This window comes from Eumetopias jubatus, unplaced genomic scaffold (genome assembly GCF_037043125.1).
Source record: "Eumetopias jubatus isolate StellerSeaLion01/CBP00866 unplaced genomic scaffold, mEumJub1_p1.0 scaffold_1, whole genome shotgun sequence".
NCBI classification, from domain to species: domain Eukaryota; kingdom Metazoa; phylum Chordata; class Mammalia; order Carnivora; family Otariidae; genus Eumetopias; species Eumetopias jubatus.
In genome coordinates this window covers 193428620-193572798 of record NW_028274807.1, presented here as the reverse complement: position 1 = coordinate 193572798, position 144179 = coordinate 193428620, and the positions used below count along the sequence as shown (strand labels likewise).

Genomic DNA, 144179 nt, shown 5'->3' with positions numbered 1-144179 from the left:
AACAGTTTGGCCCTCTCTGCTAAAGTTAGTCTATATGACCAAAAATAGGTATAAAATTATTTATAGCACCATTACTTATGAACAGAAAAACAGAAACTTTTAGACAAAAAATCATGTAAACCTTCTAACTGTTCATTAATAGGTAAATGGATTTTTTTTTATTGTGGCATGTTCAAGTAAGTAAGTTCTATACAGCAGTGGAAGAGTAAACTACTGCTCACATGTCAACACAGATAAATCATTGAAACGAGACCAAGTGAAAAAAGCAAGTCACAGGCTCCTGGCTGTCTTAGTAAAACATGCAACTCTTGATCTTGAGGTTGTGAGTTTGAGCCCCATGTTGAGGTTGTAAGCCCCACATTACTTAAAAATAAAATCCTTAGGGGAGCCTGGGTGGCTCAGTCATTAAGCATCTGCCTTTGGCTCAGGTCATGATCCCAGGGTCCTGGGATCAAGCCCCACACTGGGCTCCCTACTCCGCGGAAAGCCTGCTTCTCCCTCTCCCACTCCCCCGCTTGTGTTCCCTCTCTTGCTGTGTCTCTCTCTGTCAAATAAATAAGTAAAATCTTTAAAAATAATAATAACAAAAAATAAAAAATAAGTAAAATCTTTAAATGGAGCGCTTGGGTGGCTCAGTTGGTTAAGTGTCCTATTTTTTTTTTTTAAGATTTCATTTATTTATTTGACAGAGAGAGGGAAAGCGAGAAGGGGAACACAAGCAGGGGGAGTGGGTGAGGGAGAAGCGGGCCTCCCGCAGAGCAGGGAACCCGATGCGGGGCTCAATCCCAGGACCCTCGGATCATGACCTGAGGCGAAGGCGGACGCTTAACGACCGAGCCACCCAGGCGCCCCAAGTGTCCTATTTTTAATTTTGGCTCGGGTCATGATCTCAGGGTCGTGAGATTGAGCCCTGCATAGGGCTCCATGCTGAGTGTGGAGCCTGCTTAGGATTTTCTCTCTCCCTCTTCCTCTGCTCTTCTGCATGTACTCAACAAAAAGTTCCTTTGGGTTTGAGCCCAAAATGTGTTGTCTTCCCCTGAATATTCTGCATTGTCAACCTATCATTCCTTTTTTTTTTTTTAAGATTTTATTTATTTATTTGACAGAGAGGGACACAGCCAGGGGGAGTGAGAAAGGGAGAGGCAGGCTTCCCGCGGAGCCGGGAACCCGATGCGGGACTTGATCCCAGGACCCTGGGATCATGACCTGAGCCGAAGGCAGACGCTTAACGACTGAGCCACCCAGACGCCCCTACCTATCATTCCTTTTAAAATTATTTGGACTGCCTTACAACATAATAGTAAATTAGTAAATAGTAAATGTCCTAGATAAACATTTGTGCCTTGTCAATGCTTTTAAATCTATAAGCAGAGAACATTTGGGGTTCCAGTTATGGTTTTCCTATTTCCATAGTTGATTCATTTTAGGCAGTACTTCTGAAAAGAAAATGGGGAATAATAGTAAGATCCTCAAGTTCAAAGTCATGCCGTTGTGGATTATGTAGCTAAATCCACAAAAGATGGAGGGTAAAATTCCTGAACATGTTAACTGTGAAAGTTCCATATTAGTTCATCTTCAAAAAATGAGTGCTTTACCATAATTACCTAACAAATTTTAAAATTTACATGTGTTTCTCTTTTGAAACATCCATAACCTGGAAAAATATAATTATGTGTACATGACTACATGACAAAATGTTTACTCTTGAATCAGCAAGCCAATCAATCCCAAAAAACCAATCTCAGAAATAAAGGCATCAAATTCTTGTACTCAGAAAATAAAAATTTATCAAGAAAAGAGAAATAAGAACATTTCTTATGATAAAATGAAACTACTTTTGTTTGTTGTTGCAATAACATTAAACCTAAATAGGCTCATGCAAACTTGAAGAGAGATCAGGGCTTTACTACTCCAAGAAAGGACAGTAAATGAGGTGACAATTACAGAGGGCTCTCATTGACAATGGACACATTATTCAAGAAGATGTGACTAAAGCATCAAGATGGATAGAATTGGATTATATTTCTCCCCTTTGCAATTCTTGAGGATGTAGTATTTTGCATACTGGTACAAGAAGGTAAGAAATATTTAAAAAAGTAATTATAATTTATAATGCATTCAGCATTTACACATTGTATGTACCAAGGACTCCATTTATTGAGCACCTACTCTGTGCCATAAAGTACAAGTTGAATCACATTATATAAAATTTCTCCCGCATTTTTCTCTGGCTTAATTGAATTTAACCAGGTCAAAAGCTTCTCTGCAGAGACAAAAAAATAGATCAGTAGTTGCCTGGGGGTGAAGGAGGGAGTATGGGTTGAATGCCATTTGTTTTGGATTTTTAAGATTGATTGGCTTACCTAATCAACAACAAATATTAACATAGAATTACAGTTGAACCTGGAACAATGGTTCAACTGTAATTGGTTTGAACTGCAAACTGCGTTGGTCCACTTATACGTGGATTTTTTTTGACAAATATGGTTTAGTACTACAAGTGTATTTTCTCTTCCTTGTGATTTTTTTTAGAGACTTTTTTTAAAAGATTTTTATTTATTTATTTGAGAGAGAGAATGAGATAGAGAGAGCATGAGAGGGGGGAGGGTCAGAGGGAGAAGCAGACTTCCTGCTGAGCAGGGAGCTCGACGCGGGACTGGATTCCGGGACTCCAGGATCATGACCTGAGCCGAAGGCAGTCGCTTAACCAACTGAGCCACCCAGGCGCCCTAGAGACTTTTTTTAAAGATTTTATTTATTTATCTGACAGACATAGATAGCAAAAGAGGGAACACAAGCAGGGGGGTAGTGGGAGAGGGAGAAGCAGGTTTCCCACTGAGCAGGGAACCCGATGTGGGGCTCGATCCCAGGACCCCAGAATCATGACTTGAGCCGAAAGCAGACGCTTAATGACTGAGCCACCCAGGCGCCCCAAGACCTGGCCTTTACGGCTCATCTGCTTGTGCTTACTAACCTTTGTCTTACACATTTCCCTAAACTCTTTTTTTCTGGCTTACCTCTAAACTCAAAACCCCAAAGCACCCCCCAGGTGATGACAACCACCCTGACAAGGTCCAGGCCCAGACCACCCACACCTTTTGAGCTAAATCTGAGTTGTCCCTGGGCGCCTGGGTGGCTCAGTTGGTTGGGCGACTGCCTTCGGCTCAGGTCATGATCCTGGAGTCCCGGGATCGAGTCCCGCATCGGGCTCCCTGCTCAGCGGTGAGTCTGCTTCTCCCTCTGACCCTCCCCTCTCTCATGCTCTATCTCATTCTCTCTCTCAAATAAATAAATAAAATCTTTAAAAAAAATAAATAAATAAATCTGAGTTGTCCCTGCACAGGTGGACCATGGAGTGACCTTTACCTCATTATAATACTAACATCTCCTCCCAAGGAGGAGCCTTAGCCTCATTTACATAACATACAATGTATGTATAAGCATGTCTCCTTAAGGCACATATGTGACCCTATGCCCATCTCTACAGAGGATGACAAGACTTCCCTATCTAAATATTCATCCTAACCCTAAACAAAAGGAGCCCATTCATCCTCTGTGAGGGAGTCAAAGCTTTGGAAGCCATTCCCTGTGATCTCCTGATTTGCTACAAATAAAAGTTTTCTTTGTGGGACAACTCAACCTCGTGCAGTTTCTTTTTTTTTTTAAGATTTTATTTATTTATTTGACAGAGAGAGACACAGCGAGAGAGGGAACACAAGCAGAGGGAGTGGGGGAGGGAGAAGCAGGCTTTTCACGGAGTAGGAAGCCCCATGTGGGGCTCGATCCCAGGACCCTGGGATCATGACCTGAGCTGAAGGCAGACGCTTAATGACTGAGCCACCCAGGCGCCCCTCGACCTTGTGCAGTTTCTGACTCACCAAGGAGCAAACTCATTTTGGTCAGGTTACATTTGTGCACGAAAAATGCTTCCAAAGAACAACTGCAAAATTTGATCTGGGTTTTCATGACTATTTTATCTTATAGTTAATAATGTATTGCTAGAATTTTTAAAGCTCAAGTAACAATTATGTCCATGATCAACATTTAATTCTATTTAGTAGACAAGTTTTAAGGTGTCATATTTAATTGATGATTACACACACAGCTATGAAAACATCTATCTTGGCTCTTGCAGTTTATGCAAATTTTATGTAATTATTCTCCAGAGAGAATAGTCCACTTACAGTAGAATTTTTTTTTTTTAAGATTTTTATTTATCCATTTGACAGAGAGAAAGATAGCGAGAGCAGGAACACAAGCCTGGGGAGTGCGAGAGGGAGAAGCAGGCTTCCTGTGGAACAGGGAGCCCGATGCGGGGCTCTATCCCAGGACCCCGGGATCATGACCTGAGCCGAAGGCAGATGTCCAATGACTGAGCCACCAAGGAGCCCCTTAAAGTAAAATTCTTAAACTTGCTTTAAGTTGCTTTTTCTTTATTGAATTATATAACATGATCCTTATTATCATACTATAGAAAGCTACATCTTTTTTTGTTTTGTTTTGTTTTTAAAGATTTCATTTATTTGTTTGACAGAGAGAGAGAGACAGCGAGAGAGGGAACACAAGCAGGGGGAGTGGGAGAGGGAGAAGCAGGCCTCCCGCAGAGCACAGAGCCCGATGCGGGGCTGGATCCCAGGACCCCAGGACCATGACCCGAGCGGAAGGCAGGAGCCCAACAACTGAGCCACCCAGGCGCCCTGAAAGCTACATCTTGATAAAATTTGACTTAACTTTTACTGCAAAATTTATGTTCAACCTTTAGATATGGATCAACTGAAATACACAAAAAATGCAATCATTTGTGTCCTCAGAAAAGTAGGTGACCTCATTAAAGCCACACTTAAAATTTTGTTATTAATTGAAGTATACTGATATCACAAATAGGAACAGAAGGAGTCATCTATAAACCTGTACTTATGTCAAACTTGTCAGATGCTAAAAGCAAAGAAGTCCCATTTTCAGGGTGTGCTGCCATTAGGGTATATCACAGGTTCCCTCCAGCCACAGACCCTTTGCACACACTGTTTGCATGTCTGTCAGGCTCTTCATTCATCCCTCATACCTGAGTTCTGGCATCTCTTCCTGTAGGAAGTCTATCCTCAGCCCCCAATTAGATCAGACTCTCCTCTCTCCAAGAGGTATTCATTTCCTTCAGAGTGTTTCCTTGGTTTGCAATTGCATAATCATTAAGTTAAATGTTGAATTAATGCTGATCTCCCACAGTTCTACCCACCAAGGGAGCAGAGTCCTGCTCAATAAAGAGCACGCTCTTTATTGACTGTATCTCTTTCTACTAACAAGTGCCTGGCACAGAGCAAACACATAAAGTATTATTCCTTGAAGTAGGAAAGAAAGAAAAGAAAAACAGCACACTAGATTATTTTCCTGGAGCCATCCTTCTTAAGGTCCAGCTGACCTCACCAAAGAGGGAATGGGGGTGATTCGAGTCACACATTCAGAAAGCAATGTAATTGTGACCATGTGCCTGGAGGCAAGCCAATCAGACCTGTTCTCTCCCAGGAATTTAAATCTTGAGGGGATTCTACAGGACAAACGCTTGGAGGTGAAGCCTCATCTGAAGGGCCTGAGGTCCCGCAAAGAGAAGGTATCAGTTTTTGTTCCAGTGGGCCCTAGAGAAGCCTTTGGGCCTTTGCTCTCTGAGACATGGTTCTCCAACTTTCATTTAAATCCTGTGAGCTGCTCCAGAATTTTTCATTTTTGCTCAAATTCGCCGGAGTTCCTTTCTTTTACTCACAAAGAACCCCAACTGTTACATTTTCCTACCTCTTTATCCTAATCAGACGTAGACTTCTATATTGCAGTACTTCTCAACGCTAGAGGCTGATGCTTTAAGTTTCAAAATTGTAGCTAAAAGAGTATGCTTCATTTAACCTATACAAATGCTCAAACACAATGATGCTTGGGCCTGTTATTTTAAACTGGCCCAGACCACCCCCCCTTTCCGGCCGTCCCTCTAGTGCATTTCTAACACACCTTCTGCAAGACCGCCTCCTCCATTTTCCATGTCCAAGCTGTAATGTGTGGGGTTTTTGGGGGTTTTTTTGTTTTTGTTTTTGTTTTTTTTACATCCAAGTAACCTTTCTCAAAATTCAAGCAGCTTTTTAAGCTACACATCCCTATAACATAAAACTTCAGCTCCGTGAACTCCCTCATTTCTCTGGAGCTTACCTACCTCTACCCCACCCTTCCTCCTTCCCTCCTCTCTCAGAATGAGAGACTCCTTCCTCATCAAGGCAATTTGCCACCCGTGCCCACCTGTTTGTCTCTTATGGTGCCATCCTCTTGGCAGTCGCAGCTAGCATTCATTGAGCTAGGGACAGTTCCAAATACTTTGCCTGTGTTACCTCCTTAAACCCTGACAACAGCCTTAGGAGACAGGGAGTACTATTGCAGATCCAGGAAATGAGGCTCGGAGAAGTTAATTAACTCTCGAGGAGTTCAGTATACAACATTTGGCCCATACAATTCAACACCTAAACATACGTGTGTTCTGAAACACTATGTTTTTCGGCCTCAGTATTTTTCAAATTTCTCAATATTGTGCAAATCCATGGCCCCTCCCAAAATAAAAGTTTTACTGGATCCTGCATCTTCCAATGGCCTTCTTCTCTTCACTTTCTAGTCACTGAATCTACTGTAGTCTAGCTTCTGCCCTTTTTTTTAAAAAGTTATTTTTTAATTTATTTTACAGAGAGAGAAGTGAGCAGCTGTGTGCATGTGTGCGCGCGCGCGTGCACGCGCGCGCGCGCACACACACACACAGGCATAAGACAGGGAGGAAGGGAGTAGAGGGAGAGACTCTCAAGCAGACTCTTCACTGAGCATGGGGCTGGATGCGAGGCTCAATTCCACAACCCTGAGATCATGACCTGAGGTAAAATCAAGAGTAAGATGCCTAACTGACTGAGCCACCCAGACATCCGTAGCTTCTGCCCTTTTGATCCCACTAAATCTGCTACAATTTTCATCACAAAAAGGCTCTGCCACACAGAGAATATCTCATGAGTATTGAATTCATCCATCCGCTTGCCAAATTATTTTGAGCACCTATTCGGTTCCAGAAACTGCAGAATATGCACTGGGTGAACAAAACAGATAGGGTCCCTTCCATCACATAAGTGAGATTATCAGTGACCTCCTACCTGCCAGGTCCTACTTACCAGAGACCACTTTGGCCCCTTCTCGGTTTTTTTCTTATTTGATCTCTGTAGTGCTGGTCATGCCAACTATTTCTTCCTTGAAATTTGGGGCTTTGGCTTCCACGAAGCCTCTTATATCTGCTCTCCCACTCCTTCTAGGACCATACCTTCTCAACTGCTTTGATACGTTCCTCTTTTTTCTATCAATCCATTAAATGATGGAGTTCCTCAGAGTTCTATCAGGGAGCACCTCAAAGCCAGTAAGCCTCAAAGTCAGTTTTCCCCACTCCCATTCACATCTTTCCTTCCTTATTCCTTGTTCTTGCTAATGGCATCATTTGACACCCAATCTCCTTCTCCTTTCTGCCCCTACACTCTCATACAATTGTCAGAAAATTCTGATAGTATTTTTCATCTTTAGAAGTTCAATTTGAGGTGTCCCTGGCTAGCTCAGTTGGTACGGCATGTGACTCTTGATCTCGGGGTTATGAATTCTCTTCACCCAGCTTCACGCTGGGTGAAGTGAATACTTAAAATTAAAATTCATTTTTATTTTTATTCATTTGCTTATTTATGTATTTTCTTAAGATTTTATTTTTAAGTAATCTCTACACCCAGTATAGGGCTTGAACTCACAATCCTGAGATCAAGAGTCACCTGCCCTACCAACTGAGCCAGCCACGTGCCCCAAAAATAAAATTTAAAAAAAAAAGAAGTTCTATTTGAATTTTTTTATATCTTCTGTATCTGTACTTAGCTTTTTAAATATGTGCAATATAGTTATAACAATTGTTTTCATGTCTTTTCTCTATTAATTCTAATATCTGTGTGGGGTTCCTAGTCAGTTTCAATTGATTGATTCTTCTGCTTCTTATGGACCATGTTTTCCTACTTCTTTGTATGTGTGGTAATCTTTGATTGGATTCTAGAGATTATAAATGTTACCTTGTTGAGTACTGAATGTTTTTGTTTTTTGTTTTTTGTTTTTAAAGATTTTATTTATTTATTTGAGAGAGAGAGAATGAGAGATAGAGAGCACGAGAGGGGAGAGGGTCAGAGGGAGAAGCAGACTCCCTGCTGAGCAGGGAGCCCGATGCGGGACTCGATCCCGGGACTCCAGGATCATGACCTGAGCCGAAGGCAGTCGCTTAACCAACTGAGCCACCCAGGCGCCCAGTACTGAATGTTTTTGTAATCCTATAAATCTTCTTGAGCTTTGTTCCAGGAAGCAGTTAAGTAACTTGGGAACGGTTTGATCCTTTCTAGTTTTTATGATTTGTCAGCCAGGTCCAGAGCTGTGTTCAGTCTAAGAATAATTATTCCTCAATACTGGGGAAAAAAAGAAAAGAAGAAAAACCTTCCTGATTAATCTACCCAAAGCCATGAATTGTTGGTTTTTCCAGTCTGGCTTGTGGGAAATTGTTACTGCTCCTGGCCCTGCATGGGTGTCAGGTACTGTTCTTTCTAATCCAGGTTCTTTACCTGGCCTCATACACATGCTGGTCAGTACTCTGCTGAAGGGGATGTCTGCAAATCTACAGGCTCTCCCTCTCTGTTAGCTCTCTCGTCTCTGGTGCTCTGTTCAATGAACTCAGCTGTCCTGGTCTCCCAGACTCTTAGCTCTCTCTCTTTGAGAGAGACCCCAGACCCCACCTGTTCTCCCCTCCCTTCACTGCAGTCTAGAAACTCTCTCAAGGCACTAAGTTGGGACGATCAAGCCTAGCATTCATCCCATTTGTTTCCTATTTCACAAGGATCTCTGTCCTTTGTTGCCTGATGTCCAATGTTTTGAAAACCATATATATATTCATTGTTTCAGGAAGGAGGGTAAATCCAGGCCTGTTACTCCATACGGATCAGAAGAGGAAATCTTGTAATGAAATCTTGCCTCAAACTTCTGTAATCTGTTCTCACTTCACTAGAATCTTATTTTTTCCTGAAATATCAGTCTCTTATTATTCCCCTGCTTAAAGGTCTTTAATAGCACTCTCATTATTTTTTTAAATATTTTATTTTTATTTTTTTGAGAGAGACAGAGATAGCGAGAGAGAGCACAAGTGGGAAGGAGGGGGAGAAGCAGACTCCCCGCTGAGCAGGGAGCCCAATGCGGGGCTCCATCCCAGGACCCTGGGATCATGACCTGAGCCGAAGGCAGATGCTTAACCAACTGAGCCACCCAGGCGCCCCGGCACTCTCATTATTTATAGAATAAAACTTGAGCTGCTTAGTGTGGTCTATTTCATGCCTCCATGATGAGACTCCTTTATCCCTTGCCATTCCCCCATGTGTACTGTTGGCTCTAGCCATTTCAAGACATTTATTGTTGTCTTCTCCATCCTACCAACCAGCACTTACCAGCACCAACTTCCCTGTCTTTGAACACATTGTTTCTTCTACCTGGAATATTCTTTTTCCTCTTCCACATGGTGAGCTCTTCTTTAACCTAGAAGATCTTTTTAATTATCTGTAAACTTTCCCCAGACTTTCCCACCCCTACCAGGTAGAATAACCCCCTTGCCTTTTTGCACCACTGTGAACAAAATCTTGTGTATGACCCTTTTACTGTATTTATCACACTATATTACATTGTATGTATTTGCTTATATGTCTCTTCCCAGTAATATCTAATACATTCCATGAGGGGAAAGAATGCATTTCCTTCATCTTTTTTATTTAAGATTTTATTTATTTATTTTAGAGAGAGAGAGAGAGTGCACACATGAGCCAGGCAGGGGGGGAGGAAAAGGGAGAGGGAGAGAGAGAATCTCAAGTAGACTCTGTGCCGAGTGCAGAGCCCCATGCAGGGCTCAATCTCATGACTGTGAGTTCATGACTTGAGCCGAAATCAAGGGTTGGACACTTAACCAACTGAGCTACCCAGGCACCCCCACTTCCTTCATATTTATATGCCTAGTGTTAAATCCATCCAACCAATAAACATTTCCTGGGCTCTTCACCATGTGTTGGGCACTGTTCTACATCCTGGAGGTACAGCATTGAACAAGACAGAGTCTTTGCCCTTATGGAGTTTACATGGGGCTGAAAAAGGCAGCTAATAAACATATGAAAGTAGAGCATATTTAGAGAAAAGAGAAGAGAGCCCAGTTAGTAGCCTGTTCCAGCCAGACAGAGAACAGAGATATTAGCTTGGAATAGGGTGAGAGAAGGGAGGAGAAAGGGGAGAGAATTGGATCCACTTGAGACACATTTCTGAGATAAAGTTAGTAGGGTTTGTAGATGGATTTCTTGTGGGCGGGAAGGGAAGGGGAGAAACTAAGAATAACTTTTATATGATAGGTACCTAGTAAATTTGTGTATGAATAAGCTCCTCAATAACTGAAAACTAGTTTTAAAAAGATGAACCTGTAGGGGCGCCTGGGTGGCTCAGTCGGTTAAGTGTCTGACTCTTGATTTCAGCTCAGGTCATGATCTCAGGGTTGTGGGATTGAGCCCCACGTCAGGCTTCACACTCAGTAGGGAGTCTGCTTGAGATTCTCTTCCTCTCCCTCTCCCTCTGCGCCTCCCCTGCTCATGCACATGCTCTTTCTCTCTCACTCAGATAAATAAATAAATCTTAAAAAAAAAAGATGAACCTATAAAATTGATTCAGGATCCAACTGGCCAATTTCACTGCAAACACTTGCCTTGTACTGACTAGTTACCATAGAATAGAAACATTGAGCAAAATGGGTGAAGGTGGTCAAAAGGTACAAACTTCTAGGTATAAGATAAATAAGTCTTGGGATGGAATATGCAGCATGATGACTATAGGTAATAATACTGTATTGTATATGTGGAAATTGCTAAGAGAGTAAATCTTAAAAGTTCTCAACACAAGAAAAAATATAAATATGTATGATGGTGGGTGTTAACTAGACTTATTGTGGTGATCATTTTGCAATATATACACCTTAAAAAGTAACTATGTTGTACACCTGAATCTAATATAGTGGTATACATCAATTATATCTCAATAATAATTAAAAAAGAATATTAGCATTGAGGTTAGACTCCAGAGTTAGACTTAATTTGGCTTTACACTTGCTTACTGTCTGAACTTACTCAAGTTATATAACTTTTTGAGGCTTCATTTTTTATTAACCGTATTATGGAGATAATATTAGTATCTATAGTTGAAGGGTTTTTTAAAAGAATAAATTGAGAAAAAGAAGAATAAATTGATATAAATGCTTTTAAAGTCCTTAGTACTATACCTAATATAGCAGGTATCCAATAAAAGGAAGCTTATTTCAAGATAGTGCTAGTGAAACAACCAATTAGTTATTTTGTTGTTCTGGGTTCAAGAAGAATATCATGATTAAAATTTTCGTTCCTATCCAGTGATTCTCTGTAGAAATAAAGTTAAGTAATTTTTGCTGTGATGTGTTTTGTGTGCCGTTAAAATTAATGAAGCTTTCAAAAATACATACAAAATAAAATACAAAATTAAACTATTACAATAATCTCTCCAACAGAATGAAAATTCTACAGCGATTTAATACTTTCAAGTACCTTTCTAAAGTGGCCCATTTCCAAATATTTCTAACATCGGGAGAAGAGCCTGTCAGTTCATCTTCTAGCTGAAGCAAAGAGTTCTCAGTTCTCCTGAGCCTTTCTTGGGGAAAGGTGGGTGGTCCCTAAAGAGAAGAAATCTGCATCCCCAGCAGGGAAGCAGTAAACAGGCCTGTTGCTAAGTTCTTTAGAAATTAGGAGTGAATGAGATGAAAACTGGTGAGCAAAATGAGAGACAAGTGGGGTTTCAGAATAGTAAAGACAATGAGAAGGAGAGAAAAAAAATCAGGGCTTAATGAAGGGCAGCACGTTAGAGAGAGACACATCACTCTAAAGGCTAGGAAGGAAAGACATCAGGTGATGGGTATTTTTACATATTCTGTAGAATGGAAGAGAGAGAGAATATATACAAGAGGATAATGGTAGGAGCGAAGCCTGGCAATCCTCAAGAGCTATCATCTGTGGTAATACTGTGAACATATTATCACAGTAACCCAAAAGGCTAACATCTACTATTATCTCCATTTTACAGGGAAAGAAACTGAGACTCAGAGCGGTCAATTAACCTCCTCCACTTGACGCAGGTGAAACAGAGATTTGAATCTGGTTCTGTTTAACCAGAGCCTATTTTTTTCCCCCGCATCTTCCCATTCGGCCCTTGAAGTTCTTGCTAATGGGAGGGAAGCTGCAGATTCAATAGAATCTGGGAAGCCAAGGTGGGGAGGGGGCGGGGGGGGAATGCGAGGAAAAAGTTCTGGCAAAATCTCTTATCTGCAGTTCTTAAATAAAAATCGATTTAATTTAACTTTCTTTGCGTTTGATTTTTTTTTAAAGTCTTGCAAAAAAGTGTAATCTTATATCATGGTAATGAAACATGAAGATTCTTAAGTAATTTTCTGTAAGAGGGTTTATTTTCCAAACTTAAACTTGAAGTACCAACCAGTTCAGACAATCACTCAAATCTTGTGAGAAGGAGAGTTGCTCAGTGTCTCTTTGGAGGTGATGATTCCTATTTCTGCATAAGACTTAGCTTTTACTTTATTAATGAAGTCTTTTTAATGAGTTTAACGTAATTAGAAAATGCATCTCTAAATCCCCAGGGAGTCATGACTTTCTACGGTTTTATATTTTCTATGTTAAATATTTAAGACTGTAAATTTTCAGTTTAAGTCAGTTTCGTTGTGAATATGTCCGTGTTATTATTGCATAGGAAACTGGACCTACACTGCCATCTGCTGTGTCAAGATTAGGTGAAAAATCACCCACATAAGCTAGACTTGAGGAATGCAAAATACACATATGGAAAGCCTGTATCACTGTGCTTTATGGAAAATAAGTACAAGGGGAAATAAATTCTTACAGTTATATATTTCAAACTGTACTGAAAGTGTGGGGAGGAATTGTATGTGTGTTTTGAATATGACATGAAAAACATAATAGAGAATAATATAACAAAACTTATGTCCCCACCATCTATATGTAAAAAATGAATATTACCAGAGTGCCTGGGTGGCTCAGTGGGTTGAACAACTGATCTTGGTTTCGGCTCAGGTCAAGATCTCAAGTTCATAAGATCAAGCCCCATGTGGGGCTCCTCACTCAGTGCAGAGTCTGCTTGAGAGTCTTTCCTTCTGCCCCACCCCCTCCACGGGCTCTTTCTTCTCAAATAAATAAATAAATAAAATCTTAAAAGAAGAAAGGAAGGAAAAATGACTACTACCAATGCCTGTTTGTCTCCCTGGTCCCATTGTCCACGACTCCTACACCCATGCCAAAGAAATCACTCTCCAATGTCACGTTTATCCCACTGGAAAGATTTTAATAAGCAAATGTGTACATTTAATAGGTAAATATGTTCACCTTCTACTTTTGTGTGCTTTATCTAGGTTTATACCAGTGAAGTCGCCATGGTAGCAACTCTTCAGCCTGGGAAGCTAGTGGAGAGGGCTCTACTCCAATACACCTGTTCCCAGCAGTGTTTTCCCCCAATTTAAGATGCACAGCTGCCCAGCGAACTTCTCCCTTGTTGTCACTAAGTCTCACACCAGTCCTGGCGCCTCCCCTTCTTTGGTATATCTAAGATGCCATATAAATGATCAACCTCTGTTGTCCCATTACAGTTCATGGGAAAGACATGCATTCTAGGTCAGGGGAGAGCTAAAGAAAAGACACAGAAAGAAGAGAGAATAAAAAGTGTATGTGGGGAAGAATAAAGAGATTGTCACAGCTGGAGGACAAGGAGGAAGAGGAAACTCAGAGGACATGTCGTACCAGCGGCATGCTGACTGCCAGGGGCCGGGGAAGCCACGGTGTCATTCACAGAAGGAAGGGAAACGTGGACACGGAGTCACGTCGGGGAAAGGGTGCAAGAATGGGCATGGCTTCCACTGCGTTTGTATATTCTCAAAGAGCCTGAAAACTGCGGCAGCCAGCAACTGGGGACTTTGTTGCTGAGGAGAGAAGGAGAGCCTGGCAATTTCAGAGCCACCCTTACAGAGGTGAGAGCGTAAAGGTGAGTGAGGGGCGAGCAGTCAGAGGAAGGGTCGAGGAGAAGAGCAGGGGCCATGTGGGCTAGGAAATGAAACTGGAGGCATCAGTCCTGAGATGCCACAGTACACCACTCTGCAAATGGTAAAAATACCCCCATCCCAAATCCTCCCAGCCCCTGACCCCTGTTACTGGCTATAACCAGAGCCTTTTTCTTTTGGTTCTATCTTAGAGGTGTCCTTTTGTTCTAATGCACCTGAATAGAGGTGATCCCGGGAAGAAAGATATGGAGCCTGAGACATTGCACCGTCTACAACCCTTTCCCCACCTCCTTCAACACTTTTATGGAAGAACAGACTGGTTTCGATGACTATCAGGCCAACCAGAAGGAAAAGAGGAGCCACGACCAGAGAGGAGCCTGCAGAGGCTAGGTTACAGGGAGGAGAAAGCCATCTTTTTAGATGCTATCGCTAAAGAGGGACCTTCGGCCTATCCGTGGCAGGTCACATCTTTCTGAATCAGGTGGGTGTTTGTGTTTTTATGTTTGCATGCATGTGGTGAAATGTGTGTGTAGGAGGGTGGGGGATGAAGAAAGTTAGGGAACCCCAAGCCATTCATAGATCTAAAGCAAATTCTACAATTTGTCTATCACAACAGTGATCCGATCTCAGATCTGGAGGCTCAAATCTTTTTGGGTGCTATACTAGAAAGGAGGTGTGCTTTACAGAACAAACATATGTGTTAGGTTTTATTACAGCTTTAACAAATTAGCATACACTTAGTGGCTTAAAACAACACAGACTTATTATCTTATAGCTCTGTGTGAACTGTAAGGTCAGAAGTCTGACATAGGTCAAACTGGGCTAAAATCAAAGTGTTGGCAGGCCTGCATTCCTTCTGGAGATTTTAGGGGAGAATCCATTTCCTTGCTTTTTCCAGCTTCTAGGGGCTGCCTACATTTCTTGGCTCATGGTGTCCTTCCTCCCTCCTCAAAGCCAGCAGCATAACATCTCTTTGGCCCTATTTCTTTCTCTGACCACAGAGAGGCCACATCTCTTTCTCTGACCCTCTTCTGCCTTCCTTTTCCATGTTTAAGGATCCTTGTGATTACTTTGGATCCACTCAGATTATCTAGGATAATCTCCCTATTTTAAGGTGAGCTGAGTAGCAATGTGAATTCTATCTACAACCTTCTTTCCCCTGTGTCACGTAAGGTTGCTTATTGACAGGATCTGGGGACATTCTAGGAATGTCAGGGACATTTTGGGGGTGAGAGGTGGGGGAAGCATCATTCTGCCTACCACATGTGCTTTCATGTATATGACCTGTCACAAATACAATTAGTTGATGGCACAATTCATTTTTCACAAAGGTCTCACCTTTTACTTCTGTGTGCTTTATTAAGATTGACCAGTGAAGAAGTCTCCATGCTAGCAACTTCGTCTTGGGGAGTTAGTGGAGAAATCTCTATTCTTATACCCTTGTTACAAAAGAGATTTTTCCTCAAATTTAAGACTCAGAGCTGCCTAGCTAACCTCTCTTTCGTTGCTGCTTCATCTTATACCTATCCTTGTGTACCCCTTTCTTTGGTTTGTCTAAAAAAATATGTAAATTATGAGCCTCTGTTGTCCCTTTACAATTCATATGTAGCACTTTTCCATCCTATATGATTCCTTTTCTGCAGGCAGTCATGGGTTTATAGCCATTTTAATGTATCTTCTTTCTGACAAATATTTGTTTAGAACTTGCCATGTATAAGGCTTTGGGGGGAAATGAAGACAGGCAGCATGGCCAGATGCTCACGTAGAATATGCTCTAGTGGAACACGGGTATGATCACACAGGATAACAAATGTTATTTGGGGAGTAGAGGGTGCACCCTGGAGATGTGAGAAGAGAAGGCTGTGAGAAGAGCTTCAGGGGAGGATGCGACATCTCAGCAAAGACCTGCAGGACTAGCTACTCAGCAAAGTTACTTAGGGAAGTGCCATGAGGAAAAGTGCTCCAGCCAGAAGAAACAGCTCGAGGAGGGCAGGGATTTTGTCTGTTTGGGTTACTGCTTTATCCTTTGCACAAAACAATTCTTGGGACGCAATAGGCACCCAATTAAATCTGCGGGGCAAAGGATCGTGTAAAGGTGGGAGACAGGAGAAGTGGCTACATTCGAAGAAGTGGAAGATCAGTAGGGAGGCTTGGGGTTTGTGGGGCAGTGGTGAGAGGCAAAATCAGGAAGATCAAGATGGGGCTGGTAAGCACGCTAAATCCTTCGGACTTTAAGGCAAGGGCAACAGAGTTTTTAAATTATCGTGAGATTTTAAGCAGCAGAGTGACTTAAGCAGACTCCCATTTTAGAAATCATTCTGGCCACAAAATAGGGACTGGTTAGGAGGCTGTTGGAACAGTCCTGGGGAGAGAGGTAGTGGCTCTAAATAGGATGGAACAGTGGGCATGGAGAGAGATGAGGATAATTTAGAATCATCCACTTAGGAACTGAAAGGAACCTTAGACAGCTCATCTAATCTTTTATATGAAGAATCTGAGGTCAGAGGGGGTTAATTGACTTATTCCTATAGTGGTTTTCTTTCTCTTTTTCCTCTGCTCTTATGGTATTTCTTACGACATTTCTCAGAATTATGCAATTAAGATCTTCATCCCTTCACACCTGAACAATTTACTTAATTTAATTTTGCTTTTGTCTAATATATTGGTCCTTTGCTCCATATCATCCGCTCCCGGAGACAGTGAAGACGGCCAATTAACTGGCTCTGTAGAATGGTGCTAAACAATGAATCACAAACCCTACTTGACAGCAATGGTGTATAAGGAGGAAAAGTGAATTCTGCAAATGGAGAATGCAGGAAGGTCTTCCCAGTTGTGTATTTCTGAAAGGCTTTTGAACAATTTCAAGCAAAACTGCAGAAATCAGCCTAGGATGCAACTTTCCAAGGTAGGGTTTTAATTATTGTGTATCATATAAAAGTGGGTCTGCTGATGTCCTCTAGGAAGAAAACCACAGAAGTCGACAACAGGGTCCTTAGTCACTGATGGTGCAAAGGGGTTCTAGGTAGTCCTGATAGTGACAGGCGTCACAGTTATACTGTTCTAAAGCCACTGCTTTTCACCATCAATCCAAATGCCCCTGCACCAACTGTTGATGCTTGACATACACGATATAATCACGTTCTAATATAAATTAAGACCGAGGAGTGCACTGCCACACCCTGCCAGTCAGAAATGTCTAAGTATGCCTGAATCACTGGTAGGGTGGAACCGTGGGAGTGAATTTTTTTAAAAGTTTTATTTACTTATTTGAGAGAGAGAGAGAGAGAGGTATTCGTGAAAGCCTTGGTAGGTATCAAAAATATGTCAGTTATCAATTTATTGGCTCAGCTTCAAATTCATCCTTTACATCTCTATGAAAATGGATCTGGACCCTTTAAATATTTTTCCATTGTAGCTGACAGCATGTTAAGCTTTCTTAGTACAGGGGGCTGGAGAGACACTGCAGAAGGAGAGTCCTGTCCTTGCTTCTAGTGTGTTCACTTGGCAGGCTCCTTGGCATCCACCATCTTAGCAGAAGAGGCTTCCCCCACTTTCCAGCTTCTGCAGCACTGGCAGCTTCTCCAACATTAGGCTTGTGCAGCATGAGCAGTACCTCCAGGGTCCAGCCACCAGCACAAAAGACATCCTCAGCACTTAACTCCTATAGAGCATAGCGGCCAGAAACACCCAGCCATCAGCTGCTTCCCCCAGCAACCCCCTCAGGCCATTCTGTAGTGGCATGCCCCTGGTGAGATACCTCCTCCAACAGATTCCCCTGGGAACCTAGAGAATGGATTTCTGGCAAGATCCTCCAGTAAGTTCTGGATCTCAGTCCTGTGGGGTAAAGGGGCTTTTCCTCGGGGGCTCTATCTACACTGCTCCTTGTATCTGTTATTCTTGTATTTTTTAGGGTTCTCTTTATTTCTTTTTCTTTTTTTTTTTAAGATTTCATTTATTTATTTTGAGAGAGAGAGAGAGATCATGAGCAGAGGGGAAGGGCAGAGGGAGAAGCAGTCTCCCCACTGAGCAGGGAGCCTGATGTGGGACTCGATCCCAGGACCCTGAGATCATGACCTGAGCCGAAGGCAGATGTTTAACTGACTGAGCCACCCAGACACCCATGGGTTCTCTTTATTTCTTACTAGGCAATCTCTCATTATGCCAGATCCCTATTAACTATTATTATAGTTAATAATTCTTTATATTAAATTTTCCCTATTCAAATTACCACATGGTTTCTCTCTTTCTTGATTGGACCATGCTGATACAAATTCCTAGAAGCAAAATAAAAACAAAACACCTTTTTAACTTGAAGATACCTTACTGAGCACTTGATAAAAGCAGCAGTTTCCATGACAAAAAGTGTTTACTGATACAGAAATAAAATATAGGGGCACCTGGGTGGCACAGTCGATCAAACATCTGACTGTAGATTTCGGTTCAGGTCGTGATCTCATGGGTTGTGAAATTGTGAAATTGAGCCCCATGTTAGGGTCTGTGCTCAGTGGGGAGTCTGCTTGAGATTCTCTCTTTCCCTCTCCCTCTGCCCTTCTACCCCCTCTCAAATAAGTAAATAAATCCTTAAAAAAAAGAAAAAATAAAATACAGTATACGAAGAAATGGAAATGATTTACCCATTTGGGATTTAGATGACTGAGCAAAGTAAGAGCATGGAGATTTTTTTCTGATGCTTTTCTACAGATATAAACAGTTCAAATAATCATAACCATATTTGTTTACTTTTGGATAAGCAAGATGTATACCTTTTATTATGTTAGGAGGGTCTCTGCAGTGCCCTTAAATTTGGCTTAATTGAAAGTTAAATTCAGGAGAATCAGACAAACAAATGACTTATAAGCATTCCTTTCTTTGGTAAAACCTACTGTCATCTTTGAAAAACTACATTTTCAAAACCTGATGTCATCTTTAAGGAAACATTTCTTAATTGTTTAACTAGAAAACTAGAATTGAAGGAGACTAGTTCTATAAAAGAGAGAAGAACAGTGCAGCAGTTAAGATCATGGGCAAGTTATAGCCCATCTCGGTTGTGCAGAAGAGTGGTATGCAAGAGGGTATAAAACCATGCAAAATATGACTTGTTGAAAAATACAGAACATGTACAATAAAGATCACCTCTCACTGTTAGGTGAAGGGGTGTTAGGGGACAAGATATCCACACAGTACCAAACTATCAGCCACCCAGATTATTTACTAATTTCAAAAGGGAAAATGGACATTTTCAATTGAAAGATGGGGCAGCCAGCACCTAAAGTCTTCAAACGTGGCCACAGTAACAGGACAATCTAATGTGCTGCACTATGAACCACAGATTATCACCTTAAAGTATTCCTATTAAAAATGTCTAACTTGCCCATTACAAGATAGAGGATAGAAGAAAGAGTTAAACAGCATCCTGAGGAAATAATCAGACAAAGCCTGATTGTGAGCCATTCCTCAGGTGGGGCGACTGGTCTACATTAAAAGGGAGTAGAGAGCAACGACATCAGCAAAATGATGGAGCTGGCAGCTCCAAGCGCTAGGTACCTCTCTAGAAACAAACAAACAAACAAACAAAACCAGCAGAAACTGTGAGCACCAGGGAATCTACTAGGGTGGCTATAATTAAAAACAAACAACAATGGAAAATAAGTGTTGGTGAAGATGTGGAGAAATTGGAATACATTGCTGGTAAAAATGTAAAATGGGGCAACTGCTGTGGAAAAGTTTGCCAATGTCTCAAAAAGCTAAAGATAGAAATACCATATGACCAAGTAATTCCATATCTAGGTAGAAACTCAAAAGAATTAAAAACAGAGTGTGATGGTGAATTTTCTGTGTCAACTTGACAGGGCCACAGGGTGCCCAGATGTTTGCTTAAACATTATTTCTGGGTGTATTTGCCAGGGTGTGTCTGGATGAGATTAGCATTTGCATTGGTAGACTAAATAAAGCACATGGGCCTCCCTAGTGTGGCTGGGCATCAACCAATCTGTTGAGGGCCTAGGTGGAACAAAAAGGGAAAACAATGGAGAATTGGATCTCTGCTCCATTCCTTGAGACATCAGTCTTCTGCCCTCTGACTTGGATTTACACCATGGCCTCTCCTAGTTCTCAGGCTTTTGGACTCAGATTGGAACTATATCAGTGGCTTCCCCAGGTCTCCAGCTTGCAGACCATGGAACTTATTAGCTTCCATAATTGAGTGGGCCACTTCCTTATAATTCTCTTTCTTCTATCTGTGTACACACATACACACACATACACACATACTGACTAAACATAGGGATTCAAACAGATACCTGTAACCAATGTTCATTATTCACAATAGCCAAAACTTGGAAACAACCCAAGTGTCATCAACAGAAGGATGGGTAAACAAACTGTGGCATGTACATACAATGGAATGTTATTTGGCCATAAAAGGGAATGAAGGACCAATGCATACTACAACATGGGTGAATCTTGAAAACATTATGCTAAGTGAAAGAAGCCAGACACAAAAGGACAAATATTGTGTTGAGATAGGGAAGCTAAAGGGACCTCATAAAGGACTGCTTTTTTTTGCTGCCTCTACTCTTGCTAAGACCTGCACCCCCGCCTTACACATGCCTTAATGTATGTCCTCCTTGTAAAGGTCAAGGAGTTAATGATTTCTTTGGAGTCTTCTAGCACAATAGAAACATCTAAGGAGTGACCCAGCAAGGTTGAAGTTGTTATGTATGTTTTCCAAGACCACTGACACCAGACACCTTAATGCCAAGACCCCTGGCTCTAGGGCATAAGTGACTTATGGAGGACGCCTGAGCAATTGTCCTTGTTTTGACCAGTCCCTGGATGCCTTGAGAAGACACATACACCAGACCAGAAGTGAAGATGAGACTCTCCTTTCCTTTACTATTCAATAAACTCTGCTCTCACTTCCTCTTGGCTCACATTTGATTTCTATCCTTTGCAAAGCCAAGGACCCTCTTGGCTGGTTCTGTGGGACCCCATGTGGGTCCTTGGACCTGGCCAGCCTATATCAGTATGAATCCATTTATATGAAGTATCTAGAACAGGCAAATTCATAGAGACAGAAATGAGATTAGGGCGTCTGGGCGGCTCAGATGGTTAAGCGTCTGCCTTCGGCTCAGGTCATGATCCCAGGGTCCTGGGATCAAGTCCCGCATCGGGCTCCCTGCTCCTTGGGAGCCTGCTTCTCCCTCTGCTTCTCTCTCTCTCTCTCTCTCCCCCCGCCTCTGTCTCTCATGAATAAATAAATAAAATCTTTAAAAAAAAAAAAAGAAATGAGATTAGAGGTTACCAGGGGGTTGCAGGGAGGGACAAATGGGGAGTTATTGCTTAATGAGTACAGAGTTTCTATTTGGGGTGATGAAAAAGTTTTGGGAATAGATATTGGTGATAGTTGCACAACATTGTGCCACCAAATTGTACACTTGAAGATGGTTAAAATGGGAAATTTTATTATATTTCCACAATTAAAAATAAAAGATGTAGAGATTTGCTAAGAATTTACTAATAAATATGCTATGTTGTTATTCTGGGTGGGGGAGAGAGAGAGATGATATTTAACAACCAAATGTAACGTGTACTCCTTGGTTGGCTCTAGCTTTCTAAATAAAAATCACTCGAAGATATTCTTAGGGTAAGTGAGGACTATTAAAATACAGGCAGAACATTAGATGTTATCATGAAATTGCTAATTTTCTTAGGTACAATAATAGTGCCATGGTTATAGAAGAGAACTTCCTGTTCCTAGGAGATACATGCTTTAGTGTTTAAGGGCAAAGTGTTATAACATCTGTAACTTGCAAAGAGTGATGCAAAAAAAGGTGTGTAGTAGGGGGCAGAGTACACGTGTGCCTGCCCACATGTGTGTAGAGAGAGAGCAAGAGAGAGAAAGCATATGTGGCAAAATTTTAACAATCATCAAATCTAGGTGGCGGATATATAGGTGTTTATTGTACCCTTCTGTCATTTTTTATTTAAATGTTTTCATAATAATAAAAGTTAGAAACAAAGTAACATTTTGAAAGTCACACCACTGTTATCTCCCAGAAATACTCCTGTTAACATGTTGGTTTAAATCTTTTTGCCTTTTTTTCCCTACACATAGATAAGTATTCCTTAAAAAATACACACACACAAAAGCAAGGGATCAAATGTACATTGGTACATGTTCATTTATTCAGTCAAGTTAATTAACAAATGTTTATTTAAGTATATCTTCCACAGACCAGATACATAAAGGAATATTAAAAGATCTCTGAGTTTTCACAGAATGTACCCTGAGAATTCAAGGTGCCTCATTCATTACAACTATACTTTGTAAAAATATTATGAGCAGACAGATGAAAAAAACTGTGAACTTTTAGTAATTGCATTATAATCCTCATCCAGCATTCCGTCAAACTTAATAAAGTTGTTGGCATTTTTAATTCTTGCTGTTCTTTCATTTCACAATTATTTACTGTCTACACTGTTCAGTGTCAGATGCTGCAGCTACGGAGGTATGTAAGACACCAACTGCCTGCCCCTCTGAAGCTCACTCTGACACACGATCTTAAATGCATTAGTAGGGGGATCAGAAGAGCAGGGATGGGGGGAGCGCGCAGAGAATGGGTTCCTGATTCACCCACTAGTGGATTCCAGAGGAGGTTCTTGGAGAAAATGACGTTTAAATTTAGATTTTTAAGAATAAGCCGGAGTTAGACTCATAAAACACTAGCTCGGGACACCGGCTCTGGGGTTAAATTGTTTGATAGTCCGTGGACAAGCTGCTTAACCTCTCTGTGCCTCAGGGATAATGTTGTAAAGCTCCAATAATAGACAAAGTGCTTAGATCTCTGTACGGCACAAAAGAGCTAAATTTATTGAGTACTTGTGGATTGTTACAATTTAATAAAAAATTATAACGTACCCGGCCTCATGCGGAGGTCAAAGCCAGAGACAAGACAAATCCTGTACCCGGCCTAGGAGTCTCTCTCCCCAACACCCCGCCCTCCGACTTATTTTATACCCAAATAACCTCTCTTGCAAATATAAAATATGGAAAGCGTTCATTTCCTAAAAGGTTTATGCTTTTTGCTTCTCCATAGTTTTGCCACCTACACCTGACCTGAGGCACTTCTCTGAGAGCTCCGAGTGAACTCGGGGTGCTACAACTCCGAGGTACCAAGGCCCGCAGTACCCAAGTGTCAGGGCGGAGAGCCTCAGGCCGGGCTACCGGGTGCGGTCGCCCCTGCAGCCTCGCCCCCGCTGAGCGCACCCGCCAGCACGCCCAACTTTGATTGGTCCGTTCTCCCAGCTCGCGGGTAGCACTGTGTCCAATCGGCGCAACGCTTGTTGAGCGGCGGCGGCAACGGGCGTACACCCGGGTTGCGCGTCCTGGGGAGAGAGCGAGAGGTCAGGCCATGAACCTGGGGTAAGCTGGGACGAGAACGGTGGGCTTTAGCGAAGACGGGATAAAGGTGGGTTGGCCCTTGGAGCCCTTCGTGGAACACCTTCCCAGCTTGCGCCCAGCTCCCTGAGGCAGAGTGGGGCGAGGGGCCCGGGACCGCCCTTGCTGCAGCCGCCGTCGCTTGTCCACATTCTAACTCGGGGTAAATCTGCTCGGGACCTCCTTTCCGCCCTCTCATTGACCTCAGGGTGGAGAGAGAAGAGGCGATAAGCGGGGAGGGCAGATGGAGAGATCAAGCTTAGCGGCTTCCCTGGAGAAATCCTGGCCCAGGCCCCCATCCTTAGCGCCTCTGGCTTTGGCGTCTTTGTAGGCTGTGAGCGCCCAGATGAGTTTAACGCTCGTAATGCTAGGAACCGGGTGTTAAGGAATCGATGCACTGCTAGTGCTTGGCCCCTAATAGACCCTCATTAAGTAGTGGTTGAATAAAAAATGACTGTTGCAGGGTTTTCATCACTGGGAAGTTTAATATTTTAAGAAAAGTCACCAAATTCAGACTGTTGCACATCATTTAGCAAATTAATTTTGTGTCCTAGAATGTGGAGAGAGAAAAATAAGACATCTGCCCCTGAAGAAGTTTACGGTGCAATAATGCTGAACAGACGTACTTTTCGGGTTCATTCTTTTGTTTGTTCAGTTTCACCGACGTAAACGTGAACTGTTCTGACCCTGCCCCAGGGAAACCTCTAAAACCCATTTTTTCCAGTGCTTTACCTTGATAAATTAAGTTGGGGTATTTTGATGGCCTCTACTGAGCAACACTGCAAATTTCGTTGTTCCCTGTCCGACCTTTCCCAACCTGTCTTTCTCTTCCTTGTCCAGCCTGCTGGATTTAATTTTGTCTCTTGGACAGCACTTACGGCCCTATTGATGTTTAATGACACACACCTTCTCCCCCCTTAGGAAACTGATTAAATGTGGACTATTTTTGTTTTCAGTGGAGTTTTTATTAGGATCTTATGTTCAAGTTTCCTTGGCAGTGCCTGCTGTTACTTTGTGCTCCTGCATTGGACATGCACAGATAAATTAGAGCGGCCAAAGTTTATTACAGATCTATTGTTGTTATAGTAACAAACTGTCGCTGTGCTCAAAAAGTTAACAATCCTGGTGGCAATGTTATAGTTCACTTTCAAATTAACGCTGTAGCATGCATAGAATGTGTTAGTCATGAGATAATTATGAGAGACTAATAAATAGTTAAATATGTTTTGCTCCTTTAACTTAGGTGGGGAGTTTTGGTAACAGCATTTTTTTTTCCAGTCTAGAGTTGTAAGGGTTAAATAATGCTGTGATGATTGGATTTATTGCTTACCAGTAAGAAAATGAAGTTCATGGTAAAGATAACAAATTCTTTGCATTACTGGAAAGTTTCAGGAATTTTCTCCTTCTAGTGTTTAGTTTTATCTCGGATTGGAAAACGTTTTTTATTAAAAGAATGGCTTACTATTTACAAGATTCCTGTATAAATTCAAAAGGACATATTTACTTCCAAGATTCAAATAAGCATTTCATTTCTATTTAAAATGTTGCTGCTTCTTAAAAATGACAACTTTCTTTTATTTTGCAGAGATGGTTTAAAGCTTGAAACTGAATTGTTGGATGGAAAAACCAAGTTAATATTGTCTCCATATGGTATGCTGTGTTACCAGAAATCTAAAATGTTAACTTTTAAATTCCTATGTAAAATTTATACGAGTTTAATATACTTTTTGCTTGTAATAGAGTAATATTTAAATGATATTTTACAAAAAGCTGTTTTTTGGCTTTCTCAGATTTATTTTTAGCCAAGTAAAGTCAGATTACATCACTGCTTACCACTGTCAGTATTTATTCATAAAATTTAATGGTTCAGTATATTTCATGTTTAATATGTTGCCTAATGAATAATTTAGGTGAAATCTATGTGATTATATTCTGTGCATGTAAAGTGTGTTGTTCTAGAAAATTAAATTTGTAATAAGCCCACAGTTGCTAAAGTCATTTTTAGTATTAGTTTTAAACTCCGTATATTTGGTAGTCCTCTTTTTCACATTATTTTCTTTTTCTCTGATCTGTTTATAGTTTTATCTTTTTTTTAAATAATTTTTTATTGTTACATTACATCATTAGTTTTTGATGTAGTGTTCCATGATTCATTGTTTGTGCATAACACCCAGTGCTCCACGCAGAATGTGCCCTCTTTAATACCCATCACCAGGCTAACCCATCCCCCTACCCCCCTACATCATTAGTTTTTGATGTAGTGTTCCATGATTCATTGTTTGTGCATAACACCCAGTGCTCCACGCAGAATGTGCCCTCTTTAATACCCATCACCAGGCTAACCCATCCCCCCACCCCCCTCCCCTCTGAAACCTTAGTTTGTTTTTCAGAGTCCATCCTCTCTCATGGTTCGTCTCCCCCTCCGACTTACTCCCCTTCATTCTTCCCCTCCTGCTATCTTCTTTTTTTTTTCGTAACATATGTTGCATTATTTGTTTCAGAAGTACAGATCTGTGATTCAACAGTCTTGCACAATTCACAGCGCTCACCATAGCACATACCCTACCCAATGTCTATCACCCAGCCACCCCATCCCTCCCACCCCCCACCACTCCAGCAACCCTCAGTTTGTTTCCTGAGATTAAGAATTCCTCATATCAGTGAGGTCATATGATACATGGAAAATAAACAGAAATGAAATAGAAATACTTGCACTACACTATAAAAGTTAGAACACCCAAACAGGGCCTAAAGTTAATGCATTGGGGGTTAATATTTCTACTAAGTATCTTCTTAAAAAAATGGTAATTAAAATTTTCCTTTGTGACTGCCTTAGTATGTTTTTTGTTTGATAGTTCGGTAATTATTGTTTTCTTTTGTAGAATGTAAATCAAAAAATTCTGTGAAGGTAAGCCAAATGACTTGACCTGTTTTTTGAATGTAAAATGTGGTTTGAAAATAATTCCTGTCAATATATTATAAGGGGTATGGGATAATGATGAGAAGTTATTGTTCTCTTGCTTTCAGGCTGGTCCTTTCACAGAAATAGGATCATAATTTTTCAGTTTAAAAAGTTCTCTACATCAGTGCTGTCCAATAAATCTATTTGTGATGAGGGAAATGTTCTAAGATCAGTGTTATCCAAGATGGTAGCCAGTCACTGGTCATGTGTAGTTATTGAGCACTTAAAATGTGGCTAGTGTGACTAAGGAAGTGAATTTTTAATTTTATTTAATTTTTAATGTAAATTTAGTAGTTACTATGCTGCACAGTGCAGTTCCTGAGATCTTTAAAAATATATATTCACACTTTAAAATGAAAATATTTTTCTTTTCATACTCAAATTCCATTTTCCCACACCAAAATGGTGTATTTGATTCACCAAATTCATATATGCATTTTGCTTTCTCCTTTAAGAGATCATACTTGAGCTTAATGATAATTTTCCTTTTAAATTATTATCAGGAACCCAAAATGCCTTTACCACTTTAACAGCTTTCTGATATCCTACTTTTCTTGTTCCTTATTTCTTTTTCCATTTTTAGATAACTATCAGCAGAAATTTCAACTCTCCCACAATTTACTGTAGCCCTCTTTTGTCTTTGTAGCATCTTAAAGTCTTTATGTATCTTGAATAGAGCTCAGTTTGGTTGATGTGGCACCTTTCACCTCTGAGCCCTTGATGACTTTGCTATTTTTTCCAGGTTTAATCAAGGTGAAGTTGCTTGAGTATCCAGCATAAATGGGTGATGATAATCAGAGTAATTCCACATGCTACCTACAAAAGTTCGTTCTTTCTAAATAGGGTATATAGCTATATACCTTGTGTGTTTTTTTTTTTAGTCACAATACAAATTGTATATTTTTTCCTGGTCCTGCACTATTTTTTTTTTTTTAAGATTTTTAAATTTATTTTAGGGGGCGGTGAGGAGGGAGAGGGGACTGTTAGCAGTCTCCACACTGAGTTCAGAGCCCCACATGAGTCTCTAGGTTCGATCTCACGACCCTAAGATCATGACCTGATCCGAAACCAAGAGTCGGAGGCCTAACTGTGCCACCCAGGCACCCCAGGTCCTGCTCTATTAAAATATTGCAACTAATTATTATATTTGAGTCACATTAACAAATAATGCACCCCTTTTTGAGATCTTAGATAAAAAGCTGCTTGTCATAGTTGATTTCCATATTCCCCTGGTCTCTGTTCTCTTTCACCTTTTTCCCCTTCTATTGATGTCTTTAATGGATTTGCTTTAGTCACCACATTTGTGAAGACATTTCATTGTCTTTTTAACCAATTTAATATGGTGGTCTCCTTTCATGCCTATAACAAAATTACTAGTTTTGGACTTTTGATAGAATCATTACAAGATTCTACTAGCAGTCTAGAAATATTTTATTCTAGGATTCTTTTTTCCAGAATGTGTCTCAGCCGATGTTGATCTTAAATTATTTACTGTCTTAGGGCAAATTGTTTGGTTTTATTCCTCTTGCTTTGGGGACTTCAGAATACTGATGATGGTAACTATGTGAGGTGATGGATATGTTAATTCACTTGATTGTGGTGACTGTTTCACAGTGTATGCATATATCGGATCAAGTTGTACACCTTAAATATATACAATTTTTAATTGTCAATTATACCTTAATAAAGCTGGAAAAAAAATACTGGTGCAACTTAAGTCTCCCTTCTATATTGATTTTATTTTTAGCAGCTTCTCTTCCCATATTTATAGGGGTTGCTGAGATCGTCCTCATTTCTTTCTTTGCTCTTTACAGAAGACAAAAAAGCAAAAACAGTAGTGCTTGTCTTTTTTTGCTTAAATCTGCTTTTTAATCTCCCAAATGTCAGTTCTGCAGCTATATGTTGGATTCTCATTTCCATAAGTTTTTGGTGAATTCTTTTTTCATAGTTCTTTTCTTTTTCTACTGGGAGAAGTTCCTGAGTGACTAAATACCTACCTACAGTTCTGGTTTTCCCCTTCCTCACAGGTTGAATTACTGTCATCCTCATAGTGTTCTCTTTAGACACAACTGAACTCATCATCATCATCAGGTTTAACACATGTGTGGGCAGAGTACTTTCTTAATTTTTTCTAAATCCCTTCTGCGTTTTTTTAAATCTGTGGTAAGGAATATGAAGTAAAGATGGTTACCTATAAGGAGAAATGAGAGAAATATTAATGATTCATTGTCATGAATAATTTATAATTCCAAACTCTTATGCTTAAAATTGTCTCACAGGTTAGTTGAAATATAAAACATTAAAAAATTTTTTTTCACAGGAATTTCTACATGTGAGAATCAGAGTAGTGACACACTAAAGGGTGTATACTATATTAGTGTTAGGTAGCATATTTTATAATTTAAAATGTTATTTTCTCTGATTCTAGCCTTGGGATCCTGGCTCCATATAAATGATAAACTCAGCCAGTATTATTATTTTTTTTTCTTTTAAAGATTTTATTTATTTATTTGACAGAGACAGACAGCAAGAGCAGGAACAGAAGCAGGGGGAGTGGGAGAGGGAGAAGTAGGCCCCCCTTGAGCAGGGAGCCTGATGTGGGACTCGATCCCAGGACCCTGGGATCATGACCTGAGCCGAAGGCAGCCACTTAACGACTGAGCCACCCAGGTGCCCAAACTCAGCCAATATTAAACAAATGCATTGGACTTTGTTTATATTATGAAAAATATTGGTAGAATTAAAACTAGTTAAAAGAGCAACTTGCTACATAAAAATGTTTATGACATGAAGACTCTTCTTTGATCTATTAAAATTTACCTGATCCAGTAAACACTTGGGGAATTATTTGGGCTAGATTGCTTTTTCTTATTAAGTAACCTGAATATAATTGAATATTTATTTGGTAGGTCATGATTTTTTGCTGGCTCCATTCATTGTTTTTTTCCTGCCGTTTAGCTACAAAAAATAGGGGCCGCCTGGGTGGCTCAGTCAGTTAAGCATCCCACTCTTGATTTTGGCTCAGGTCATCATCTCAGGGTTGTGAGATCAAGCCTTGCTTTGAGCTCCGAGCTGTGTGTGGAGCCTGCTTGGGATTCTCCCTCTCCTTCTGCCTCCCCCGCCCCCAAAAAAGTAATCAGAATTGAGCTGAATGTATATGGACCTCATGCCAGATCATTGCCTCCTCTCCCCTTTTTATGAAATATTTTTAGAAGATTTTTTTGGTATATTTTTTTCTTTTGTAAGTGGAATGTAGCAGGATAATTCTACTCAAATTTGGCTCCAATTAGTAGGTTTCTATTTAACAAGGATTTATTAAAGCTGTAAAATTTTAGTGGAGTGCCGTTCTTGGCTATATTTCTTCTATGACAGAGGAAAAAAATGAGTAAAACCTAGGCCTTGTTTTCTGGAAGTGATAATATCAGTCAGGTAAATAACTGTACAATGCAAGTAGACTATAATGTATGCCATGGTAGGATTATAAAAGGCAGAGAACACTGCAAAGAGCAGCTCTTTGTGGCTCGAGGAGACCAGGGAAGGCTTCGTAAAAGGTGACATTTTAATTAGAACTTAAAAGATGAGGCAGTTATTTATAGGTAAGGAGGTATGGGAGTGTATTCTAAGCTCAGAAAATAGTGGGCAAGACACCAAAGTAGCATAATTTGCATTTGGGGAATAGTGTGTATCTTGGGAAAGTGTAGAACATAAAGCTTGGGGGGCGGTTACAGTCTTAAAGAGTTTAAATGTATACTCGCAGAGTTTGAACTTCCTTGATTTGTGTGTAGGGAGCATTAGAAAATTTTTGAAAAGCAGAGTCCATACAGTATAATTTGTATTGTAGGAAAGGGCTTTGGACAGCTTGGTGAAGGACAGATTATAATGGGGAGACCAGTTAGGGGCCAGTTACAGTTCAGGAAGAGTCTTAGGAGTTCCTGAACATGTTTAGTGGTTAGTGAAATGGGAAAAAGGGGACAGAAACGAAAGACTTCCAAGATATGTAATGGTATGCACTGCACTTAGCAGTTTGAGCATCTGGTTAGAGATGTGAAATGCTCAACTATCAGTGACCCAGAAAAGGCCAGTATGAGTCAAAGGTGACATCGTAGTTAGAGACTGAGGTGGTAGGACTCAGCAGTATAAGCTACGTGCAATCTGCTGATAATTTGCCTAATCCACACATAGTGGCTTTCATAAACTAGAGTGAACTGTCAGTATCTAAAAATAGGAAAATTTAATGTAGAATCTGGCATTTTTGGTTCTCGAAATACTGGGGAATCTAGCAAGTAGACTGAGATTCCTGTTTGGCGGTGTAGGCTGGTTCTTAATGGTGGCTGCCTCCTTTAGATAGAAAAATGCTCTTCAGCTCATTCCAGTTCCTACCAAGCCTAATTTACAGTAGGTATTTGCGGTTGCCACCTCTCACTTAGAGAATTAGTTACATTAAAATAGCTTCAGGGGCGCCTGGGTCGCACAGTCCGTTGAGCATCCCACTCTTGGTTTTGGCTTGGGTCGTGACCTCAGGGTTGTGAGGTTGAGCCCTACATCACGCTCTGCACTCATTGCGGAGTCTGCTTGAGACTCTCTTTCTCCCTTCCCCTCAGTCCCTCCCTTCCCCCTCTAAAATAAATAAATCTTTAAAAAACTTTTTAAAAATCGCCACAAGTTGGATGGGTAAAAAGGCATTTTACATTGTGGTATTGGTATTATCAAAAGCCTAAAGCCAGGAGAAAATAGGATGTAGATGAGATGATAAACAAATCTTGTGGCTGATAGTATAGGTACATTTTGAAAAGTAGGGTGAAACAGGATTGGTATTGGTCAAAGTGTGGTTATATATGTTGTAAGTTACTGAAAGACAAGGAGAGTTGGGATATAAGCTGGGTGAAAGTCATGTGGTATCTACCTCACTCTTTGACAGCAAGTATCTTATTAATCTTTACCTCTAGCACTTTTCCATATTGGTGAGCACATAAAAAGCAGTTAATTTTGATTGAACAACCACTGAATTATTTTAGTTTAATTGGGTTTGCGGAAATGTACAGTGGATTAAATAGGGGAAAGATACGAGATAGGGCAGGCTGTAATCTAGTAGTGTGGTAATGAAAACCTAAATTTAGGCTTATCATCATGTAAATGGTGAGAAAAAGATATTTGGAAGGAAGAAATGACCAATAACTTGTGCATAAGCTAAAGAAGACCGTGAAGGAGGATAAAGTTAAAGATGACTCCATGCTTACTGGTCTGAGAGATTAGAACAACAGTGCCACAGAGATGGGATATTCTGGAAGGGGGACCAAATACGGGAGAGAGAGATAATTCAGTTTTTAAAATAGTATAGTTGAGGATAATCAAAAATTTACTGAACACCTACTCTGTTCCACTCACTATTCTGTACTGGACAAAGTATACAAACGTTTCTGCCCTAGGGAGTTTACATTGGAAAAGGGGTTAAATGGGCATACATTTAGCAAAATAAATATAGGATGTTACAAGATGAAAAGTGCTATAGAGAAAAAGAAAAAGGGAAGAAGCACAGTTACTTCAGGGGCACAGCAGTCTTTGGAAAAGGGAATGCTAGGTAGGTGGGAGTATGAGGGTAGAACAGGAAACCTGCTACAACCTTCCCCCACCCAAAAAAAAGAACAGGAAACCTACAATTTTAAATAGGGTGGTCAGAGAAAACTTTACTGAGTTAGTGATGTTGGAGCAAAGATTTGAAGGAGGTGAGTGCATCATGTAGAATCTGAAGAAAGAATGTCCCAGTTAGAGGGATAGACTAGTGCTAAGGCCTAAAACTGGAGGTTTAGGAATAGCGGAGAAGCCCATGTGACTGGAGGCTAAGATAGAAAATGAGATCAGAGAGATCAGATAAGGGGATAAAGTGTGAAGAGTGCACAGATCATTAGGTCTTTCTTGGTCATAGTATGAAGTTCAGTTTTTCCTCCTAAGTAAGATAGGAAACCATTAGAAGCTTTTGAAGAAAGTGACATGATCTGAATTAACCTATTAAGGTACTCACTGTGGCTGCTGTGTTGAGAACAGACTGGGGAGCAAGGGCAGAAGCAAGAAAATCCGAAGGCTTTTCAGTAATTCAGGCAAGAGCTAATGTCTTGGAGTAGAGGGATGGTAAGAGAGTTGTTCAGGAGTGGTCAGATTTAGGATATATTTTGAAGATGGAGCAAAACAAGGTTTGATGACAAGTGTGGCATATGGGAGAATAGTCGATAATACCAAAATTTTTGTCATGGGTAGCTGAGATGGGAAAAACTGGAGGAAGTTATTTTAGGGGCATGTGGGATATCAAGAGTTTGGTTTTGGGCATGCTGTTTTAAATGGCTATTAACCGAGTGGAAGTGTTTGGATAGTTCAGTGGAACCTCAAGTTAGGGGAGGAGAGGTCCATCCTGGAGACAAGTTTGGGAGTCATTAGCATATGGATAATACTTAGAACCACAAGGGTAGGTGAAATTAGCAAGTGAATGAGGTAAGTTAGAGCTAAGAGATCCTGGGACCAAGCAACTTTAAGAGGTCTGGGGGAAACGGAGCCAGTGAAGACTGAGAAGGAACGGCAAGAACCAGAATTGTGGAGTCCGCAGGAAATGAAATAGAGAATGTGATTCAAAATGGGAGGAATAATCAACTGTGTCACATGCTGCTAATAAGGTGGTCTGGTAAGGTGATCTAAGGATCAGTCACTGAATTTGCAGCGTAAAAAGTTATTAAAATGACCTTGATGAGCAGTTTTGGTGGAGTGTGGGTGAGAGCTTGGCTGGAATGGGATTGTGGGAGATGAGAAAGTGGGATCATGTATTTTTAAAGACGTTAAAGATGTGATCTAGCAGGAAAGAAACAGTTGATTCAGGAGAAAGCAAAGAATTGCTAGGGAGAGATCCCGGAGAAAGAAAGGGTTATGGCGATATCTGCAAATAACAGGAGTATAAGCAGTTTGTATGAGTACTGATGCTTGTACAGATTTAGTGGTAGAAACTTGGAAGTTTTTTCTGAATGCTTCTCTGTAAGATTTTCAGTGCAGTAGTGATCAAGATCTTCAGCTGAGAATAAGTATGAAAGAGAAAGTGTTAGTTTTGGGAAAGAGGAGAAAGTTGAAATTGTTAAAAGTGAGAGAGTAAATGAATTTGCAAAATGTCTTAACTGCTGAGTAGCATGAAGGGCCCATTTGTTGTTTTGGGTTATGTATTTAAGGTGAAACTAGATATTGTGGCTTTGTGTTTTTCTTCCTGAGTGCAGGCACAGAGTAGGTGAAGAGTTAGATTTTACCAGTCTGGGGATTTGCAAAGTGTATATGTCAGAGCAGAGCAGTTGAGAATACAAGATGGTGGTGGTTTTTGGTTAATCGTGGAATTTAAGATTGGTAAAGGACAAGAGGAAGGTGGTAGGATAAATAGATTATAGATCCCAGCTGAGTTAAAGAATTATCAGAATTGGGATATGCAAGGAAGTGAGCTGGGGAAAATTGGGTGTTGGTCATTGTGCCATACTTGAAACAGATTATGGAGGGATTGTAGTTCGGAGTAGTTACAAGGTTAGTATAAGCTATCACTACGAGAATGAGTAGCTGAGGTAGCATGGAGGACAAGAATATAGGAACAGAGTTCAAGGAAATGACAGGCCAGAGAATTGGAAGAATGATCTATGTGGATATGAAAGCACTAATAATTAAGATAGGAGTTATGTGGGGCACCTGGGTGGTTCAGTTGGTTAAGCAACTAAGGCAGTCGCTCAGGTCATGATCTCAGGGTCCTGGGATCGAGCCCCACGTCAGGCTACCTGCTCTGCGGGAAGCCTGCTTCTCCCTCTCCCACTGCCTCTGCTTGTGTTCCCTCTCTTGCTGTCTCTCTCTCTGTGTCAAAAAAAAAAAATAGTTATGTTAGAAGGATGTTGACCCATAAGTTATTTAAGAAATAACTAATCTACATCACTAACTCAGGTCTATAGATACCTATAAAGAAAAGAGATGGTCTGAGTGATACAATCATGACAGATTCAAAGCTGGAGTAGAGGGAGATGTCTTGTAACAACTAAAATAAAAGTTCTGTATTGATTATGTTGAAATAAAATAATTTCCAGTTAATGAAGCTTTCAAGTGAAGATTTACAAAGGTTATATGTTAGTGTCTCATGGATATAGTGTCTTAACAGCAAAATGGAAAAAAATTTAGAGGCCTAACATCACAGATTATGTAAAGATAATTGATGATTTTTCATGGGTTGTTATAAAGAATAAACTTTTGGTGTTTTAACAGATGGGAAATAAGACCAAGATTGCAAAATGTCCTTTAAGAACAAAACAAACTGGATACATTCTAAAATCAACCCAAAATACTTGTATCAGGAGTGGAAAACTTTTGCAAAAGAAGAGAATGGGTTCAGAAACTTCACTGGCAAAAGGTGAAAAAAATAGTATGACTTTTTCACCCACTAAGGATTTATGCAAGCAGTATGTAGATAAAGACTGTCTTTATGTCCAGAAAGAGATTTCACCTGCAACCCCCAATATACAGAAGGCTAGAAACACCATAAATACATCTGTAGTAGCTAAACAGAAGCTTTGCAAAAAACACATTACAGCTGAAAATATGAAGAGCAGTTTGGTGTGTCTAACACAAGACCAACTACAACAGATTTTGATGACTGTGAACCAAGGAAATAAATCTATTTCCCTGATTGAAAATGGAAAGGAAGAAACAAGTAAGGTTTTTCTGAAGTTTTAATTTTTAATATTAATTTTACCAGTATGTGTTTTAGAATTTTTCATTCTTTGGATTTTACATAACTGTGCCTCTGAAATTCTAATTTACCATGTAACGATCTTTTAAGATACTCTTTTAGAGAACATTCTTGTGCAAAATTACTTTTATAGCTATAATATGCCATATTTTAAGGTTTATGCTCAGAATATTACAGTCATGGTACCATAGCCTTAAGAAACCCAGTTCTGTGGACTCTAAAGATCTTAGTACAAAAAGTTGTACTTATTCCAAAATGTAGAAAGCTTTACTTACATTAAAAATAATTATATAAAATGTTCTAAAAAATCACTATAGTATTTCTAGTGAAATTGAAGGAACCTTACTTTGAATATTTGACTTGAGTTGCTGAAAAGGATTATTTTCCTGGCCCCTGCATTGTACTTTTCCTGACCCTTAATCCATGCTAAGGATTGGCAGCACTATCTTTTTAACCAATATAAAATACAGACTTGGGGGGCGCCTGGGTGGCTCAGTTGTTAAGCATCTGCCTTCGGCTCAGGTCATGATCCCAGGGTCCTGGGATCAAGCCCCGCTTCGGGCTCCCTGCTCTGTGGGGGGTCTGCGTCTCCCTCTCCCACTCCCCCTGCTTCTATTCCCTCTCTCGCTGTCTCTCTCTCTGTGTGTCAAATAAATAAATAAAATCTTAAAAAAAAAAATACAGACTTGGAAGGAGTAGAAGAATGTTACATGTCTTCTGTTTCATTAGGGCATTGTATTGTTTTTAAAAGCCTTCTGATTTCTTTAGCTTTGAGCTAAGGAATTAACATGAGTAGAAATGTCATTAAAATTTTGTTAGGTTATAATGAGATAAATAAAAATAACATTAACAGTCACCAGGAAGAGGCCCCACAACTGATTTGGGGACCAGGTAGCTTCTATACATTCCCAAAGTCTTCAAGTTGGAGTAATTTTTCTTGTCTTGGTCTAGATTATTCTTTGTAAAATGAGGGAGCTGGGTCTTTAAAGCTAGAATTGTAGACTAGAGAACAAAAAATAAAAACTTACTACGTATAATGAGAGAGAATATCAATATCAACAAAGTTGAAGGCAGAATTTGATCATATAATGATCTGCATATTAAATACATTTTCTCCTCATTGCGAAAACTAGCACATTAAGAAGACTTAGAACAATTTCTGAGCCAAGCATAGGAGCCTGTATAAAACATTTGGAATAGATAGAACAGAGGCATAGAGACAGTGGTCCATAATAAGTTTTCATTGGTTTCCCAGCTAAATGAGAAAAATAAGGACAAGGTAATGAGTTTTTCATAAACCTATTTGCATTCTTTAAGTTGTGATTGGTGTTTTATATTATTTGTAAAAATATCGTTAGCAAGAGTAAATGGAAGTTTTTTTTTGTTGTTGCTTGTTTATTTTCTTATTAGACACGAGAGGTTACATAGCAATGGCTGTATCTCTGGACCATTTAACCTCTGGGCTCAGTTTCCTTTTTTGACAAAAGGGAATCATAATACCCACTGAAAGACTGTTGTGAGAGGTGATTACTTTAGTAATGTGTAAGGCAGTGTTTTTAAAGTGTGTAGTAGTATGCCAAAATAAGGTATTGTAATACATGCAATTTTAGCGTTCATTTTAAAACGTCCATTTTTACCTCCTAGGTCAGGGCAGTCTACGTTTAAACAATATTTCCAGTCAGCCAGAGGATGAGAAAATTATGGGAGTATTCCAAAAAACTGAGGCTCTTTCATCTGTCCTGGATGAAAATAAATCTGTTTTAAATAAAAATCAAGAGACATCTAAGCAGTATGAGCAGAAAATTGCCATGTATGTAACTCATATCTGTTATTGTGGAGTCATCTTGTGAAAATGGTTTTGCTTTTCCTTGACTTTCATGTGAAATATTTACTCTGAAGACTGAGAGCTGTTTAAGTTTATTACTTAATATTTATGGAGTAGCTTGTATAGAAACATACAAGATTTCTGTTATTTTTTGTGTTGTTTAGAGAGAATGTATGGAAACCAGCTGACATATTCAGTACTCTGGGGGAAAGAGAACGTGACAGAAGTTTGTTGGAAGCAAAAAAAGCCCAGTGGAAGAAAGAGCTTGGTAGGTTATTATTATACCTTTTATTATAGTTTTGTTGCCTTAAGGAATATATATTGAGGTTGAAATATATCTTTCAGTATGATACCATAAAAAATCTTGTTTTATAACATTTGCCATCTAGACTAGTTTGCTGCAATATGTAGAAAGCTTTGTGGTTTTATATTCCTTTAGGTTGTGTCTTTTTGTCTGGTAGTCTCTGTGTACAGGAAGACCAGAGGTGAGCAGTAAGCATTAATGTCATCAGTATATTCTGGAGCTCAAAGATTCCTGAACTTTTCTCATTTCCTTAGAATCCATTTTCATATTTTTCCATTATAGAAATCCTATGGATTTAAAGGTGGTTTTATTTAAAAATAGAGTTCATTCTTTAAAATAAAACATTCTGATCAAGAATCAATATGGTGTCAGTAAGTATATTCCATACAAAAACTTAACTGCTTTTTATCAGCCTATAGACCTTATAACAAAAATTTATCATTTCTGTTAAGGTCTTAAAATATTGATAGTAACTAAGAAACTCTTCTTCTTGGACTAGACTTAATGGTCTAGGTGTCAGAATTTGGACAATATGTGAAGTAGCAGTTGTACTTAAGAATAGCTGTACTAAAAGCATAAAGATGGGCTTCACCCTCCACTCAACTAGGAAGTCCTGTGAGGCAGTCATAACGCTGCTGAGACAGGTGATAGAAAAAAGAGATAAGCAGAAGAAATTGGGAATGAATTGATGTTGGAAGTAAAGGTAACAAAAGTTTGAAGAAATTAAATGTATGGTAGCAGTATCTGAAGGTTTGGAGATTTGATGTGTGTATATCACACTTTCAGTTTTAAATATTTTCTTTCAATTCAAATTTTGCTTATCAAGCTGTAATACCAAACTTCTGAAGTTGGAACTACTTGGAAATGATTGAAGTGTTTTATGCTGTATTATCTAAAAAGATTACTTTCTTTTATTTGATCCTGTTAAAAAAAAGCACATCTATCTTTGTTGAAGTCATGCTTTCATTAATATTCTTGAAATTTAAGTTTATACAAATCTGAATTTTTAAGAACTGTTGATTTGGGGCCTAGTTTTTATATCAGTTTGTTAGACAAAAGATTTTGTTTTTTTACTCTTCAGCAGTTATGAATAATAGTGGCTGACATTTATGACATATTTACTTTGTGCTAGGCCCTGTACTGAAATAGACACTATTCTTATTTTACAGACGAAGAAACTGAGTTTTAGGAAGGTGAACGGCAATTTGCCCACAGTTACATAGATAGGAAGTGGTTGAACTTGTATTTGATTCTAGGTTTCTCTGAATCCAGAGGTTTATCTTTTCAGTCTCTTATTATAATTGAATGAACAGTAGAACCTCATAATAATTTGCATAATATATGTTCTGAAAAATTTGATTTTTATTGCTAATTATAATAAACATTTTATATCCATTTGTGCCATACTTAAGTTTGGTTCTGGTTAAATGTTTTATTCCTTATCTCTTAAAATTCTTCTTTGTCTTGTGAGTTAATCTCCCTAAAAAACAATTTTGATTAGCTCTGTGTTGGATTCTGCACTCTTTAAGGTCATGATTTGTTTACATGATTTTTTTTTTACAGTTTTTGTACATTTTTTTAAAAAGGACATTATTTACAGATGAACAGGTTGCTTTAAAGAAGAAAGAAAAAGAAGCTTCTGAAAAATGGAACAATCCGTGGAAAAAATTTGAAAGTGATAAAATAGTGTGCGAAAAATTTCAAATTCTTGACCAGTCTAAGGTAAGAGTATCAAAATGAAGCATTTGTGGAATATAAGACATCTTTTTTTTTTTCTTAAAGATTTTATTTATTCATTCAAGACCCAGAGATAGAGCATGAGCAGGGGGAGAAGCAGAGGGAGAGGGAGAAGCAGGCTCCCTACAGAGCCAGGAGCCAGACATGGGGTTTGATCCCAGGACCCTGGGATCATGACCTGAGCTGAAGGCAGATGCCCAACCATCTGAGCCACCCATGCACCCCTGGAATATAAGACATCTTAATTTTACTTTTTAAAATGCTAAGCCATGTTCATATCATAAAGCTTTTTAAAAATTATTTTTCATATGTTACTGTAAAACAATGTTATTTTGAATTTAATTATGACCTCATCTGGTCTCTGTTTGGCATTCTGTAAATTATCTTACTATGTACGTGAGTGTAGAGGCCTGAGGCACCTCGTTTAGGCTCTTGTAAAAGAGCTCTGCAATTTTTTAGATGACCACGAAACACTACCGCTGACCATGTGGTATCTGCCACAAGGTTATATCGAACATAAGTGATTACTTGCAAGCATAAGTACACACCAGGTGTCCTCTAGGTAGTGTTTTAGCGACCTTTAAATTTTGCCTGTGTTTAATATTATCCAGAGAAAAAGTACCTGTGTTTTCTCTTTGTTTTTAGACTTGTGGTAGCTCTTCCAGCATTCTCTCACAGTCTCCTATTCAGATAACAGTGGTCCAGTCTGATGGGCACCCACTACCTAGAGCTAGTCAGATTTTAGAGGTAAGTCGTAAGTGTCATTACTTTGAATATATAAGCCCTTTAGTACTTGATCTTTATATTACCTATTTTCCTTGAAAGAGTGGACTTAACTACCAGTTAATTTTTAATGAGTGAACTATGCTCAAATTTAAAAAAGTTATGAACCGTTTCTTTTTTATATATATAGTAATTTTTCCTTCCTAGTGAACATTTACATTTTAACAGATGTGCTCTGAAAATAATGTAGTAACCTAAAGGGATGATTCTGTTGGGAGGCATTTTCAGCACTGATAGATTTCTTATAGAAATCTCCAAGTTAGATTGTTTGCATGGCTTTCATGGCTGGCTGTTCTGCTCTATACAGGGCTGACTTGCCTATATGAAAGAGTTTTATAGTTGTTAATAATTTTACATTAACAAAAGGAATGAAATCTGAATTGTACTTTTCCACATTCCCGAAAGCACTTTGACTATTGAAAGGCAGTAAATTAGCCTTGATAGAAGACATTTTGCAAAAATCTATAGTTCTGGATGATAATTTTTTTAAGTGGGGGAGGGGCAGACGGGGAGAGAACGTCTTCAGCAGGCTTCCTGCCCAGTGTGGAGCCTGACGCAGGGCTTGATCTCACCACCCTGAGATCATGACCCAAGCCAAAATTAAGAGTCGGACACTTAACTGACTGAGCCATCCAGGCACCCCTAGATGGTAATTTTAAGTGTAAAGTTTAAAAATTGACGCATGCAGATACTACTAAAAACTACAACTAAAACTATTCATGAAGTTGGTAAGAATCAGTTGTTAGCTTATTTACATTTCAACATTAGGATTGAAGAATCTTTAATACTAAAAATATTAAAGTATTTCCAGTTAGCAAAAAAATTTAGGTTGAAATGTTAGTATATCATTTATATTGCTTAATTTGCACCATCTGTGAGTAATTCATACTTTGATTGTTAATGCAAATAAATAGCCACTTGGGGTGACTTTTAGGTGTTTTTACATTTTGTATATATTTTTAAATGCTAGCATATATCTTTTTTTATAATCCAAAAAAACCCAATAAAATGTTATTTCGCAGTAGAGATAGGAGTTGGGGATGGGAGAAGGACTATAAAGTAAAACACACATTAAATGTAAGGTTGGACAACCAATGGTTAAAGAGTATGATTATCTACTCATCCTCCTAGTATTTAAATGCACTTTTTATGCATTTATGTATGCATGTGGTAAGATATTGGAGAGATGCTATTGAGGGGAAGTGAATTTAACCATATAACTAAAAAAACCCCCTTCTTAAATGTTTAAAAACAGTTGGTTTCAGAAATTCAGGCCATAGCCAGAACTATTTATATTATTTGAATATCAAGTTAACCTTTTCACGTAATTAAGAGGAGCAGAAATTTGGTTGGAGGCAGAGTCACCAAGGCCAATTTTGTTAAAACACAAGGTAATGCATATAAAGTGCTTAGAACAGTGACTGACAAATAGCAAGTGTTCAATGAAGGTTTACTCTATTTGTAACTTACAAAGCAGATCCATTTGGGGCTATGAGACTCTTTAGGGTCAATCATCTCACCAGCTTCCCTTACTCTCTTTCCTTGATTCTTAATCTTACCCCTCCTCCCCAGTGGAATGGCCCTGTATTCTCATCCCTGTATGGTTCAGCCCAAACATTATTTTTTACTATGTAATTTTGAACTACTTTTGTGTTTAAGTTTCTTATTGCTACCACCATACCATAGTTCTGCATTTGGCCCATAAAAAAATTCTATTTTTATTCCTTTTTAATCGTTTTTTTAATTGTGGCAAAATACGCATAACATAGAATTTACCATTTTAATAATTTTTAAATGTGCAGTGTAGAGGGATTAAGTACATTCACATTGTCAGGCAGCCATCACCACTATCCATCTCCAGAATTTTTTCATCTTTGCAAACTGAAACTATATCCATTAAACACTCCCCATTTTTCCCTCCCCCTAACTGCTGGCAACCGTTCTAATTTGTCCATGACTTTGACTATTGTAGATACCTTTAAGTAGAATCATGTAATATTTGCCCTCTTGTGTCTGACAAAGTTCACTACAGGGTTCATCCATGTTGTAGCATGTATCAGAATCTCATTCCTTTTTAAAGCTAAATAATATTTCATTATATTTATAACAACTACATTTTGTTTATCCATCCAAATGTTGATGGACATTTGAGTTGTTACCCCTTTTTGGCTATTGTGGAATAATGCTGCTATGAACATTCGTGTACAAATAATCTCTTTGAGGCTTTGTTCTCAATACTTTGGGTATATACTCATAAGTGGAATTGTTGGATCCTGTGGTATTTTATATTTAATTTTTTTGTTAAATTTTTACCAATTTTCTTTTTAAGAAGAGAGTGTTTGGGGGCGCCTGGGTGGCTCAGTCGGTTAAGCGGCTGCCTTTGGCTCAGGTCATGATCCCAGGGTCCTGGGATCGAGCTCTGCATCCAGCTCCCTGCTCAGCGGGAAGCCTGCTTCTCCCTCTCACACTCCCCCTGCTTGTGTTCCCTCTCTCGCTGTGTCTCTTGCTGTCAAATAAATAAAATCTTTAAAAAAAATAAAAAAGAAGAGAGTGTTTGTTTTTGAGAGAGACAGACTCACCCAAGCTGGTGGGGTATGAGGGGCAGTGTGGAGAGTGGAGGAGCAGGGGGAGAGGGAGAGAGAATATTAAGCAGGTTCCACACCCATTGTAGAGCCCAGTGCAGGGCTTGATCTCATGACCCTGAGATCATGACCTGAGCCTAAATCAAGAGTTGGATGCTTAACTGACTGAGCCACCCAGGCACCCCAGATTTTTACCAATTTTCATTTGGCAATTTTATGTTTAACTACTATACTGTTTTCCATAGTTGCTACATTCTTGTACATTTCTATCAGCAGCGAACATGGGTTCTGATTTCTCCACATTCTCGCCAACTTTTTTTTTTTTAAATAATAGCTGACTTCTAATAGGTGTAAAGTAGTAGCTCTTTGTAGTGTTGATTTACATTTCCTTTAATGATTTGTAATGTTGAACATTTTTTCATGGCTTATTGGCTATCTCTGTATCTTTGGAGAAATATCTAAGTTTTGCCCACTTTTTAGTTGGGTTTTTTTTTATTGTTGAGTTGTAGGCATTCTTTATAAATTCTGCATACCTGAACAGATATATTGTTTGCAGAAATTTTGTACCATCTTCATGTTACCTTTTCACTTGCTTGATTGAGCCCTTTGATGCACAAAAGTTTTTAATTTTGATGAAGTCCATTTTATCTGTTTTTTTTCCTTTGTTGCCTGTGCTTTTGGTGTCCTAAGAAATCATTGCCAAATCTGATAGGGAGCTTTTCTCCTATGTTTTCTTCCAAGAGTTTTATAGTTTCAGCTCTTAGTTTAGGTCTTTGATCGATTTGGAGTTAATTTTTGTATGTAACATAAGATATGGGTCCAGTTTTATTCTTTTCCACATTTTGCATTGATATCCAGTTTTCTTAGCACCATTTGTTTGAAAAGATTGTTCTTTCCTAATTGAATAGTCTTGGCACGCTTGTCAAAAATCATTTGACTATTTATGTGAGTGTTTAATTCTGGGCACTCCATTCTAGTCCATTGTTCTGTATGTCTCTATGTCATTGTCTCATTGTTTCAATTCTCATACCTTTGTAGTAGGTTTTGAAAGCATGCATTCTCCAGTTTCGTTCTTTTTCAAGATTGTTGTAGCCATTCAGGGTTTCTTGAGATACCATGGGAATCTTAGGGTGGATTTTTTTATTTCTATAAAATACATCAAGTTTTCCATAGGGGTTGCGTTGAATCTGTAGATCGCTCTAGGTAATCTTTTTTTTTAATACTTTTTATTGTTATGTTAATCACCACACATTACGTCATTAGTTTTTGATGTAGTGTTCCATGATTCATTGTTTGTGCATAACACCCAGTGCTCCACGCAGAATGTGCCCTCTTTAATACCCATCACCAAGCTAATCCATCCCCCCACCCCCTCCCCTCTAGAACCCTCAGTTTGTTTTTCAGAGTCCATCTTCTCTCATGGTTCGTCTCCCCCTCCGACTTACTCACCTTCATACTTCCCCTGCTGCTATCTTCTTTTTTCTTTTCTTAACATATATTGCATTATTTGTTTCAGAAGTACAGATCCGTGATTCATCAGTCTTGTACAATTCACAGTGCCAACCATAGCACATACCCTCCCCAATGTCTATCACCCAGCCACCCAATCCCTCCCACCCCCCACCACTCCAGCAACCCTCAGTTTGTTTCCTGAGATTAAGAATTTCTCATATCAGTAAGGTCATATGATACATGTCTTTCTCTGATTGACTTATTTCACTGAGCATAACACCCTCCAGTTCCCTCCACGTCGTTGCAAATGGCAAGATCTCATTCCTTTTGATGACTGCATAATATTCCATTGTGTATATATACCACATCTTCTTTATCCATTCATCTGTCGATGGACATCTTGGCTCTTTCCACAGTTTGGCTATTGTGGACATTGCTGCTATAAACATTGGGTGCACGTACCCCTCCGGATCCCTACATTTGTATCTTTGTGGTAAATACCCAGTAGTGCAATTGCTGGATCGTATGGTAGCTCTATTTTCAGCTGTTTGAGGAACCTCCATACTGTTTTCCAGAGTGGTTGCACCAGCTTGCATTCCCACCAACAGTGTAGGAGGGTTCCCCTTTCTCCACATCCCCGCCAACATCTGTCATTTCCTGACTTGTTAATTTTAGCCATTCTGACGGGTGTGAGGTGGTATCTCATTGAGGTTTTGATTTGGATTTCCCTGATGCCAAGCGATGTTGAGCACTTTTTCATGTGTCTGTTGGCCATTTGGATGTCGTCTTTGGAAAAATGTCTGTTCATGTCTTCTGCCCATTTCTTGATTGGATTATTTGTTCTTTGGGTGTTGAGTTTGATAAGTTCTTTATAGATTTTGGATACTAGCCCTTTATCTGATGTGTCCTTTGCAAATATTTTCTTCCATTCTGTCGGTTGTCTTTTGGTTTTGTGGACTGTTTCTTTTGCTGTGCGAAAGCTTTTTATCTTGATGAAATCCCAATAGTTCATTTTTGTCCTGGCTTCCCCTGCCTTTGGCGATGTTTCTAGGAAGAAGTTGCTGCGGCTGAGGTCGAAGAGGTTGCTGCCTGTGTTCTCCTTTAGGATTTTGATGGACTCCTATCTCACATTTAGGTCTTTCAACCATTTGGAGTCAATTTTTGTGTGTGGTGTAAGGAAATGGTCCCGTTTCATTCTTCTGCATGTGGCTGTCCAATTTTCCCAACACCATTTGTTGAAGAGACTGTCTTTCTTCCATTGGTCATTCTTTCCTGCTTTGTCAAAGATGAGTTGACCATAGAGTTGAGGGTCCATTTCTGGGCTCTCGATTCTGTTCCATTGATTGATGTGTCTGTTTTTGTGCCAGTACCATACTGTCTTGATGATGACAGCTTTGTAATAGAGCTGGACGTCCGGAATTGTGATGCTGCCAGCTTTGCTTTTCTTTTTCAAGATTCCTCTGGCTATTCGGGGTCTCTTCTGGTTCCATACAAATTTTAGGATTATTTGTTCCATTTCTTTGAAAAAGGTGGATGGTATTTTGATGAGGATTGCATTGAATGTGTAGATTGCTCTAGGTAGCACTGACATCTTCACAATGTTTGTTCTTCCAATCCATGAGCATGGAACGTTTTTCCATTTCTTTGTGTCTTCTTCAGTTTCTTTCACGAGTATTTTATAGTTTTCTGAGTACAGATCCTTTGCCTCTTTGGTTAAATTCATTCCTAGGTATCTTATGGTTTTGGGTGCAATTGTAAATGGGATCGACTCCTTGATTTGTCTCTCTTCTGTCTTGTTGTTGGTGTATAGGAATGCCACTAATTTCTGTGCATTGATTTTATATCCTGCTACTTTACTGAATTCCTGTATGAGTTCTAGCAGTTTTGGGGTGGAGTCTTTTGGGTTTTCCACATGCACTATCATATCATCTGCAAAGAGTGAGAGTTTGACTTCCTCTTTGCCGATTTGGATGCCTTTGATTTCTTTTTGTTGTCTGATTGCTGTGGCTAGGACTTCTAATACTATGTTGAATAGCAGTGATGAGAGTGGACATCCCTCCCGCGTTCCTGACCTTAGGGGAAAAGCTCTCAGCTTTTCCCCATTGAGAATGATATTCGCTGTAGGTTTTTCATAGATGGCTTTTATGATATTGAGGTATGTACCCTCTATCCCTATACTCTGAAGAGTTTTGATCAAGAAAGGATGCTGTACTTTGTCAAATGCTTTTTCTGCATCTATTGAGAGGATCATATGATTCTTGTTCTTTCGTTAATGTATTGTATCACGTTGATTGATTTGCAGATGTTGAACCAGCCTTGCAGCCCAGGGATAAATCCCACTTGGTCATGGTGAATAATCCTTTTAATGTACTGTTGGATCCTATTGGCTAGTATTTTGGTGAGAATTTTTGCATCCATGTTCATCAAGGATATTGGTCTGTAATTCTCCTTTTTGATGGGGTCTTTGTCTGGTTTTGGGATCAAGGTAATGGTGGCCTCATAAAACGGGTTTGGAAGTTTTCCTTCCATTTCTATTTTTTGGAACAGTTTCAGGAGAATAGGTATTAATTCTTCGTTAAATGTCTGATAGAATTCCCCTGGGAAGCCATCTGGCCCTGGGCTTTTGTTTGTTGGGAGATTTTTGATGACTGCTTCAATTTCCTTCGTGGTTATAGGTCTGTTCAGGTTTTCTATTTCTTCCTGGTTCAATTTTGGTAGTTGATACATCTCTAGGAATGCACCCATTTCTTCTAGGTTATCTAATTTGCTGGCATAGAGTTGCTCATAATATGTTCTTAGAATTGTTTGTATTTCTTTGGTGTTGGTTGTGATCTCTCCTCTTTCATTCATGATTTTGTTGATTTGGGTCATTTCCCTTTTCTTTTTGATAAGTCTGGCCAGGGGTTTATCAATCCTGTTAATTCTTTCAAAGAACCAGCTCCTAGTTTCGTTGATCTGTTCTACTGTTCTTTTGGTTTCTAGTTCATTGATTTCTGCTCTGATCTTTATTATTTCTCTTCTCCTGCTGGGTTTAGGCTTTATTTGCTGTTCTTTCTCCAGCTCCTTTAGGTGTAGGGTTAGGTTGTGTATTTCAGACCTTTCTTGTTTCTTGAGAAAGGCTTGTATTGCTGTATACTTTCCTCTCAGGACTGCCTTTGCTGTATCCCAAAGATTTTGAATAGTTGTGTTTTCATTTTCATTGGTTTCCATGAATTTTTTTAATTCTTCTTTAATTTCCTGGTTGACCCATTCATTCTTTAGTAGGATGCTCTTTAGCCTCCATGTATTTGAGTTCTTTCCGACTTTCCTCTTGTGATTGAGTTCTAGTTTCAAAGCATTGTGGTCTGAAAATATGCAGGGAATAATCCCAATCTTTTGGTATTGGTTGAGACCTGATTTGTGACCTAGGATGTGATCTATTCTGGAGAATGTTCCATGGGCACTAGAGAAGAATGTGTATTCTGTTGCTTTGGGATGGAATGTTCTGAATATGTCTATAAAGTCCATTTGGTCCAGGGTGTCAAAGTCTTTATTTCCTTGTTGATCTTTTCTTAGATGATCTGTCCATTTCAGTGAGGGGGGTGTTAAAGTCCCCCACTATTATTGGATTGCTGTCAATATGTTTCTTTGCTTTTGTTATTAATTGCCTTATATAATTGGCTGCTCCCATGTTAGGGGCATAGATATTTACAATTGTTAGATCTTCTTGTTGGATAGACCCTTTAAGTAGAATATAGGTGCCCTTCTTCATCTCTTATTACAGTCTTTGTTTTAAAATCTAATTTGTCTGATATAAGGGTTGCCACCCCAGCTTTCTTTTGGTGTCCATTAGCATGGTAAATGGTTTTCCACCCCCTCACTTTCAATCTGGGGGTGTCTTTGGATCTAAAAGGAGTCTCTTGCAGACAGCATATTGATGGGTCTTGTTTTTTAATCCAATCTGATAGCCTGTGTCTTTTGATTGGGGCATTGAGCCCGTTTACATTCAGGGTAACTATTGAAAGGTATGAATTTAGTGCCATTGTATTGCATGTAAGGTGACTGTTACTGTATATTGTCTGTGCTCCTTTCTGATCTATGCTGCTTTTAGGCTCTCTTTTTGCTTAGAGGACCTCTTTCAATATTTCTTGTAGGGCTGGTTTTGTGTTTGCAAATTCCTTTAGTTTTTGTTTGTCCTGGAAGCTTTTTATCTCTCCTTCTATTTTCAATGATAGCCTAGCTGGATATAGTATTCTTGGCTGCATATTTTCCTCATTTAGTGCTCTGAAGATATCATACCAGTCCTTTCTGGCCTGCCAGGTCTCTGTGGATAGATCTCTTGCCAATCTAATGTTTCTACCGTGGTAGGATACATATCTCTTGTCCCGAGCTGCTTTCAGGATTTTCTCTTTGTCTCTGAGACTCGTAAGTTTTATTATTAGATGTCGTGTTGTTGACCTATTTTTATTGATTTTGAGAGGGGTTCTCTGTGCCTCCTGGATTTTGATGCCTGTTTCCTTCCCCACATTAGGGAAGTTTTCTGCTTTTATGTGCTCCAATATACCTTCTGCCCCTCTCTCTCTTTCTTCTTCTTCTGGGATCCTAATTATTCTAATGTTGTTTCGTCTTATCGTATCACTCATCTCTCGAATTCTGCCCTTGTGATCCTGTAGTTGTTTATCTCTCTTTTTCTCAGCCTCTTTATTTTCCATCATTTGGTTTTCTATATTGCTGATTCTTTCTTCTGCCTCATTTATCCTAGCAGTTAGTGCCCCCATTTTTGATTGCACCGCATTAATAGCCTTTTTGATTTCGACTTGGTTAGATTTTAGTTCTTTTATTTCTCCCGAAGGGGTTTCTCTAATAACTTCCACACTTTTTTCAAGCCCAGCTAGTATCTTTAAAGTAATGATTCTGAACTCTAGGTCTGACATCGTACTAACGTCAGTATTGAGTAGGTCCCTGGCAGACGGTACTACCTCTTGTTCTTTTTGCTGAGGTGATTTTTTTCGTCTTGTCATTTTGTCCAGAGGAGAACAGATGAATGAGAGAACAGAATGCTAACAGGTTAACAACGGCTCCAGCAAATATACTCTATACAAATCCGAAAAGACCTGAAATCAGGGGACAAGAAAGGGAAAGAAAGAAGAGAAAAAAAAAAGGAAAAAGAAAAAGATAAAAACAAACAAAAACAGAACAAAACAAAAGAAAAAAACCAGAATATGATCAAATATGATCAGGCTAGTGCATAGATCAGTGCCACACACTAGGTTTTGTGCATATTTTGGTCTGTTAGAAGAAAGTGCCTGCTAAAATTTTAAAGGAAGAAAGACTTACATATGTACAAAATAAGGGTTGATACAATGAAGGGATGGCATATGACTGTAAAGATGAACATTTTAAAAGATTTTATAGAAGGAATTGATAAGAAGTTGTTTTTAAAACGAAAGAAGATTTAAAAAGAAAAAAAAAAGGGAGAGAATGTGATCAGGCAGGAGACTAGAACAAAGCCATACACTAGTGATTTAGGGTACATTTTGATCTGTTAGAAGAAATTTTATCTCAAAACTTTAAAGAGAGAACAACTTATATATATATGCCAAAAATAAGGGTAACTACTATGAAGGGACAAAAATATGACTCTAAAAATTAAAAATAAAAATTTTTTTTTAAAAGGATTGATAAGATGTTTGAAAGAGGGAAAAAGAAAAATTCAAAAAAATAGTTAAAAAAATTAAATTTGAAAAACTAATGAATTATGGTAAAAAAGCCATGAATTCTATGTGCAGTATTCCCCTAGCTTTGGAGTTCTCCCGTTCTCCTTGATCGGTAAACTTGGTCTTGGCTTGCTGGCTGTTCGTGCTGATCTTCTGGGGGAGGGGCCTGTTGCCGTGGTTCCCACAAGTCTTTGCCGGAGGCTTAATTGCCCCGCCCTTGTGTGTCCGGGCTAAGCAAGCTGCTTGGGTTTGCTCTCAGGAGCTTTTGTTCCCTGCAAGCTCTCGGTACAGCTTTGGAGGACCAGGGTGAAAATGGTGGCCTCCCAATCTCCGCCCAGAGGCGCTGAGAACTCGGGGCCCCGCTCCTCAGTGTGCCCCCAGAGAAAAGCAGTCACTCCTGTCTCCCTGGTCTCTGGCCGCACTCCATGCTCACCCGGCCTGTGATTGAGCGTTTCTATCTCTGGCATCCCACCCCGTGTGGAGTCTCCAAACCCAGCAGATCCCTGCGGTGCGCTCCCGCGCCACTCCTCCTGGGGGAGGAAGGGGAGTCTCCCCAGCTCTGCTGCTTGTTGGGTCCCTACTGGAGGGGCAGTAGCCCGACTGGGCCGCGGATCACATTATGGCCACCCCGAGCTGAGAGCCTGCGCCTCGGCTCCGTCTCTGCAGCCGGCTTCCCTGCTCCGATACCTGGGAGCTCTGCCGCACTCAGGCACCCCCGGTCTTTCTGTGACCCCAAGGGTCCTGAGACCACACTGTCCTGCGAGGGTTCCACCCCCTGCTTAGCCACTGGAGCGACGTCCGTCCGCGGAGCCGGCTTCTAAAGTTCCGATGTTGTGCTCCGCGGCTCTATCACTTGCCAGAAGCGGCCGACGGAGGCCCCCTCCCCCACCGTCTATCCTCTTGAATATCGCCTCGGATTCACTTCTCCGCACGTCCTACCTTCCAGAAAGTGGTCGCTTTTCTGTTCAGAATGTTGTTACTCTTCTTATCTTCGATCTCCTGTTGAGTTCGTAGGTGTTCAGAATGGTTTGATCCCTATTCAGCTGAATTCCTGAGACCAGACGAAATCCAGGTCTCCTACTCCTCCGCCATCTTGCTGCGCACCACCCCCCCCACCCCCACCCCCCACCCCCCACCCCCCCCCCCCCCCCGCTCTAGGTAATCTTGACAGTACTAAGTCTTTTGATTCATGAACACAGAATATCTTTCCATTTATTTGTGACTTCTTAATTTCCTTTAGCAGTGTTTTGTAGTTTTCAATGTACACATCTTTTGCCTACTTACTACTAGGTATTTTATTCTTTTTGGCGCTTTTTTTTTTTTTAAGATTTTATTTATTTAACAGAGAGAGCGAGAGAGGGAACAAACAAGCAGGACTAGTGTGAGAGGGAGAAGCAGGCTTCCCGCTGGGTAGGGAGGCTGACATGAGGCTCAGTCCCAGGACCCTGGGATCATGACCTGAGCCGAAGGTAGACGCTTAACGGCTGAGCCACCCAGGCGCCCCTTTTTTGGTTCTATTATACATGTAATTATTTTCTTAATTTCTTTTTCCCAGATTGTTCATTGTTAGCATATAGAAATGCGACTGGTTTTTCTGTGTTTGTTTTGTATCCTGCAACTTTGCCGAATTTGTTCATTCTAACATTTTATTTTTTTGTGTGGAATCTTGAGGGTGATGATTATCGAGTGGCACATGAATTTGTTGTTGTGGATCCTTCTGGTACTATATTGTTTTCTTAATGAGTAGATACTTAAAACAGTGGTCTGTGTTAATAAGACATTCGTATGTATGCATAATCATAACTGGATAATATATATGTATCATTTCTTCTTTTGACTTTTACTTTGACCTAAAAATATTATGTAATATTTCTGGCATGCAAGAAGATATAAAGGATAATACAAAACACATTTCTACCCATCTCCTGTCCCAGGAACAGCCCATTATAGTTTAGAGTTTATGAATTTTTATGGATTTCTATCAGTAATGGGACAAGATTTTTTTTTTCTTAAGATTTTGTTTATTCATTTGAGAGAGAGAGCACAAGCAGGTGGGGCGGCAGAGGGAGAGGGAGAAGCAGGCTCTCCACTGAGCAGGGAACCTGATGGCAGGCTCAAACCCAGGACTGTGGGATCATGACCTGAGCTGAAGGCAGACGCTTAACCAACTGAGCCACCCAGGCACCCAGGACAAGAGTTTTTAAAAATATAGGTTACAACCCAGTAGAATGAAAATGGAATACATAGAACCTTTATATTCCTTCTCTTGTCAGTTTACTTTAGAATCCTGGGAATAATGTTTGTGGATTATGAGGCTCTTCCCACAGCAGAACTGGGATGTGACTAAGTTGTAACCTAGTCCCAATTCACTGATGGCCTTATTTCAGAACAAAGAAATACTACAGCCTGACCAAAATGAGCCAGTACTGGCCAGAGCCTTTGCCTCTCTATACAGGCAGTCTTGGAATCAAGGGAACTCTATCTCACTTCTCCAAAATTGAACTCCCTAGAAAGAGACCTTCCTTATTCAAAATTAGATGGGTCTCTTTGCCTTGCCAAAAAAGGTTTAATAGTTAACTAGAATAAGGAAATGGAATTGTTTAAAGGCTTGTTAGGCTCCAAGAAGTATACTAGGCACTTCACAGACTTGCGCATCTGGTTTTAGAATAAGAGGCCAAATTTACCACACTTGAACAGGTGTGCAGGAGAGCACTAAGAGTAACTGGCACATCCTAACTACCCATAACAGTAGACTTAGATAGATCTTTGTCCAAGGAGGGATAGATGGGGGGGAAAATGGAGACTATGAAAATATTCACACTAGGGGCTAGGCTCAGCTTCTCCCTCTCCCACTCCCCCTGCATGTGTTCCCTCTCTTGCTGTGTCTCTTTCTGTCAAATAAATAAATAAAATCTGAAAAAAGAAAAAAATATTCACACTAGAAAGGGGGATATTCCTGCTAAGTACTCAGGAAAATCTCAAATAAGAAATATGCCTTATTTTTGTGAAATAGAAATGTTTAAAGAAAACATTGACTTGGTTTTTATTTATTCTTATTCCACAAAGGACTTGAAGTGATTCAAGACATCCTTATACAAGAATAGGCCCAAGATGAGAGTAGTCGAAAACTAAGAATACAGTAGAAGGAAAGAAAAAAGAATTAAATTGAAATCACAGGAAGAAGAAGAAATCAGTGTGAGGGCACTCCATGAATATAGATAGAATTTTGTTTTTAAAGATTTTATTTATTTATTTGAGAGAGAGCACAGGTGGGCTGAGGGGCAGAGGAAGAGGGAGGGGGCCAAGCACATTACCCACAGAGCGCAGAGCCTGACTTGGTGCTCAATTCCAGGACCATAAGATCATGACCAGAGCCGAAGTCAGACACTTAACCAACTGAGCCTCCCAGGTGCCCCAAATATAGATAGAATTTTATTTTTTTTTTAATTTTTTAAAAATATTTTATTTATTTATTTGTCAGAGACAAAGAGCACAAGCAGGGGGAGCGACAGGCAGAGGGAGAAGCGGGCTCCCTGCTCGGGGCTCGATCCCAGGACCTTGGGATCATGACCTGAGCTGAAGGCAGACACTTAACCGACTGAGCCACCCAGGCGTCCCTAGATAGAATTTTAAAAAGAAATGAAAAGTCTGACATAGAAGATTACAAATAGCTTATAAAGATACAGCCTTGAATGATGGGTTTTTTTGAGGAAGAAAACAGCAAATAGAAAGTATTAATAACAGGTATCAGAGAAAAAACTTCCTAGACCAGAAAAAAAATTAAGCTAAATAAATAAAAGAGGCTGATTTGAAGATACATCCTAATAACAGTTAAAATTTCAAGAACAAGTATAGACTTTTTCAAGCATTTAAAATAAGACAGGGAACAAAAATCAAGTTAACCTTAGATTTCTCCTCTGTAGATAATAGAGCACTGGGGCAAAGAATTTAATGCCTAAACAATATGTTCACATGTAAAAGGAGCATAAAGTTATGTTCAGACCTACAAGAATTTATAAAATAATCCTCCCAAGGATCTTTCCCAGATTTTTTTTTTAAGAAGTTTTTAAAGATTATTTCTGGGTCAGAAAAGTGAATCAGAATTAAAATACAATAAGGAATTTGTGGTTTAAAAAAAGGGAATATGTAGCTGACACAGAGTCTCTAAGACTTTGTGAAATAAGGCAAATTGCAAAACAATACATATAATGTAACCATTTCTATGTTTAAAGGAAAACGAAGACATATCAGCAAATAATACATAAAAGCAGATTGTTGGCATTGTTTTTAAGTCTGGTGAAGAGTAATGGAAGCAAAGGGGAACTTTCCGCTTTTGTTTTTTATGCTTTTGTTTGTTTTGTGCTTTATGCTTTTGTGTTGATGTGTTATGTGATCTCTCTATAAAGACAGAGTTAAGGCTCCTGGGTGGCTCAGTTGGTTAAGCGACTGCCTTTGGCTCAGGTCATGATCCTGGAGTCCCGGGATCGAGTCCCACATCAGGCTCCCTGCTCAGCAGGGAGTCTGCTTCTCCCTCTGACCCTCTTCCCTCTCGTGCTATCTCTCATTCTAAAAAAGAAAAAAAAAAAAGACAGAGTTAATTATGATTCTGAAACCCAGATAAAGGTTAAAGAGTGTAGAAAGCAAGGATAACCACTAGTTTAATTATAAATAGAATATCTACTAATGTAATCTGTACAACAGAAAACAAAAATCAACTCTGAAAGGTCCAAAATCTTTTATTTAAAAGCAGCGGTAGGAGAACCCCACAGACCTGCTGCTTAAAAGAGAGACACTTGAGATAAAATTATACATTATTAAAAATAGATTATATAAGCCAATCAAAATTAAGAAAAAAAACCAAAAAGCAAAATTGCTAGTAATTTTAGAAACATTACTTTGGGAGAGAAAGCTGTTAACTTATTTATTTTAATGTAGCCTCCATGCCCAGACTGGAGCCCAGCACAGGACTTGAACTCAGGACCCTGGGATTAAGACCTGAGCTGAAATCAAGGGTTGGATGCTTAGCCGACTGAGTTACCCAGGTACCTCCATAATAAATTATTTTTTATAAAAAGTAGATTCAATAACCAAGAATAATATTTTTGTGATTCGTGAACCAAAAATAAATAGGAGAAATTGAGGCACATTTTTACTAGGGTATTTCAGAGTATTTGGACAATAATAGTATCAGTAATTCTATTTTCTACAAATACACCTATCAAATTTTCAATGTCAATAGAGCATTTACAAAATGTGCTATAATGTTACAAGAAAAACATAACCAAAAATTAAAGTCAAGCAGAAAATATTGACAAATAAGCTTTTACAAACTTAAAAATACTAAGATCCCGTGATCTCAAGATACTGAACCTTGGTTGTAAACTGCTAGTACCTCCCATTAAGGTCAGTTCCTAAGATACTGGAAAAGTGAGGGAAGGATACTTTTTTGGTTTGTTGGATTGGTAGGTAGCCTGTGGTAGAAGTTAACCCAGTAACTCTGTGGGAGACGAAAATAGGAAATGAATTGTTGGAATCCTGTTCTTGTTAACATGCTTACACCCTATCCCCTAATGTCATTGTCTTAAAAAATGCCTCACCCTACATTTAGCATAAATCAGATCTCTGTTCTAGCTGTCGTCTAGAATAAAATTCTGGGCCAGTCCTTGCTTAAATCTTACTTCTTTGCAGGAACTTGGAAAATCAGGTGGAGACTACTTTGTCCCTTCCTGTTCATACTCACTTGTCTGGTGAATTATAATTACAATCTAAGGAGTGTTCCCAAAAGAGAAGCTCTGAAAGTAAGGGAAAGTGTTACAAATGAGAACATGGAACAGAGACAACCATGCCGAAAATTTAGGTGTGAAACATACAATAAAGTGTAAAATATAATAGATGAGAAATAGTGGGAATGTTAGAGCTAGGGAGTGAATAAATAATTGGAAAGCCATATTTAGAAAATATCTTGAAAAAGGAAAGGACAAATAGGGAAAAAAATTTTAAGGCAGTATGAGAATGAAAATAGAAATGCTGACATTCCCTCCAAACAAGAGGGAAATTTGGAAAAGAGAGGACATATTTGAAAAAGTAATTGAGATCAGTTTGTTAACTGACCTCAGATTTTCTTTTTTAAGATTTATTTATTTGAGAGAGTGAGAATGAGAGAGAGAGAGAGAGAGTACATGAGCGGGGGAGGGTTAGGGGGAGAAGCAGGCTCCCCGCTGAGCAGGGAGCCTGATGCGGGACTCGATCCCGGGACTCCAGGATCATGACCTGAGCCGAAGGCAGTCACTTAACCAACTGAGCCACCCAGGCGCCCCTGACCTCAGATTTAAAGGGCTAGAGAGCACCCCAAAAAGAGAATAAGGAAAACCTCACTACACATACTAACCTGAAATTTAAGAATATGGAAGACCAAGAAATTCTAAAAGCCTGCAAAAAGAAAGAACAAGCAGTATATAAAAAGAACAAGGAAGAGCTTCACTTTTTTCGGCAGCAACACTGGGTACAAGATAATTATGGAATCACATTTTCACCCAAAGTTGATGGAAAAGAACTTAAAACTTAGAATTTTGTATCTAGCCAAACCGTATTTGAAATAAGTGTACATAATAAAATATCCTCAGACATTAAAGTCCTCTGAAGATTTTTATTAAAAGGTGACATTGAAAACAGTTTTGAATGAAGTGCTTAACCAAAAAGGTAAAAATTAACCAAAAAGGTTAAAATTAAAAAACTAAGCTGCAAGAGATTTGTCGATTATTTACCTTGGTACAGTTGATAGTTATCTTTATTAAAAAATATATTGTAGCCATTGAGGTTTATCTGAGGCACGATTTTTGCTAATTGAAAAAATATATCCTTAATAACTGAAAGGTCTTGTTAATATCAACTTTGATGTGTTGGCAGAGGAAGGCAAGATCAGAGGGTATGAGAGCATATTAAAGTTCTTATTAGAAGATGATATCTTTGATGTAAAAAATTTAAAGAGAGCCTTAAAAATAAAGTGGGATAAACTGAAATGTAAGATTAAGATAGAAATAAGACCAAATACATCAATAAATATAATATATCTAAGTGAACCAAAACTCCAAAATTGAGTTTTGAAAACCAAAATTAAGAAAATTACTGATTAGAAGAAAGAAATCTAGATACTTTCTAGAATACAAGACACACTTAAAGCATAGGAATACAGCAAGGTTGAAAACAATAGGATTTTAAAAAAAAAGAAATGCTAACCAAAATAAAATTGTTATTGCTACACTAATAAAAATAAGACAAATCATTATTAGGGATGATGAGGGTTGTAAATATAGATAGAAGATTTAGCATATCAAGAAGGTATAGCAATTTTTAACCTGCGTGAACCTGATAAAATATATGAAGCAAAAATTGGTTAGATTCAAATAAAGACTTCAATATCTGAATTGAGAAATTGTTAAAACTGCAGAGAAAATTTTTTTTAAAGATTCATTTATTTATTTTAGTGAGAAAGAGCATGAGTGGGAGGGGCAGAGTGAGAGAATCTCCGGCAGAATCTGGGCTGAGCATGGAGCCCAATTCAGGGCTCGATATCACAACCTTGATATCACAACCCAAGCCAAAACCAAGAGTCAGATGCTTAACTGACTGTGCTACCCAGGCACCCTAAAACGGCAGAAAAACTTAAAAATTATTTAAGCAGAGATTTCAATATAGAAATCAGCAAGATCAAGTTGGTCTTAGTTAACATATCAGGTTCTTTGTTCAACAATTGGGAAATATTTTTTCAGGCACACATGGATATTTACAAAAAGTGATTTGTGTTAGGACATAAAGGTTCAGATAAAATTTAAATAGCTATTGTAAAGTGATCTCTAACTACAAGTAACTTAGAAGTTAGTAACAAAAAGAATTTTTTAACTACTACATACATATTTGGAAGTTAAAAATAACACTGAGTAACTTGAGTAAAAAAAAAAACTATAATGGAAATCACAAATACTTGGAACAAAATGATAATGCTTACACACCAGAAACACATCAAAAATTCAAGAGAAAGTGTATTAGAAGAGAAAATCTTTTAAACAGTATACTAGGTGTCCATCTTAAGTTAGTAAAAGGAACAGTGGAATAAATTAGAAGAAATCATGAAAATAGGGCCACCAGTCATTAACATACAAAGACAAAAGTTGCCTGTTTTGAAATAAAAAAATACATCTCTAAAAAAGACTGGTCAAGAAGATAAAATTACGAGAGAAAAGGGCATAATTGCAGGTAGAGAGTAAATCATTAGTGAATATCTTATGCCAACAATTCTGAAAACTTAGGTGAAATGGAGAAATTACTGTAAAAATCATAACTTAAAGTAACGGACTTAGGGGCTTCTAGCTGGCTCAGTTGGTAGGTAGAGAATGTGACTCTTGATCTCAGGGTTGTAAGTTCGAGCTCCATGTTGGGTGTAGAGACTACTTAAAAAAAAAAAAAACCTAACGTAAAAAGAAACAAAAAGCTTGAGTAGTATTGTTACTGTTAAATGTAGATCTGGTTAGAAAGATTTCCCCACAGGACACCTGGATGGCTCAGTTGGTTAAGCGTCTGCCTTCGGCTCAGGTCATGATCCCAGGGTCCTGGGATTGAGTCCCATGTCAGGCTCCTTGCTCGGCAGGGAGCCTGCTTCTCCCCCTGCCTCCCACTCCCCCTCCTTGTGCTTTCTCTCTGACAAATAAATAAATAAAATACTTAAAAAAAAAGAAGAAAGATTTTCCCCACAAGGGAAGTAAAATGCCCAAGTAGTTTTACTGGCAATTTCTACCAAACTTTCATGGAATAAATTCCAAGTTTATTCACCTACCCAGGCAGTAAAAATACGGAGTAGCTCCCAATTCATTGTACAAGACCAATGTAAACTTGATATTAAAGCCAGGAGAATAAGGTTTATTCAGGAATATACACCCAAAAATTCTAAAGAAAATATTACCAATTAAAATTCAATAATACATAAAAAGGTAATAATATGGACCCCTGGGTGGCTCAGTCGGTTAAGCGTCTGCCTTTGGCTCAGGTCATGATCCTGGAGGCCCCCAGGATCAAGTTCCACATCTGGCTCTCTGCTCAGTGGGGAATCTGCTTCTCTCTTTGACCCTCCCCCCTCGTGCTTTCTGTCACTCTCTCAAATAAAATATTTTTTTAAAAAAAATAATATGACTAAGACATTTTTGCTAGGAAGTTAAGGAAATATTTTAAAATCCACAAGTATATCTTTTTTTTTTAAAGATTATTTATTTATTTGAGAGAGGGAGAGAGAGAGCATGAGAGGGGGAGGGTCAGAGGGAGAAGCAGACTCCCTGCCAATCAGGGAGCCCGATGTGGGACTCGATCCTGGGACTCCAGGATCCTCACCTGAGCGGAAGGCAGTCGCTTAACCAACTGAGCCACCCAGGGGCCTGCCACAAGTATATCATTTTAATAATGAAAGAAAATATCTGGGGGGGAGCGCCTGGTTGGCTCAGTCTGTTAAGCATCCAACTCTTGATCTCAGCTCAGGGCTTGATCTCAGCGGTCGTGAGTTCACGCCCCATGTTGGGCTCCATGCTGAGCATCAAGCCTACTTTATGAATAAAAAATAGGTGCACAAAAAGCATTTGACAAGATTTAACCCCAGTTCATCAAGGAATTGCCTCAGGAAATTTGTCTGAAGGAATTTCCAGCTGAGTATTTAAAAAAGAAAAAACACGTTGGGAAAGCTGGACAGCTACATGTAAAAGAATGAAACTGGACCACTTTCTTAAACCATACACAAAAATAAACTCAAATGGATTAAGGACCCAAATGTGAGATCTGAAACCATAAAAATCCTAAAAGAGTGCACCACACGTAGTAATTTCTCTGCCATCCACCACAGCAGCATTTTTCTAGATCTGTCTCCTCAAGCAAGGGAAACAAAAGCAAAAATAAACTATTGGGACTTCATCAAAATAAAAAGCGTCTGTACAGTGAAGGAGACAACAGAACTAAAAGACAGCCTACTGAATGGGAGAAGATATTTGCAAATGATGCACTTGATAAGGGTTAGTTTCCAAAATACATAAACAACCTAACACACAAAAAATAGATTCCAATTTAAAAATGGGCAGAAGACATGAACAGACATTTCTTCAAAGAAGACATACTACAGATGGCCAACAGACCTATGAAAAGATACTCAGCATCACTTTCAACATCAGGGAAATGCAAATGAAAACTATAATGAGATATCACCTCACACCTATCAGAATGGCTAAAACCAAAAACATAAGAAACAACAAGTATTGGCAAGGTTGTGGAAAAAAAGGAACTGTCATGAACACTTGGTGGGAATGCAAACTGGTGCAGCCACTGTGGAAAACAGTATGCTCAGAAAATTAAAAATAGAACTTCCATATGATCCAGTAATTGCAGTACTGGTTATTTACCCAAAGATTATGAAAACACTAATTCAAATGGATGGGTGCACCCCTATGTTCATTGCAGCATTATTTATAATAGCCAAATTATGGAAGCAGTGCAAATGTCCATTTATAGATGAATGGATAAGGAAGATATGGTATATATACAATGGAATATAACTCAGCCATAAAAAAGAATGAAATCTTGCCATTTGCAACAACATGGAGCTAGAGAGTATAATGCTAAGCAAAATAAGTCAGAGAAGGACAAATAACATATTATTTCACTCAAATGTGAATGTAAAAAACAAAAAGACAAACTGAAAAAACAGACTTGAAACCAGATCTGGCTAAATCAGACGTAAGAAACATGACAGAGTTCTAAGGTGATTGAGTGCTATGTTGAGAATGTCTTGTAAGGAATTCAAAAGGGCCATTTGTTTTTCTTTTCCATTTTCATCCCTAAGATATTTTTAGAGCTAAAATTGTTCAGTTACTTACCTGGAGGTAATGCTCCTTTTGAAGTGGTTCTTTTAGGCTTAAAGAAATGTGATGGTTTTTATCTCTTTAAAACATGTAAGAATACGTTAGATACTAAGATTTCTTTCTTTTATATAAATATTTCCTTCTTTGATCAAAGCAATTGCTTGTAAACCAGGAGCTTTGCCATTGTTTCTGTTAAAAATAAAGGCAGAGAGTAGTATCAGGTATATTGCCGTTGTAGCATTCTGTCAAACTTCTTTAAATTATGTCCTGCAGTTATTCCATATAATAAAGTGTTTGTTGCTTAGCTTTTGCCTTTCAGGACAATTTGAGTAGAATTTATTCTTCTCTTTTTGTTAGAGCATACCAAATTCTCATAAAGTAAGAAGCAACAAATTTTTATGCTACTGTTTAATTTTTGTTTTGTTTTTTTGGTTTTTTTTTTTTTTTTTTTTTTTTTTTTTAGAATTCAAGGACTTAACCTGAACACAATATTTTTCTTATTGAAACATCATAGACTGTGATAGGGCTTATAGCAGTAGAAATAGAAAAGACGGATATCCTAGAGAGATGTCATGATTCAAGAGAGAAAGCCTCTGGCTCTCTCTATCCTCCTGGTTCTTGGTCCAAAGCAGTATTTGTTGTATTCTGAAGCCAAATGTAAAACAGTATTCATCTATTTTAAATTATCAGTAACTCCTTTCAAAGTTGAAACAAGACTGTATTAGGACAGACTTTTGAAAAATCTTATGATTATTTTAGGAAAATTTATTTTTCATTAGAAAATTACTTTTTTACATATAGTTATTCTGTGTTCTCTACTAGTATATGTTACAAATATGATTCTGAAAATTGGAATACATCGTGTTTAATTCTTGTATAACTCAGAATTGTTTGTTTACGATTGTTGTTCCCTTAGAGATAAATACCTTTCTGCTTAAATCTGTATAAATTTTTGGCAAGATTGATAAAGTGGTTAGGAAAAAAGAGCTGCACTTTAGCTAGTATTGCTGACTGTTGTTTAGGAAGCAGTACCACCGGAGCACCCTTTCAGTGCCATTAAACAAGAACAGCAGAGGAAATGGATTGAAGATTTGAACAGGCAAATAGAAGATGATCGGCAAAGAAAAATAGAGGAAAAAATTACATCTTCAAAGGTAACATGTGGGTGATAGAAAAGGAAGAAATAATTTGAGTCTTTAATCATAAACCTAAAAGTATCCTAGAACTATTTGACAAGACTACAGTATTCAAATTATTACACATTTGCTCTTGCAAACCTTTTATTGAATGCATTTAGTAAGTGCTTTTGCATAGTTTCTTAAAACTAGCTTTTTAGGAATTTCCTGATTCTTTGAATTTCTCATATTCTCTATGTTATCTAAGTATATATGGAATCAAATAATGTAACTCTGTTAATTTTTATGCTTATTCTGCTCTGTGGTGACTTTTAAAAATGGTGTTTGAATATCGTTTTAGGACTTTATACCTGAGGACAATTAGAAAAATTCTTAGTAATTCTTATTTATCATGATTAGGGTGAGGAACATGACAGATGGGCAATGCATTTTGATTCATTAAAGAACTATCCTGCTTCTCAGTCTCAACTGTCCTCTCGGTCAACACACAACCAACCAGAGTACTTCTGTGTCTCTCCGGACACTCAGGAACTGGCTGATATCAGCAGTGTTTATACACCTATGACTGGAAGTCAGGTTGAACCTTCAGAGGAGGAGCATATAGCAAAACCTGTTAGAGATAAGGCCATGGCAAACAGTCAGAAAACAAAGTAAGTTTATTTTTCAGTATTTATTATATGTGTAAGAAAGTCTATGTGCTTTATGAAAAGGACTGTCATTATATTTATGATATGTGTTAATTGATTTCAGGTTTGGTATTTTTCTTTAAAGTAGAAATGACTAGTGGATATATCTGAAACAAAAATGATTTAGCATCTTGTTGTTAGGTTTAACCTTTTGTGGGTTTTGAATAGCTAAAGTGTTTATCTTGCCAGCTTTCTCCGTTCTATGACTGCTCTCTTGGATCCAGCTCAGATTGAAGAACGTGACAGGCGACGACAAAAACAGTTAGAACATCAGGTATTGCATTGTAAAATACGCTTCTTTGCCTTCGTAAGTAATAGTCATGGCCAGTGGATACCTAAATAAATGGAAATTAAAATTCCAGTATAAATGTACAGCACAGGCCCTGTCCAGTCCTGTGATGAATCTAATTCCTACTCCAGCTGGCATTAATATTAAAATTATACTGATGCTGAGAACCAGACAGTATCACATAGTACAGCCAGCCACCTGCCTTCCAGAAGAGAAGGTCTTTAATATATAAGTTGTATATATGAAATGGCACTAAATCTTAAGTTAGTACTGGTTATTTTTTTCATTTGTTTTTAGTTCTCCTGAATTTTGTTTAGGATGAGAATAATTAATTCTTTTTTTTGGGGGGGGGGTTTCCTTTTTTTAAAATTTTAAGTTCAATTAATTAACAATATAGTGTATTATTAGTTTTAGAGTTCAGTGATTCATCAGTTGCATACAACCACCCGTGCTCATTCCATCACGTGCCCTCCTTCATCCCACCACCCAGTCGCCCCATCCCCCCCACCTCCCCTCCAGCAAGCCTGTTTCTTTCCTATGCTTAAGAAGTCTCTTATGGTTTGTCTCCCTCTCTAGTTTCATCTTGTTTTATTCCTCCCAGGTTTTTGGTGTTTTTTTTTTTTAACTAACCAGAATCATGCTGTATGTATTGTTCATGTGCTTTTTGGAGATGTTCTCAGCCTAGCACACTCCTTTTATCCCTTCTGTATTCCACAGAAATAGATGTTTGGGTTGCTTCATTCTGCTGTTATAATTATTCCCACTTTTGTGCACAAACTTGGGTACAGGGGCTGAAATTTGAGGGGAACAGTGTCAACTTGAGCCCTTGGCAATCTGAGGCGAAGGCGTGTTGACTTGGCATTTAGCAGGTGGCAGGCCGTGCACACTGACTCGGGCAGGAGGGCGGCTGGACCGTGAATTTGGGACCCACAGGCCGATGGCATTGTGTGTGACAGGGACGTGGCTGGTTTTGCTTTTAATTTTTGTTTTTCTGGGAAACTTGATCACTCCCTCTATTCTAAACGAAAGACTTACTGGATAGAGTATTCTTGGCTGCAGATTTTTTCCTTTTAGCAGTTGGAATCTATCATGCCACTTTCTTCTGGCCTGCAGAGTTTCTGCTGAAAAACCCACTGATAGCTGTATGGGGTTTCCTTTGTATGTACCTGCTTTCCTTTCTCTTGCTGCTTTTAAGGAGAATAATTAATTCTTTTAAGGGAACTATATAGGGCATTGAAGTAGAATTCTGATTGAGAAATCTATCAGATAATATAAGGAGACTAAGATTAAAATTCTCTCCTAATTTTAGTCTAACACTAAAGGGACTTAAAATTCTGAATAATTCTTTAAAACCTCGGATGCAGGGGCACCTGGGTAGCTTAGTCGTTAAGCATCTGCCTTCAGCTCAGGTCATGGTCCCAGGGTCCTGGGATTGAGCCCCACATCGTGCTCCCTGCTCCATGGGAAGCCTGCTTCTCCCTCGCCCACTCCCCCTGCTTGTGTTCCCTCTCTCGCTGTCAAATAAATAAATAAAATCCTCTGATACATGACGAATTCGGTTTAATTAATATTGTTAGTCTTAATCAGTAAGTGACTTACAGAACATCTGCTACTTACCAGGCACTATGCTAAGTGCTGAGATTTTTTCTTCAGTTGTTTTTGGATTACTTCTAATAGCCCTACTCTGGTTAAAGAAAAAGCATATAGAATTTGAAAGACAAGAGATGGGACAAATACATTGGAAATTTGACATTTTAACTTTACTTATATATGTAATACTATATTATATATTATCTGAGACTGATAAACTTATTTTAGAAATACAAATGCTTCAAATGGATTTTTTAAATTTGACAGTGCTTTTTGTGATTTATGATTTATGACTAGAAAGCCATCACTGCTCAGGTAGAAGAGAAACGCAGGAAGAAGCAGCTGGAAGAACAGCAAAGAAAGAAGGAAGAACAAGAAGAGGAGCGTCGCTTAGCACGGGAACGAGAAGAGATGCAGAAACAATATGAAGAAGACATACTTAAGCAAAAACAAAAGGAAGTAAGTATATATTAAAATTTTTTTATTGAAATACAGTTAACACACGTGTTACATTAGTTTCAGGTATACAACAGCATAGTGATTCAAGAGTCCTATATGTTACGCTGTGTTCGCAAGCATACTATACACACTATTACAGTACCATTGACTGTATTCCCTGTGCTGTAGCTTTCATCCACATGACTTGTTCATTCATAACTGAAAGCCTATACCTCCCACTCCTCTTCCCTCATTTACTAACCCCCTCTTCCCCACTACCAGTTTGTGGGTCTGTTTTTGTGTGTGTTTGGGGTTTTTTGTTTTGCTTTTCATTTTATCTTTCTAGATTCCACATGTAAGTGACTTCCTGTGGTATTTGTCTTTCCCGTCTGACTTATTTCATTTAGCATAGTACCCTCTAGGTCCATCCATGTTATTGCAAATGGCGAGATCTCATTCTTTTTTATGGCTGAATAATACTCTACTTTCTGTATATACCACATCTTCTTTATCCATTCATCTACTGATGGATGCTTGGGTTGCTTCCATATCTTGGATATTATAAATAATGCTGCAGTAAACATAGGGGTGCATATATCTTTTGTTTCCTTTGAGTAAATACTCTGTAGTGGAATTACCGGATCATGTGGTAGTTCTACTTTTAATTTTTTGAGAAAGGTCCAAATTGTTTTCCACAGAAGGTTATACCAATTTCCCTTCCCACCAACAGTGCACGAGTGTTCCCTTTTCTCTACATCCTGACCAACACTTGTTGTTACTTGTCTTTTTGATTAGGGGGAGATGATGTAATTATGGTTTTGATTTGCATTTCCCTGATGATTAGTGAAGTTGAGCATCTTTTCATGTGTCTGTTAGCCATCTGTATGCTTTGGAAAAACATTTGTTTGGGTCCTCTGCCCTTTTTTAAAAATCAAATTATTTGGCAGGGGGGCACCAGGGTAGCTCAGTCGGTTAAGTGTCCAACTCCTGATTTCAGCTTAGGTCATACTCACTGGGTCATGAGATCTAGCCTGCTTAAGATTCCCCCCCGCCACCACTTCTCTGGCTCCTCTCCCCATTCATGTGCTCAGGCTCTCTGTCTTAAAAAAGAAAAAAATCAAATTAGTACAGAGTTGTACTAGTTCTTTGTATATTTTGGAGAGTAACTCCTTTTCATATAGATTGTTTGCAGATACCTTCTCCCATTCAGGAACTTGTCATTTTGTTTTGTGGGTGGTTTCTTGTGTTGTGCAGAAGCTTTTTTTTTTTTTAATATAATCCCAACAGTTTATTTTTGCTTTTATTTCCCTTGCGTGAGGAGACAGATCTAGAAAAATATTGGTAAGGCCGATGTCCAAGAGGTTACTGCCTATGTTTTCTTTAAGGAGTTTTATGGTTTTAGGGCTCACAGTTTAGATCCATTTGAGTTTATTTTTGTGTATGGTGGAAGAAAGTGGTCCAGTTTCATTCTTGTGCATGTAACTGTCCAGTTTTCCCAGCACTTTTTGTTGAAGAGATGTCTTTTTCCCACTGCATATTCTTGCCTTCTTTGTTGTGGATTAGTTGACCTTGTAAGCATGGTTTTATTCCTGGGCTCTCTGTCTTCTTCTGTTGATTTGTTTTGTGTCATTACTATAGTATTTTGAGTACTAGCTTTATAGCATATATGGCTTGAAATCTGAGATTGTGATACTTTCAGCTTTGTTCTGCTTCCTCAAAATTGCTTTGGCTCTTTGGGGTCCTTTGTGGCTCCATACAGATTTTAAGATTATTTGTTCTAGGGGCGCCTGGGTGGCTCAGTTGGTTGGGCGACTGCCTTCAGCTCAGGTCATGATCCCAGAGTCCCAGGATCGAGTCCTGCATCGGGCTCCATGCTTAGCAGGGAGTCTGCTTCTCCCTCTGACCCTCTTCCGTCTTGTGCTCTCTGTCTCTCATTCTCTCTCTCTCAAATAAATAAATAAATAAAATCTTTAAAAAAAAAAGATTATTTGTTCTAGTTCTATGGAAAATACTATTGGTATTTTGATAGGGATTGCATTGAATCTGTGGATTGCTTTGAATAGAATGGACATTTTAAGTGTTAATTCTTCCAATCCATGAACATGGTAGTATTTATAAATAGCATTATAGAGTAAACACGGATGTATTTTTAAAGGAAAAATAATCAGAAGTTTAACATTTGCATGTATTTTGAAATTTTGAAGGTATATCCCGAAACATTGAAGTTTTGCATTATAAAGGTTATGAATTTAAGGGAGAAGCTAGAGAAGTTTTAATGATTCAAGTGATTGGTTCACAGATGCCATATTGCTTGGGTTTCTTTCTCTGCCAAGAAAGGCCAGTACAGTGCAAAACAAAACTTATCCATGTGTTACATTTTGAAATGTTTTCTAAGCAGTGATTATTAATAAATATTGTAGATGTGTTAAGAGAAATGATTGACCTTTCTGTTTGTATCCAGTAGTGAACAGGAGCATATATTTGCAGTGATTGGCTGGGATGGATGATACATTTTATTGCTGTGTTAGAGTTTTCCTGTGTGCTAAATGAGAGCCTTTTTAAATAAGAGTTGATACCTAGTTAGCTAGGAGAACATCTCTATTAAGTGGTGCATACAGCATAGGTATGTTTGTGTCAAGTGCCATGTTTGAGCTGACCTGACATGAGCAAATCATACAATGACATGGGATTGCCGAGGATTTGTGAGGTTTAGAGTAGAGCATAGAGCATTTCCCCTGGCCCTGGGAGATGGAGCCCAGAGCCTACATTTTCTTGATTTTTCCCATTTTCAGCCTTTACTCCACACTTAGCTGATGAAGCAGCAGATGGTCTGGGTTCTAATTACATTATGTTGAATAGGTTGAGCCAACTACTCCTATGAAATAACTATATAAGTGAAAAAAATCAAAGGATCATTTGTTTGAATTGCAAGAAATGGCCATAAACCTTGTGTTTTACCTCTTAATAATCTATTTTTAATCTTAATGGAATTCTGATGGAATTGACCACTGGTTTTAGAAACTTTAAAAACTTTAGTAACTTCAGTGGGTAAAAGAGTTCTTATATTTGTGGTCTAATACAGCTGTAGAATATGATACTAAAATGTAAGCTCCAAAAGGGAGAAACTTTGCCCTGTTGACTGTTCTCCCAGTGTCTTGAATAGTGCCTGGCACATAGGAGCTTATCTGCTCAGAATAGTCAAGTCTGTACGTGTTTGATAATTGTAGTTAATAATTTTGTGCACTTCAATATGAATAGGAAATTATGACTCTCAAGACAAATGAGCTATTCCAGACAATGCAGAGAGCACAGGAGCTAGCACAGAGGCTGAAACAAGAACAGAGGATCCGAGAATTGGCTCAAAAGGGACATGACACTTCTGGATTGATTAAAAATCTTGGCGGTAAGCACTTCACTAGAATTTTACTTATAATATCTTTTGAAGAGATTTTAAATAACTGCCTATTTTTAATACCTTTAACACACCTATTGACTAAATATCGTTTAAGGAATTTCAGATCTTGGAACTAATGTAACTTTATAATGCTTATTTTATTTGGGAAATTGCCTTAAAAGTAGAACTAAATAATGTTGCACTTTCCATTAATCTTTTATGATGTAGGAAAGATGTTGGGGTTCGAAGCCGACAGCCGAGGAAGAATTCTTGAGATGTCTTTGGTGCAAAAAGGTGGTTTTATGAAAGCACGGAGACAGGACCCTTGGGCAGAAAGAGCAGCACTAGGATCATGAGGACTGGCCCATTATATACTTTCAAGTTGTGAGGGGTTAGGGATAGTGTAAGTTTCTAAGAAATTTGGAAGCAAGGTTTCCAGGACCTTGAGGGGGCTAGCTATTGTTGGGAAAAGGTCATTTATTACTGTCTAATAAAACCTTAGTCATGAGACCCTTCAGATATATATCAGTGGGTCATATGATTGGGGGATGATTGCCAGCCTGTGTTTGGGGGCAGGCGAGTGGAGATAAAGGAAGTTTTCCAGAGGAATTTTTTTATGTTAAAGTAGAATTACAGGATCGTGGGGGTTGGGCTAAGATTGCCTTTTGCCCTTAGCAAAGTGTCAACATCCCGGCATTTGAGTTCCTAGAGCAATGTCACTGCCTATTTCAAGGACTTGTCAGTGGGCTGTAAGTAGTAAGGAAATTTAATAATTTTTCTTCTGCCTTTGTTTCCCACATCATTTTACATAAATTTTCTTAATGCTTTGTTCACAGTAGGTAAAATGTATACTTTACCCAATTTTTCTGGAGAAATCTATGAAGTGATCTCCCTATATTCAATAAGGGATAAAAATGCAGATCACTTTTTGTAAGAAAATTTAGGATAGTCCTTTTACATTCTTATTGCAGTGTTCACACTTACTAATTGTACTACAAATCTTGTGTATATTTAGTTGCTGCTACACATACTTTCTGTTAATCTTCCTGAACTGTCATTATGTTGTATAATATAGTTCTCTTGCTAGTTGATAAAAGTGGAATATAATGCATCTACTAACAACATTTCAAATTTAGGACATGGCTTGGATGATGTCAGTGGTAAAAAGAATACATGTATCAGTTCTACAACCTCTCCCAAAAAAGATACTGCTGTACAAACAGGTATTTGTTTAAAAGTTGTGATTTGGTTTAAAATTAACGTCACAGTTAGAATTAAGCTCAATTTAGAATTGAGCTGTTTAAAAATGAAAAGAAATTCACCAAAGTTTTCAATAAGGATTAGAAAATCAGTTTGTTCCTTTTTTTTTTCCTTATTTATTTGACTCCCTGCTGAGCAGGGAGCCTGACGTCAGGCTTGATCCCAGGACCCGGAGATCATGACCTGAGCTGAAGGTAGATGTTTAACCGGCTGAGCAGGTGCCCCAATACCTTCTAGTTCTATCCACGTCATTGCAAATGGCAAGATGTCATTCTTTTTGATGGCTGAGTAATATACCATCTTCTTTATCCATTTATCAGTCGATGGACATTTGGGCTCATTCCATATTTTGGCTATTGTTGATAATGCCGCTGTAAGCATCAGGGTGCATGTGCCCCTTTGAATCAGTAGTTTTATGTCCTTTGGGTAAATACCTAGTAGTGCAAGGTAACTATAACTATTTGAGGGACCCCACCCCCCGCCAACAGTTTTCCATAGTGGCTGCATCAGTTTGTATTCTCATCAACAGTGTAAGAGGGTTCCCCTTTCTCCACATATTCGTCAACATCTGTTTGCTGTGCTATTAATTTTAGCCATTTGGACAGGTTTGAGGTGGTATCTCATTATAGTTTTTGATTTGTGTTTTCTTGGTAATGAGTGAAGTTGAACATCTTTTCATGTGCTTATTTGGCATCTGTATGTCTTTGGAAAAACGTCTACCCATTTCTTTCTTTTTTTTTTTTTTAAGATTTTTAAATTTATTTGACAGAGAGCACAAACAGGGGGGACGGCAGGGAGAGGGAAAGGAGAAGCAGACTCCCCGCTGAGCAGGGAGCCTGATGCAGGGCTCGATTCCACAACCCCGGGATCATGACTTGAGCTGAAGGCAAACACTTAAGCTACTGAGCCATGCAGGTACCCCTTCTGCCCATTTCTTAATTGGATTATTCACTTTTTGGGTGTTGAGTTTGATAAGTTCTTTACAGATTTTGGATACTAACCCTTTTTCAGACACATCATTTGCAAATATCTTCTCTTCTTCTGTAGGTTTTCTTTTAGTTATGTTGATTATTTTCTTCACTGTGCAGAAGCTTTTTATCTGATGAAGTCCCAGTAGTTCATTTTTGCTTTTGTTTCCCTTGCCTCTAGAGACGTGTCTAATAAGTGCTATGGCTGATGTCAAAGAGTTTGCTGCCTGTGTTCTCCTCTAGGATTTTGATGGATTCCTGTCTCACATTTAGGTCTTTCATCCGTTTTAAGTCTATTTTTGTGAATGGTGTATGAAAGTGGTCTAGTTTCATTCTTCTGCATGTTGCTGTCCAGTTTTCCCAACACCATTTGTTGAAGAGACTGTGTTTTTCCCACTGGATATTTTTTCTTGCTTTGTCGAAGTTGACCATAGATTTGAGGGTCTGTTTCTGGGCTCTTTATTCTGTTCCATTGATCTGTGTGTCTGTTTTTGTGCTAGTACCATACTGTCTTGATGATTACAGCATTGTAATAGAGTTTGAAGTCTGGAATTGTGATGCCACCAGCTTTGGTTTTCTTTTTCAAGATTGCTTTGGCTATTTCGGGTCCTTTCTGGTTCCATACAAATTTTAGGATTATTTGTTCCAGCTCTGTGAAAAAAGTTGATGGTATTTTGATAGAGATCGCCTTGAATGTGTAGATTGCTCTAGGTAGCATATATTTGTTCTTCCAGTCCACAAGCATGGAATGTTTTTCCATTTCTTTGTGTCTTCCTCAGTTTCTTTCACAAGGGTTCTGTAGTTTTCTGAGTACAGATCCTTTACCTCTTTGGTTAGGTTTATTCCTAGGTATCTTACAGTTTTTGGTGCAGTTGTAAATGGGATTGACTCCCTAATTTCTCTTTCTTCTGCCTCATTGTTAGGATATAGAAATACAACTGATTTCTGTGCATTGATTTTATATCCTGCCACTTTGCTGAATTCCTGTATGAGTTCTAGCAATTTTGGGGTGGAGTCTTTTGGGTTTTCTACATAGAATATCATGTTATCTGCAAAGAGTGAGAGTTTGACTTCTTTGCAGATTTGGATGCCTTTTATTTCTTTTTGGTGTCTGATTGCCGAGGCTAGGACTTCTTGTACTATGTTGAACAACAGTGGTGATAGTGAACATCCCTGCCATGTTCCTGACCTTAGGGGAAAAGCTCTCAGTTTTTCCCCATTGAGAATGATATTCGCTGTGGGTTTTTCATAGATGGCTTTTATGATATTGAGGTATGTTCCCTTTATCCCTACACTGTGAAGAGTTTTAATCAAGAAAGGATGCTATACTTTGTCAAATGCTTTTTCTGCATCAATTGAGAGGATCATATGGTTCTTATCCTTTCTTTTATTAATGTCATGTATCATGTTGATTCATTTGCAAATCATCCCTACAGCCCAGGAATAAATCCCACTTGATCGTGGTGAATAATTCTTTTAATGTACTATCGTATTTGATTTGTTAGTATCTTGTTGAGAATTTTTACATCCATATTCATCAGGTATATTGGCCTATAATTCTCCTTTTTGGTGGGGTATTTGGTTTTGGAATCAAGGTAATGCTGGCCTCATAGAATGAGTTTGGAAGTTTTCCTTCCATTTCTCTTTTTTGTGGAACTGTTTGAGAAGAATATATGTTAACTTTTCTTTAAATGTCGGGTAGAATTCCCCTGGGAAGCCATCTGGCCCTGGTCTTTTGTATTTAGGAGATTTTTAGATTACTGATTCAGTTTCTTTGCTGGTTATGGGTCTGTTCAAATTTTTTTCTTGCTGTTTCAGTTTTGGCAGTTTGTATGTTTCTAAGAATTATCCATTTCTTCCAGATGCTTATTTTGTTGGCATATGATTTTTCATAATAGTCTCTTATAATTGTATTTCTGTGGTGTTGGTTGTGATCTCCTTTCATTGGTTTTATTTGGGTCCTCTCGTTTCGTTTTGGTAAGTCTGGCTAGGGGTTTATCAGTTTTATTCTTTCAAAGAAACAGATTTTAGTTTCATTGATCTGTTCTAGTTTTTTTTTATTTCTGCTCTAATCTTTATTATTTCCTTTTTTCTGCTGGCTTTAGGCTTTATTTGCTATTCCTTTTCTAGCTCCTTTAGGTGTAAGTTTAGGTTGTGTATTTGAGATTTTTCTTGCTTCTTGAGGTAGGCTTGTATTGCAGTATACTTTCCTCTTAGGACCACCTTTGCTGCATCCCAGAGGTTTTAAACTGTCATGTTTTCATTTGCTTCCATGCATTTTTTAAATTTCTTCTTTGATTTCCTGGTTAACCTCTTCTTTCTTTAGTAGGATGTTCTTTAACCTCCATGTATTTGTGGTCTTTCCAAATTTTTTCTTGTGGTTGACTTCAGGTTTCATAGCATTGTGGTCTGAAAATACACATAGTATGATCTCAGTCTTTTTGTACCTGTTGAAGGCCTGGAGTTTGTGACCCGTATGTGATCTGTTCTGGAGAATGTTCCATGTGCACTGGAAAAGAATGTATTCTGCTTTAGGATGAAATGTTCTGAATGTCTGTTAAGTCCCTCTGGTCCAGTGTGTCATTCAAAGCCATTGTTTCCTTTTCATTTTCTGCTTAGATGATCTGTCCATTGCTGTAAGTGGGGTATTAAAGTCTCCTATTTTTATTGAGTTCCTTTATGTTTGTTATTGATTGATTTATTTGGGTGCTCCCAAGTTGGGGGCATAAATATTTACAATTGTTAGATCTTGTTGTTGGATAGACCCCTTGTTTATGAGATAATGCCCTTCTTCACCTCTTGTTATAATTTTTGGTTTAAAATTTAGTGTGATATAAATATGGCTACTCTGGCTTTCTTTTGACTTCAGTTAGCATGATAGATTGTTCTTCATCACCTCACTTTCAATCTGCAGGTATCTTTAGGTCTAAAATGAGTCTCTTGTCCCCCTGCTTGTGCTCTCTCTCTCTCTTGCTGTCAAATAAATAAAATCTCTAAAAAATAAATAAATAAAATGAGTCTCTTGTAAGCAGTATATAGATAGGTGCATTTAGTCCACTTACTTTCAGAGTAATTATTTATAGATAAGAATGCAGTGCCATTGTATTGCCTGTAAAGTCGCTGTTTCTGGAGATTTTCTCTGTTTCTTTCTAGACTTTGTTGCTTTTGGTCTTTCCCACTTAAAGGGTCCCCTTTAATATTTCTTGCGGGGTAGTAGTTTGGTTGTCATGAACTCCTTTAGTTTTTGTTTGTTTGGGAAGCTCTTTATCTCCTTCTATTCCAAATGACAGCCTTGATGGATAAAGTGTTCTTGACTGCATATTTTTCCCCATCAGCACCTTGAGTATATCATGCCACTCTCTCCTGCCAGGTTTCTTTGGAGAGATCTACTGCTAACCTGATTTGTCTTCCCTTGTAGGTCAGGGATTTCTTTTCCCTTGCTGCTTTCAGGATTCTTTCCTTATCTCTATATTTTGCAGATTTTACTGTGATATGTTTTGGTGTTGGCTGGCTTTTGTTGAGTTTGATGGGAGTTCTCTGTGCTTCCCAGGTTTGGATGCCTGTTTCCTTCCCCAGATTATGGAAGTTTTCATCTATAATGTGCTCAAATAAACATTCTGATGCAGTGTTTTTTTAAAAAGTTTAGAGTTGTGCAGCCATCCCCACAATGAATTTTAGAACATTTTTATCACCCCAAAAAGAACCCCTGTGTTCATCAGCAGTCATTCTCCATTTTCTCCCTCGTCTCTAGTCATATGTAGCCACTAATCTAATCTCTGTTAATCTAGATTTGCCTATTCTAGACATTTCATGTAATTGGAATCATACCATATGTGGTATTTTGTGCCTGGATTCTTTCACTTAGTGTAATGTTTTAAGGTTCATCATGTTGTAGCATGTAGCAGTACATCATTCTTTTTCATTACTGAATACTCCATTTTATGCATATACCCCAGTTTTATTTCTTCATCAGTTGGTGGACATTTGGGTTAATTCTACTTTTTGGCTATTAAAGATATGCTGTGAACATTCATGCAGAACTTGCGTAGACCTATATTTTCACTTCTCTTGGGAGGGAAGAGTAGCATTGCTGAGTCATATATAACTGTATGTTTAGCATTTGAGGAATTCTAAAACTTTTCCAAACTGTATCATTTTACATTTCCATCAGCAGTGTATGCAGTTTCTCTGCATGTTCACCTACACTTATTATTCTCATGGTTACGAAGTAGTATGTCATTGTGATTTTGATTTACATTTCCCCAGTGACCAGTGATGTTGAACATCTTTTCATGTGTTCATTTTATTTATTTATTTTTTAAAGATTTTATTTATTTGAGAGAGAGCGAGCAAGTGCACAGGCAGGGGGAAGGAGGGGCAGGAGAGGGAGAAGCAGGCTCCCCACTGAGCAGGGAGCCTGGATCATGACCTGAGTCAAAGGCAGTTAACCAACTAAGCCTCCGAGGCGCCCTCATGTGTTCATTTAAAATGTTTAAAAATATGATAAGGTAATATCCATGTTGGGCATTATTATTATAGGTCTCCGTGCTTATTGTGAATCCTTTCAACCCTTTATGTATCTTTCTGGGAATTTTTTTTTTTTAAGCTTCCAGGAAATCCTTTTAACTTTACACTTTTTTAAATTTCCAGGGATAATTGACATATAACATTAGTTTCAGGTGTATAACATAATGATTCTATATTTGTGTATGCTGCAAAATGGTCACAGTAAGTCTAGTTAACCTTCATCACCCCATTAGTTACAAAATTTTTTGTGATGAGAACTTTTAAGATTTACTCTTAAATTTGGAATTATTTATTTTTTATTTTTTATATTTTATTTATTTATTTGACACAGAGAGAGACACAGCGAGAGAGGGAACACAAGCAGGGGGAGTGGGAGAGGGAGAAGCAGGCCTCCCACTGAGCAGGGAGCCCGATGTGGGGCTTGATCCCAGGACCCTGGGATCATGACCTGAGCCGAAGGCAGATGCTCAACGACTGAGCCACCCAGGCGCCCCTGGAATTAATTATTAACTGTAGTCACTGTGTTGTACATTACATCCCCATGACTTATAACTGGAATTTGTACCTTTTGACTCTTCATCCCTTTTGCCCTTCCTTCCCCGCCCACCGCTGCCTTTGGCAGCAATATCTGTATCTGTGAGCTTCTGCGTGTTTTTTTGGTGTGTATGTTTTTTTTTTTAAGATTCCACATATAAGTGAGATCATTATAGTATTTGTCTTTCTCTGTCTTTTCTTACTTAGCATAATGCCCTCAAGGTCCATCCATGTGGTTACAAATGGCAAGATTTCATTTGTTTTTATGGCTGAATAATATTCCTTTGTGTGTGTACACACATTACATTTTCTTTATATATGTCTGACACTTAGGTTGCTTCCATGTCTTTACTATTGCCAGTATACATGGGAATGCATGTATCTTTTTGAGTTAGTTTTTGTTTCTTTCAGATAAATATCCTCAGGTGCAATTGCTGGCTCATGTGGTAGTTCTTTTAATTTTTTGAAGAACCTTTATACTGTTTTCCATAGGGGAAATTTACCAATTTACAATTCCCACCAACAGTGCATGAGGGTTCACTTTTCTCCATTACCTTGCCAACTCTTATTTCTTCTCTTTTTGGTACTCAGCATTCTGACTGGTACCAGGCTGTATCTCACTGTGGTTTTGATTTTCATTTCCCTAATTAGTGATGTTGAGCATCTTTTTATGTAGCTGTTAGCCATCTGTAGGTCTTCTTTGGAAAATTGTTCAGATCTTCTGCCCATTTTTAAAATCAGATTGTATCTTTGCTTTTGCTGTTGCATTGTATGATTTCTTTATATGTTTTGGGTCAATATCCAAATATTTGCACATATTTTCTCCCATTAGTAGGTTGCCTTTTCATTTTGTTGGTTTCCTTTGCCCTTTGCTGTGAAGAATGTTTTTAGTTTGATACTTGTTTACTTTTACTTTTGTTGCCTTTGCTTTTGGACTCAGGTTAAAAACAAAACCATTGCCAACATCAGTGTCGAGTTTACTGGCTATGTTTTCAATTCTAGGGGTTTTATGTTTCAGGTCCTATATTCAAGATTTTAATCTATTTTGAGTTCATTTTTATGTATAGTGTAAGATAGTAGTCCAGTTTCATTATTTTGCATTTGACCGTCCAGTTTTCCCAGCACTATTTACTGAAGAGACTGTCCTTTCCCCATTATGTATTCTTGGCTCCTTTGTTGTAAATTAACTGTCCATATAAGTGTGGGTTTATTTCTGGGCGCTCTGTTCTGTTCTTTTGATCTGTGTCTGTTTTTATGTTAGTACCATACTGTTTTGATTACTATAGCTTTGTAATGTAGTTTGAAATCAGGTACAGTGATGCCTCCAGCTTTGTTCTTTCTCAAGATTGCTTTGGTTATTTGGGGTCTTTTGTGTTTCTGTAGAAATTGTGGGATTGCTCTATTTCTGTTGGAAAATGCCATTGGAATTATGGTAGGAATTGCAGTGAATCTGCAGGTTGCTTGGATAGTACAGACATCTTAATATTAATTCTTCCAGTCAGTGAGCATGGAATGTCTTTGCATTTATTTGTGTATTCTTTAGTTTTTTTTAGTAATGTCTTAAAGTTTTCAGTGTACAGGTTTTTCACCTCCTTGGTTAAATTTATTCCTAGGTATTTTATTTTTGATGTAATTGCAAGTGGGATTTTTTTCTTAATTTCTCTGACAGTATTAGTGTATAGAAACACAACAGAGTCATGTATATTGATTTTTATATCCTGTACCTTTATGGAATTTGTTTTTTTCTGACAGATTTTGGTGGAGTCTTTAGAGTTTTCTAAATATGTATAATGTGTCATCTGTAAATAGTGACAGTTTTACTTTTTCCCTCTCCAGCTTGGATGCCTTTTCTTTTTCTTGCCTAATTGCTGTGGCTAGGATTTCCAGTATTATGTTGAGTGAAAGTGTGGAGAATAGACATCTTTGTCTTGACCTTGATCTTAGAAAAAGCTTTCACCTTTTCACTGCTGAGTATGATGTTAGCTATTGCTTGTCATACATATAGTCTTATGTTGAGGTATATTCCCTTTATACCCTCTATATGAGAATTTTTATCATAAATGGATGTTGAATTTTGTCAAATGCTTTTTCTGCATCTGTTGAGATGATCATATGATCTGTACCTTTCATTTTGTTACCATGTTGTATCTCGATTTATTGGCAGATGTTGCAACATCCTTGCATCCCTGGAATAAATCCTACTCGATCATGCTGTTTGCTAATATTTTGTTGAGGAATTTTACATCTATATTTATCATGGGTATTGGCCTGTAATTTTCTTTTCTTGTAGCATTCTTTGATTTTGGTATCAGGGTGATACTGGCCTCATAAAATGAGTTTGGAAGTGTTCCCTCCTCTTCTATTTTTGGGAAGAGTTTGAGAAGGATTTGTATTAATTCTTCTTTGAATGTAGGGTAGAATTCACCAATGAATCCGTCTGGGCCTGGTCTTCTATTTGTAGGGAGGTTTTTTAATTACTGATTCTCCTTACTAGTAATAAGTCTATTTGGAGTTTTCTTTTTGGTTGTATGTTTCTAGGAATTTATCCATTTGTTCTAGGTTGTCAAATTTGTTGGTGTGCAATTGTTCGGATTAGTCTTATGATCCTTTGTATTTCTCTGGTATTGGTTGTAATGTCTCTTTGATCCTGATTTTGTTTGAATCCTCTCTTATTTTTTCTCTTATTTTTCTTGAAGATTCTAGCTAAATTTGGTCAGTTTATCTTTTCAAAAAACAGCTCTTAGTTTCATTGATACCTTCTGTTGTCTTTGTAGTCTGTATTTCATTTATTTCCATTCTGATCTTTGTTATTTCCTTCCTTAAAACTGACTTTGGTTGTTTGTTCTATTTCCTTGAGATTTAAAGTTACGTTATTTGAGATTTTTCTTGTTTCTTGATGTAGGCATTTATCACTCAGGTTTCCCTTCCCTCTTAGAACTGTTTTTATTGCATCCCGTAACTTTTATTGTTATATTTCCATTTTAAATTGCCTCAAGACATTTCTTTTGATTTTTTTGACCTATTGGTTAAGTGGGATGTTATTTAATCTCTACATAATTGTGAATTTTCCAGTTTCCCTCAGGTAATTATTAATTTCTAGTTTCATATCATTGTGGTTGAAAAAATGCACGATGTATTTTGAATTTTCATGAGTAATATTAAGACTGACTTTGTGGCCTACCATGTTCTATCCTGTAGACTGTCCCCTGTGCACTTGAGAAGAGTATGTATTCTGTTGCTTTTAGAGTGAATGTTCTGAATATATCCATGAGGTTCATCTGGTCTAACATTTAAGGTCTTATGTTTGTATTTTTTACTTTATGTCTAGATGATCTATCCGTTGATGTAAGTGGGGTGTTAAAGTCCCCTATTATTATTGTACTTCTGTCAGTTTCTCTCTTTATGTGTGTTAATATTTGCCCTTTTAGGTGCTCCTGTGTCAAGAGTATAAATATTTACAGAGGTTAAACTCTTATGTTGGATTGACATCTTTATCATTATGTAATGCCCTTTTTGTTTCATAATTACTGCAGTCTTTGTTTTAAAGTCTATTTTGACTGATAGAAGTGTAGCTACCTTCATTTTCTTTTCCATGGGCATAGAACATCTTTCCCCATCCCTTTATTTTCAGTCTCTGTGTGTTTCCTTCTGAAGTGAGTCTCTTATAGGCAGTCTAATTTTCTTATCCATTCTTGTCTTTTGATTTGGAAAGTTTAGTACATTTACACTTAAAGGAATTATTGACAGGTATGTGCTTATTGCCATTTTGTTCATTGTTTTCTGGTTCCTTCTTCTCTTTTCCTTTGTTTTGATGATTTTATTTATTTATTTATTTATTTATTTATTTATTTTAAAGATTTTTATTTAATTGACAGAGAGAGACAGCAAGAGAGGGAGCACAAGCAGGGGGAGTGGGAAAGGGAGAAGCAGGCTTCCTGCCGAGCAGGGAGCCCGATGTGGGGCTCGATCCCAGGACCCTGGGATCATGACCTGAGCCGAAGGCAGTCGCTTAACTGACTGAGCCACCCAAGCACCCCTGTTTTGATGATTTTAATAGTATTGTTAAATTTTTTTCTTGATCTTTTGTGTATCTCCTATAGATTTTTGCTTTGTGGTTACCATTAGGCTTACATATAACTTAAAGTCTGTTTTAAGCTGGTAACAATTTGAGTGCATTCTAAAGCTCTACCTCACATCTTTTTATCTTTTGTATCCCTTAACTAATTATTCCAGTTAGGGTTATTTTTACTACTTTACTGTTTTAACCTTCAGACTGAGTAAACATTTTTCAGACTAGCTTTATAAGTGATTAATCCAGTACTTTTATTTTGTATTAATGTTTACTAATGAGATTTTTATTTTCCTATGTTTTCTTGTTGATTCGTGCCCTTTGTTTTCAACTTGAAGTCCTTTTCACATTCCTTTAAAGACCAGAGTGGTGATAAACTCTTATTTTTTGTTTGTTTGGGAAACTTTTTACTCTCCTTTAATTCTGAATGATAACTATGCCACGTAAAATATTCTTGGCTAGAAGTTTTTCTTTCAGCACTTTGAATATATTGAGCCACTGTCTTCTGGCCTGCAAAGTTTCTGCTGAAAAACTAAAATTTTTTTTTTAAGTTATCTACAATTTTATTTTAATATAATCTAAACACATACCATTTAGAAAATACCAAGAAAAATTTAAGTACAAGAGTTGCTGCTGTTGCATTTGGATAAAGCTGGCAAGTTCTTGCTACTAGCATAGCCCAGGAAACACCACCGAGGAAACCTAATATATTGGAATAGATGTTGTGGCGTTTGGCCCACAGTTTAATAGCTCTCAGAGTTAACCTGAAGTTGTCAATGTTTGGTACTAGATGTAAAATTTCATTGGTTACCCTGCAACCGTTAAGACTTCTTATGCATCTTAGATCTAAATTCTTTTTTTTATTTTATTATGTTATGTTAATCACCATACATTACATCATTAGTTTTTGATGTAGTGTTCCATGGTTCATTGTTTGCGTATAACACCCAGTGCTTATATCTAAATTCGTAAGCAGACTGTCATCTCGTAAGTCCAAGTCTTCTGGAATAGTCTGCAGTGCTAGTCTTGCAAACAAAATATCAATCTCTATCTTATCAAAACACAGTTTGACAACTGGTACAAATGCCTCTTCAACAGCTCTTAAATCTTTCACTTCTTCCTGTAATTTCAGCTTACCATAGAATGAGGTGAAAAAGTCATGTCGATCAAAATGTCTTGGTGCAACACATAGTATGTACTCCTAATCTGTAAGATCCAAATGTAAAAATTTTTCCTCCAACATTTTCAGTTACAGATTGTGGAAGATTCTTGCTTACACTGATTTCTCGTATCCACTCTTTTACCAGGTTATTTAATTTTCCCAAAATTAAAATCCTGCGCTGCACTTCCTCTTCCTCTTCAAAAACTCCAAAGGGCTTCAGAGTCTCAATTAGTGTCTGCATAAGCAGGCAGTCTCGTTGGGGGCTGCTAAGCTGATAGGAGAGGTTAATGCCATAGTGCTTCTGGCGTGGCTGTGTTCGTTGTGATCCCTGCGTTGCGTTGTAACTGGAAACAGCACAGTCCCCTGCGCAGGCACCGCCCAGTCACACCCCCCCACATCCCCCCAACTCCACTGCCCTGGACACCCACTGAGGCAGGAGGGAGGTGGGATCCCAGGACCCTGGGATCATGACCTGAGGCGAAGGCAGGCACCCCTCTGTCTTGGTTTCTATGTATCAGATGAAACATCTGCCTCTCCCGGGATTGAAGGAAGGGCCTCACGTAGGCACTGAACCTTATTGTTCAACCCTACCCTAGCTTTTGGTTGTCTCTCAAACATTTGTGATAGTCCATGCAGCCAGTTTTATTTTTAAAAGCTCCCAGTAGTTGAGTGTGCCAAGACTGGTCAGTGTACTAGAGGGGAATATCTGAGTCAGTATGTAGATTTAGGCTGAGTGGAAGCCAGACCTTCAGGCAGCAGCTTTTAACTTATATATACAGTCCACTAGGACCACAAGCAGAAGCCCCCTGGCCTCTAGGGCCTGGTGATCAAGTGGCACCCCCTACATAGCAGCTGCAGAAACCAGGGTATGACATAAAATCCAGGGCAACAGACTTGTGTAAAAGTTCCCTTCCGGGAGATATTGGCGCTCTGGAGTCAGACAGGAAAAGCATGAAGATGACACCTGCTGGGTGGAGTGAGGTGGGGGATGGGGGGTGGGACTCTAAAGATAGCACCTGTTAGAGGTTCATGGTAGGCCTAGAGTTTTACTTTTTATTTAATTTTTTTAAAAGATTTTATTATTTAATAGCGAGAGATCACAAGCAAGAGGGGGAGACAGGGACCGCTGAGCAGGGACCTTATGCAGGACTTGAACCCAGGACCCTGGGATCATGACCTGAGCCAAAGGCTGCTGCTTAACTGACTAAGCCACCCAGGTGCCCAGGCCTAAAGTTTTAAGTGAAGATAGTGCCTGCCAGCCTTAGTTCCCTGGAATAGTATCACAGTAAGTCCCTAGATACGTGGTAAGTTAGATGCCTGCCCCTTAGGCCTACACTTTATGTGAAAGAAGTTCATTTACTTATATTAATAACTCTGGGTACTATTGGCTGCCTCTTTGCTGGGCCCTGGAGCAAGTTAGTCCACACAATAGCCATTTTTTCCTTCCATTATAGCTTTGTGGGTCTCATAGACATGAGCCCTATTGGCTTTCAAAGCTAGATGTTTTGGGAACTCCTCTCTCAAGAGCAGGTCTTAAAAGCTCAGGTGCCCAGTGTAGGGTTCAAACCCGTCGTACCTCAGGGAGCAGCTCTGGGTTACTTACCTGAAAGCTGCTTACTTACCTAAAATTACTCTGCTTATGAGCTCTTGGTATTTTTTGATACTTTGCTCTTAAGCTTGATGAATCTGGTTCAGTCCCTTCCCTATGTCCAGAAAATTCTGTTGAATTGTATGAATCCTACACATTATTTAAGGGAAAGTGAAAATAATTCTTTAAGATAGTGAAATTATGTGTATTATCACTGGGTGGTTTTAAATAAGAGAATTTAATTGGTCAGGGTCCCAGAATCGAGTAATTCAAGATGGTTTATGTAGAAAGGGACCATTTCCAAAGGACTGGGTGTGAGGGAATCAGAGACAGTTCATGACTTTGGTGCTAGTAGCAGCTAAACTGATTACCAGAACCTAGAAGGCAAAAGTTGTGTTAAAGGTAACTTTGAGGGGAGCAATGACCTTTGGTAAAGGGACAGAGTCAGCCTCAGGTCAAAACAGGGAATGAGGCGGTGCAATAAATATCCTGACTTCATTCTCTTTCCTCCCTTTAATCTGCCAGTGAACCCTCTTGACTGAAGTTGGAGGACCCCAGGAACCCACTGATAAGGTTCATACCAGTTTAGTTTGCCAGGGCAGAGAGTCAGGGTAGAAAAAGGCATTAAGTGGGTATAGAGTGGCAAAAGAAAATATCCGGTATTAGAATGATGCAGGCTGGGCAGCCTTACTGGGATTGGTCCTAGAGCATCTCCAGCCTGGAATAACACACCTAGTAAGTGTCCAGGATAAGAGACCAATAACTGGACTATTAATTTTTTTTTAATGTGTAGCACAGAACTTTTTTCATTAGTTGTGTATTTAAAATTTTAATCATGAGTGAAAGAAAACCTTTTGTAAAACTGTTCAACTGGTTTCATAGCTGTTACAGCTAAACACCTCTCTAAACATGTAAGAAGGAAAATTCAGAAGTCTTTGAGTAAACTTTTCCAATGCTGTATGTGATTCAGCAATGGTCTGCAGGCAGAAATGGTATATGAGTCATATGATCTAAAAGTACAAAAAACACATGACTTTTCATTAGCAACATTTCCCTAAAATTTGGTTCCTAGGAGGGAGATAGAAGACATTTTCCTAGCACTTCAGACAACAGAAGGACATTTTCCAGATTCTGTATGTTTATGTACTTTAATTTCAAACCAAGTTATGAAAATATTTACCATCTCAAGAGAGTTTTTTATTGTTTTTGATGAAAAATTTGTCAGTTACCATTGAAACAAAATTTAAGACTTTTGCTGAGAAATACTCTTAGATATACAAGATGATATTATATATGGCTTTTGTATATTCTAAATGAAAATTAGGATAGTCCTGTGAAAAGTTTCTTTTAAAAAATAGTCATACGTGAATGCTAAGAATGAATCATCTGGGGGCACCTGGATGGCTCAGTCGGTTAAGTGTCTGACTCTTGATCTCAGCTAAAGTCTCGGGGTTGTGAGTTCAAGCCCCACATTGGGCTTCACGCTGGACATGGAGCCTACTTAAAGAAAACTGAACCATCTGAAGTGTGTGGCATGGATGACCTGGGCATCTTGCTGAGTATAAGCTGGGCATGGGGTCAGGGAGGAGTGCACAGAAACACAAATATCCTATAGCTCTACTTGTGTGAGGAATCTAGGGTGGGGTGGACAAATTCATAGAGATGGAAAGTAGAGAGGTTGCTGGGGGATGGGAGGGAGGGTGGAATGTGGAGTTACTGCTTAGTGGATGCAGGCTTTCTATTTGGGGTAAGTCAAAGGGTCTGAAATTGTGGAGCACTGTGGGTTTGCTTGGTACACTGAAGGGTTTAATGTAAGATTTAGAACCCTTGTGGACTATTGGTAGTGTAAAATACTGTAGTCACTATAGAAAACATATAGCATTTCCTCAAAAAATTCAAAATATAATTACTCTATGACCCATCAATTCCCGTTCTGGGTATATACCTGAAAGAAGTGAAAAGTAAGAAGAGATACTTGGACACCAGTGTTCATAGGAACATTAGTCACGATAACTAAAAGGTAGAAGCAGTCCAAATGCCCCTTGGCAGATGAATGGATAAACAAAGTATGGTATACACCTATAATGGCATATATTACTCAGCCTTAAAAAGGGAGGAATTATGACACATGCTATATACAAATAAATGGTTGAACTTCGAGGACATTATGCTAATATGAAACAAGCCTGTCATAGACAAATACTGTATGATTCCACTTATATGAGGTACTTAGAATGGTCAAAATCATAGAAACAGAAAGTAGAATGGTGGTTGCTAGAAGCTGGTAGGGAGAATGGAAAGTTGTTTAATGGGTATAGAATTTGTTTGGAAAAATAGTTAATAAATTCTGTTTTACAACAATTAAAAATTAATCCTCTGAAATTCTTCTTTAGATGACTTAAATACAGGAGCATTCACCAATGCAGAATCATGCTGTCGAACAGTAATAGAGAGGGAAATTCTAAATTGTTCATCTCCTGAGATTCCTGCAGAATTTAATGAACAGTTTAACACTAAGAAAGACAAAGAGGAACTTACAATAAATCAGGTTAAAGGAGTCAACTTAGAAAAAGAAAACAGTTGGCATAATGATCAGTGTAATGAGTTTGGAAGGACAGAGAAAACACCTATGAAGAAATGTCCTAAAAGGCCTGATTGGAATATAAATAAACCACTCAAAAGGTATATTCCAGCATCAGAAAAGTACCCTAAACAGCTTCAAAAGCAGAGAGAAGAAAAAAAAGTAAGAAGGCAGATGGAACTGCTTAATTTGGTAGAAAGAAATAATCCTGGACATCTCTCTCAAAATAGAGGCACTTCACCAGTTCTTCCTTCATCTCAAGAAACAGAGCCAAGGTTCAGGTGGCATCTAATCAAAAAGGTAAAACTTTCTTAAAAATATTTTAAAGTATGTATTGGTGTTTCTAGATTGAAAACAGTTACCCACATGGTTATTTTGACAAGGCTGTTCAAGAGTTTAAGAAATAGGCTTTAGTTTATACCGAGGTTGTCAAACGATGGCCTGTGGGCAAATCCATCATGCTGCTGCTTTTGTAAATCAAGTTTTATAGGAACACAGCCATGCTCATTCTTTTATGAATTGTCTGTGTCTGGTTTAGAGTAGCTGGAAGAGACCACCACATGGCCCACAAAGCCAAAAGTGTTTACTCTCTGGTCCTGTATAGAAACACTTGACACTTATACCCTATATAGATTAATGTTATTCATTGTTCAAATAGCCATTCAAAACTCTTGTTTGTAGACAGAGGATAATTTTGTAAGGTCAGGAATTACTGCACTGGTTCCGTGACTGGAACAATACAAAATCTCATTCTCCGGTTTTCAAAAATATTTGTGGAGACATATGGCAGTACTGTTACTCCTGTCTGCATTTATCTACCCTTTAGGAAGAAGAGCCTCTGAAAATTAATTCTTTCGGCAAGGAAAGGTACGTTATGGATTGGATTGATTCCATAGCTACTTAGTGCTGTGTGGGACAAAGGAAGTACAAATATTTGCTCAGAATATAGGTAAGATCAAAGCACATATATATATATATATTTGAAGTCAGTAACAGGAAAGTGTAGGGACTTAGAGGTGGGAAGTAGAGGTTTAAGGGAAATGTGGCTGACATTCTACCTGAAATTTGAAGGCCCAGTTTGGACTGGGCCTAAGCATGTAGGTAGGAATGTACGTGAGTTATTGTCTGCAAACTTAGCTAAAGTAGTTTTGACTTGGGGCACCTGGCTGGCTCAGTCAGTCAAGTGACTGACTCTTGGTTTCATGAGGTCATGGTCATATCGGGGTCATGGGATCGAGCCCCACGTCAGGCTCTGTGCTTAGCGCCGAGTCTGCTTGGGACTCTCTCCCCCAAATAAATCTTTAAAAGAAAATAAAACAGTTTTGACTTTCCAGTGATGTCAGCAGTGGAATAGCCCTTCTGCTTTGATTGAGGAGGTTATGAAGAAATGACTAGTAGGGATACTAGTTCATTTAACCAGGAGATTTAGATGGTTAGGAATTTTATTCTGTGCCTTTGTGCATGAACCAGGTGGTTTAGAGTTGTGTCAGAATGTGGCTCTAACAAGAAGTTTGGTTCGCATGGTAAGTAGATTATTGTGAATTATCTGAGAAGAAACATTGGGCTTAAACCAGCCCAGCTAGTGTTGATCCTCACTTTTCCTCTATACTGTATATATCCTTGCCAAGTAAAGTCATCCTGTTGCCATTTTAGGAAAAGCGTCATAGAACTCACTTCTATTCCTAGTGTTCCTAAAGGTGTTACACTGTAGACTAAATTGAAATGTGATTAAAGAATAATTTAAAATACATAATTTTGCATTAAAGCTTCTTAGTCCCTAAAGGTGTTACATTGTAGACTAAATTGAAATGTGATTAAAGAATAATTTAAAATACATAATTTTGCATTAAAGCTTCTTAGTCCTTAATTGTGCTTTTTTGAAAAAAACAGGTCTCAGTCACCACCACCAGTTCCAGTGGTGAAAAACAGAGCGCAACAAACTCAGACACTAAAAAACCGTAATTATGAAAGAGAGAATCTGATCTTAGAAGATAGTCAAACAGAAACATCACCTGGGCTTTCTGAACCATCTCATTTTATCCCCTATGTCCGAACCAGTGAGATTTATTACCTTGACCCAGATGCACCTCTCTCTAGGCCTTTAACCCAGGATCTTCAATACCAAACTCCACATGGTAGGTAAACAGAAGTATCCCTTTCCCCCAACACTAAATTCAGAATCCAAACTAATATTCTTGCCCTTAGTCAGGAGGGGTAGAATTTCTCTTTTGGGGTCTATTACTAAATTTTTCTTTTTAAGATTTATTTATTTGACACAGCGAGAGCAGGAACACAAGCAGGGGGAGCGGGAGAGGGAGAACAGGCTTCCTGCCGAGCAGGGAGCCCAGTGTGGGGCTCGATCCCAGGACCCTGAGATCATGACCTGAGCCGAAGGCAGACACTTAACGACTGAGCCACCCAGGAGCCCCCATTATTAAATTTTTAATTTTAGAGATTGTATTTGACTTATACCACTTTCTTCTGTCTTCAGACTGTGACCAAGAACACCGGCAGCTATTGGATTCTGATGTCAGAGACCCACTTCTTAATCCTAACTTGGTGAAAAACAGAGATCGACAGCAAGCAATCCTTAAGGGACTATCGGAACTGAGACAGGTAGGAGCTTTTTCACCAAGTTTGGATGTAACTTTTCTGTGTATGTCTAAGGGAAGGCTATATATTGGAAGGGCTAATTTACTTTAAAGGCCTAATTGAACACATCCCACTAAAAAAAATTCACTTGTATATTAATCTTAAAAGTTCTTTCCTTCAATTTGATTCACATTGCCATCTTAAAATACTCCAGTATGAAATCATGAGACAATTGTAATATTAAGACAGTTTTATTTAATGAAAAACATACATTTGAAAGGGTAAACATGAAATAAACCCTAAAACCCAAGATAGAAAATACAAAATTATGCTTTAATAAATTTAGTAATGCAGTTCACGTTTTTTTTTAATTGAATGTGTTGGCAGTGTTCAGAACAGAATATTGATGCAAGTCCCAAAGAATAATAAAATTTGGTGTGAAAGTATACACATAACCTCCTACCCATCAGACTACATCTCCTCCTCCCAGATCAGTTATTGTCACTTCTCGTTAGCTTGCTCAGGCAATAATAAAATCTAGTAACACATTCAATATTTAAGGCTATAACCTTTATCAGCTGGCCTTTAAATACCTATCCCTAATCTTAGGAAAAATAAACTGCCACTTTAGGAGTGCCCTTTTCCATGTCCAGTCATTTACATATGCCTCTTCCATTTCAAGTTGTCAATTCAAGTGTTGCTTACCCAATTTGTTCACATAGAGCTAGAAAATCACAATAACAGAATTATAAAGTATCCTTTAGTTCTTTTTAAATGCTAGCTTTGGTTACATATAGATTATGTAACAAGCAGTAAATATTTCCAATTTTCCTTTAAAGTGACAAGGCACTTTTTTTAATAGAGGTAAAAGTTGTGAGGTTAAGAGGCAGGAATATATACCATGTACATAGTGACCCACCTGTACAGTAGCCACATCTTATTTCACCAGGGCCTTGTCTAAGCCACTAAGGTTAGTGCAGTCAAGATAAACACTGGATGTTATTTAAGGGAGACTCCTTCAGTGCGTCTCATTACCATTTTAAGAGCCTTTAGGGGATTTCACAGCCCCATAGTTATCGGAGACTTGGAAAAGTCATCCCTATTGGTTTTTATACTAAAAACATAATCTTACACGTATGTAATAGCTACACAATATCCAAGTGAGAAAGTCTGATGTAGGTTTTTTGAGTGGTTAAAATTCATCATGACAACGATAAAGCTATGGCCAAGTAACTGAACTGATTACAGGTTTTCAAAGTAAATATAATTCTGGATTAGCAGGGCTAAAATGTAAAATAGGAATAATTTGCAAGTCTGCTGCACACCTTACTAACATATCAATGTGATTTCAGGGCCTTCTCCAGAAGCAAAGGGAATTGGAAACTAATCTCATGCCTTTAGCTGCAAATCAAGAAGAGAATTTTAATTCTTCATTTTAAATGTAGAAAATCAAATCCTTCACATTTGTTGCTTCTGAATTATAAAATGTGTTCATTGCATAACTGTATTTTCCAAAATTTTAAAAATGCTTATTTAAAACTTGTACGTTATGTAGTACAACGCTGTGTGTGTGTATATATTTTTTTACAATAAAACAGACATTTTTGTAAAGCTAGTAAAAAAACATTTTTCTGCTCTATCGCAATCTAGGTATTTAAACACTTTCTACTTACCTTAAGACAGGTTTCTGACCTGTTCACAGACCATGTTCTTCTACACTTACGTAGCTTATTATTGAAATACAAGTTAGGTATTTGTTCTATAAAAAGATTTAAGAGGTTAGAACTCTTCCAAGTTCTTCTGAGGTGCCAAAGGAAGGTCTGACTTTAGCTCAGTATTTCTTCTCTATAATTCCTGTTTTTAGGACTCTACAGAAACATTTTACAAGTTTGCATTTCTAATGCAGTTATTAGCGACACGGTTTGAAAATTGATCATATACTTTGTGAATTTTAGGTTATTTTTAGTAAAGCACTTAAGTTTTCACCACCTCAAAAATATACTTACATTTTTCTAAGACTACGAATTCAAAAATCTATAGCAAAGTTGTCCCAAATTTGTTTAGTGCCTTTAATAAACAGAAGCCTATCTATCTTTTGGAAATATGAAATTGAATTTGGTTAAGTCAAGGACCATACTAAGCACTGAAAATTGTAATGATCAAATACCTCAAATAAAAGGTTGACTGAAAATTTTACGAACAGGCAATTTTTACATGGCTAAGCCTAAAGATAAAAATAATGCTGCCTGGCATTAAGTCCTAAGTCTTATATACATAGTTTATCATCTAAACTGAAACTGCATTCATTGTTAGATAAATCTTGAGGTATTGAGCCAAAATCCTTTATATCTATTGACATCACTGGCTTATACCTGTATAAACACTATACAGAAGCTTAAACAATAGTCGATTTGTATGTCATTTCAGCAAAAGTAGTTGGTATCATCTGACTGGCGGGGGCGGGCGGGAGAAAAAAGCCATTGTTCACTATCCTTTTGCAAATTATCTAATTTTATATATAAAACAGGCTTCAATTTGAAGCCCAAGTACAGGTAACATATATATGTAAAACTTAAAAAGTGCCAACATGAGATAATTCAAGTACAATATATGTTAAAAATATATATATTTATTTCAATTTTCAGATGCTTCAACTGTTACAGGCCATCATGATTTAAATAAGAGGAAAAAAACATTGAGGAAGGACAAGAAACGTTTTGTTTAGAGAATGAAATATAAATTGTTAATTCACTTATAACAGAAAAAGTTCGTAACAACCTATTTCAAAAAAAAAGCTTGCTATAATTATTTCTCTTTTGAAAAGGGCTTGGAAGAATCACTTTTCCCCCAATTTAATGGAGATGGAGATTTAGCTCTATCCAAGCTTTGAGTGTAAGCAGATAAAAAGTAATTTTCACTTTCTTGAGACTGACTTGATGAAAGGGCATATGGTGTCCCCAAAAATGTCTGATGCGTGAGAACATTAAAATGACTAAACTGATGGGACATATTTAATTGACTGTGATAAACCTGAAAGTTGCTATATGAATCTTGTTCAGTTGCACTGCTGTTCTCTCCTTCAGAGCATACTATAGCAACAGAAGCGCTCTCTTCAGAATCAATTTGATAAGTCTTATCTTCTAATAAACTTTTTTGCACGTCAAGAGACGACTGCAACTCAATTTGAATATTCTTATTTTGATCTGTTCCACGTGATCCTTTGGTCTCTTTCGCCAATATTTCTGAATGAAAATTGCTGCATACTTCTATTTGTGAGATTTCATCCCCTGAATCCAGAGACATATCCTCTTCATCCTTTTCATCGTTTTCTAAAAGAGCTACATTTAAAAAACAAAAAGTCCTCCTCTATTGAAATACACAATTTGTTTAAGTTTTAAAATTATACACTACTCACACAATATAATGCGTCAGGGTCTGCAAGTCCACAATCCCTTAAAGCTTGGTCTTCTGCCACAAGTTCACTTAGTCACAACACTCACACTAGGTGTGAATGTCCAGATAATCCGATGCTAAAAGCTTCTGCGAAATGTGTTCACGTTTAATGTTGGGAAATCCCAACTCCCAGCTCCAAAGGGGTTAATGTCAAAACAGCATCTAAAGTTACACGGTAATTCAGTATTTGACAAGACAAATACAAAATAAAAATTTTGACATCTAGCTTCATTGGATTACGACTAAACTGGTTAGTTCTAGCAAATGTTTGATCATCTCTGCTTTTCATCAAAAACAAAGTACGTACATCTTTCATTTAACATAAAACCTGGAACCAAAGCAGAGGCCATCTCACAAAACACTAAAGCTATGGATATATCCCTACTACCTTGTACTTAAATTGCTATATACATCTGGGGAGAGTCTGCAGCCCAATACTAAATTCCCCATTATCTGGCGTCCTCCTTTTTAAAAACAGAACCCCTTTGCTGACAACAGCAGCCGATAAAGTTTATATACCCTCAAAAAGAAAATGCCTACTCTGGTAGTATGTAGCATACTTAAAGAGTTTGTATTGATTACAGTATAATAAATGAGCAAATTTTGTATATGCTAAATATAAGCACAGTTAAGTGCCTTGAAACACTTCCCCTGAGGCTGTTTACACAGAGGGCAAGTAGTTTCAAAGCAGGCATTTTGTTCTATGAAAATGACACAAAACCATTCCTCTTTTTCTGTCTGCCTTAAAGAAAAGTAAAACTACTGAAAAGTTACCTGACTGTGACTCAAGATTCTCATTAGCACCAAGCAGTGGAAGGTTTTCTTCTGTGATTGAGTTGTGATAGCCCACAAGATTTTTAAAGTTTTGCATAAAGTCTTCAGTAGTCGCAACCACTATTCCATTATCTGTGTAACTGGAAGGCATCTTGATGTTCTTTTCTAAATGAAAAAAAATAAAAAGGTTTGAGTATAAAACGTGAAAACCTCCATGGAGAGACAGACAATGATGCCGGCCCCCGCCCCCATGAAAGTGCTTAACACCCACTAACTAACGGCAACAAAACACTTCCATCCACATTCCTACATTCATAATAGAAAGCTTAAGGCGGCACTCTTTACCTGTTAGAAAGACTATGTGTCGTTGCTGTATGTTCTGAGCCTGAAGTCTGATAAGGCAATCCAATTCTGGAGCATTTCGAGTTTGTGAATCACAGTTGTGGTATGACAAAATTTCAACCAGATGTTTCTTCTGGTAGACATTCAGAAGTGTCAACAGACTTAGAGCTTTAGCATTCAATCTGTGGAAGTAAGTAGTTCAATATCTGGATCTGCATTTCTAAAATTTAGTATGGACGTTTTTGCTTCAAATTAAAACCATAATTTGTCAACTGAGGCAACCAATGACAATTGCACTGCTTTAGTTCACTGCCTGATGGATGGGTGCTTCCTAGGAGAGAGAGGGGAGCAGGAATTGTGCAACCCACATTTAAGTCCAGGGGCTTTTCATAGGTGCAAAGCCTGAGAGCCAGCCATTCAGCTTTAGACTAAAATCTCACTGTACTTACTAAATAACAACACTTCCCCCTTTAGCTTTACTAACTCAGAATGTGAACAAAGGGCACAGGACAAAAAAATAAAAATCTTTCCTTCAGAAAAAAATACATGGCTCAAAGCTATTTCTACACCTCCAAGCACAAGGCAACAAGTGGTAGAAATTACTGTTGTCAGGAAGATGAGGGTATTAACTTTGCACCAAAGTCACACCTTTGGGCCTCATTATTGTTTACTGTTACCTGTTACACAAAGGTAAAGGCTTTTCCAATGCCCATTTTCATATAATTTGAAGATAAAACAAGTTTTTAAAAAGTGAATTACTACAAAGAGTTAAATACTTTTCAATTATTTAAACCTGAATTTCCCTAAGTGTGTTCCATAGAATTAGAAGGTGTTAGGTATTAGAAGAAAAAATGTTTTTCCATCCAAGTTTCAAAAACGCTAGCTGACAAAATGTAAAACAGAATTCTTAACTAAAGAGTCTCTCAGATCCCTAAATATGTAAATACTCTCTATGGGCTCTCTAGTAGTAAGACAGAGTATCCAAAATTCATCTTATTATAGAATCATTTGTGGGGCCTCTCAAGTGGACTAGTAATTCAAGGATCACTGGGCATTTTGGAAATCAACTACTTACATAAATGAATGTCCTAATCACAAATCCCCTTATTATGTCGGGATTAATGTCTCAGTAAGTGTGTAGATAGATTAGCTGCCTAAGGTGTAGTCCTTAGCTGGAAGAGAGCCTGATCTAGTTGGCATATATAGTTTGGTAAAAAAATAGTGCTGACTATTCCTTTTTGACGATTATTCTAAACCCGCAAGTGGCAAAGATTAAACCAATTTTACCTATATACCTAACTAGAACTTCAATTTTAGCAAAATTCTACCTAAATAAGAATACTATTTCCAAATAGGCTAGAATAATAACTACATTCCCCCTTATGACTGGCTAAGGACATCTGTGAAAACTGAGCAACATCCATAATCTATAAACAGAAAAACAGAGAAAGAAATTTTATGAACACAATGTTGACATCAACAACCATTATATAGTTATTTTTCAAATCTTACCTGCCCAATTCCTTTAGTTTTTTCTGAAATTTACAGTGGACTTTCCATTGCCATTTTCCTTCTGGAGTACTGAGTTCTTCGAGGAATGTCAAAAAATTTTTAAGGTTCTCTGTTAGAGATAATGAAGTTCATCTTAAATTCAATATGTAACAGTCACTCAACAAATGAATTATGGAAGAAATGTTTGTTGATACTATATAGGAATATCTACTTTTCTATGTAGTATTTTCCCTTCGAAGGGAGACAGACATCTATATATACTCTTAGATTTAAGAACATCTACATAACAACAAAAAACATGCTGACAACAATAACAAAGCAGAAGGGATCCAAGTGCAATAGGTGCAGAGAGACTTGCTTTACATCAGATTTAGAGGAAATTATTTGCAGTGACTAAGAGACAAGGAAAGAAATTTGAAGTAATAAAAAGAAAATGATGGAAATGTACTTATCCATTCGGCCAATCAGAGATAACAATACATTTAAAAAGCATGAGTCATTAATGAGAAGAAAAAAACCTAGAAAGGACAAAAAAAAGTTTGTGCTCCAAATAAAGCATAAATCTTACCAATTGTGATAACTTCTGGATTTAGAATGGATTCATCAGACACAATAAAACCTCCAGATACAAATAATTCATTGTATGTATGATTTTTAACATCATCCAGACTATCAACACCAGCAAAACTAACGCAAGACAGCTTCTTTAAAGTCACCAAGCCAGGTACCTATTTAAATCCCAAAACAAAAACAGAAATAAGGATAGGTAAGAGAATGAAATGGTAAGACTCAGGTGTGAAGTAACCTACAAGAAAAGTTTAGCAAAATACAAAAAATATTCCCAACATGTCCAAAGACATAAACCAACATTTCTGTACTGGGTACATACCATGAACAGAACACACTGACGAAAAGGCACCTACAACAGACCTGGCATTAGAATGATAAAGGCCAACGTGTCTGACCCTGTGAGTGCAGTCAGAATTCAGAGGAGGGCAAGAGCCCATGCAGTCAGGAAAGCCTTCAAAGGACAGCAGGACTTGACACAGGTTCCTAAGACTGGACGGGGTACCTCCAAATGCAACGGAAAGGGGAAATGGTTTGGCAAAGGGGGTACAAACAGGTTTTACCTGGGACATACAAATGAAGATGACAACAATATAAAGAGAGTCAACAGATCCACTGACATTCAAGGAGTTAACAGTCTTGATGAGTGACAGGGAGGGTCTGTCACGTGCCACAATTTAAAAGTTTGCAGAGGTACAAACTTGATCACAAGCTGATTGACAGATTGTTTAGGTCTCAAGCCCTAAATCTCCCAAACTTGAAGTTTTCTCTCTTTTAGACCTTATAAGGATATTTTAAAAACAAACAGCTTTAGCCTCAAAGACAGTAAGATTTTAAAATGAGGGAGTTTTTATAACCAAAATAATACTGAATTTGACTTAAAAGTCTACCTTGTGAATGAAACCTGCAATGTCTTCATTCTGAATAATAATCAATAGTTTATCTAATTTTGATCTTCTTTCCAAAAACTGTTCTGGATGACATTCTGTATTGCCTAATTTGATAAGATATTCCTGTTAAAGAGAAAAACTAAATCAACATTAAAAGGCCTTTTTTGCAAATATCCACTTAACACCAGAAATGCAATATAAACTGGCAAGTAGTCACTCAGTAATGATCACTAATAATGATGACCTTACACTATGGACCTTAGAGATCATCAGGTCCACTCTTCTTATAGAAGAATCCATAGCTCGGAGCTTAAATGGCCATGGTCACAATGTCACAATGCTATGCAATCGAAGAAAAGTAAATGCCAGTGGTGGGTAACAAAAAGAACCATAAGAACAATGAATTAGCCCAGGTTCTTAACCCTGTTCCATTACTTATTCTGGGCAACCCAGAGCCCAATCATTAATGACTCCCTCATCTCATTTTCCTCTCCTTTCAAGGGAAGCCTTTGGTTATTTGCAGCAAGGTTACTGGTATAGTACTCCTTCCCTTACAAAGCACTTTTCTGACTACTGGACTCATTTAATTCACAACAATCCCAAAGTCATTCATACGGAGCTTCAGTATGTACCATGGCATTCACATACTATTTAGCCATGTCTGTCAAGTTCACACCTTCAAATAAAATAGACCCTCCCATCTAATACCTCCCTCCATGTTGGTGACATGGTACTATCAAAGGACACAGGGTAGTAGTGCAGGCAGGTTCCGTTGCTCTTTGCTTGCTGGTGGAATCCTGAAGTCTGAAGTAAAATGCAGGGTCCTAGAGGTCATATTCCTCATTTCACAGATACAGGTTGGCAAGGCTGGTTAGACAGTCATTAAATCTAAACCCAGCTTGCCTCACAACCAGTATGCTACTCTATCAAGAACTGACAACAAGCATCACCACGAAGAGGATGTTTCTGGGTGTAGCCCCAAACTAAAGCAGCATCTTATACATTATTAGATTTTGCTCTAACCTCTAAAGCTTCTGGGCAGATCTCAGAACAGCTTACAGACAGGTAATGAGAAGATAAATTATAGGCCAGCTTGTAATTTTTGGTCTTTTTACATTAAGAAGCTTTAACTGCAAATTCATCTTAAATGAGAACCCCGAACTCTTATAATAATAAATCCACTGGATTCCAGAAATATTCAGGAAGCTTAAAATTTTATTGATAGTATTTTTACTCCATTTTAACATTTTTGCTGGATATTTTCCAATGGAGATTGATTAAAAGAACTAAAGTTCTGATCTGACCTATCAGATTTGTGAAACACACAGCATCCTTCTTCTACATGAGTAATAAAAATAGGATTTATTCTATGCTAGAATGAATTAAATGCACCAGAAGTCAATACACTTTCTGTAAGTGTGATACAATTAGTTTACAAAATGTGGTGGGGAAGGTGCAATAAATGCTGAGCACACTGTGGAACTGTATCCACTCACTCTAATCTCTCATCTAGACAGGCAGCTATTGCCCCCACAAGTACTGTGCTTGAACCTGTTGCTGGGAATGGAAAAAGTTAAGAAGCTCTACATTCAATGATACAGGGCAAAAATCCAACCAAGAAACTCCTAGTAAGTCTGGTTTCATCTTCCCAAGAAATTACAGGGATTTAGTAGTAGAAAAGGCACACTGAGCACTCTTCCTCCTCCTTCATTTCCATGTTCTTCATGTTCTCATGGGCATGCTACATGAAACATGCTGACATCAAAGAGATTCCCAAACTGACAAAGGCTCAGAACATCTCAGCAGCACAGTTTCTGGGCCACTCTCGGCTATAAGGCACTTAGTTATAGTACCTTCTGCTTCCTCTAACAAAACAAGCAGAAATTTGTCATAGTAAGTTAATTCCATAATGGGAGCAGGCATTTATTGTAAAACCTATGCCATTTCCTGAAGGGATTAAAGTCCTAGAGTTTAGTAAATACTGTTACTATTAAAACACTGATACACTTCTTGTAGGTCATAATTTACCTATTGTTACAAATTTTATTTATCTATGTCTGTATCTACACACACACAAATACATGCATGTATTTTTAAAAATCAAATACTTGAAACACTAGTCTTACTCTGTAGCTTCAGTAGAAAAACAATATACCTTGCAGTGAGGAATCTTTCATGATTGGGGAGTCTTTCAGGATCATCATGTTTTTTGATCAAAAAGGCTGTAGGGAACCCTGACATGACCAGGGTATCAAGAAATGCCAAAATATTATATATATCATCATTAGGTCATCCCTGGACAGTTTTTTCTATTTGATAAAAACCCCCATAAGAAGTAAACACTGACAGCTTCTTCTACCTCTGTATCTTTCCCATTAAAAACCCAAGTAAGAAACATTTAAAATCTTTGAAATCAACAGTTTAAAGGTATTTGCAGTGTACATACAAATGGTCTTTAAAATCACTGATAAAACAAGATTCTAAATTCTAAGATACTTAGATCAGAGGTTCTACATTTAATTGAACTTACTAGTCTTACTCCACTCTGGATCAAATTATGAAAATATATGGTCAACATTTAAAAACAAAAAAACCCTCCATTTAATAGAGATCAGACCCAACAAGACAAGTTTATATAGCATTACTATTACTACCTTCTCATTTAGTTACCTTTATTTCTTTACAGAGCACACTCTCTTCTTCTTCATGAATATAAAATTTCACAGTATTTTTCTGGACATCTTTCATGATTTTAACCAAACTGTTAAATACTTCAGGTTCTAACTGGCTTATAAAATTTGAAAGAGCTGGTTGGGCAGAAATGTTTACATCACTGGGCGATTTTGTTGTTTCTTTTTCTACCGGTTCCCGGGCAGTATCACCAGGTACAGTATGATCAGAAGTCACCATCGGCTCTGTAGCATGGTGTGGCTGGTTCACTTCTACTTCGGTTAAACCCAAAGTTGAAGAGGAATGCTGCTCATTGGAGTTGGTGTCTTTCAAAGTATCACTACAAAGTGGCTCAAGGAGCTGTTTACTGTTGAAGTCACTTGAAGAAACTGGTAGGACAGCCTTTCCCAGAGGATTCAATGCTATCTTACTACCAGAATCATTAGGACTGACTGGTGGCAAATTCCCACCCTTGGCCGATGCTTTGATAATAATAGTATTTAGTTTCTCATGCAAGCCATCTACAAACTCCTGTACACCAGCTTTGGAAGTCTTAGAATATATGAACTCAGAAAGCCGTTTCATCTTCTCTTGTGTTGAAAAAACAGGTGTGGAAATTCTACTGACATATGAAACATTCTTTTGCTTCAAAATCTCTTCTATCTTCCTAGAAAAGAGATTGTACTCTCCTAACACTGTCCTCTCTGTGGTCTCACTCACTGTGGGCGGCTCTGCTGCTGGCACACACTGCTCCTCCACTGTCACCACCTGACCTGTCACCACGTCATCCTCAGTGGTGCCCTTCAGTGTGTCTGTAAATGGAGAGGATTGAAACTGGTAATCAGAACCTCGCTGTCTACTTATTACCCGGGGGTCGTTAGGAAAGGCTTCCTGTGGTGGCAGACACACCAGTTGTTCTTCTGGTGATTTCATACCTATATAGGAAGAGTTCATTATTATAAAAGCAATCCAAAAAAATAACATCTGAAAACACAAACTTGTGAATAGGAATGTCAGATCAAAGTATATATTCAGAACTAATTACGCACTGGAAGGCAGAATAAAAATCTCAAATGATGGTATGAACCCCATTTTCTATGTAGCCTACTTATGGCTGGTCTTTGGATTTCAGTAGCTAGAGTAACAAGTTTGGATGTTATTTTCTTTGATTCCTTTTGAAGTGTTCGAACATGTGCCAATTTGGCATCCATATAAATTAAATATGCTTATATGCTTATTTCTGCTTCCCAGATAGATCAGGGGGAAAAAAAGGTTCAATAATATGGAAAAGAACATATTTCATATCTGCATTAACAGTAACACTCTTGAGATGAAGAGGTCATTCAGCTACCTGATGTTAATGAAACCAAACTCTGACTTTTGACAAGGTCAATCCATAGATTGTACTTCTTTCCCAGAAATTCTAAATTCAAACACAGTATGTTTCTAAAACTACATTTCAAAACAGATACCCTAAGTCCCTTTTTAAAAGACAAGGGGAAAATACGTTTAATGGCAATTTATAGTACTATTTTAGGAAAAGAAAAAAAATGCGTGATCTTTGCCTAGATGATATTATACAATTTTATTTTAATTAATTTTCCTTAGATCTTAAGCCAATATTTCCTAACAAATTACTGTTGTAGTCCATGAAATGGTACCTCTATATCAGGAAGTTGCAGGTGCCAGTATAGTTTTCAAAACTATAGTACTTTAAAGATACAGTGAATTCCCTAATCAAGTCTGCAGTCAGGTGTGGCAGCATACCCTTCTCCACACAAATTGTTTTGGTTTTCCTCACACACTTTTCTAAAGCTCTTAACAGCCTCAGCAGCAGTCAGCTTGTGACATTTCTCCACCAACCCTGGTAGTTACCATGAACGACTCTACCCATTAACTACTACAAAGGCACCTGCTGGCAAGTAAGACCACTACAGGTCTGTAGGTGGAAGAAGAGTAGGGGAGCAAAATACCCAATGTACCAAGGTAAGAATTAAAACTGTATGAAACTGATAAACCAGAAATTCAAGTTCCATAAAATAACTCCAGAATAGAGAACATCCTTCTTAAATCTGCAGCATGGGGTTTAGTGCACACATAAAATGTCTGGAAGGATACATAAGAAATCTGTAACAGAGGCTGACCCATGCAATGAAACTAAATGTCTGAGATAGGGCTGCAAGACTTTTTGAAGTATTTTACATTTTGAAATATTTTTGTACTTCCTACATACCATATCAAATGTCTGATTTATTTAAATAAAAACATTTTAAATTGTACCTTCTATAACAAACGGGTTGGGGAATACCACCTATTATTTTTAAACTTCCAATTATGTATTATTTCAAATGAAATACCTGCTCCCAAGATGTACAGCTGTAGTTCAGACCAGTAAGTTTACACCTAAAGGGCTATGGATAAAGCTGAAGCTTAAATCCATGTAGGGAATTTTCCATATTAAAAGTCTAAACAAATCCCTTTTAAAAATGCAAATTACCATCACCTAATTCTACTGTCACAAATTTCCCCTATAAGATTCTAATCACTAAAACTGACTTTATTTTAAAAAAATGTCTTCATTGGTAAATGATTTAAAGGAAACACACGTCAATATCAATAATGCATGTTTTCTTCTGCACAGCAAAAGAAACAGTCCACAAAACCAAAAGACAACCGACAGAATGGGAGAAAATATTTGCAAATGACATATCAGATAAAGGGCTAGTATCCAAAATCTATAAAGAACTTATCTAACTCAACACCCAAAGAACAAATAATCCAATCAAGAAATGGGCAGAAGACATGAACAGACATTTCTCCAAAGAAGACATCCAAATGGCCAACAGGCACATGAAAAAGTGCTCAACATCGCTTGGCATCAGGGAAATCCAAATCAAAACCTCAATGAGATACCACCTCACACCCGTCAGAATGGCTAAAATTAACAAGTCAGGGAACGACAGATGTTGGCGGGGATGTGGAGAAAGGGGAACCCTCCTACACTGTTGGTGGGAATGCAAGCTGGTGCAACCACTCTGGAAAACAGTATGGAGGTTCCTCAAACAGTTGAAATTAGAGCTACCGTTTGATCCAGCAATTGCACTACTGGGTATTTACCACAAAGATACAAATGTAGGGACCCGAAGGGGTACGTGTACCCCAATGTTTACAGCAGCAATGTCCACCATAGCCAAACTGTGGAAAGAGCCAAGATGCCCATCGACAGATGAATGGATAAAGAAGATGTGGTATATATACACAATGGAATATTATGCAGCCATCAAAAGGAATGAGATCTTGCCATTTGCAACGACGTGGATGGAACTGGAGGGTGTTATGCTGAGTGAAATAAGTCAATCAGAGAAAGACATGTATCACATGACCTCACTGATATGAGGAATTCTTAATCTCAGGAAAGAAACTGAGTGTTACTGGAGTGGTTGGGGGTGGGAGGGATGGGGTGGCTGGGTGATAGACATTGGGGAGGGTATGTGCTACGGTGAGCGCTGTGAATTGTGCAAGACTGTTGAATCACAGATCTGTACTTCTGAAACAAATAACGCAACATATTTTAAGAAAAAAGAAAAAGAAGAAGATAACAGGAGAGGAAGAAAAGGGGAGTATGTCAGAGGGGGAGACGAACCATGAGAGATGATGGACTCTGAAAAACAAACTGAGGGTTTTAGAGGGGAGGGGGGTAGGGGGATGGGTTAGCCTGGTGATGGGTATTGAGGAGGGCACGTTCTGCATGGAGCACTGGGTGTTATGAACAAACAATGAATCATGGAACACTGCACCAAAAACTAATGATGTAATATATGGTGATTAACATAACAATAAAAAAAATTAAAAAAAATAATGCATGTTTTCTACTGATTGTCATTCAAGCATTGCAGTACTTTGACTTTGAAAGGGGAATAGTGAGTTCTCTAAAGGCAGCATCACTCACATATTTACATTTTCAATCACAAAATATAAAGAGGATATGACAAGAGAGGACTGCAGATGCCAGTGGCACATGCTGAAGCATAAACAAGATACCTGGCTGCTTCTAATGAGAAAGAATTACTGACAGATATAAAATAGGTGAATCCCAGACATAATGTTGAGTGAAAGAGCCAAAAACAAAACAAGACATGTGTAGGTTCCATTTATCTTAAGTTTAAGAACAGGTAAAACTAATCTATGGTAAAAGAACTTAGATTAGTGGTTACTGTTGGGCCAGGGAGAGTACTGACTGGAAGGATACAGAAGAAAACCTGGGGGTGTTGGAAATGTCCTACATCTTGATCTGGGTAGTGGTAACATAAGTCTATACACATGTAAAAACCCATTGAGCTGTGTACTAAAGATTAATGCACTTTCCTGTGTGTCATATATCTGTTGTTCCTATTTTGGTTTTTTTGGTCATTTTTCCTAAGAGGCGACAAAAGATTTTCTTAAAACCATTCAGTCTTTTTTTAATTCCGCAGAGAGGAAAACCTTAAAGATCTACTAAAATTAAGCCACTTAGCTTTCCTTCCAAATTAAGAAAAAAAAACCCACTACCACTTAAGATTTCTGAAAGAGTAAGATATAAAGAAATGGAAACAAAAAAGGCCCACCACCAAACTCTAAGCAAGAAAACAATGCCTATAACCATCTGCAGAGATGCTGAATGGACTGAACTCAGACAAAAGAAAACGTCTTCTAAGAACCAACAGCAATTAGCTAGTCAGCAACATCTGTAACTGTTTCCAGAATCCCAAAGTTTCCTAATCTCTTATTTACAACACTACCTTATTTAAATAATCAGAAAAAGAATTGGGTCAAAAAACTCAAGATTAGGGATAATGAACCTGAAAGATAACTGGCCTCAATCCCTGTATTTTTTAAACTTAAAAGAAACTTGAAGAGTGTTTCTCATAGGATATTCTACAGAAATGGATTAAGAAAAATACTCCAATCTTCCCAAGTCATCATATCAGATAGAATCACTACAGTGAAGAAAACTTAATCTCTATGAATATTCAGTGACTTCTTTAAACACATTCTTTGTACAAGAATATTTGATACAAATAATGATTTTAAATGCAAACATTATCCAAATTTTCTGTAATTAACAGAACTCAAAATGAAGCCCTATCTATCGATAGAGAACCAGAAATGCAAGTAGCAATTCTGAAGAAGGCACATTGGGAGGAAAAGCAAAGGGAGCCTTCTCACCTGGTGTTTGTTTCTCACCATGTTTCCCCAGCTGGTCTTCCGGGCTTCTTGCATTCCCTCCTGAGGGAAAGCATCCATTAGATTTGTAGACTTTCTTCAGATACTGGTGATACCTATTAAGCACCTTTCAGACAACCCCAAATGCTAACAAATCCAAGTACTCCATCTTTTGCCTAAAATAATCCAGAAGGGTCATTCAGAAATAGAAGTTGCTTCCCTTTCCATTCAGGTGATGATGGAGTATCAACACCTAGATGCTGTGCCTTCAAATGGCTCTGAACATCAGCTATAAAGCTACCTAAATGATGAATGGTTAGGATAATCATTTGTATTGACTACTTTCTTACTCTGTTTCTCCCATTCAAGCCAAGATCTCCAGCTCTTAAGTACAAGTTACTTCTCCACCATCACTTCTAGGCCTCTCGCCCTCTCTGGTAAGGTACTAAGTAGAAAATGGTGCTGAAGCCCATGGAAACTCAAGTTTTAGAAATTCTTCTCAGAGTCCTTGGAAGTCTCAGTAGCTTCTAGGTCACAAGCCAGGCTAACTCTTTAGCAAAAAGTTGGGTTTTTTTCTTTTTAAAGGTCTAGGAATGGAAAAGATGTGCCCTGGGAATATTTCCAAAAATGCTTCGCTAACAAAGATGAGTAAGAACTTGAAATATTAAGAGTATGTAGTATATACATGCGTTGTGTGTATATGTATGTGTTTGCACAGAGAAATTAGAATACTGCAAAATGATCTTTCAACATTTATTAACCTAATCTTGCCCCATGGTCCAATAAGCTTTCTAGGGATTTCTGCATTTGATCATTTCAGGCCACTCTCTGTGATGATCTAATTTCTCTAAGATAATCCAATATTAAGAAATCAATTTTTTCTTCAAATAGATGAACCTCAACATGACCACTTCTTGGATGACAGCTTCTCATGGTGAAGTTTACTCTAATAATTTGAGACGATAGCATTTAATCTGTTGTCCCAAAGACCATCATTTCATGTCACTATCTCACCTTATTAGAAACTCAATTTCTGTCAACAATATTCATTTGGAAGTCTGCACACTAAACTCCATTGGGAAAGTATGTTTTAAATCTCTCTGCTTTTATAGGCTGTTTCGCAGATAACTTGCTGATGCTGACCAAAACCAGCAACAATCAGTGATGAACGTTACATTGCTCAAAATAAGATACGAAGATGAACCAAAAAGATCAACCACCCAGTGACCCAAGAATGGAATCTAGAAAAGATGAAACCCTTCAGGAAACTGCTCTCTAAGTAAAACCAAGCAAACCAAAGTCCCAGTATACTTGTTCTTACCTGTAATTGGAATTAGTTTCCAATGTATTTCAGTCTCTTCAACATTATTTGACTTAGATTGTCTGCGGAATCCATGTTCAATGGGAACAGTGGGACACAAACTGCAATCTTCAAAATTATTCATGCTAATTAAATTTGGATCCTAAAAATTAGAGTACATACTCTGGTTTCTCTTCAGATCGCATAAATCTTTCGCCTTTTACTAAAAATTAGAGTACATATTCAATAGCTTTCTTTTCAATTAATTTTTACATCCAGAATAAACAAGTAGGCTCCACACCCAATGTGGGGCTTGAACTCACAACCCTGAGACCAAGAGTCGCATGTTCCACTTTTTTTTTTGATAGCAAATCCACAAGCTTCAATCTAAACATTACAAATGAGTAAAATCAGCATGGCAAAGTTAAAATACTCTGGTCTTAAATTAAAACACAATGTTTCCCCTCAAAACATAATTTGATGTTGATTTAGAGCACAGGTTGGTAAGCTTTTTCAGTAAAGCACCAAATATTTTAGGCTTTGTGGGCCAGATACTCAGGTCTGCCACTGTAGTGCAAAAGCAGCCAGAGGAAATATCTAAACAAATGGCTGTGTTCCTCTGTGTTCCACTAAAACCTTAATTACAAAAATAGGCAGTTGGTGGGGACACCCAGGGTGGCTCAGTCAGTTAAGAATCCGGCTTTTGATTTTGGCCCAGATCATGATCTCAGGGTTTTGAGACTGAGCCTCATGTTGGGCTGCCTAAAATTCTCCGTCTCCCTCTCACACATGCACGCACTCTAGCTTTCTCTCAAAAAAATAAAAAATAAAATTAAAAAAGGCAGTGTGCAGAGTTTGGCCCATGCTCCCATCGACTCAATTTAGAGTATTAAATTTGTCAGGAAATGTTAATAAGTTAGTTACGTAAGTTACATACTTCCCCAAGTGGGTCTCCTGCCATTATCCTCCTAAATTAAATATCCTAAAACTACATGGAGAAAGCCTGGGGACATGCATGAGTTTTATTCAAAGGCAGGGAAGAGAAATAGGAGGGAAAAGTGAATTAGAAATAAACCCTTAGGAAAATGGGGCCATCCTGTTACTGTTATTCCCCAGAGATGCAGCCACTTTTGGGGGAAGACAAGGTTACTTCTCAGCTAGAGAGCAGTACTCTCTAAGGTTGCTTCATAAACAAACTGGATGTCTGTCAAGCAATGCTGAGAGTCATTTCAGAGATAATCCTTAAAGGACACTCACTTTCCATTCTTACTTGCATGAAAAATAGTTAAGTATCTAATCTTGTTTATATCACTTTTGGCCAGCAGAAAGCCAATCTTCTGAGGATTCAATTTTATTAGCTTTATATAAGACGATATACATAATCCTATAAGCAGGAAGGAAAACAGCTACTTCTGCATTTATCCCTTTGTAACAAGGAATAACTTAGAAATACTCCCCTGGACAGATACTTTCATTGCAATGTGTATTTTATTTCTTTTTGAATGGGAAAAAAATCCCACTGAAACACACCTACATCCTCTTTCAGACACACATTCACAAACCAACAAAGATAATCAAAAGACATATGCTTACTTCCTTCAAATGTAGTTTATGGTCAGCGCCTGCTTCACTGGTAGAAACAGCAATAGGATACTTTAACAATGATGTATCCACTTCTAGCAATGGGCTCTGAGTGCCCTTAAAATGCACATTTTCAATTTTTGCACAAGTAGGCTGCTCATATTCTTTCTTATCTGGAGGAGAGTTCAACTCATACTCATGTTTTTGCCTCAGCTCTTCATAGGCATCATCAGTGTTCAATCCTAAGGCTTTGTTGACTGTGTCTGTCAAGGATGCATCAGAATGACGTGCATTTGCCAGTGTTTCTGATAGCCAATTAAATAGCCGATGGATATCAGCAACACCGGAGTTAGAGGTATCCTGCTGCTGCTGTCTCAAATCAACATCATGCCCAAGAGAGCCAATAGGCTGCGGAGATTCTGAAGGGAAAGAGAAAGAAAACCCATCTCTTAAAGTCAAGTTTGGAATGTTTGCATAAAAATTTAAAAATCAAATATACCTAAAAATTATATTTATGGGTAGGAATCCAATCAGACCACTGGTTTGGACTATACAAGTACATCCATCCCTTTCTTTACAAATATAACTAGTTCTAAAATTCTGCACACAGCAGGGACCCAGGGTCTTGGGGCTAAGCCCCGCATCAGGCTCCTTGCTCAGAGGGGAGCTTGCTTTTCCCTCTCCCTTTGCTGCTCCGCTGCTTATGTGCTTTCTCTTTCAAATAAATAAATAAAATCTTTAAAAAATAAGAAAAAATAAAAAATAAATTTTGCACATAGCTAAAAATTCCCATAAATCAAAGTTTATTTTCATAACTTGAAAATTATATTAATGGAGAAATGAGCTCAGACAACATGTTGGTAGTATGGATAATATATATTAATATATTAATACCTGTACTGTAGTTACCTTAAACTCTACTACCAAAATCCCAATCAGTTTAATCCCAGTTTTACCTGACTTGAAAACAGATAAAATATCTGTACTTGTTATTTTGCAAAATGTTAGAGAAGGATATGCAGATTACATTTAAATCTACTAAAAAAACAAACCATGGCCCAATTTGATTTCTATCTCCTCTACACCGATTAGATTTTGTCTTTAAGATAACGACATTCTTATAATCTAAAACCTTATCTTGAATGACGAGATTACTTAATTTCATAACAAAACTAAGATACTAGAGATACAAAATCATCCTGAAGCAAGCCATACCAAACTTGCACTAAGAACAAAAAGTACTATGAAAAAAACATGTTAAGATATGGTTACAAGCAAGTATAAATCTGGGTAATCTGCATTATACCATTATTAAAAACCTGCAAAGGGAACAGACATTCAGAAAGTCATGTGCTTTTTAATGCTGAAGGAGGATAAAGTCTGGATAGATGCCAGGATTTCCAATTTAAGCAGGGTATAATGTACCACCCGGGGAAAAAAATTTAGAAACAACAAAGTACATCCTGTATGATTCTACCTATATGAATTATAAAATCAAAGAAGTGGAAAAACTAATACCTAAAGACAGAAAGCACATCAGTGGTGGGGTGGGGTGAGATTACGAAGGAGTGCAAGGTAACATCTGGGGGTAATGAAAATATTCTATAAATTGGAGAGGTGGTAACATAACTATCAAAATTCACCTTTAAACTGTGCCCTTAAAATGGGTATATTTTATGTAAATCATACCTCAAAAAGGTTAATGTAAAACGGGGTAGGGAAGATAGGAGGTTACCGCTTATAAAATGAGTGGGTTCACCACCAAATCAAGATGAGGGTATTTTAAAAGTTAGAATTCAACCTTTAAATCTCTATTTTCAGTCAAAAATAAACTGTACAAAATAACTAAAAAGAAACACAAATGAGGAACACCTAGAAATGCAAGTCTGACTGTCACTAGTTCCAGTTTAACCTATCTCCCCCTTCTCCCCTGCCCTACTTCTACTTTGGCCTATTGGCATGGCTTTCCCTCCATTTTAATTGCTGATAAAGCCTGACTGTCACCCACAACTATTTTTTCACATCTACAAAATTAGTCAATTATCAGCTAAAACAGTACTGAAATTTAAGTATCTTAACCATTATGTGCCAGGTCTAGTAAATACAGCCAAGTTTAGGAAAAATTTTTTGTCAGTCACAACTAAGTTATGAATTAAACATGGATTAACGAACTATATAACTTTAGCTTCTATAGATTTTCTCATCTGTAAATTAAGGATAATAAGGATAATAATGTCTACCACTCATGAACTAACTGAGTCCATATATGTAAAGCACCTGGCACATGGTAAGCACTTAATTCTCAAGACACCAGGTCAACAGTGTAAGACAGTGCAGATCAGTAAATGTCAATAGGTACAGCATGGCGTAAGCTAAAGGAAATAGAAACCATCAAGTAGAACAGCCATAAATCTAGGGAGGGATCTGAACTGCAAAGATATGCGGCTTGAGAGAAATGAAAGATGCTTCAGGAAGAAAGAGGAGTGTAAAGGGCTGACTATGACATATTCTGAGGAGAGAGATGAACCCTAATCAAGGAATATGTGAAAAAAGAATGGGAAACATGGTTACCCAGGTGGGACATGGCCAATCTATAAAAAACTTTTGAAAAGACGAATACGAAGCTGAGACTGGAAGAACATGAGATTGAAATGGTTGACAGATGCCAGGAAAGCCACCCAAGAGGTTAAGAACAAGATGAAAATGTTGGAAAGAAAAAGAGAACACAGGTCAAGTAAAGAAAAACACTTGAAAGTTACTGAAGACAACAGCATTGTCAAACAGAACTTTCTGCAATGATGGAAATGTTCTCTATCTGTGCTATTTCAATACAGTGGTATGGTTTATGAAATGTTCCAAGTATAATACGTGAAATGAATTATTTTTTAATTTAAACTTAAATAACACGTGGCCACTGGCTACCATATGTGCAGAAAGAGAGGAAGTAAAGGAGAGCAGATAAGTGAAAAGTAACTGAGGATACAAGCACTGATTGCTAAGAGAACAGTAAAAAAACACTGATTTAACCTAGTCAGTTCTGAGACACACTGAATTTGAACATATACAAGTAAAACAGCTTAGTAAGAAACAGGGATGGAATACTGTTATCTGCTATAAACAAAAACAGCAGCAGCACAAAATTCAAAAGTCCATGAACTCAAAGAAGACATTTCATGCTTATTTTAGCAGTGTTAAGATATTAAAAATCTAGATGAAAAAATGTTTTAGAATACTTGCAATATTGAAACACACACTTAAAAGAAGGGTCTCCCATTTCTGTCTTTAACTGTCAACTAAAACAAAGAAAAATAGAAAAAAAAGCCAAACATATTACTGGACTGACTCCTGGGGTAGAAAAATATGTGGATGCATCTAAGAGATCGAATTTTAAAGCTCAGAAGGTTCCTTACACTAAGCAATATGCTAAAAGAACCCAATATTCAATGTACTTTCCCAATAATAAAGTTAATAGGATATAAAAGGACAAGAACTCCAATTAACAGGATAACAGCCAAGCATACTTCATTTTCCTCATATTAGCCTAAGCTACACAATTCAGAAATCTGATGTACTTTCTTTACTAAAAACAGGGGACAGGCTGGATTACTAACTTGCAGACCCCTGTAACTTGCAGACCCCTGTACTAGGGGAAAGGACAGAACTACTTTACTATATTTTTGGTTGTTATTTTTACACTGTGTAAAAGCAACCTGGTATTTTTACCTTCATACAGATGGCAATTTTCAGATAAATTACTGGTTTTGGCGAGCTTTCTCATATTTTCAGGTAGATCCTCAAGCTTCCTCTTCAAGACAGTTTTGCTTCTCATATCTTCTGTGTCTGAGTCCCCACCCACATTTTTTTTCCTACACTGAATTAAATTAATCAATTCTTTGACTCTATCCTTATCATAATCCAAAGAGTGAGAGGACTTCTGCTTTCTAGGTATAATAGTTTCACCCCTTGAGTTATTTCGTTTTCCAAATTTCACTTTTGTACCATTCATTTCTTCTTCTTGGCCTTCATAATCTGAGAGTGGACTGAACTGTTGAAGTTTCCTATTTTCTTCAAAAAGCTCTTTTAATTTACAAATTGGTAACTGATACATTTCAGGCCGAAAAATATAGGCATGCAAACAATTATCAATATGGGATTTATTTTTTGGAGCTGAGTATAGGAATTTTTTATCATCTAATCGTGAATCGTATGGAAACATGATAAACTCTCGTTTACCTGAACCAAAACCTCGCTTAAAAAATTCATTTACATACTTTTCAACAACAGAATGAAAATTTATAGTATTTATATTTTTGAATTCCTTTCGACACTGAATCAAAGCAAACTGTAAAAACTGAGTTATTTTTAATACATCTGTCATGCTCTCATGTCTCTTCTGTGGTGCTGCATTAGTTGAACCTTTTTGTGCTGTAAACAAACAAAAAAACAAACCATGTTAGCAATTAAGAATCAAACACAGATCTACATTTTGTCAAAGAAATGCAACAACATTCATACATTAATGGTAAACCAAACCAGGAGTATGTACACCCTGATACATATATGTAATATAGAAATAAATGAAGAATACTGCTTCTAAAAACAGGACAATAAGAAACTAAAACAAAATTGTAGGAGATGTTCTTAAAGGGAAAAACACCCACTCATTGAAGATCTTCATTTCTTATTGTCCCTAGGCATTCAACTGGTGGCAAAGCAAAATGTAAGGAGAAATAAAGAAGCAAGGCAAAATCTGAGGCTCCTAGCAAGAGAATCCTGCAATTGATAGCAATGTCACTCCTTCCTGCTATACTGTAATAAGTTTAACTTTACATTAATGTTCTATCCCCATAGCAGATATCTAAACACCAAGTGGCTACAATTGAAAATGTCATTCTTAATCTAACAATGAAACCCATCAGTGTGAATTTTACCTTAATATAGCACTGAAACATGTTCTTAGAAACAGTGAATAGCAAATTTTCTCTACCAGTGTGAAAATTTTTTTTAATTTTAAATGGCCTAAATTTAACCTAGCACATGATCCTTTTATTGTTGCTAAAATTTGAATGCAAAAATGAACTCAGCTAAAAAATTCTAATAATGTAAAACCCTAGAAAACGAAGGCACTACGGTACTTTAATAATTACAATCAATGTTTATTTAGCGAAAACAATGGTAACATCCAAAAATTTTCCACTAAAAAATAATCAGGTCATATATAATTTGTTTTATTTTGCTAATACCTCTTAATACCCCCAGTATTTCCCAAAATATGATATAAGAAACAAAATGTTTACTGAGTTATCTGGAAAATTTCAATGAAATGTAAGTATCAGTGACTTGATAGATATTCAAAGAACTTACAAGTAACTATGCCTCTAGGTTCTTGAAAAAGAAATAAAGCATGTAGCACTCGAGACTTGGCAGTCTGATGTTCTAAAAAAACAGAAGCCAAACTGATTAGCAATATGTTCTAACAAAAAAATTTAAAAAGAATTGTAAAAATTAAAGAGATCACCTACCATATGGAGAAACCATTTGACAAGGAGAGAGAAGAAAAAGGTAGCCGCGGTCTCCCAAAGGTTTAACAAGAACCTGCATTTTTGGGAAGAGGGAAGAATTTGAATCCGCTTCATTATTACTCATCATAAGGCAGGCACATAGCAGTTTCTAATAATTATAAAGAAAACAAGTTATTGATAGTCTTTCTTTAGGAAAAATATTGTTACCAAATTAAAAACTCTACCAACTCTGATTAACAGATTTCCAATCAAACAAAAATTCCCTAGTTTTCATACAAGTAAAAACAAGAAAATATTACTGAATAAATTTCCCTAATTAACTGTGAAACCAACTTGATTTTTCCTTGACACTAAAATACAAGGACCAAATTAAAGACTTCAAATATCTTCCTCAACAATTCAAAAGACATGTTATTAATTGCCAAGGCAGTGTGCTAGATGTTGGGGGGTATAAAACAAGTATAGCACAAACATTACCTTTCGTGAGTTCAAGCTAATCTCAAATGAAATGTGTTGCTATAATCTAGTTCTTCACCTAGTTAATGAACACCTTTCAACCTAAGGCAATTTGCCTTGCCAGAAATAACTTCAAAGACAAGCAACACAAGAGCCTTGATCATGAGAAATTTATAACTGGGTGGAGAGAGTAACACAAGAAATATCAATAATTATTCAAGACAGAAAAGTTCTCAAAAAGATACACAAAACAACAGGAAGAGAAAAAATATAGTTTATAGTTGGAAAAGATACTGAGTGTACTTCAGGTGGATTTTGAAGAATGGAAACACTGCCAACAGGTGGATTTTGAAGGATGGGAACACTGCCAAGAGCCTAAGATTATGGGAAGGACATTTCAATAGAGTCAACATCATGAGCAAAGGCAGAGTTATAACTGATGAATGGTTTGCAGGCATTGGAGTACTTCTGACTAGCAAAAGGGTGATGACAGACTAGGACAAACATACAAGTCTAGAAGGAAAGATTGTGGGCTCGATTGTAAAAAGACAAGAATGCCAGGTTAGCCAGGGATGCCCTTAAAAGAGTATATGCCCTTGACAAAAACAGACACACAGATCAATGGAACAGAATAGAGAGCCCAGAAATGGACCCTCAACTCTATGGTCAACTCATCTTTGACAAAGCAGAAAAGAATGTCCAATGGAAAAAAGACAGTCTCTTCAACAAATGGTGTTGGGAAAATTGGACAGCTACATGCAGAAGAATGAAACTGGACCATTTCCTTACACCACACACAAGAATAGACTCAAAATGGATGAAAGACCTAAATGTGAGACAGAAATCCATCAAAATCCTTGAGAACACAGGCAGCAACCTCTCTGACCTCAGCCGCAGCAACTTCTTCCTAGAAACATCGCCAAAGGCAAAGGGAAGCAAGGGCAAAAATGAACTACTGGGACTATATCAAGATAAAAAGCTTTTGCACCGCAAAGGAAACAGTCAACAAAACCAAAAGACAACTGACAGAATGGGAGAAGATAACTGCAAATGACATATCAGACAAAGGACTAGTATCCAAAATCTATAAAGAACTTAATCAAACTCAACACCCAAAGAACAAATAATCCAATCAAGAAATGGGCAGAAGACATGAACAGACATTTCTGCAAAGAAGACATCCAAATGGCCAAGAGACACTGAAAAAGTGCTCAACATCACTTGGCATCAGGGAAATCCAAATCAAAACCTCAATGAGATATACCACCTCACACCAGTCAGAATGGCTAAAATTAACAAGTCAGGAAACGACAGAAGTTGGTGAGGATATGGAGAAAGGGGAACCCTCCTACACTGCTGGTGGGAATGCAAGCTGGTGTAGCCACTCTGGAAAACAGTATGGAGGTTCCTCAAAAAGTTGAAAATAGAGCTACCCTACGACTCAGCAATTGCACTACTGGGTATTTACCCCAAAGATACAAATGTAGTGATCTGAAGGGGCACGTGCACTCTGGTGTTTATAGTAGCAATGTCCACAATAGCCAAACTATGGCAAGTGGCTAGATGTCCATCAACAGATGAATGGATAAAGAAGACGTGGTATATATATACAATGGAATATTATGCAGCCATCAAAAAAAAAAAAAAAAAAACGAAATCTTGCCATTTGCAATGACATGGCCAGAACTAGAGGGTATTATGCTAAGCGAAATAAGTCAATAAGAGAAAGGTTAAGTATCATATGATCTCAGTGATATGAGGAATTTGAGAAACAAGACAGAGGATCACAGGGGAAGGGAGGGAAAAATAAAACAAGTGAAACCAGAGAGGGAGACAAACCATAAGAGACTCCTAATCTCAGGAAACAAACTGAGGGTTGCGGAGTGGAGAGGGGTGGGAGGGATGGGGTAGCTGGGTGATGGACAATGGGGAGGGTAGGTACTATGGTGAGCGCTGTGAATTGTGTAAGACTGATGAATCACAGACCTGAAACAAATAGTACATTATATGTTAATTAAAAAAATTTTTTAAAAAAGTATATACCCTTTTGAACTGAAGTTCAAAAAACAACAACAAAAAAACCTCAACAGCGCTGTGCAGGAGGGGGAAAGAAAACAGTGTAATGCAAAGAAAGTTCATGAGCTACTACAATCGTTCACAGTATGTTTTTGATTAAAGAAAGGGGAAATAAAGGAAGATCTAAGTATGACAGGTGAACACAAAAGGTTATCTGGGCTCTGAAAGGAAGTATGTGCTACCTAAGTTCCTATTAAACAATTCCAATAAACAAAGTCTGTGTAAGAACCCATCATTTAATGGACAAAAAGTGACTGCTATCAACTTACATTTAATAAAAACACTGAACAGCCAGAAGATGGACAATGTACATCCAAAATTCTTGTTTCAAACTTAAATACTTATGTCCAAAACATTTTTTATGTATTTATTTTGAGAGAGAGCATGCACAGGGGTGCGGGGGCAGTGGGGGCAGAGGACAGAAAGAATCTCAAGCAGACTCCCTATTGAGCACAGAGCCTGACCCGGGGCTGGATCTCACAACCCTGAGACCATGACCTGATCAAGAGTCAGACGCTTAACCTACTGAGCCACCTGCGTACCCCCAAAACATTTTACATGTTTTTTACCATTTTACATTTACTTTTAACATTTACTTTTAACATTTTACCCAACTCTTGGTTTGTCAGAACATGAAGCTGGTAAGCATGAGTAAGATTTTCATGTTTTGTGGTCATTAAGGAAAAAATGATTAATGTTTCACCCACTCTAATACCAGGTTTTTAAAAATTCCATTGACTCAGTGTCATAAAGACCCTTGTCTTCTAAGGAGGCTCAACATCCTCAGAGACCCATGGCCCACAGGGAATCCACAAACAGAAACAACACTCCGGCAGACAGAGGCCCTAACAGTAGTATCTTTGCCTTTAGCTCCCAGAAACACTTTAAATGCTGTAGGGGAAAGAAACACCTATGAACTCCGTGCTTCTGCTGCCTCTATCACACCTTACTGTTTTCTTCCCCTCAGAAAACAGTATTAACCCCGTCTGCCAATTTTTATTATTTGATTCTACTATTTTGACTTTTCGGATAAACATTACAGGTCACATGGAACAAAAACAAAAATGTTGGGGGACCTGGCTGGCTCAGTTGGTAGAGTGTGTGACTCTTGATCTTGGGGTTGTGAGTTCAAGCCCCATGTTGGATATGGAGATTACTTAAAATCTTTCCAGGGCACCTGGGTGGCTCAGCTGGTTAAGAGTCTGGCTCTTGGTTTTGGCTCAGGTCATGATCTCAGGGTCCTGGGATCCAGTTCCCTGCCAGGCTTCATGTTCCGCAGTGAGTCTGCTTGAGATTCTCTCTCCTCTCCCTCTGCCCCTCCACCCTGCTCACATTCTCTCTCTAAAATAAATAAAAATAAAATCTTTCCCCTGAAACTAATACTACACTGTAAGTTAACTAACTTGAATTTACATAAAAACTAAAAGAATAATAAAGTCTTAAAAAAATGTTTTAAAAATATAAAACAGCAAGCTCACAACCTAGGAGGAAATAAACTACCCAAAGTGAGATTTAGCAGAAACAATAGATTCCAATACCCAAAGACTTCAAATGAGAATTATAGATGTAACATATAAAACAACAGGCTATGAGCGGCTTAAAGAAATAATTGGTAGAACTGAAGACATGTTCACACAAAAACTGGTACACAAATGTTCATAGGGGCTTATTTATAACAGTCAAAGAATGGAAACAATTGATGGACAAAATGCGGTATTATCCATAAGAGGAAATACTGTTCAGCCATGAAAAGGAATGAAGTACTGATACATGCTACAACATGGGATGAACCTTAAAAGTATTATGCTAAGAGGGATGCCTGCGTGACTCAGTCAGCTGAGCGACTGACTCCTGGTTTCAGCTGAGGTCATGATCGCATGGTTCATGAGATCGAGCCCCAAGTAGGGCCCTCCATGCTTAGCAGGGAGTCTACTTGAAGATTCTCTCTGTCCCTACCCCCTTAATAAATCTTAAAAAAAAAAAAAAAATTATTATGCTAAGTGAAAGAAGCCAGGCACATATTGCATGTTTCCACTTATATAAAATGTCTAGAAAAATCCATAAAGAAAGAAGTAGATTCATAGTTACTAGGGACTGGAGGAGAACAAATGCGGAGCATATGCTTAATGGGGATGAGGTTTCTCTCTGGGGTGATCAAAATGTTCTGAAAACAGATAGTGGGGGTGGTTACACAACACTGTGGAATCTACTAAAAATCACTGAAAAAGTGTACACTAAAAAAATGGCTAAAGCAGTGAAGCTTATTTCGATAAAAAAATACCAAGGAATATGAGAATATAAGCTCCACCTCCTGTAACAGTGCCTGGCACACAATAGGTACTCAGTAAGTATTTCTGAAAAACAATAAGAATCTGTCTTAAAAAAAAAACAGGCAGATCAAGAATAATCAAATATTAACTTTTAGAAATCAAAAATATGTGAAATTAGAAACTCATTGAATGAATTAAATAGCAAAATTAGACACAGCTAAAGACAAAATTGTCAACTAGAAGACAGCTATGATGAAATTAATCAGAATGCAGCACACAGAGAAACAAGTGGATATAAAACACAAAAGGTCACAGACATCAAGTACAAAATGAAAAGACCTGACATATGATAGTTCTAGTAACCTAGACAGTATAAACAGAATGAAGGAGAAATATAAACAGATAATAACTAACTGTAACTGTATTACAGAAATGAGTATGTAAATCAAGATATGAAAGAATATACACTAAGCTGGATAAATAAGAAATCTACACCTCGGGGCGCCTGGGTGGCTCAGTCGTTAAGCGTCTGCCTTTGGCTCAGGTCATGATCCTAGAGTCCGGAGACCGAACCCCATATTGGGCTCCCTGCTCAGCAGGAAGCCTGCTTCTCCCTCTCCCGCTCCCCCTGCTTGTGTCCCCTCTCTCTGTCAAATAAATAAATAAAATCTTAAAAAAAAAATCTACACCTAGATATGTAATTGCAAAACACCAAAGATGAAGATTAAAAAAGCAACCAGAAAAAAGACAACCTACAAAGAAATAATAATTAGACTAAGAACTGACGTCTCAACAAAAATAGAAACCAGAATATAGTGTAATACAAAGTACTAAGAGAAAATAGCTGTCAACCCAGAGGATCTAACAATTAAGGAACACACTTTTTTGTGTTTTGTTTTTTTTTTTTGCATATCTACCAAGGGTGCATGTTCAAAGATTGACAACAAAGTCAGTTTTAGATCAAGTATCAATAAATTTCCAATCACCACCTGTTCTGATTATAACAGAATTAAATTAGAAAAAAACAAAAAAAAAGTACTGTAATATATTAGGAAATTTAAAAACAATCCTCTACACCATGTGTCAAAGTAGAAATCACAATGGAAACTAAAAAACACAACTGAAGGATAATGAAAATCCTACATATTAAAAGTTGTGGGGGAATGCAACTAAAGCAGTGGTTGGAATTCAAAATTCATTGATCATTTTTCCAACTTCCAAAGGCAGAAATAACAAAATGAACCCTCCAAAGGTAGAAGTTAATAAAACAGTTAAAATTAGTAAAAGAGTAAAAAGAAGATATAACAGAAGGTTAAAACCATAATTTGATTCTTAAGACTAATAAAATAAACCTCTGGTGAAAGTGATTAAACAGGGAAAGCAAAATGAAAAATTATCATGTAATTATGATCATAGCAGCTATTGATAAGAAACTATATGACTATCGCAATAAACACAAAAACACAGAAGAAATGGACAAATTCTTAAAAACCAAACAAAACCATATGTCCAAACTTAACCAAGAAAAAATAGAAAACCTGAAAAGTTCAACTATTAAATCAAATCAGTACTTTAAAGTCATCCATAAATAGAAGACACAGTTTTGCAGTTAAGTGCTAGCCAACATCCAAAGAACAGATTTTAATCATATATACATTCATCTTGCAAAATGAGGAATACTACCTAATTCAATTCTGAGAAACTAGTAGAACGTTGATATAAAAACTAGACAAGGACAATATGAGAAAGAAAGACTGCAGGTCAATGTCACTCATCATCACAGATACAAAATTCCTAAACAAAACATTCACAAACCAAACCATGCATTTCAAAAAGAAAAAAAGCGGAGTTGGGTTTTTTTTTAAAGTAGGCTCCATGCTGGTGGGGCTCAAACTCGTGACCATGTGATCAAGACCTGAGCTGAGATCAAGAGTCAGACACAACCGAGCCACCCAGGTGCCACTGGAGTTGGTGTTCTTAACCAGCAACACAAATACAGTTTAATATGAGAAAAGATAAAATAGAATTCATCTTATAAGTCTATAGGATAAATTCTACATGTGATGGTTTATTTTATGTGTCAACTTGACCAGGCTACAGGGTGTCCAAATATTTGGTCAAACTTTATTCTGGCTATTTCTGAGAGTATTTCTGGATGAGTGCAACATATGAGCTCTCCTGAATCTCCAGCTTGCTGACTGCAAATCTTGGAACTTTTTAGCCTCAATAATTGTGTGAGCCAATTCTTTATAATAAATCTTTCTATATATGTACATCCTACTAGTTCTGTTCCTCTGGAGAACCCTAATGCACCAATATACCATATTACCATCTTCATAAATGCCCCCCCAAAGCATTCAATAAATTCAAAACCCATCATGGTTAAAAAAAATGAGGAAAATTTTTAAACTGATAAATAGGTTTGTGAAAAACCTACTGCAAACTTCCTACCTAGTGGTTAATGTTAGACATGTTCCTTTGGAAAATCAAAAAGATAAGAAAATGTCTACAACTACCACTTTTATTCAACATTGTACTAGAGATCCTAGTTACACAGTAATACAAGAAAGAGAAATAAAAAGCTTAAGGACTAGAGAGGAGAAAAACAAAACAATGTTGCTCCCAGATAAGTCTATACAGCAATCCCAAATAATGTAAAGAAAAATTATTCAAATTTCATATACTGATCTAACATAAAATATATAAATATCAATTACATTTTTATATACACAACAAACAGAAAATGTACTGAAATGGAAAATATTGTTTATAATGGCATCAAAAAGAGTAAGATGCCTGGGGATAAACTGAACAAAAACTAAGCAAGATGTATATCCAGAAAATTATAAAACCCTATTAAAAGAATACCCTAAAGGAGTAAAGAGATAATCTTGTTCATGGATAAGACAGTATCACAAAAGACCTCCATTCTCTCAAATTTGATCTATAGATTTAATAAAACTCCAATTAAGAAATCCCAATAGGGTTTTTTGGGGGGAGAAGAGGGGGTTGGGAGGGGGAAACTTAAAAGCTGATTCTAAATTTTTTTTTAAAAAAGCAAAGCTGAAACTTAAATTTTTGAAAAAAGCTAAATCTCAAATAGCAAAACACTCCTTAAAAGAATGAGAAAAGTGGGGCAGTTGGCCCTACCTCCTATCAAGGCTTCTTAGTGGAGAAAGGCGGGACTATTCAATAAATGGTTCAGAACAACTTGTTATTCATATTGGGAAAAAGTGAAGTTGGATTCCTACATTATATCACACAAAACAAACAAACAAACAAACAAAAAAACCACACAGGCAAAATCATAACACATTCACAAGAAAACCTAGGGCAATACCTGTAAGATCTAGGGATAAGGAAAGATTTATTAAAGTCACAAACAGTGCTTAACATTCAGGCAGATAAACTTAATTAACATTAAGAACATCTGTTCTTCAAAAAAACACCATGAATAAAGTAAAAAGGCAAGCAGATTATGAAAAAAAATTCTAGCACACATACCTCAGTTATTAGTACCCAAAATATATATAAAATTCCTCCAATTAGTAAGAAAACAAGCCACTCAAAGGAAAAATAGGCAAGTGAACACTAAAAGAAATAAATTTATAAAAGGATGATCAACTCATATTTCAGGAAAATACAGGCTAAAATCACAGTACAAAATAATTTATAACTACCAGATTGGCAAGATTTTGCCAGTCTGACTGTACCAGTGACTGTGTGAATTAAGGAGAACTTGCTGGTAGTAGGGGATATAAATTGGTACACTTAAAACAGTATCGCATTATCTTGTAAAGCCAATCATGTGTTTATGTTATGATTCAATAATTCTACTTATAGATAATAAATCTAATATACTAGATACATACCCCAAAGAAATATATAGAATATATACATATATATATACACACATATAGAATGTTCACATCAGAAATAACATTCAAATTTAGGGACATCCATCATTTTCCTTTATATTAAGTTAGTTTTAAGAATTATTAACTTATCCTCTACCAAAAGACAGCTCAATATAATTTTACTTATATTATAAATCTCTCTGTGAGAAAATAAAATTTTCCAGAGTGTATAAACTCTGCCTACAAGTTCTGCATACAATTTGACTCTCCCACCCACAGACATGTATGTATACAATGAAATTCTACAAAACCATTAAAAATGCAGTTTCAAGTTCTGAATATAAAATAAAATAAAGGTTTCTCAGTGCTCCTCCACCAAAACTAGCCTTCTGATACACAGAAAAGTAAATATAAAGATAGGGAATGTTTGCTTTCATTTCCCCCAGAAATATTTTACTTCTCACATATTTTCAGAATTAGATCTGTAGCCAATTACCTAAGTAACTGCTCTGATTGAAAAGGATAATTAAATTTCCCTTATCTCCCTGAAAGTGCCGAGTGAGTACACAAGAGGGCCAAGAGGTTACAGCACAGATTAGTTCCTATATTTAAATATTTATATTTCAAGGATGAATGAGTCCCAGAAACTTGGGAGATGTCCCAGAGGGCTTAGTGCCTCCTGAAGAGATTTTATTTATTTACTACAGGGTTGGAGTTAATATTCATTACTATTTTCAAGGAGAACTTTCCAGGAGGGGAGGGAGATAGTGGCCTCCTTCCTTTAATAAGTAAAGAAAAACCATTTTTCCTCATCCCTTGCCTGTGGAATGTCCAGCTACTTGCATAGGATAACTGACCTGTCTTTCTTTGGGATGCCCTAAGGTTAAAGACTAGGGCAAAGGAAGGCTAATATATTTATTACTGTGAGGTATTCATTAAATCTCTGATCCATACCGTATGTTGTGTACATACTAAAGATGAAATTATTGAGAACCCAACAGTCCTCAATGCATCTTCCATCATCATTAGAACTATGACGAAAGTAGCTATAGTTAGAATAATTCCCAATGAGATTTGTAGGAAAAGGTATAGTTACACAAAATACCTAGGGTCCATTAGACTCAGATAGTGTATCCTTCTGGAATGCTCATGCCCTCTAAGATACAGAATCTTACTTTATTTCTTAATTCTGGGAAAACCCAGTCCTCCAAGAACCTAATATAATATTTGCTCAGGTGAATAAAATACCAGTATCTTCCTATCCTGATTCTCACTACTAGAAATGGAACAGATATAATTTTCTGATAAACTCCTCATTGTCAAGACTCAATACTCATTTTCTGAAATGCAAGAACCAAACAGATTTGGATAACCCAGTATCTCACCATATCCAAACCTACTCTCTAAACTTTCACTTTCTGAACTCTGGAATAAATAGATTTTGATTAGGAGGAATAGTTGTATTTCAGAAGAAAACAAGAAATGTAAATATAAAAGTATATTCATATGTAGTGAATGTGCATGTGTGTGTATGTGTGTGTGTTCTAAGATGCCTAGCCCAAAGATTTCTAGCTGGTTAGTCAAAAAGTTACTGTTAGGGGCGCCTGGGTGGCTCAGTTGGTTAAGCATCTGCCTTCAGCTCAGGTCACGATCCCAGGGTCCTTGGATCGAGCCCCACACCAGGCTCCCTGCTCAGCAAAGAGCCTGTTTCGCCCTCTGCCCCCCACTTGTGCTCTCTCTCTCTCCTTCAGATAAATCAATAAAATCTAAAAAAAAAAAAGTTATTGTTAGGTATCCACCAATTCCTAAGTGTATAAACTCTGCCTATAAGTTCTGCATACAATTTGACTCTCCCACCCATAAACATGTATGTATACAATGAAATTCTACAAAGCCATTAAAAATGCAGTTTCAAGTTCTGAAAATCATTGATACTAACCTCCACTTGACTACCTGGAAATTGAGGCTCAACAAAGTGAGGAGTAAAAGGAAGTCAACTGCTGAAAAACTTGTATTGCACATGGCATACCTGTGCAAAATACTTCTTCCCCTCTCTACTGAAATGTTCCACCAACATTTAAACATGAGCCCCTCTCCTCCGTAACTACCTCCTCCCTTTCAGCTAAACTACACATAATAGCATGTATTCATTTTCTGTTCATTCCTGAACCCATCACAACTGATGCCTGACCTAATCCCTCTATCCAAATTCAATAAAATCAGTATCTATTGTTGGATACATCTAGTAAATATCTCTTAAATCAGCCTCTTATATCATCATTCTTACCCTTCTCCTCCACTGACTACCACCCTCTAATGTAATGCTAGTTTTCTGCCTCATCTCCCCTTTTCAATTCATTCTCTACAGAGTACCCAAATAAATTTCCAAAACACAGATGTGATCATGTCTCACATACAATCAAAATCTCATGCTACTCCCTTTAAAACCCAATTGCTCTTAGGATTACATCCAAACTTCCAAACATTTGAACGCTGCCTACATAACACTGAAGGACACAGCCCCCTACACACTTTTCTAGCCTCATGTCCTACCACTTTCTCTCAACTACTCTAGTATTGTTGCTTTATTTCTTTTCAACCTCACCAAGCATCTTGCTCTTTATGAATCTTCAAATATGGCAGTCTCTACTGGAACAAACCATATCTATTTGAGGAACTCCATTTATCACTGTAATCCAGAAGAATAGTCTCCTTATCTCATTTTTTACTGAAGTATAAACTCTGCATAAGAAAATGGTATTCAATAAATATTTGTTGTCACAATCACAAAATACAATAAAGATACTTCATGGGGAAGACTGGCTTGCAGAAGGTCTACCGTCATGGCTAAAATAAAAAGACCACAGTAAAACTGTTCACTAAATAGTTGCAACAAAGAGACTTTATGGTACTTTCAGAAGCAAAAATGAAATAAGCTGAAACAATATGATCACTTATTCAAATACTTATTTCTAAGGGAGAATGAGGAACATTTTAAAACCTTTCACTCACAAGTTTTTCTTTCTCTAGTTTTTGTAGTAAACTCTCCATGTTACTTCCAATTCTTGTTTTTTCTACAACTTCATAAAGGCTGCAATACATTCCATTCTTCAAAACTGACATAAGAAAAAATACACTGTAAATATTAAGTCAAATCTGCTTTTTATATATTTTAATAAAATTAAATTACTTACCTTCACTTGGACCTAAGTAAGTTTCCTTATAAAACAGCGCTGGAGGGATTTTCTGTTTCAGATGATCAATACTCATAACTGTTTCAACATCTAACTTTTCAGGACTGAAAGAAAATTGAAAAGACATGTTTGCCTTACCTATATGTTTAACTCTAGTAATGTTATTTCCTCCCCTCCGCTGCCCACACGAGGATCTTGGTGGAAAGCAGAGCACACTTATTAATATCATAGTTGACTCTAAAGAGGATTTGATATGGGAAGTCCAGATATATACAGAAGTAGAAAAAAAGACTGCCAATATCACCAACCTTCCATCTTTAAGCAAGAAGCTAATCCTATACACCAATTTTACTAAACCAAAAAGGATAAAAGGCTGTCCTTTTATTAAAAGTTCAAGTATGAACTGTTAAAGTAATCTTCAAACATCTATGAAGGCCCATAATATTTACTGGGGTGGTAGCAAAAGATCATTCTAGACCTTTCTATTCCAATATATGCTGCACAGGACTGAAAAGAGTCTATAAATTTTAACTCCACTCACCACATCAAATTCATTTCCAACAAAGAACTGATAACTTCTAAGTCTATCATGTTCAAATTGCTAAATGAAAAATATATCTAATTAGGATAAAACTCTGAAAAATCACTTTTTTAAAATTTAAAATCACTTAGAAAAAGTTTTATGCCATAAATGTGCATGACTATTTAGCCCACTCTCAAACCAAGACAGAAAAGTAGAGGGCTCATTTTGCCAACTAAGTCTCCCAAGTTATCAATTTTTTTAAACAAATCAACATTTATATTCTTTTGGACCAAAGTAAAATTTAAATATAAGAATCAAAAGCAAAAGAAGGAACTGAATAGTTAGCAACCATTAACTGCTATTTTCTTATAATATAACGTACTTACAGCTTGATAGGCAAAAAAGCACGAGTGGCTGACCTCAGAGAAATATAACACAAAAGCTTTCCTTTATTTAAAAGCTGTCCTTTCCACAAGGTGTAGTTAAATTTATCTAAATAAAAAGAATAACAACACAATTCAGCCACTGGCAGCCCAGAAGCAAATACATGCTTACTAGATAGAAATAAGGGAAACATATCTAGAAACAATGTTTAAGTAGAAGACCAGCAACAACAACAAAAAACAAAATGAACAAAAAACACCCATGACATTTCTATTTACAAGAGAGTTCAAATATTAGGATTTTTGTTTCAGTATCTTTTCTCTTGCAGGGTTATTCCAGCTGCAAAAAATAACAAATTTATTTGTCTAAATGTCTTTATATCAGAAAGTTAAAGAGCAAAGACAATATATTTACTGCCCTCTTACTTCCCCCAAAAGAGACTATATTAAATCCAGTTAACTACATGAATTCCTAATAGCATCTCACACCCTCTACTCACTCTTTTCATTGTGGAGAAACTTGATGACAGAAAATGTCAGTACTGCTTTTAATCTTCTCTAGGTCTTACAAATCCTAAACCTCTGATAAATACAGTATTTTAAAAAGCTGAGTTGTGAAGTTTATTTTTTTATATTTATCCAAGTGCTAATCCTTTGGTCTATTCACAGTATTAGCTTCCAAGAGAGACCTTATACTTGAACAACCAAATGCTGAAGCTACATCATAACATGGCCTCACCTCCTTTATCAGACTTTGCAGATTTTTGTTCATTATAAAAATAAAGCAAAACACTAATTTTTTACTGTATGTGCTTAGTTTTTCAATTTATAAAACCAAAGGAAAGAAATAAAAGAATCTTACCTGTGTTTCTATCTGCATTGAAACTGTTAGATCTATAAATAAATTCAAAAACAAAAAAAGAAAAACATTACTGACTGATAACAAGAAAGTTAACATTCAGGACCTTGACATAAGTGCTATTTTTAATGGTGTAATATACAAGAAAATTAAGTCCTTCATCCAAGTAGGAAGAACATATTAACTACTTATTATAACATTTAATAGATCCAAGTCTACATGAAGCAAACAGTTATTTGGCTCAAATTACCGTATCTGTACAAATTTATGGGAGCTATTTTTCCCAAAAAGTCATCAGGAGTTAAGAGTCCATTAAAGTCTCTGTGAATTACTTTAATAGGTGATGAGATATGAAGAAATAGCCTCAATATATATTTAAACCTATTTATTAAATATTAAATGTTTAATATTAAATATTAAACCTATTCAATAAATATTTACCAAGCTTCTATTATTTACCAGGCACAGTTCTAGGTAACAGGATTACTAGGATGAACAAAGGCTCTGCCTTCACAGAGTTTACAATCTCATGAAGAGAACAACAATCAAAAATTAAGTATATAGTTTACCAGATGATGATGGTTTTAAGTGCTATGGAGAAATAGACAAAGCAACTAAGGGTATGGGGTTAAAAATAAAAATCATGGAAGACCTTGCTGATAAGGTCACTTTTTTTTTTAAGATTTTTATTTATTTGACAGAGAGAGAGACGGCAAGAGAGGGAACAAAGCAAAGCAGGGGGAGTTGGAGAGAGAGAAGCAGGCTTCCCGCTGCGCAAGGAGCCAGATGCAGGACTTGATCCCAGGACCCCGGGATCATGATCCGAGCTGAAGGCAGACGCTCAAACATCTGAGCCACCCAGGCGCCCCTGATAAGGTCACCTTTAAGGAGAGATCTCATAGAAGTGTTAAGTTAAATGATGCCACTAACTGGGAAAAGAGAACAGCAAATGCAGAGGCCCTACGGCAGAAGCATTCATGGTATAGCAAGGATGTTCAATCAATGCTCGTTTTAAATGATACAGAGATCAAAAGATGGAATCAAAGAAGAGGCAAAGAAAATTAAGACAGTTACTATTCCTGGAGGTATGACCTCATAATTAAGTGCTGGGTGTCTTTAAAGATTACTCTTGAAAGGCACTATTTTAAATATATCATGGAAATCATAAATACAGAGCCACAAGAAAGACGAAAATCACCAGTGTCTGGATATCATATGAATTGCTACTTAATGGCTATGGATGGATGGTTACCAGGGTTATTTGCTGACATGAAAAAAGTGTGCTGGATCTCAACTTAAAGGAAGACATGATTTGATCTGGAAAACCAATGAAAAGATTGACCTCAAAAAATGTATGTATTTCATGAAATGTGGCTTTTTAAAACAGTATTTCTAAATTAATAGGTATCAATTTTCCCAACAACTTTCTGGAACCACCACATGGGAAAAAAATAAGGGAAACTGCTTTGTATTTTGTCACCTTACATTAGAGCTTATAAGATATCACCAGTGGTACTCAATTGACGAAAAATCAGAATCACCTAGAAGCTTTTAAAATTATCAATGCCTAGACTACTTAATAAACATTTGATTTTTTAGTTGGTTTGAGGTGGACTGGAGCATCTTTTATAGAAGCTCCCCATTTCTAGGAGCGCTAATACATAAAATTTCACTTTTAAAAACTACATTTTACTCAACTATGCAAACCTTCAATATCAAGAGAAAAAGGGTTAACTGGTGAGGTTTAAGTAAATTTTAGTTTGTATTTCCACATAAATTATGTTTTTCACACTGACCTTTTAAAAGTCATCATGAACACTCATGCATCTAATTAACTGCCAGGTAAGAAAAAAAATGGGAAGAAAACAAAATGTTCCTCCTAATTCGGCAGGGCAGGACATGTAAAATAATATTCTGGATGATAATATTCTGGATGAAGTCTAAAACTTATGAGTCTTACCTTGATGAAGGCACAAACTTTGGAGTTTGTATATCATCTTTGTAAGTAAAAGATACAACCGCATATGGACATACATGTCTTGGTCTTCGCCTGAGTTCATCAAAGCTATACTCATAAAAATAATACTAAAAATAAGAAAATGCAAAATTAACTTCTGTAAAACAAGATGTACACAGTAGAATCTTTACTTCCCTGATTTTTGAGAAATATAACACCATTTAAACCTCAAACAGAAACTATCTTTAAGTACTGCTTATCAATTTATTTAAAATAATTTGTACTTTATATTCATTTTATGATATAAAATATTCTACTTCTCTATCTCAGATGCACTAGTAGGTACTCTAAAAGCTTACTTCTTAAAAGCTGACCCCTGGGAATGTACAACAAATTTCCTCATAAAAATGTTACAAATGGACATTTGTAAGCTCCCAAGTCAGCCCAGAAAAGTCAATTTGATAGAAAAAAGTAAAATGCTAAGGACACAATCTCAACCAAATCTAGCATTCTGTTATTTTTTTTTTTTTTAAGATTTTATTTGAGAGAGAAAATGAGTGAGAGAAAAAGTACAAGCTGGGGTGGGGTGAGGGGAGGCAGGAGAGCAGACTCCCTGCTGAGCAGGGAACCTGATGTGGGGCTTGATTCCAGGACCCTGGGATCATGACCTGAGCCAAGGTAGACGCTTAACCGACTGAGACACCCAGGCGCCCCTGTTCATTATTTCAAAAGAAAAACATATTCTTGGTGCCAACTGCAGACCAAGCCGCAAAGAGGAGGTGGAAGGGATTATGAACACAGGTGACAAAAGTAGTTAATTCTCTTCTTACTACCCATCTGCCTCTCCCCTTCACCTATTCACAACATTCATTAGGGTTTTGTGACTTGCAGACTAGTGATTTTCATTAAAAAGAATGCTCCAGTTTATAAACAAAGCATTGTCCTTCAAAGTCCATTCCCTTGGGAAACTACTGATTTCAATGTTGTTGCTGCTCTAAAAATGCCTGAAAATTTTTTGGAAACATCAAGCTAGTTTACAGGTTGTTAGAAAAACCTACCTCAAAAAAAAAAAAAAAAAAGGAAAAGAAAAAGAAAAAGTTACTGCTACCTTCTGCAACTACTGCCCAAAAAAAATCATCAAATGAGCCAGCCCAGATGACTTTGGTGAATATAATTTTTGCTAAAAGCCCCAACAATATGTCTTGCTTGCCCATTCAGAGTCTTCAAAAAGAGTCAATTATACTTCAATTTATTTATTTATTTATTTTTTAAAAGATTTTATTCATTTATTTGACAGAGAGACACAGCGAGAGAGGTAACACAAGCAGGGGGAGTGGGAACACAAGCAGGGATCCCAGGACCCTGGGATCATGACCTGAGCCGAAGGCAGACACTTAACCGACTGAGCCACCCAGACGTCCCTATACTTCAATTAAAAAAAAAAGTTTCACTTACAACTGAGTGTTAAAAAAGGAACAAGAACAAAATTTATTTTCTATAAATAAAGTGAAGATTAAAGAAAGAAAAAAAAAAAGAACAGCTCCAGGGGGGTTAGCATACCACTCCTTTTCCCATACAATCCATCTGGCTATATACATTTTTTATACATTTGTTAAAAAATAGCATGCATTTTTTATATAAAGTTTCTATTATAAAGTAATTCCCCATTACTTTATACAATAGTCCCCCCCATATACGTAGTTTCGCTTTCCAGTTTCAGCTTCTGTGATCAACCATAGTCCAGAAGATGTTCCTCCTGACAAATGGTCAGAAGGTCAACAGTAGCCTAACATTACACCACAGTAACTACATCATTCCCCTCACTGCATCTCATCATGTAGGCATTTTATCACCTCATATCATCATGAGGGTGAATACAGCACAGTGAGATTTTGAGAGAGACCACAAAAACTTTATAGTATAATTGTTCTTATTTATTATTATTGTGATTAATCTCTTACTGTGCCTAATTTATAAATTAAACTTTATCATAGGTATGCAGGCATAGGAAAAACATAATACATACAGAGTTCAGTACTATCCGTGGTTTCAGGCACCCACTGGGAGCCTTGGACCCTGAGGATAAGGGGGGGGGCAATTGTAGTCAAACATCATATAAAAACATAGTGACTAAAATTTGGCAAATATATACTTTTTCCTGTTTATCATTTTAAAGCTTAAAATTTAATTCTAAGTTTGCATCTTAGAAAAATGTTAAAATAAAAAAACTATCAAATCAATAGCATAAAATTACATGAATTATGGTAATTCAAGGGTTTTCAACTTTAAAAAGGATGAGTAGTATTTTATTAGGCAGGAGATCTTTCTAGGCCAGAATCTAGGCCAAGAGAAGCCAAGGCTTCAAAATGAAATGAGGTGTGTTGAGGGCAGCGATCATACAAAACACCAGGTTGACAGAAAGAACTAGACTAAGGAATCTCAATATTACTCTGTAAGTCTAGGAAGCCACACTATGTTTCTGAGCTGTCTTGAAAACACTGAATAAATAGCAGTGAGAGACACTCCGGTAGTGTTACATGGACACCAGAGGTTAGACTGGTGTGGTGGCAGAAGGTACAGGGAAACATTAAAGGATTTGATGACAAATAGATATGAAGTCGTAACACTGAAATGAATCCAAGCACCTACCTGAGTAAGCTCATAGGCTCTGTAAGCCAAAAGTGATGTAACTCTATTGGCATTCTTTGACACGTGACATTCATGCTTTGGTGTTGGGTCCAAAGCACTTTTACTTAATACAGATTCCAGACTTTTAACACCCATGGGGTCGTATATACTCTTTATTTTACCCTAAAATAGACAAAACCTTTTAAGTCCACCTAAACTTATTATTGACTATATAACATTATAAAATACTTCTCCAAATATAGATCACCTATGACAACAGTTCTTTCCTTTAATACCTGGTAACACTCAACACATTTTACCAATATTGAAGCACCAAAAATGACAACTAAAAAGGTGCTGTTTGAATGTGCTTAATAACAAGAAAATAAAAATTTCATTTACAACCCTGTTCACTAGCCTAAACGACATTACCAACGTATTACCCTCTTTATTTTCTTTGGGAAGGAAATCAAATAAATCAAAGATGGCAAACCACTCTCGAAAATATCTTTATATACTAAACTAAGCAAGGACTGATTTTAATTTAATCAAACTCCTAAAGACAGGGCCAACTAAAATCCAAATCAAATGTCCTTGATATATGAAATGTAAATGTTAAAATTACCTTCATTATTTTAAAAATAACAACATCGCCCACTGCCCCAGGTTCCAAAGGATTAGCTTGTAATAAATCAGCATACCTAGAAAGATAGATACCTAGTGAAGAGGGAAAAATTAAAGAATTTGAATAAGGGCACAAATACAAAAAAGAAAATCCAAACATTTAACCTAATGATAAGAGATAAAAAAGGTATGACACCTTTAAAAATGTAATGACAGTAAAGATAGCTGATATTTAACCAAGACAGAAACAACAAAAAGAACCAGAAACATGAAACTAAGTCTAAGTTTCTCAAAATCACCAGGACTAGACTGACTTTAAAAAAGAAAAAAAAGAGATAATCTTTGATCAATCTGAAGTAAGCAAAATCAGAAACAAAGGGTAAAACCGGTTTCACATTACAGAACCTGAAACTATCCTCCTTTTCTAGGAACATGACAAGGCATACATAAATTTAATTTTAAGGAATGCAGCAAAATTAATATGTTTAAAAGGCAACAGTAGATAAGTGGGAAAAAAAAAAAAGATTACCCATGGAAGGACTGCCAAGAATTGTTATTTTGGACTGGCCCACCTGTAATCCTTTTTCACATATGCTTTGGACCTAAATAAACAAAACACTTCATCTCACAATCATAATACATTAAAAACATGAAAAGATAATTTGTCAAGTTGCTCTATAAAACCCAAGCTTCTAAACTTATGTAGGTTCTGCATTACAGAAATTTTATATATATGACACTTTATGACTAAATATCAATGTGAAACTGGCTTATGCTTCCAATGTAACCATAGCTGGAATCCATTTTTGTTTATACTAGGTGTGACAGATAGTCAGAGTTCATGCCACCCACATATATAAACATTCCCTTTTAGGGAGAATTAGAACTGGCAAAATATTTAAATAAAAATTCCACCTAAACATCTTCAATTGAAGGAGAAAAAATAGTTCCCAGCACATATAACCTACAATATAGAATATAATCTATTTTAATAAAGGGAGAATTATTCATTATCAAGCACATCCTAGGGAAAGAAAATGGGTTTGGTCAGAAAAAATTTAAGCACATCTGAAAAGCAATTACATGACAATGAAATACCTTGCCCTACTAAATCATTTCTTCCATTTATACCTCATATCATTTACACTAACTTATAAAATAGTTTATAATTTTCAAGTGTATTGTTACATTGCAAAACTAGTAACTTAACAATGGAAACATCCTCAAATTGTTTTTTATAAAGAGTTCACTTACCTGGTATCGATCAACCATAAGAAATGCATAGGATTCTGAAAGTTCTTTATCTAAACGACCATCAAACTTCAGTTCTCTTCGCTTTTCTGTGAACTAAACAAAACTAAATCTATAACAACTCCTTAGTATGTGATTATGTCTTTCAAGCTAAGAGCTTCAGTAATTTTATTCCTAAGAAATCCCAAATGTAACCAAAGTAGAAATTATCTTTTCTCTCCCTGTATTTTCTGTGCTTCAATTTTTTCCTTATAACTAGCTCTTTACCTCATAATAATCAAATAAGCATCTAGTGTTTATCAATTTTAACTAAATTTCTACTAAAATTTTACCACATTCCAACTCTCCCACAGATTTTTAAGTTCATGTTTTAGTTACCTTTGGATCTCTCAGTTTACTTAACATGATGCACTGCATACAGTAGGTGGTTTAATAAATCTCTGCTGAATGATCAACTTTTGGACTATAAACTCAATCAGGACACGGAAAAGGTTCCATTTCTTTAAAACTATAGTCTCAATGCCAACTATGTAAGACATGTACCATACATACTGCCAGGATAAAAAAACAACTTTGTCTAAGTATAACTAAACTGCAAGTTACTGACTTTCACTTTTAGATACAAGCAAACAGATATACATTCAAAATATGGAGCTCACATCTAATAGATTTATATGCAGTATTCAAATAATTACCAATGTTCAGTAATATGATTAATCATTAGACTAAATTTTCATATAAAATTAATAAATAACCCTTATCATACCATGAAACCACATCAAACTATCAAGGTTTTAATTTTCTTGGGGAGCCAGTAACTTCATGGATTCTCTCAAAATTAATTCTGGTAGCACTGGGTTAACCAACTCACAAAAGTACATAATTAATAATATTTCATGTGCACTAGGAAGCAATAAACACATAAAATATTTCTAAACATCTCATTTATATCATCTCAGAATATGCATTTTGGCTTTTCCTAAAAATATTCTAATTTGTACATGAAACTTTGTTTACACTTTTTCACTAAGAATTTCTACTAGTGATAGTAAGAAAATTCAGCTACTAAGCAATAACTGGGGAAAAAATTAAGCATATCCTAAAAAATATATACATTTGATTTCATTAATTATCTTCCAATTTAGACATAATATAAATTATAGATTTCATTTAATTAATATGCACTTAAAAGAGCAAAGAGACTTATAAGTTTATAATTAAGCCATTATACAGTAAGCTATTCCTATGTTTAAGATTCATTTTCAATAAGTTATTTTACATAATTGAACATTAACTTATCCGAACAAATAAATAGTGCTATATCAACAATACTTTGAAGAAAAAAGATGTGATTTAAAACTTGTTTTCCTTTCCATAATTTGGCTTTCCTAAAAACTAGCGTTTTTAAAGAAAAGGAACATAAAACAACTTCCAGACTATTAACTGGTTCTGAAGAATCTTACAATATGCACAATTTAAAACGTACCTCCTTAATTGACATACAATAAATTACATGTCCTAAAAAAAAACAAAAACCAAAACATACCTCCTTTTCCAAAAGCTCATTATGTATCAAGCAAGCACGTTTGTAGTTAAAATTTGTTACTGAGGTTGGCTCAAGGTAAGATGAATGGAGAATATTTAGAACATCTTCAAATTCTCGAGAGCCTGGAGTTAATGGCTGAAAAAGTGCTAAAACAAAAAAAAAATTAATTTTAACATGATTCCATCTTAAATGTAGTCTCTTAAATTTTGTGGGTTTAATATCACTTTTAAGTGAAGTTGAAAAAAGTCATCAAGGCTATCTTATTTTGTGATATTCAAAAGAGACACATTAATTCCCTGAAGAAAAATTACAGTTCCCTACATTGACCAGTTCCTTCAGCAATGAGCATCTGGCATTACAGATGTAGACAAGAGGTTACAATTTTGCAAAAACTTAAGAATGCTACGATGGCAACATAAGTTGCTTTAACACTCTCATAAGAAAGAACCTGTGCCTATCCTCAACTTGTCTCCACTCCTATCTTATGTTACACTGAAATAGTATGTCTGTGACCATTTACTTCAGCAAACTACATGCTTACAGCATAAATGAATGTATAAAAACATTTAAGACAAATTTAGGTGTCTATAAAATTATTCTATTTGGTTTTTAGTACTAAAATTAAAATAAAATACGCTACTTACATTGCTTTCTTGTATTACCAACATATAGTAGAACATTTATTATGAAAGCTTAGTGAAATGGAAAGATGTAGAGCTTTGGAGTCAAGCCTGGACACAAATAACAAATCTAGCATTTATTAACTTTGTGGGAGAGCCTTGGTAAATCAACCAAAAATAAGCTCAGTTCTCTAATCTGTAAAAAACTCTAGTTATCCTAATAACCACTAAATTCTACATTCCACACATAAGACAACACATGGAAAAAGCTCTAAGCACAGCATCCAGTATAAAGACAATGAAATTCTTTATCCCCCCTCCTACAACTTTCCACACCCCCCATTTAATTTTTAAAATACTTAAAAGTCAAATATCCAATTTGTTCTTGGACCAGTGGATTAGTGGTCTAATAATTTCAAATTTCCACTTTATGCATGAAATAGTTTAACTTACTAATAAATTTCAAAAGTCTACACATATAAATGTTCCCTAAGCCAAAAAAGGAACCATTTATATTTCACTGTATATAGAAGTATCCAAAGAACTTATGTTATACTGTATTACCTTAACTTCTTTTGAGATATTATTTCTGAAGAGAATAAATGTCACAGTCAAAATACTTTTAGGCTACTACTAAAAACAGTGTTCTGCTTGTACATATTCTTAAAGATACTAGAGAGCAGCTGTTTACTGTAGTTTCTATACATAGTATTAGGTTTTAAAGGACATGATTTCAAATGACATATCCATCCATCCATTTACCACACTACGTATATATTACAAGTGTCTGTAAAAATGTAACATTCAATAACAAAGTGTATATAAACGGTTCCTACTACTTTGGGATCCCACACTAAAAGAAATAAAGCCAACACAGTTACGATGCAATAGACACTAGGGGTAAGCAGGGGGAAAAAAAAATCACTCAAAAGAACATACTATTAAACACAAAATGTGTCCTATAATCAAATTTGTAGATGAATATACTCAATAATCTATTAAGGTCCACAAGAGTAAGAACTGCATCTGCTTTGTTCATTACTCTATCTTTATCATATGCCAGTAGCTAGAACTGTGAGCACTGGCCCCAAGTAAGTTGAATAACTACATAAGTTAGTAAAGAAAATAAGAATAAACTTTGTCAAAGATTTTTTTAAAACTAAATACAAATATATCCTACAACTACCAAAGTATCATTGCTATCATCTTAAGTCTTACAAATTCACCAATTCAGTAATATGTAAAACAAAATGAAAGCTTAAAAGAAATACACCCTCATTCAAATCTGTTTTACAGAATGTGGTAGGAAAAAACATCTTTGTGACTGTTCCCAACTAAGTTGGGAAAAACTTGGCAAGGAAAACAGCATGTGGAATAGTCTTTATAGGCTTTCACATCCAAAATGGGTTAGGTAGGATTTTAAAAATTGGGTTTTATGCAGGACTGATTTTTGTTTCTAACAAAGTGACTTCAGACATCTAAAATGGCTCCACCCAAAAGTACCATATGGCATTAAACTTCTGTAAAATTTTATATGCCTAAATTATTTTCCTTAGTTAAGCTGTCCCAACACTATTCCCACCATTGATCTAATCATACATGAAAAATTATATCATTTTAATTTATATAGAAATTAACATTCCAATTCTCAGAGAAGTACTAAACAGTTGTTTTATTTCATTATGTCCTATAGTCATGTCAAATGTACTCAAGTAGATTGCCAGGGGGGAAAAATTAAAGATGAAAATATAGAAAAAATGCCTGTGTCCGAGGTATTTTCTATTTCAAATGACTCCGTTGGCTTTAATACTTAGGGCAGTTATAATTTTTTTCCCCTCCCAGTTATCATTTCTACAAAAATAATGTAACTATTTTTAAGGATTTCAAGTCAATGTGCTGGTAATAATTAGAAATTTAACAAGTTTATGTTCTGAATGTACATTCCCAAGTTGCCTATTTTGTACTTAATAATCCTCTTAACACTGAAAATCCTTTGGTCACTTCTCTTAAAGAAAAAACATATGTACCATAATCTTAATTATGGGTCATTATTTGAGGCAATAATAAACTACCCTGTGATTATCCAAATGGGGAATAGAACATTTTATACAGTAATTATTTCACTTAATAAAGTATCCAATATATTTTTCTCTGGATTCTGACAATTACTGAGTCTAATCATTAGTGGGTCATTATTACTATTCAGATACTATACTGTTTACATGCATTATCTCATTTAATCATTAAAACCATCCTATGAAGTTCAATTATACCCATTTCACAAACGAACCTAACAGCTAACAGCTAATGTGGCCCAAGGTTACATACTTAATGAATAAATAGGGCAGGTAGGATTCAAATTCAGGCCGCGTAGCTCCAAATCTTGTATCCTGAGCTCTAAGTAAAAGAAAAGATTTATATACGTGTATACAAGAGCTGAAACTAATCATGACAGAGCTGGAAAAATAAAATTGTTTCCTTTTTAGACCAAGAAATTATACAGAACGCTTAAACACAGGAAATTAGGTATAAAAGGAAAAGAACTTGATGTCCAGGATTATGCTCTTTATAGCTTATGTGGCTTCTGTAAAATCTCTTTTCTCATTTTAATGCATTTAACAGGGCCAAAAGCTCTCACGCTGATTTATAAAGGTTAAGAGAAGTAACAGTTCTTCCACACACAGAAATCCTGCAAATAAGCAAAATTATGTTTTTCAATCAAATACATGTCAGACACATGGCTAATGAGTTGACTTTTGTAATTCACAAGGTTTCCTTATTGACAAAATTGATTATAGATATTTTATGGGACTGAAGTGCAGATTTAGAAAGACATTAGAAGACTTATAATTCAGACAAGGAAAAGGATTGTATCACAGAATTAGAACTAGAATTCAGGTCTCCTGACTTCATATTATCCATGCTATCAGAGTATTTTTTTTATAACTGGTAGCATACAAAAAAACATATTCAATTTAGGGGCGCCTGGGTGGCTCAGTCGTTAAATGTCTGCCTTCGGCTCAGGTCATTGTCCCAAGGTCCTGGGATCGAGCCCCACATTGGGGTCCCTGCTCAGTGGGGAGCCTGCTTCTCCCTCTTCCACTCCCCCTATTTGTGCTTTCTCTCTTGTTGTGTCTCTGTCAAACAAGTAAATAAAAAATCTTAAAAAAAAATACTCAATTTAATGTTATATTTAAGCAGTTGGAATAGACATAAAGTTTAGGTCATGAAGCAGCTTAGTTCCTTAGTCAAAGGAACACTTTTTTCAATTTTACCAATTTACATAATTCAATGCCATGTATTAAGATGTATATATGTAAAAGAAAACAAAAAAAATCATAACTACATATATGTAAAAACAAACTAACTTTTAAAATAAAGGACCACTGTTACCAAAACATAAAAATAAGACAATGTGAACTACACATTCCAATTTAAAGTAACTAATTCATGGAAGAAAAGGAAACAGCCAAGAGTGGGCTGTGGATCATGTGTATTCTGCAATTCTCTGAATCCATCTCTCTGATGTCTACTGGTATTGATTAAAATACAACAAATACCCATGTTCCAATAATTTACTTGAAAGACTTTAAAAATCATTTTTCTTCAGTCTAATAAAATTGCTACAGACATTATACTTTAGGAATGGAGGTTTCATCTCTAAATCAAGACAACATAGTGGGGTGCCTGGGTGGTTCCGTCAGTTAAGCGTCTGCCTTTGGCTCAGGTCATGATCCCGGGGTCCTGGGATCAACCCCAGCATAGGGCTCCCTGCTCAGGAGGAAGTCTGCTTTTCCCTCTCCCTCTGCCCCTCCCCTACCCACTGGTGCTAATAAATAAAATCTTTACATAAATAAATAAACAGAACATAGTGCAGAATCAACAATGAATATGCTGGCAGGGACTAGAGAGACAAGCACAAATATGAAACTATTGACTTTTTCTGGCCTGGGGAATAAGTCAAAGAAAATTTTACTTCTACTATTTAGAATGTATATACACCTATCAAATGTTTATATGGATGACAGGATTGTGCCAATACTTCCCTGCTTATTTCTATGTAGGGAGATCTATGGTACTTAGAACCCAATCACCCATATACAACTACTGAAACACCATGCAAATATCTTCAAAGGAGACTTTGCCTCAAAGTCTTCAAAAAGACAACTGCAAATTTTTGGGAAAAGATGGGTGTTAGGGAGGAGAATGAGCCATTAATTCTGCTGGACTAGACCAGTATGGATGCAGGTACATGAGTAGTCTTGTGCCCTACATAAAACATTAACCAGTAAACATTTTCCAGAAAGTGAATCATCACTATTTCATTTCCCAAGAACTTTGGAGGGAAAAATTATATCAAATTACCAATTTTAATTTGCTTTTAGACTTATAGTATTAGATTTTAAAGTAAAAAAAGGCAAGAGTGAAACATCTACTGACAAAATGCAATTGTACAATTTGGTTAAATGTCAGAACAGTGCCTCTTTACACTACAGATAATAACCCAGCCAATAAACACCACTACATCAAAGAGTAAATTTTACTCTTCCAGTCAATAGTTATGTCATTTAATCTGTCAGTACTGATTAAATGTGTTAATAAGTTCTGAATCTCAAAATATTCCAAAGATGAAGATATACTAAATATTTCTAAATGTTACAGAGGGTAAAAAAATTTTTACTAGATCAGATCAAAAGCTAACAAAAACACTTAGATTACAAAAAAAGAAGTCTTGTTACAGTTTGAGTAGTGGTAAGTACTATACACTTACCAGCTGTAAGTTCAAATTCCAACTCTATCTTTTACTAGCTGTATGACCTTGAACAAGTTATCTGACTGCACATTACTTCGGTTTCCTCATCTGTAAAATGGGAATAATACCTACTACATGGAATTGTTGAGATTTAGTTAATGTGTGTAAATTGCTTTAAACAATGCCTCCAACTTACTAATAAGCACTATAAAGTGTCTGCCAATATTAATTAGAACGGCAGTATTCTAGATGTTATGCTATTGTCAATACCAAAAAAATAACTTGGAGTCAGCAAGTTATACTCATGTATTAAGGTACCAAAAATAATCAAGTCATGTTAAATTTCACTGGAAAAGCATAGTCACAAGCAAAGGTCTGCCATATTAAAATATAAATGCAAAAGAATCTTTCATACTGAAAGGTTCAGAGGTATCTACTGAAAATGACCTAACATTCACGATAAAAGACTCAGATGACCACAACTAATAGCTAGCCAAATCCTGTACATAAAGTGATACCTTTCAAGAGATGATTTGGGGATGAAGTGTGAAACTAGCAGCACCTGCTGTATTATTTCTGATAAAGCATTTTTTTTAAATTATGAAAACTTCAATTTTTCTATTAAGTTCTATAACCAAACACTATCTTCTTTCAGCTTGGACAGGATAAAGTCCATGGTGGTAAAATAGCTGCTTATTTAAGTTTTAAAAGCTCTATTTAAATGGTTACTGCATCATTTGCACAACTGCTGCTTAGTGCATAAATTATTTTCACTAAACATGAAAAAAGTCCAGTGTGTTTTATTTTCCTTACCTATAACCTCCCTGACAAGACAAAAGTTGACAATCTTTTGCCTCTAAGTGAAAATAGAAAACATAAATTTTCCCCAAGGAGCATCAGACTCGGGAGAAAGCAACTAGGTTTTAGATTTCCTAATTCCTCAATTATATTCACTTCTAGTGTGTTCAAATAAAGCCTATTTTACAGTAACCTCTGGATTTACCTAATTAAAAAAACCACATGTAAACACAGTGCCTTTCAACATTTCCTGGTGACTTCCCTAGTCGCAAACCAAACTATGAGGATTTCTACAACAATATTCTGGTCCTATCAAAAGTTAAGACGGTAAATCCATGGTTTAAGATGTACCATAAACCATATTCTTGGGCACTTAAGAGGAAAAAAAAAGGAAAACAAAAAAAATGGACTTCAAAATTTTATCAAGCTAGGAACAAGTTGAAAAAAGTTCAATCTCCTACCTCTTTACCACAGCCCACCTGAATGTACTTCCAACCTATTCTCTGCCAACTGGTAATTTAGGATGAGCAGCTAAATTTCCTTAGAGACTATACATCCTAACCAAATAAATTAAAGAACTGACAGCCCTGACCTTTACAAGTATCCTCTTGAACTCTAAAATACATTAATTCATTTAAAAGATATTTCTAGAAACATTCCTCATGCTGGTGGACAAAGGTAACTTTATTTTTGTCAACATCGTTTCTCACACCAAGGATTTCCTTGGCTTTGTCATGGAAATAGAAATTAACAGTTTGACTTCGTTCCTATCTTACTGATAAAAGGCTCTAACAATTTCAGTTGTGCAAATGGAGATAAGCACATGGAAAAAGGAAGCTCATGCTTAATTCAAGATTCCAAGTCTTTACTAAGATTTAAATTACAAATTAAAAAGCGTTCTGCAAAAAAAATTCCTATAATTTTCCAAAAAGTAAATCATGAAATACTAAACCACGCAGTAAAACAAAAAAACTTTAAATTGACTAAATCCAGAGTATCCCAAATCACTGGATAGTCAAAAATAGTCTAATAGAAAATGGTAATACTAAATTTTGATCTCCATTAGAAAGATGTCATAAAATAGCATTAAGTTTTAAACAGATAAAAGTAGTTCATGTAACTGTTCCTATATTGGTTCCAAAATCTAGACTGGCCTTTTTTTTTAAAAAAAAAAAAAAACGAAACAAAAACCCTGAACTTCTCTCGTCTGCAAGATCAAGTTGGTGACACTTGGGCATAAGCTTCTATTTTTTTCCATAGGGAAATTACTGCCCCAAGAACCTACCTTCCCATTCTTCTCAAATACAAGAGAAAACATACTAAAGTTTGGATTTAAAGAGAGAGACCTATTTAATCTAACGCTTCAAAAACAAGGGGAAAAATCTACATGGAAATGAAGTGTGATGGAAAATACCAGTGTGCATGGATCACATCTAATGGAGGTTTCTAAACAAGGGGGAGACGCTGACATCGAGCAAATTCCAAGTAGACACTTAGAGCTGAAGAATTTCCAAAGGGAGAAGCACTTGTGGTCCTCTGAATGCAATGGCCTTGGAGAAAGCCCCAGAATCCATGGCCACGGGCTATTTCCACAGTGAGACTTGTCAGAAGCATCCTTAGGAGGACACACCAGCTTCTGTGCCTTCAGGGGCTGGGAGGGAGGGGCGCCGAGCTCCATCTTTCCTCTCTGGGAGCTGCAGCCTTACGGACAAGCTTCAAACCTGAGCTACTTCCAACTTCCACGGGGACAGGGGAGCAGCGGAGCGTGGTTCCACCGCTTTCCTCTCGCACCAGGCGCAGCAGCTGGGTGGCCGTGACAGTGAGGGGAGAGGCGGCTGGCGCTGCATGCGTGTTTACGTGTCTCGGATGGGTGTGGGAAGAAGAGACAGAGAGGTTCTAATGAAAAGATGGAGGGGAGAGAGAAAGAGGGGTTGGGGAAGAGGGGAAGCACCACCTTTCTTTTCTCTGCTCTTCCTGGGGATCTGAAAACTCCTCCTAACGGGTCTTTCGGGCTCTTCGGGGCCTTTGAGGAGAGCGGCTGCGCCCGCCTCAGACGAGTCCTGAGGCTGCTCGTGGCTGACGCTCGGGGCGGCCGAGGCCGCAACGGTCTCCTCAGGCCCGGCGCCGCCGCCGGGCTCCGCGATGCTGAGGCCGCCGCCGCCGCCGCCATTTTGTGGGGAGGACTCAAGCTCCGGAAGCGCCTGCTTCATCTCGTCGTCTCCGCCGCCGCCACTTTCCCAGCTCGCATCCGTCGGCGGAGAGGCCTCCGTCTCCCCAGCAGTCGCCATCGCGCCGGCGTGAGGAGCTCCGGGAAGCTTCTGCCGGCAAGGTCGGCGGGGGTGGGGGGAAGGGGCGGCGGGCCGGCCTCGCCACCGAGCTGCTCTCAGCCCACCCACTCCCTTCCCCCCGTGGCCGCGAGCCGCGGTCCCGGCCCAGCAGCCTCTCGGGGGCCCAAAGCTGGCGCCCCAACCGTGCCGCCCGGCCCCAGGAGCCGCTCCTCGCTCGGACAGTTCTTCTGCCGGCCCCCGCCACTCAACGTGCTCGCGTCGGGGCCGGGAGGAGGCGGGCCCGCCGCGGACCGCTGCGCCAATGAGGGCGCGGCGCCCGCCTCTGCGGGTGCAGATGGACGGCGCAGGGGGGCGGAGCCTCGGGGCGCCCGAGCCCGCCAAAAGGGGCGACGGCAACGCCCTGCCAATACCTCGACGCCGCGGACCGCTTCGGAGTGGTTAGAACTTAAGGCGAACTGCAAGTTCCCGGACGGCTCCCGACCAGCGGTGCAGGGGAGGGAGGTGCGCCTGGACCGGTCCCGCGAGCCCAGGCGTCGCCTATCGTAGTGATATAACCCCTATCTCCGCTCACGAGTTTCCTCCAGCAAAAGAGGAGTCAAGCAATGGATGCAGGAGAAACCCAGCTCTGTGAAATATTTACGTGCACATGTGGGCCTGGAGAGGAGATAAGACAATGGACCACAGCGAAAACAATCTGAAAGCCTCCGGGCCCCACCATCTGCCTTTCCCACCGGATCTTGCATCTTTACAATACATTCTCCCCGCCCTCTTTGATCTTAAAGGGTTAGAACCAGTGGCACCTCTCCAGCCAGCAGTCAATGCCTGGGATCCTTTTTTGTTGTTGTTGTTTTTAAATTTTTAAATTTAAGACGGAGAGAAAGAGACTGAGCGAGCATGCGCAGGGGGGAGGGGCAGAAGCAGGCTCCCCGCTGAGCAGGGAGCCCGACGCGGGGCTAGATCCGAGGATTCTGGGATCATGACCTGAGCCGAAAGCAGCTGCTTAACCGACTGAGCCACACAGGAACCTCCAATACCTGGGATCCTTTCATGTGACTTCACAGCCTAGTGTTAACAAAATTTGGTTCTGGGGAGCTTAAGGGGGGGGGTTGCTGGCTTCTAGACTTTTTTCCTTTGGTGTTTTGAGTTTTCTTGTATCGAGTATATATTAAAGAAAAATCTCTAAGTTTACCACCACGTTAAAAGATATACAGCAGGTGGTCGCTCGCCCTTAAAACAATTTGTCAAGTGGAAGGCGTTTTAAATACTTGATGCTAACTAAATTGAAACTACTATCATGGGTTATCTTGAGTACAGACAGTATTCACAGGGTGCTTTCTGTATGCCAGGCACTGGGCAAAGCAGTATACGTACTGTATCTCCATTTAATCCTCACAACAACAGATATCAGGAAGATCTATTATGCATAATTTAAGTGTTGCAAGACATTGAACAATTTAAGTTAATAAAATCAGAATTTGAAGCCAGGTCTACTTGCACTTCACTGTTTTTCTAAGACTTAATCTTCACAGCAGGACTGAACCTTTTATGAATTTTGTGGATGAAGAAATGAGGATAGATATTTTGCTCCAAGCCAGCAGGATCAGGATTGGGACCCAGATCTCCATTTTCAAACTCCAGCTGTCTCCCAAGGAGTTGACTGACCAAACCTATATAATTATAACAAACCCTAGGCCTTGCCACATGGGTACTACTTAAAGAGCATTCTCCAAGGGCAAGAGGAAAGTTGGAGTCCTATGTCCTGTATTAAATAACATCCCAGCTAACATGGAAAACCTAATCAAGCTTGGCCAATATATTTGCATCAGCTCAGTAAATCATAGGAAAGGGAGTTTCGATCACTCCTTTTATTAAATAGTTAATGTAAAAACCTTTTTAAATACTGATGAAAACACTAGGGGCTATGTTGAGACAAAATACTACATTATTTTTTTTTAAAGATTTTATTTATTTATTTGACAGAGAGAGACACAGCAAAAGAGGGAACACAAGCAGGGGGAGTGGGAGAGGGAGAAGCAGGCTTCCCACAGAGCAGGGAGCCCAGTACGGGCTCGATCCCAGGACCCTGGGATCATGACCTGAGCCGAAGGCAGACGCTTAACAACTGAGCCACCCAGGTGCCCCAAAATACTACATTATTTTAAGTTAAAAGTAACCTTTTTAATTTGGGGAAAGAGACTTTACTTAATATAAAAGAGGCTACAGAAGATCAGAAGAAACTCAGATGTTGAGGTCTCCAGATGGTAACTCTTTTTTGTTGGTTCATTAAAGGCATCCATACAAGCTCATTTTTATCAGATTAAAAGATAAATAGGAACTAATTGCACGCTGGTGCCATTACTCAACTAACAGGCTTTTGTCATTTGCTCAGCAAAAGCCAACTTTACTTGAAAAGTAGAAACCCTTAGGCTATGAATAAAGCAAATACACAGGTTGTTGGTAGAGTACCTAAATCTTAGGCCAGAGAAACCATTTCTACAGAGATTGAATCTTAAATTTTGTGAGGACAAAAATTTTTTCCATTCCAAATCATTTATTTAAAAAAAATTTTTTAATGAATTTATCATTATACCTTACAAGGTACAAAAAATTGGGAAGCTCTAACAATTTTAACTATTCAATTATTATAGATAGCAAAAAGTTTTAGGTTTAGCTGGATCGCATTACTAATATTCAATATTAAAAATATTTTTTAATTGCTTATTGGGAGCTAAGCACTGCTATGTGCTGAGGATGTAACTGAAGCAAATGGACATGGTTACCTCCTTTGAGTTTACAGATCAGTGGGGAATATATGTAAAATTAGGATCTATGGTGATGGCTAAGTAGAGACAGA

At 37.5% G+C, this 144179-nt stretch overlaps 2 protein-coding genes and 1 pseudogene across 16 annotated transcripts; 1 reads left to right on the top strand and 2 right to left on the bottom strand.

Annotated features, from left to right (window-relative positions):
- The first annotated feature begins 23561 nt into the window (after positions 1-23561).
- Positions 23562-89040, top strand: CCDC66 (coiled-coil domain containing 66). 9 transcript variants are annotated; one of them, XM_088028028.1, is made up of 19 exons: positions 23562-23624; positions 25225-25289; positions 26522-26547; positions 34864-35008; positions 36992-37157; positions 37337-37440; positions 39077-39198; positions 39859-39960; positions 61638-61769; positions 62151-62401; positions 62627-62711; positions 64614-64775; positions 68013-68157; positions 69285-69371; positions 84650-85137; positions 85664-85704; positions 86728-86972; positions 87329-87453; positions 88782-89040. In XM_088028028.1, the coding sequence occupies exons 1-19, from the start codon at positions 23614-23616 to the stop codon at positions 88866-88868; spliced, it is 2589 nt and encodes an 862-aa protein (XP_087884154.1). In that variant the 5' UTR covers positions 23562-23613; the 3' UTR covers positions 88869-89040. The 9 variants fall into 9 exon arrangements, with proteins under 9 accessions (XP_087884154.1, XP_087884151.1, XP_087884144.1 ...); XM_088028025.1 differs by having other exon boundaries at positions 34864-35308; positions 62280-62401; XM_088028018.1 differs by having other exon boundaries at positions 34864-35308; positions 62214-62401.
- LOC114214623 (poly(A) polymerase alpha pseudogene) lies at positions 80399-84249 on the bottom strand (annotated as a pseudogene).
- On the bottom strand, positions 87662-141579 carry TASOR (transcription activation suppressor). Of its 7 annotated transcripts, none has more exons than XM_028110432.2 (24): positions 140992-141579; positions 132867-133012; positions 131324-131416; positions 130599-130671; positions 130071-130162; positions 129467-129628; positions 126821-126945; positions 124864-124895; positions 124005-124110; positions 123096-123199; positions 122914-123017; positions 111243-111315; positions 111085-111156; positions 109444-110145; positions 105733-106139; positions 104161-104302; positions 102843-102902; positions 97638-98572; positions 94968-95090; positions 94079-94238; positions 93511-93619; positions 92002-92180; positions 91657-91821; positions 87662-90767 (listed from the first exon to the last, which is right to left on the bottom strand). In XM_028110432.2, exons 1-24 carry the CDS (start codon positions 141323-141325, stop codon positions 90235-90237), a joined length of 5031 nt encoding a protein of 1676 aa, XP_027966233.1. In that variant the 5' UTR covers positions 141326-141579; the 3' UTR covers positions 87662-90234. The 7 variants fall into 7 exon arrangements, with proteins under 7 accessions (XP_027966233.1, XP_027966234.1, XP_027966236.1 ...); XM_028110433.2 differs by having other exon boundaries at positions 97638-98449; positions 140992-141391; XM_028110436.2 differs by having other exon boundaries at positions 90678-91044; positions 140992-141391.
- Positions 141580-144179: the final 2600 nt, after the last annotated feature.

Coding starts and splice junctions, on each gene's coding strand:
- CCDC66 (XM_088028016.1), top strand. Junction 25,290..26,521: donor GTTAATATTGTCTCCATATG/GTATGCTGTGTT, acceptor TTTCTTTTGTAG/AATGTAAATCAAAAAATTCT. Junction 85,138..85,663: donor GGTGGCATCTAATCAAAAAG/GTAAAACTTTCT, acceptor TCTACCCTTTAG/GAAGAAGAGCCTCTGAAAAT.
- TASOR (XM_028110432.2), bottom strand. CDS start 141,325: ATGGCGACTGCTGGGGAGACGGAGGCCTCTCCGCCGACGGATGCGAGC. Junction 131,417..132,866: donor ATGAGCTTTTGGAAAAGGAG/GTATGTTTTGGT, acceptor AGTTTTGTTTAG/TTCACAGAAAAGCGAAGAGA. Junction 90,768..91,656: donor GAATCTTGAGTCACAGTCAG/GTAACTTTTCAG, acceptor TTTTAAATGTAG/CTCTTTTAGAAAACGATGAA.